At 44.2% G+C, this 121896-nt stretch overlaps 3 protein-coding genes and 1 non-coding gene across 9 annotated transcripts; 3 read left to right on the top strand and 1 right to left on the bottom strand.

The window, feature by feature from the left end:
• Nucleotides 1–678: 678 nt before the first annotated feature.
• On the bottom strand, nucleotides 679–23881 carry LOC139376778 (monocarboxylate transporter 4-like). 4 transcript variants are annotated; one of them, XM_071119701.1, is made up of 8 exons: nucleotides 23379–23721; nucleotides 8048–8326; nucleotides 6353–7075; nucleotides 5146–5289; nucleotides 4923–5059; nucleotides 4260–4727; nucleotides 2630–2810; nucleotides 814–1569 (listed from the first exon to the last, which is right to left on the bottom strand). In XM_071119701.1, the coding sequence occupies exons 3-8, from the start codon at nucleotides 6417–6419 to the stop codon at nucleotides 1313–1315; spliced, it is 1254 nt and encodes a 417-aa protein (XP_070975802.1). In that variant the 5' UTR covers nucleotides 6420–7075; nucleotides 8048–8326; nucleotides 23379–23721; the 3' UTR covers nucleotides 814–1312. The 4 variants fall into 4 exon arrangements, with proteins under 4 accessions (XP_070975799.1, XP_070975802.1, XP_070975801.1 ...); XM_071119700.1 differs by having other exon boundaries at nucleotides 23366–23457; XM_071119698.1 differs by lacking the exon at nucleotides 6353–7075 and having other exon boundaries at nucleotides 679–1569; nucleotides 23379–23881.
• Nucleotides 23882–31279: 7398 nt separating this feature from the next.
• On the top strand, nucleotides 31280–31332 carry LOC139377757 (U7 small nuclear RNA). The gene has a single exon (XR_011628230.1). It is a non-coding gene; the product is annotated as a U7 small nuclear RNA (small nuclear RNA).
• Nucleotides 31333–34878: 3546 nt separating this feature from the next.
• On the top strand, nucleotides 34879–61255 carry LOC139376777 (coiled-coil domain containing 57). Its single transcript, XM_071119696.1, has 21 exons — nucleotides 34879–34991; nucleotides 35180–35441; nucleotides 35607–35738; nucleotides 38236–38344; nucleotides 40345–40446; nucleotides 40565–40722; nucleotides 40825–40899; nucleotides 41017–41217; nucleotides 41925–42083; nucleotides 42388–42550; nucleotides 45488–45598; nucleotides 47880–48147; nucleotides 48727–48930; nucleotides 49199–49299; nucleotides 49459–49659; nucleotides 49907–49963; nucleotides 50565–50835; nucleotides 54934–55067; nucleotides 57831–57971; nucleotides 58559–58769; nucleotides 60497–61255. The coding sequence occupies exons 2-21, from the start codon at nucleotides 35182–35184 to the stop codon at nucleotides 60664–60666; spliced, it is 3228 nt and encodes a 1075-aa protein (XP_070975797.1). The 5' UTR covers nucleotides 34879–34991; nucleotides 35180–35181; the 3' UTR covers nucleotides 60667–61255.
• Nucleotides 61256–64559: 3304 nt separating this feature from the next.
• Nucleotides 64560–97519, top strand: LOC139376776 (fatty acid synthase-like). Of its 3 annotated transcripts, XM_071119694.1 has the most exons (44): nucleotides 64604–64671; nucleotides 64777–64798; nucleotides 70429–70574; nucleotides 74014–74166; nucleotides 74419–74592; nucleotides 74717–74917; nucleotides 75098–75220; nucleotides 76630–76745; nucleotides 76939–77073; nucleotides 77273–77759; nucleotides 77945–78132; nucleotides 78437–78626; nucleotides 79468–79562; nucleotides 79723–79857; nucleotides 80017–80220; nucleotides 80497–80612; nucleotides 80852–81027; nucleotides 81311–81502; nucleotides 81680–81760; nucleotides 82293–82478; nucleotides 82645–82824; nucleotides 82934–83137; nucleotides 83451–83767; nucleotides 83858–84259; nucleotides 84469–84633; nucleotides 84719–84834; nucleotides 85047–85201; nucleotides 85484–85687; nucleotides 85787–85937; nucleotides 86429–86607; nucleotides 86729–86848; nucleotides 90445–90567; nucleotides 90675–90898; nucleotides 91200–91404; nucleotides 91560–91711; nucleotides 91904–91995; nucleotides 92191–92585; nucleotides 93164–93352; nucleotides 93477–93704; nucleotides 93862–93920; nucleotides 94027–94179; nucleotides 94815–94913; nucleotides 95076–95327; nucleotides 95401–97519. In XM_071119694.1, exons 3-44 carry the CDS (start codon nucleotides 70448–70450, stop codon nucleotides 95536–95538), a joined length of 7581 nt encoding a protein of 2526 aa, XP_070975795.1. In that variant the 5' UTR covers nucleotides 64604–64671; nucleotides 64777–64798; nucleotides 70429–70447; the 3' UTR covers nucleotides 95539–97519. The 3 variants fall into 3 exon arrangements, with proteins under 3 accessions (XP_070975794.1, XP_070975795.1, XP_070975796.1); XM_071119693.1 differs by having other exon boundaries at nucleotides 64560–64798; XM_071119695.1 differs by lacking the exon at nucleotides 64604–64671 and having other exon boundaries at nucleotides 64675–64798; nucleotides 70432–70574.
• The last annotated feature ends 24377 nt before the right edge of the window (nucleotides 97520–121896 follow it).

The following is a 121896-nucleotide window of genomic DNA, read 5'->3' as shown; positions in this document are numbered from 1 at the left end:
TTTCAGCATGACAATGATCCCAAACACACCGCCCGGGCAACGAAGGAGTGGCTTCGTAAGAAGCATTTCAAGGTCCTGGAGTGGCCTAGCCAGTCTCCAGATCTCAACCCCATAGAAAATCTTTGGAGGGAGTTGAAAGTCCGTGTTGCCCAGCAACAGCCCTGCCCTAGAGGAGATCTGCATGGAGGAATGGGCCAAAATACCAGCAACAGTGTGTGAAAACCTTGTGAAGACTTACAGAAAACATTTGACCTCTGTCATTGCCAACAAAGGGTATATAACAAAGTATTGAAATAAGTATTTGGTCAATAACAAAAGTTTATTTTCCACCATAATTTGCAAATAAATTCATTAAAAATCCTACAATGTGATTTTCTGGATTTTTTTCCCTCATTTTGTCTGACATAGTTGAAGTGTACCTATGATGAAAATTACAGGCCTCTCATCTTTTTTAGTGGGAGAACTTGCAAAATTGGTGGCTGACTAAATACTTTTTTGCCCCACTGTACATACTTCATAAGGCCTTATGTTGAGGGACTAGTTTTACCCCAATACAGTGCCCAGAAACACATGGTTTACAGGCCACATCAGGCCTGAAATTCACATTTACGATGGCTTGCAAAGTAATGTGTAATTCCAATTGGAATTCAGCCAGAGTGGGAACATCAACATTAGGAATTTGTATTCACTCAACTTTTATTCAGAATGACTGCCAGGGTTGGGAAGACTAAAATATGAGAGTATCGAATGCATTTAAACTGGACAACCATTTCAGTAATGTGTGCAATACATCCAAGTAACACATTAGATTAGTTTAGAAAAATGTATGGAATTTATATTTGAGTAGCACAACATTAATCAATGTACAAACAAACCCCCCTCCCCCCCTCTGCCCACAAAAAAATATATATTTTTAAATCACCTGCATTGAGCATGCTGGGAAACATGATGGCTGTGGTTTTGGTTAACATCGGTTATTAACAGACACTGGGGTCCTATTACACCACTCAGTGTCAATTTAACCCTTAGAGTTAATTTGACTCCAGAATCAAAACAGAAATGTTACCCTGAAAAAACACTAGGTAACACTGGCCAATTTGCTGAGTATATTAAAGCATACAACACAGCACAATGCAATTCATCCTTCTCTTCATCCCTCCCTCCGCCAGCGTGTGTATTCTTATGTTCATCCCTATTGGTAGTGTTTAATAAAAGCTTGTCAGTCTCTCTAAAAATCAATTAACAAATATCCCTTCTCTCTCCATCACAGAGCTGTCTCTGGGTTTCCCACCCCTCCATTCTTTTCCACTCCCTATTTTGCCTCTGCGGCGCCACCCCTCACCCCCGCCGGCTGCGCCCTCTCATGCTCTCCTCCCTCCGCCTCCAGCAGGCTGTTGAGCTTCTCCATCTCTACGGGGGCTCCATTCTCTAAATGGGCTTCAGGCTCATCTGGCTTCTTCTTGATGCACAGGAAGTTGCCCATGCAGATGACGATGGAGGCCAGAATGACCTCACAGCCAGCCAGCAGGAACACGTACATGTAGTTATGTGTGGCGTCCAGCAGACGACCTACGAGAGAGGAGAGGTATGGGAAGAGTTTATTACCTGTTATACATTCAAGGCATACGCAGTTTATCACCAGCTAAAATGTCTATGCTGGCTTTGATTGTTTGAAGACTTCGTTCAAAACCCTAATGTCATGTCCACACCCCGGCTCAACCCTAACATTACAAAATAATGCAGTTTTGAAACGGCAGTCGACTGCACTCTAACTGCAATTACACTGCTAAATTACTGCAGTAAAAACAACACAAAGGGGAAGTTGTTTGTAGCATACTGCAGTTACACTGCACTCTTACCAATCTTTTTTCGGAAGAGTATCCATTACTCCAAGTCCACGTGGATTTTTGGAGGCAAAAAAATAAAGCAAGCTAGCTAGCCTTTTTAGCTTCCCACATCTTCATGTGAAATTAATCAGATTTATAATTTACAATTATGCCCTGGCAAATATTCTTATGTTTTCTGGTCAAACCTAAAACAGTATCCCAGTTTGAAATGCTGCGTGTGTATTCAGTCCCATAATCAGCTAAAAATAGAAAGTCATGTTTTGATCAGGCAGACAAAAGCACATGGCTAGCTAGTTGGCTACAGCAGGTTCTACAATTTCACAATAGTGTGTAATCACTATTTATTACTTCTAAACAAAAACACATTTTTGGGTGGATTCTTGTTGTTTGGTTTACTGTTTGAACAGTCACTGAGATTATTTTGTTATCAATGCAAAATAGGCAACTGATGAATAGCCAATAAATAAGATCAAGGAAGCAAGTGACAACACTGCCCCCATGGCTGCAGAAGGAGGGATACGGCATGTCTCAATTTTCAGGTAGTAAAAAAAAAAAAAAAAAGTGTCAAATGCCAGAGTGTATTACAAGGCCTTTTAGAAAAAAACAGCCCGGCTGAACCCCAAACCCTCACGTCCACAGCCCGGCTGAACCCCAAACCCTCACGTCCACAGCCCGGCTGAACCCCAAACCCTCACGTCCACAGCCCGGCTGAACCCCAAACCCTCACGTCCACAGCCCGGCTGAACCCCAACTTCACGTCCACAGTCTCCCTGTGTACTGACCTGCTCCAGGCGGTCCCACCAGCACAGCGATAGCCTCCATGAGCAACACCAGCCCTAAAGCGCTGGAGAACTTCTTTGTGCCCACGATGGCCATGAGAACCTCGAACTGCAGCGCCCCCACCATCCCGTAAGAGAGCCCGAAGAAGATACAGAACACCACCAGACCAGGGTAGTCTGTCGCCTGCCAAAAGAGAAGCAACACCCTTGGTTATATAATTCACAACATAATATATGACCAGAGAAATGACTGATGACAAACCATGACTGATTAATCATTCAAATTCTATGGATACAATAGCTCCGGGTCTCGAAGGCTGCAGAGTCCACAATAATACACTAGATATACAAAAGTATGTGGACACCCCTTCAAAATTAGTGGATTCAGCCATTTCAGCTACACTCGTTGCTAACAAGTGTATAAAATCGAGCACACAGCCATGCAATCTCTATAGACAAACATTGACAGTAGAATTGCCTTACTGAAGAGCAGTGATTTTCAACAAGACACCGTCATAAGATGCCACCTTTCCGGGTTGTCAAATTTCTGCCCTCCTAGAGCTTTCCTGGTCAACTGTAAGTGCTGTTATTGTGAAGTGGAAACGTCTTAGAGCAACAAAGTCTTAGCCGCGAAGTAGTAGGCCACACAAGCTCACAGAACAGGATCACAGAGTACTGAAGCTTGTAAAAATCATCTGTCCTCAGTTGCAACACTCACTACCGAGTTCCAAACGGCCTCTGGAAGCAACGTCAGCACAAGAACTGTTCGTTGGAAGCTTCATGAAATGGGTTTCCATGGCCGAGCAGCTGCACATAAGCCTAAGATCACCATATGCAATGCCAAGTGTCAGCTGGAGTGGTGTAAAACTCACCACCACTGGACTCTGGAGCAGTGGAAATATGTTTGAATGATGAATCACACTTCACCATCTGACAGTCCGACAGTCAAATCTGGGTTTGGCGGATGCCAGGAGAATGCTATCTGCCCCAATGCAATGCCAACTGCAAAGCTTGGTGGAGGAGGAATAATGGTCTGGAGCTGTTTTTCATGGTTTGGGCTAGGCCCCTTAGTTCCATTGAAGGGAAAGCTTAACCCTACAGCATACAATGACATTCTAGATGATTCTGTGCTTCCAACTTCGTGGCAACAGTTTGGGGAAGTACCTTTCCTGTTTCAGTATTACAATGCCGCCGTGCACAAAGCGAGATCCATACAGAAATGGTTTGTCGAGATCGGTGTGGAAGAACTTGAATGATCTGCATAGAGCCCTGACCTTCAACCCATTGAACACCTTTGGGATGAATTGGAACGCCGACAGCGAGCCAGGCCTAATCGCCCAACATCAGTGCACGACCTCACTAATGCTCATGGCAACAATGTTCCAAAATCTAATGAAACGCCTTTCCAGAAGAGTGGAGGCTCTTACTGCAGCAAAGGGGGGACCAAATACATATTAATACTCATGATTGTGGAATAATATGTTCGACAAGCAGGTTTCCACATACACTATGTGTCAATACAGGAATGTTTTAACGATACAACAGATTAAATACTGTTTATGTATCGTTTACATCCCATAGAAATACATCCATCCATACAAATAATATCAATAAAAACAAGTTCCAGACTTACCTGTGAGCTGATCACATCGGTAATGCCATTAAAGAGTATGGCGAAGCTGAAGAGATACACACATCTAGGCCGGACCCACTTCATCCCCGCAATCAGCCCACATGTGGGGCGGGCGAAGATATCAATGAACCCCAGGATGGTGAGGAGGAGGGCAGACTTGGTGTCTTCATTCCCCATCTCCTTGGCATAGCTCACCACAAACACGGGCGGCACAAAAAGGCCCAGTACCATGATGGACGCAGCTATGGCATAGATGAGGAAACCTCTGTCTTTAAATACACTAAAATCCAGGAGCTTTTTCTTAGGCTTGAGCTTTCTTTCTGCTTCGCCCACAGCCGGCAACTCCTGGTCCTGGGGCTTCTTGGGGCCCACCAGGGGCCTCATCAGGGCCCCACAGGCACAGCAGTTGAGCAGCAGGCCCCCCAGGATAAGGAAGCCGCCTCTCCAGCCATAGTGGTACTGCAGCACCTTTGGGGAGAAATATGAAGAAAAACATTAATGATGAGCCGTAACTCTGATATGCCGCCAACACAGCATACAACTTCCCCTTTGTGTTGTTAATCCTTCAGAGTAGCACACATCGCTCATTGTATTCATATGCTTCTCCCTACATCATAATACTGATCTACAACTGCAGATAGGGAGACTGAAGAGGAGTAGTACCTGTCCCAGAGGAGAGAGGCAGCAGAGTGCCACAGGGCTCCCAGCAGCAGATAGTCCATTAGCTAGAGGCCTCTTCTCACTAAAGTAACGATTCAGCATGATCAAAGATGGCTGGAAGTTCAGCGCCAGGCCAAGACCTGGTAGACAGGGGAAAAACTGTTTTTAAAGTGTGTATGTGTGTGTTCCCACCAGTAAAGGTAGATGTGTGTATTTATTTACTAACCTGTTATAACTCCAGTACAGATGTAGATGTGTATGATACTGGTGGCCAAGGAGGCCAGGACCATTCCCAAGGAGGCAAAGAGCCCTCCCACCATCATCACTGGCCGACACCCAAACTTGTTCACCAGCACACTGCACAGTGGACCTACACACACACAGAAAATTGTACAGCTAACCTTGTGGGGACAGACAATTCAGTCCCATTCAAAATCCTATTTTCCCTAACCCTAACCTGTTGGGGTGGCAGGGTAGCCTAGTGGTTCAAACCCCCGAGCTGACAAGGTACAAATCTGTCGTTCTGCCCCTGAACAGGCAGTTAACCCACTGTTCCTAGGCCGTCATGGAAAATAAGAATTGGTTCTTAACTGACTTGCCTAGTTAAATAAAGGTAAAATTAAAATAAAACCCTAGCACCCAACCCTAACACTTAACATAATTATAACCCTAACACTAATTCTAACCTTCACCCTAAACCCCCTATAAATAGCATTTGACCTCGTAGGGACTAAAAATGTCCCCAGTTGGTCCAATTGTTTGTTTGTTTACTATTTCTGTTAAAAACTGTCAGAACTGTGCATAAGGCCAGAACAAGCAGGTAAAACAATAAAATAAGTTCTGACCCCTCCAATTGGAACGAGCTACAACAGGGCATGAAATTACAGGAGCTGAATGATTTTAAAGATAAAATCTATGGTGGAAAATGAAGTAGGGGCAGTGGCGTAGTGCAGTTTCGCAGGGCCTCGCACAAGTTCCAAGCAAGGTCCCCCCCCCCACCAGAATTTCAGATTTTTTTGTGCCATGGTGCAGAGAGACAAATGTGCCTTTTATAGCTCAGGGATGCCTGAAAGACTAACTGGGTTTCTCTCAACTCAGATACCATATAAAAAAGGCATTTCATTTTTACAATTATTGTCCAACAAGTATTTAAAAAAGGCCTTGATTGTTCAATTCTACACTAAAAAAAAAACAACCCAGCACTGAGTAAATAGTGGACAGAACACACATTGGGTTGAAGAGGTAGGGTTTCAGATGTTTTTGAAAGATGGGCAGTTCCACCATTGTGGTGCCAGGACAGAGAAGAGATTTCACTGGGCTGAGTGGGAGCTGCCCTTCCATAAGGGTGGGATTGTCAAGAGACCAGAGGTGTCAGAGTATTCGGGTTGGGGTGTAGTGTTTGAGCATAGACTGAAAGTAGGGAGGGGCAGTACCTCTTGCTGCTCCGTAGGAAGACATGGGAGAACTTGGGAAAGTTGAACACCAAGCAGCTTGCTGCATTCTGGATAAGTTGCAGGGGTATGATGGCACAAGCAGGGAGCCCAGCCAACAGAGATGCAGTAGTCCAGATTGGAGATGACAAGTGCCTGGATTAGGACCTCGCTGCTTCCTGTGTCAGATAAGGTCCAAGTCTACAGATGTTGTAGAGCATGAACCTGCAGGAGAGAGTCACTGCTTTGATGTTTGCAGAGAACGACAGGTATGTTGTCCAGGGTCACAACAAGGTTCTTTGCACTCTGGGAGGGGGACACCGGTAGTTGTCAATCGTGATTGAGGTCATGGAGCAGGCAGGCCTTCCCTGGGAGGAAGAGCAGCTCTGTTTTGTCAAGGATGAGCTTGAGGTGGTGGGCCGACATCCAAGCTGATATGTCGGCCCAACACCTGCCAGGCACGCAGAGATGTGTGTTGCCAACTGGGTATCAGAAGAGAGGAAGGAGAAAAGGGTGTCATGAGCATAGCAACGATAGGAGAGACCATGTGAAGCTATGAGAGACGAGTGATTTGGTGTATGGAGAGAAGTGGAGATGTCCCCCAAGGCTCGGTTTTAGACCACCACTAGTGAGAGTACGTGGAACAGAGAGTCAGCTTTGGCAGTGCAGAGAGCCTCCGTGACAGAGGAGAGCAGTCTTGGTTGAGTGGCCCGTCTTGAAGCCTGACTGGTTAGGATACATAAGACAGTTCAATACAATCATTTGAAAATCCCCAATAAAAACAACAATTCTCAGATCTTTCAGCACTCTGACGGAGTTGACGTTAGGCACAAATGACACTTCATTCAAGTGGTGTACACAATAGCAATTTTGTTTTTCCCTCAGTTGCTTAATGATTCTTAAACATAATTAAATGTAACATATTTGAACTTAATCTATCAGGAAGATAAGTTGACAGTTTATGGTTGAGACCATGGTTATTCCAAAATTGTTTGTTTAAATCTTTTAAAATATAGAGAACTTTACAGGCCATTGTTGCACTACATGTAATGAGGACATGAAGGGGTCCTTACGGTATAGCTGACCCTACTCATTCCTGATTGATGCCGATTAAAAAAAATAAAAATAAAAATTTCCTGTACATACATTTAAAAAAAATCAAATGGCTTATGATGTGTTCACATTTCTAATTTTGACAATTACTTTCCCATTGTTCCTCAAAAATGCTGTGTATGATATAACATTTGTAGCTCTATTTCAACTGTTGCTACATAAGACCAAATCCAGATGGTGAGTCAAATGCTATCTGGGGGCTGCAGGGGTGTGTGCTAGGTCAGTTAGTGGGGGGCTATCAATGGTTTGGCCCCTAGATGCACCTAACCTCCTGCTTAATGTGGTAATTGTGTGCTTTATGTTGTAAATATATATCTTAAACTTTGTGTGCTGCTATTTTGGCCAGGTCTCCCTTGTAAAATATATTTTTAATCTCAATGAGATACAATTATTAATAAAAAGGTCCTGCCTAAATTGTGTAGGTAGGTAGTAACGCCCAGATCTGACACTTTCTCTAATCTCCTGCACTTTTTCCTTGTACTGGCTCATCATCAAGAAAACACTTCTGTTGGATATACTTACAAATTCCTGTGTGTGTGTGTGTGTGTGTGTGAGATATATATATATATATATATATATTCGTACCTGTGCCGTAGAGCATGGCCAACAGTATAGAAGAAATCCATGCACAGTCGCTGTATCCCACTCCGAACTCCCTGATCAACTCCTTGAAGAACACACTGACGGCCTTGGGGAAGGCGTAGGAGAACCCAGTGATGACGAACCCCCCGGCGAGCACTGCCCAGCCCCACCCTCCATCTGGTGCCTTGACATCACTAGGCTCATCATCTACCACGGCTCCTCCCATGATCCTCTCTGCTAGGAGATTCCCTCAACCGTCTGTTCCGTCAACTTGGGTCAGAACTGAGAGAGAAAAATAAACAAGGGAGGAATGATTTTTAAAAGAATGGTGGTGGAATATATTGCGGCCAATTCTGCCATTTTGTGTGTTCTTTGGCACCGATCTTAACTTTTTTAGTACATAATGTACCCGCCATCGTTTCCTATGACCGAAAAGAGCTTCTGGACAGTGATCACTAACCTTGATCTGGATGAAGATTTCTACTGCAATGAGTCTGCGGTATAGGACATACTGCTCACCCCGGACCAGGTCCCAATACTACACACTCAGAAAGGAAAGAGACAGAGGCCGACATCCAGGTACCCCGGTGAAACTACGGTGGCGAGTAAATAATCCGCCTCTACCCGCTCTTCTATTGATGAATGTAGAATCACTGGAGAACAAACTGTACGAGCTCTGTTGGAGACTATTCTATCAACGGGACCTGAAGAACTGTAATATCCTATGTTTCTCGTAAACTTGGCTGAACAAGGACAATATTCAAGCGTTTTTTTCTTCTATGCATCGGCAGGACAGAACTGCACCGTCAGGTAAGCTCAAAGTGGGTAGTGTGTGTTGCTTAACAGCTGATGCACAATCTCTAATATTATGAAAGTCTTGAGGTTCTGCTCGCCCGAGTTAGAATACCTCATAAGCTGCAGACCATTTTCTGCTTTATATTTTTCGTAGCTGTCCATTTACCACCACAAACCGATGCTGGCAGTAAGTGGCACTAAGACTGCACTCAACAAGCTGTATAGGGCCATAAGCATAAATAAAATGCTCATCAAGAGGCAGCGCTCCTGTTTTACCAGTGATTTTAATGCAGGAAAACTGAAATCTGTTTACCTCATTTCTATCAGCATGTCACCTTCGCAACTAAAGTTAAAAATATTATTAAAATCACCACCACCTTTACTCCACACACAGCTCTCCCTCCATTTGGGAAATCCCTGACCCAGTCTGTAATATCTACATTTCAAGTAGACCACCAAAGTCCCAGTACCCAAGAACAATGCCAAGATAATATGTCTAAATGACCGTAGCACTCATCTGTAGCCATGAAATGCTTTGAAAGGCTGGTCATGACTCACGTCAACACCATGGACCCACTCCAATTTGTATACCGCCCCAACAGATTACACAATCTCAATCGCACTCCACACTGCCCTTTCCCATCTGGACAAAAAGGAACACCTACAGTACGTGAGAATGCTGTTCATTGACTACAGCTCAGCGTTCAACACCATAGTACCCTCCAAGCTAAGAACTCTGGGACTGAACACCTCCCTCTACAACTGGATCCTGAACTTCCTGAAGTTTACGCAACACATCCACTACGCTGAACTTCAACACAGGGGGCCCTCAGGGGTGCGTGCCTAGTCCCCTCATGTAGTCCGATTCACCCACGACTGCGTGGCCACGCACGACTTCAACACCATCATTAAGTTTGCAGTACCAGAATGAGTCATAATACCCTAAAACCGAAGCGGTCAAAAACAGGGGAATGGTTCCAATTATTTTTCCAGCATAATTGTGTCCCCACCAAAGGTGATTTTAGAAACACTTAAAATAAGGGCTGCGTTTCGTGTAGGCTTACCTTGGCGTGACGTTTTGATAGATATATTTGCCTGTATTTACCCCCCAAAAATGAAATGCAACGAGCTGCTAATGTGGCTATCATACAGAACTACAAATGCCATGTTGCTCTGGATGAGACTGCCGAATCAAAGGTAAAAATCTCTGGATTAAACTTATGTTTACTAAATGTAGTTATGAATACATTGGCTACATTTAATTAAATTGACAATTCTGTGAAATGTCTTGGGTAAGTTTTAAAGTTCAAAACCTTTTAGCAACGGTGTCAGCTAAAGAGGACGTGCAGGAGCTTGCAGGGATTTGTAGTCCTGCATAATGTCTACTTGGATGCTGATTAGCATTTGAAAGAGTAAATAGAGCCGAAACTATTGATTAAAGTCACCTTGTCCGAGAGAGACTTACACGATTATCAATACGTCATGCCAGGGTAAGCCTACACAAAAACACAGCCCTTATTTTAAGTTCTAAAATCCCCTATGGGAAAAATGCATGGTGGAAAAAACAATTGGAAACATTTTCCTGTTTGACCGCTAGGTTTTATGGGTATTAAGACACCTCCACTGTGGGGCTCGAATCACATCGACAGGGCTTTAGTGGAGCAGGTTGAAAGTTTCAAGTTCCTCAGTGTCCACATCAGTAAGGATCTATCATGGTCTAACACCAACACAGTCGTGAAGAAGGTACGACAACGCCCCTTTCCCATCAGGAGGCTGATAAGATTTGGCTAGGACCCCTCAGATGTTCAAAAAGTTCTACAGCTGCACCATTGAGAGCATATTGACTGGCTGCATCACCACTTGGTATGGCATCTGCTTTGCATCCAACCGCATGAAATACAGAAATCTAATTTACATAAGTATTCACACCTTTGCAGGTGATTACAGCTTTGAGTCGTCTGTATCAACTTTGCACATCTGGATTTTATTCCATTCTTCCTTGCAGATTTCCTCAAACTCTTTTGAGTGAGACGCAATCTTCAAATCTTTTCACAGATTTTCAATGGGATTTAAATTTGGGCTTTGGCAACTTAACCTCTCTGGTACAAGTGGGACAGTAGCGTCCCACCTCGAAAACAGCCAGTGAAATTGCAGGGCGCCAAATTCAAAAACAGAAATCCCATAATTAAAATCCCTCAAACATACAAGTATTATACACCATTTTAAAGATAAACCTCTTGTAAATTAAACCACAGTGTCCGATTTCAAAAAGGCTTTACTGCGAAAGCACACCATGCGATTTTGTTAGGTCAGCGCCTAGTCACCGAAAACCATACAGCCATTTTCCAGCCAAGGAGAGGGCTCACAAAAGTCAGAAATAGCAATTAAATTAATCACTAACCTTTGATGATCTTCATCAGATGGCACTCATAGGACTTCATGTTAAACAATACATGCATGTTTTGTTCGATAAATTTAATATTTATATCCAAAAATCTGTTTACATTGGCACGTTCAGAAATGCATCGTCTCAAACAAAAATCCAGTGAGAGTGCAGAGAGCCACATCAAATTACAGAAATACTCATCATAAATACTTGTGTAGATCAATGTTTAACATACATTTAAAAGATAAACTTCTCCTTAATGCAACCGATGTGTCAGATTTCAAAAATACTTTATGGCGAAAGCACACTGCGATTATGTTAGGTCAGCACCTAGCCACAGAAAACCATACAGCCATTTTCCTACCAAGGAGGTGTCTCAAAAGTCAGAAATAGAGTTAAAAATTACACACGTGACAAAACTAATGGCTTTCAGCCAGACCCCTGATTCAAACAGCTCATATTCGCTCCCCATTCACAGTAGAAGCCTGAAACAAAGTTCTAACGACTATTGACATATAGTGGAAGCCTTAGGAAGTGCAATCTGACACCATAGACACAGTATATTGGATAGGCAATCACTTGAAAAACTACAAACTTCAGATTTCCCACTTCCTGGTTGGATTCGTCCCAGGTTTTCACCTGCCATATGAGTTCTGTTATACTCAGACATCATTCAAACAGTTTTAGAAACTTCAGAGTGTTTTCTATCCAATACTACTAATATGCATATATTAGCCTCTGGGCACGCTTTTCATCCAAAATTCCAAATGCTGCCCCCTACCCTAGTGAAGTTAAGGACTCACATTCTTGCTCTGAAGCCATTCTAGCATTGCTTAAGCTGTATGCTGCTTGAGGTCATTGTCCTGTTGGAACATAAATCTTTGCCCCAGTCTAAGATCGTTTGCACTCTGAAGTAGGATCTCATATTTGCCTCCATTCATTGTGCCATCTATCCTTACCAGACTCCCAGTCCCTGCCTCTGAAAAGCACTCCCATAGCCTGACGCTGCCACCACCATGCTTCACAGTAGGGATGGTGTTAGACAGGTGATTAGTTGTGCCTTGTTATAGCCAGCCATAGTGCTTTGCATTCAGGCCAAATAGTTACATTTTTGGCTCATCAGACCACAGAATCTTCTACCTTATGATCGGTCTTTCTGCATACTCCAGGCGTGCGGTCATGTGCTTTTTCTCAGGAGGGGCTTCTTCTGGGTACTCTACCGTAAAGCCCAGATTGGTGAAGCGCTGTGGAGACTTGTCTTTCTTGCAGGTTCTCCTATCTCAGCCAAAAAAACTCTGTAGTTCTGTCAGTGGTCATATGGTTCTTGGTCACCTCCCTGACCAAGGTCCTTCTTGCCCGGTTGCTCAGTTTGGTCAGACGGACAGCTCTAGGCAGAGCCTATTTCCCAATGATGGACACCACTGTGTTCTGGGAAACTTTCAACTCTAAAAATAGTTTTATACCCTTTCCCAGATATATGCCTCATCACAATTCCAATTGAGATATACAGACAGTTCCTTGGAATTCATGGTATAGTTTGTGCTGACATGCACTGTCAACTGTGGGACCTTATATAGACAGGTGTCTTTCTAAATCATGTCCAAACAATTGAATTGGTCACAGGTGGATTCCAATCCAGTTGTAGTGGCATCAAGGATGATCAACCAAAATTGGATGCACCTGAGCTCACGGGTGAGTATTGAGATCTGTATTTCATTTTCAACTGAAAAAAATTAGAACATGTTGTTTTCACTGTCATTGTGTGTGTGCAGATGGGTGAGATTTTTTTTAAATACACTGCTCAAAAAAAATAAAGGGAACACTAAAATAACATCCTAGATCTGAATGAATGAAATATTCTTATTAAAATACTTTTTTTATTTACATAGTTGAATGTGCTGAAATCAAAATCACACAAATTATCAATGGAAATCAAATTTATCAACCCATGGAGGTCTGGATTTGGAGTCACACAGAATTAAAGTGGAAACCCACACTACGGGCTGATCCAACTTTGATGTAATGTCCTTAAAACAAGTCAAAATGAGGCTCAGTAGTGTGTGTGGCCTCCACGTGCCTGTATGACCTCCCTACCGTGCCTGGGCATGCTCCTGATGAGGTGGCGGATGGTCTCCTGAGGGATCTCCTCCCAGACCTGAACTAAAGCATCCGCCAACTCCTGGACAGTGTGGTGCAACGTGGCGTTGGTGGATGGAGCGAGACATGATGTGCTCAATTGGATTCAGGTCTGGGGAACGGGCGGGCCAGTCCATAGCATCAATGCCTTCCTCTTGCAGGAACTGCTGACACACTCCAGCCACATGAGGTCTAGCATTGTCTTACATTAGGAGGAACCCAGGAGGAACCCAGGGCCAACCGCACCAGCATATGGTCTCACAAGGGGTCTGAGGATCTCATCTCGGTACCTAATGGCAGTCAGGCTACCTCTGGCGAGCACATGGAGGGCTGTGCGGCCCCCCAAAGAAATGCCATCCCACACCATGACTGACCCACCGCCAAACCGGTCATGCTGGAGGATGTTGCAGGCAGCAGAACGGCGTCTCCAGACTGTCACGTGCTCAGTGTGAACCTGCTTTCATCTGTGAAGAGCACAGGGCGCCAGTGGCGAATTTGCCAATCTTGGTGTTCTCTGGCAAATGCCAAACGTCCTGCATGGTGTTGGGCTGTAAGCACAACCCCCCCACCTGTGGATGTCGGGCCCTCATACCACCCTCATGGAGTCTGTTTCTGACTGTTTGAGCAGACACATGCACATTTGTGGCCTGCTGGAGGTCATTTTGCAGGGCTCTGGCAGTGCTCCTCCTGCTCCTCCTTGCACAAAGGCGGAGGTAGCGGTCCTGCTGCTGGGTTGTTGCCCTCCTACGGCCTCCTTCATGTCTCCTGATGTATTGGCCTGTCTCCTGGTAGCGCCTCCATGCTCTGGACACTACGCTGACAGACACAGCAAACCTTCTTGCCACAGCTCGCATTGATGTGCCATCCTGGATGAGCTGCACTACCTGAGCCACTTGTGTGGCTTGTCGACTCAGTCTCATGCTACCACTAGAGTGAAAGCACCGCCAGCATTCAAAAGTGACCAAAACATCAGCCAGGAAGCATAGGTACTGAGAAGTAGTCTGTGGTCCCCACCTGCAGAACCACTCCTTTGTTGGGGGTGTCTTACTAATTGCCTATAATTTCCACCTGTTGTCTATTCCATCTACACAACAGCATGGGACATTTGTCAATCAGTATTGCTTCCTAAGTGGACAGTTTGATTTCACTGAAGTGTGATTGAGTTGGAGTTACATTGTGTTGTTTAAGTGTTCCCTTTATTTTTTTGAGCAGTGTATATAAAAGGCTGAATTCAGTCTAACAATGTAGAATAAGGGGTGTGAATACTTTCTAAAGGCACTGTACCTCAATTACCTCTTACTCCTTCACGTCGACCTGGTACCCCTTGTATATAGCCAAGTTATTGTTAATAATTGAATATCTATTATTACATGTTTTACTTTTCTATTCTCTATTTTCATTCTCTGCATTGTTGGGAAGGGCCCGTAAGTAAGCGTTTCACTATTAGTTTGATGTGATGTGTACTTAAGTCAGCAATAATAGAGAAGGGAGGATCACATCAGGATTAGACACTCAGGGTATGCAAATAAATGAACCTAACTTGTGCTCATCTAAGGATTACTCCTCTAGATGATGCATCATGGTTGAATAAAACCATTTACAAACTGGAACTTGAAAGTGTTTTGGTAATGAGACAAGTCTGTGGACGTTAAACTGTAATATTTATTACGTACAATGTAAACTTCAACTAGTATCCCACTTATGGACAATCTTTTAATCAAATAAATTAGGTTGGGGGGAAAAAAATACAATTGCGTAAAACGACCTGAATTTAATCCGGACGAATTTCGGTAACGAGAATTTGGGATGTACAAAATTTCAGGCAACAATGTAAAAAGTATTTAATTGAACTTTCCCAAAAACTAGACATCTTAGTCCTCAGAATGATAGTTGATTTTTGCAGATGCATCATGGTTTTGTAACTCAATTTGCTAAAGACATTAAAAATAAAAATACAACTTTTTTAAAGGTTTCATGAGAATCACCCAATTACACAATCATTCGTTAGGCTAGATATCAGAAATATTATCTGGCCCCATGTCATTTAGGTAAGATCATTTAAGATTTTCTGTAAGGTTCAATGTCTTATTGTAGCAGTCTGGTCCCATGCATTCATTTGGGGTAACAATTTTGTGTAGCAACTATGACAACCTCTGGTAAATAGTTACATACTGTATACGTTCCTATTTTTATAGGACACTAATAAAAAGGCCGCAGATATTGGCTAAGTGCATGGCTCCATTTTTGTCCAGAGTTTAATGTCCTTGAGAAGGTCTGCCGAGTTAGTGCTTTCTGAGTGCGTCTCCTCTGCTCTTTTCTCCTCACACACAGCATGATATAGGAGAGTTTGCTTTTGCGCATGTATGTGGATAAGGTGATGCTTTCTGAGAGAGGGGACAGCTTGTCTGCACCAAGGAGTCAACAGTAAATCAACACAAGGAGAAATCCTGTCCAGTGCGCTCACCCTGCAGAAAAGACCCCCCCCACACACACACACACAAACACTAGCAGCAGCTTCCTCAAACAAAAAGAGCACCTCACTTTATACCGAGGTGAGATGAGCATGTGATGCACAAGTCAGACTTTCACCTCAATCATTCACTGATGTCAATGGGACATTTCTGTGAAAATTCAGATCAAGTTAGAATAAAATCAGCCATATAATCAATCCATCATATATCGCCCATATAGTCCATCTGAGGTTAGCGACAAACAACAACTGTCAATCTAGAAAATGAAAAGGCACCAACAAGAGAATATTCAAGGACTTACAGTTGCATGTCATTTGCAGCGTGCATGCTCACAAGCAAAGTCCTTGTAGCTTATCATTTCACTTCCTTTGATAGAACCATGAGCATGGGCTGTACCGCAGCCTGCCGGCAGCTTTGTTATCGAAAAGGTGGCCCTGTGTCCATTACAAAATATACCCTGAACAAAAATGCAACATGCAATGTGTTGCAGAGTATTTGGCAGTGTTCTACTGCAGACCATGTGCAACCACACCAGCCCAGGACCTCCAAATCTGGCTTCTTCACCTGCGGGATCGTCTGAGACCAACAACCCGGACAGCTGATGAAACTGGATTTGTACAACTGCACAAACTGTCAGAAACCACCTCAGGGAAGCTCATCCACGTGCTGGTTGTCCTCAACAGGGACTTGACCTAACCACAGTTTGGCAGCAGCTTGTCGCAAGCACAGCACTGTTTATGACTTCAAGCCTATCACCCTAATGGCTGGTGTAACCAATGTGAAATGGCTAGCTAGTTAGCTGGGTGTGCGCTAATACTGTTTCAAACGTCACTCGCTTTTAGATTTGGAGTAGTTATTCCCCTTGGCTTTTGTGGAGCGATGGGTAACAATGCTTTGAGTGTGGCTGTTGTCGATGTGTTCCTGGTTCGAGCCCAGGTAGGGCGAGGAGGGGGACGGAAGCTATACTGTTACACTGGCAATACTATAGTGCCTATAAGAACATCCAATAGTCAAAGGTATATTAAATACAAATGGTATAGAGAGAAATAGTCCTATAAATACTAAATTAACTACAACCTAAAACCTCTTACCTTGGAATATTGAAGTCTCGTGTTAAAAGGAACCACCAACTTTCATATGTTCTCATGTTCTGAGCAAGGAACTTAAACATTCGCTTTTTTACATGGCACACATTTTTACATGGCACATATTACTTTATTTTGCATTATTTAAACCAAATTGAAAATGTTTCATTATTTATTTGAGGCTAAATTGATTTTATTGATGTTTTATATTAAGTTAAAATAAGTGTTAATTCAGTATTGTTGTAATTGTCATTATTACAATTTATTTGTAATTAAAAAATATATATAATTATCGCTACGAACGGATATGTCACACCATGATCCATCAGGAGGGGGTATCTGTCCTGTTGGGAGGACAGTGAAGCATCTTTTTTTGTTGTTCCAGGCTGTAAGGGTTGTTTTCTGTCCTTGGTGGATGTTGTACAGGCTTAGGGTTGGGGCTGACTCTGGACCTATATGTTGGAGGCCCTAGGTAAAACTTAGCCAACAGGTGAAGGGACTGCCTAGTAAATTGACATTTTTGCTTGCCCCAACAGGTAAATGTGGAAGACCAGGAAACAGATGCAGGGGGCGGAGTGTACAGGCCCCAGAGCTGTGCTGCTGGGGAGCGCTCTGCTGGTTTGTGGATTTTCTATTGGTGTGAGGGGTTGGGGGTGTCTCTTGTCAGAATTGGAGCGATTTGCCATGCCTTTGGAAGCCTTTCCCGTCTCCCTCTGGCCCAGCCAATACTTCCTGGGTCAATTTCAACTTGTGACTGTGGAAAAACAAAATACAGCACACAGGTATCCTTGTACTCCCCACAATATTTTAGTGGTGTGGTGAACAGATCAGTCAGAGACTTTGTCAGAGTGATCATAGTGCACTCATGACCAGCACTCATAAACGTGCATGTCACATCTGAATGAGTGGGACGGGAGGTGTGCACGTAAGCATGTCTACCGTATGAACTACTCCTGTGTCATGTGTAGCCGCCTGGCTCCCAACCAACAGGCAAACACACATACTTCTCCACTTGCCTCACCCCTCTATAGCAGTGTGCCCCGACCCCTCACGCACAATGCAGCATTCCGCAAGCCCCGACTATCAGTTCTCCTAAAATAAGACCCGGACATTTTCCATCTCAGGACAGACACACAGCAAAAAGTGGTGATAAAGCTGCAATGGGTATATTGTTGAAAGACTCAGACAATACCTTGATACTTATCTTTTAGCATTGAATGCAATGTATTGACTTAGAGTTGAAGTCAGAAGTTGACATTCACCTTAGCCTAATACATTTAAACTCAGTTTCACAATTCCTGACATTTAATGCTAGTAAAAATTCCGTCTTAGGTCAGTTAAAATAAACTGGGAATCCTAAGGATGTGAAATGTCAGAATAATGGTAGTGACTTATTTCAGTGTTTATTTCTTTCATCACATTCCCAGTGAGTCAGAAGTTCACATACACTCAATTAGTATTTGGTAGCATTGCCATTGAATTGTTTAACTTGGGTCAAACGTTTCAGGTAGCTTCCCACAATAAGTTGGGTGAATTTTGGCCCATTCCTCCTGACAGAGCTGCCCAAAAATGTTCTATGGGATTGAGGTCAGGACTTTGTGATGGCCACTTCTTTTGCCACAACTTTGTATGTTTGAGGTCAATGTCCATTTAGAAGACCCATTCGCCTGCCATATCAGTTTTGTTATACACAGATATTGTAACAGTTGGAAACTTTAGTATTTTCTATCCAAATCTACCAATTATATGCATATCCTAGCTTCTGGGCCTAAAAAAACAGGCAGTTTACTTTGGGCACGCTTTTCATCCGGAGCTGAAAATAGTGCCCCCTACCCTAGTGAGGTTAACTTCCTGACTGATGTCTTGGTGTTGTTTCAATATATCCAAATAATTTTGCTTCCTCATGATGCTATCTATTTTTTAAAGTGCACCAGTCCCTCCTGCAGCAAAGCACCCCCATAACATGACTCTCCCACCGCCGTGCTTCACGGTTGGGATGGTGTTCTTTGGCTTGCAAGCCTCCCCCTTTTTCCTCCAAAACATAACAATGGTCATTATGGCCAAACAGTTCTATTTTTGTTTCATCAGACCAGAGGACATTCCTCCAAAAAGTACAATCTTTGTTCCCATGTGCTGTTGCAACCCGTAGTCTGGCTTTTTTATGCCGGTTTTGGAGCAGTGGCTTCTTCCTTGCTGAGCGGCCTTTCAGATTATGTCGATATAGGACTCGTTTTACTGTGGATATAGATACTTTTGTACCCGTTTCCTCCAGCATCTTCACAAGGTCCTTTGCTGTTGTTCTGGGATTGATTTACACTTTTTGCACCAAAGTACGTTCATCTCTAGGAGACAGAACACGTCTCCTTCCTGAGCGGTATGACGGCTGAGTGGTCCCATGATGTTGATACTTGCATACTATTGTTTGTACAGATGAACGTGGTACGTTCAGGCATTTGGAAATTGCTCCCAATGATGAACCAGACTTGGAGGTCTACACTTTTTTTTCTGAAGTCTTGGCTGATTTATTTTGATATTCCCATGATGTCAAGCAAAAAGGCACTGAGTTTGATGGTAGGCCTAGAAATACATCCACAGGTACACCTCCAATTGACTCAAATTATGTCAATTAGCCTATTAGAAGCTTCTAAAGCCATGACATCATTTTCTGGAATTTTCCAAGCTGTTTAAAGGCAGAGTCAACTTAACGCATGTAAACTTCTGACCCACTGGAATGATTAGTGAATTATAAGTGAAATAATCTGTCTGTAAACAAATTGTTGGAAAAATTACTTCCGTCATGCACAAAGTAGATGTCCTAACCGACTTGCCAAAACTAGTTTGTTAGAAAGAAAACCAGCCCCATCGTGGACCACAATGTCCTGCTCCCAGACAAACTAAACTTTGCTCGCTTTGAGACAATACAGTGCCAACGACACGGTCCGCTACCAAAATCTGCAGGCTCTCCCTTCACCGCAGCCAACGTGAGTAAAGCATTTATGTAATACATGTATCACTAGCCACTTTAACTATGCCACTTTGTTTACATACTCATCTCATATGTATATACTGCACTCAATACCATCTACTGTATCTTGCCTATGCCGCTCTGTACCATCACTCATTCATATATCTTTATGTAGGTATTCTTTATCCCCTTACACTTGTGTCTATAAGGTAGTAGTTTTGGAATTGTTAGCTAGATTACTTGTTGGTTATTACTGCATTGTCGGAACTAGAAGCACAAGCATTTCGCTACTCGCATTAACATCTGCTAACCATGTGTAAGTGACAAATAAAATTTGATTTGATTTAAACGTGTTAACCCTCGCAGGGCTGCCTGCACAGGCCGCATCCTCAGAGCATGAGCAGACCAGCTGGCTAGTGTGTTTACGGACATATTCAATCAATCCTTATCCCAGTCTGCTATTCCCACATGCTTCAAGAGGGCCACCATTGTTCCTGTTCTCAAAAAAGCGAAGGTAACTGTGCTAAATGACTACCGCCCCATAGCACTCACCTCTGTCATCATGAAGTGCGTTGAGAGACTAGTCAAGGATCATATCACCTCCACCCCTTCCTGACACCCTAGACCCACTCCAATTTGCTTACCGCCCCAATAGGTCCACAGATGACGCAATCACACTGCCCTAACCCACCTGGACAAGAGAAATACCCATGTAAGAATGCAGTTCATCAACTACAGCTCAGCATTTAACACCATAGTACCCTCCAAACTCGTCATCAAGCTCGAGACCCTGGGTCTCGACCCCACCCTGTGCAACTGGGTCCTGGACTTCCTGACGGGCCGCCCCTAGGTGGTGAGGGTAGGAAACAGCATCTTTACCCCACTGATCCTCAACACTGGGGCCCCACAAGGGTGCTTTCTCAGCCCTCTCCTGTACTCCCTGTTCACCCATGCACGCCTCCAACTCAATCATCAAGTTTGCAGACGACACTACAGTGGTAGGCTTGATTACCAACAGCGACAAGATGGTCTACATGGAGGAGGTGAGGGCCCTCGGAGTGTGGTGTCAGGAAAATAACCTCACACTCAACGTCAACAAAACAAAGGAGATGATCGTGGACTTCAGGAAACAGCAGAGGGAGCACCCCCCTATCCACATCGACGGGACAGTAGTGGAGAGGGTGGAAAGTTAAATTTATCGGCGTACACGTCACGGACAAACTGAAATGGTCCACCCACACAGACAGCGTGGTGAAGGCTCAACAGCAGATGTTAATGCGAGTGTAACGAAATACTTGTGCTTCTAGTTCTGACCCTGCAGTAATATCTAACAATTTCACAACAACTACCTTATACACACACACACACACACACACACACACAAGTGTAAAGGAATAAATAAGAATATGTACATAATATATATAGATGAGCGATGGCCGAACGGCATAGGCAAGATGCAGTAGATGGTATTGAGTACAGTATATACAGATGAGTAGTGTAGGGTATGTAAACATTATATAAAGTGGCATAGTTTAAAGTGACACATTTATTACATCCAATTTTTAATTATTAAAGTGGCTAGAGATCAAGTCAGTGTGTAATATTAGTGATGGCTATTTAACAGTCTGATGGCCTTGAGAGAGAAGCTGTTTCAGTCTCTCGGTCCCAGCTTTGATGCACCGCTACTGACCTCGCCTTCTGGATGATAGCGGGATGAACAGGCAGTGGCTCAGGTGGTTGATGTCCTTGAGGATCTTTTTGGCCTTCCTGTGACATTGGGTGCTGTAGGTATCCTGGAGGGCAGGAAGTTTGCCCCCGGTAATGCGTTGGGCAGACCACACTCCCCTCTGGAGAACCTTGCGGTTGCGGGCAGTACAGCCCAACAGGATGCTTTCAATTGTGCATCTGTAAAAATTTGTGAGGGTTTTAGGTGACAAGCCAAATGTCTTTAGCCTTCTGAGGTTGAAGAGGCTCTGATGCGCCTTCTTCACCATACTGTATGGGTGGTCCATTTCAGTTTGTCAGTGATGTGTACACCAAGGAACTTGAAGCTTCCACCTACTCCACTGCAGTCCCGTCAATGAAGATAAGGGGGGTGCACCCTCTGCTGTTTCCTGAAGTCGCCGATCATCTCCTTTAATGACATTGAGTGAGAGGTTGATTCCAAGCACCACACTCAGAGCCCCTCACCTCCTCCCTGTAGGCTGTCTCGTCATCATTGGTAATCAAGCCTACTACTGTTGTGTCGTCTGCAAACTTGATGATTGAGTTGGAGGCGTGCTTGGCCACGCAGTCATGGGTGAACAGAGAGTACAGGATGGGGCTGATGGTGTCCAAGTGTTGAGGATCAGCAGAGTGGAAGTGATGTTTCCTACCTTCACCATCTGGGGGTGGCCCATCAGCAAGTCCAGGACCCAGTTGCACAGGGCGGGGTTCAGACCCAGGACCTCAAGCTTAATAATGAGCTTGGAGGGTACTATGATGTTGAATACTGAGCTATAGTCAATAAACAGCATTCTTACATAGGTATTCCTCTTATTCCTTATGCTTCCAAAACCCTACTGTAAGCAGGGTTCAGATTTTAGCATCAGGGCTCTTAACAAACCCCCCTTTTACAGAAGACACCTTCTTCCAATAACTTGTGTAGTGTAATGAAACCATGAGTATTGAAGCAAGGGGTATGCCGTTCCCAGCTATTTTGCCACCCTACTCAAAATCCAAATATACAAAAATGGCCTAAGAAATAGGTTAAAATACCAGAGATTCTCACGAGACACGTTATATTAAGCAGTATTATTGAGCTATATCAGCCAATAGGGTTGACGTAGTTTGAAAGCGCAGTTAGGGGATAATATAATTTTAGGAGCAAGCCAATTTTTAAGCAGAGTAAAATACATGCGTTATCAATATTCCTTTACATAGCCTATCATATAGGAAGTTAAAGACAACTGCGCCATGCTTCTCCGCCATATAATCTATGCTATTTAATTGAGACCACACGTAAGCACACTTGATCTCGCATTCCCAACCAAATAGAAGGTAGGCTACAGAACATACATCAGCAAGTATTAGGCTATTAGCGTTTGTGAATATTGCGACAGAGGAATAGTCTACAAAACAGTCTCGAAATAGTCTTTCATAACTTTGATAGGAAAGGGGAAATTTGCAGGCAGACACAAATACATGTTATTAATATTTATTTCCAGTCAATGTCGTAACCTAAACTATAGCCTATCATATTTAGGAAGTTAATTTCCATGGAAACACAACTCGGTGTGCTTCTCTGCCCATGAGTATAGCCGACAGGCTATTTAATTGAAACCACGCAAAGGCACATTTGATCTCAGGCTAGTGTAAAAGCAGCATTATCCCATGGGAGTTTGTGAATAATAAAGCAACAAAGAAGTGCTTAAATTACAGCTGTCTCCCAAAATTATCAACGGGTATGACACTTTAATCATGCCAATGTTTATTTTTTTTTACCTGTTGTTCTTACCTGACGAAGCTTTGTCTGTAAAGTCTTCTGGTCTGGACCATGCGTTCACGCCTCCTCATGTGAGTATTTATTTCGGCACGGCTGCGATTTTCTGGAAACCCATTTGCGGTGACTAATGCCAAGTTCAAAACAACTGGGAACACGGACATATATACAAGGTCAAATAATGACGCCATGAGCTCTAGAAAGAGGCCCAAATTCCGGAGTTGGAATTCCGAGTTGGATGACCGTTAAAACACATTTTTTCCCAGTCGGAACTAGTTTTTTTCCGAGTTCCCTGTTTTTTTTTGAACGCACTGAGGTCGGAAATTTCTAATTCCTGAGGTCGGAAATGTCTAATTCCGAGTTCCCAGTTGTTTTGAACGCTGCATAATGCAGCGTTCAAGTGCTAGTCGGAAAAAGATTTCTGCGCATGCAATTAAAAAAAAGAAAGTATTATTATTATATTTGTTTTATGTAGCTACTGCCCACTTTGCTGCCTACGTAGCTGCTGGTCATGCCTCGATCAGTCCGACGGCATCATTGCATCACAACGGCACAAAAATTCTGCAGTCAAACTAAATTATGTAATCCACCATTTTAAATAAAATCAAAGTTTATTGGCTGTGTACCCAGATTTGCCGATGTTCTCGCAGGTGCAACAAAAATGCTTGTGTTTCTAGCTCTAACAGAAAATATCTTACACAAAATCCCACAAAAAAAATGTATGAAGAAATAGCAGAATGAACAATGTAAAAAAAAAACGGAATATATATGTATATACATATATACTGAACAAAAATATAAATGAGCTGAAATAAAATATCCCAGAAATGTACCATAGACACAAAAAGCTTAATTCACTCAAATATTGTGCACAAATCAGTTTACATCCCTGTGGGTGAGCATTTATCATTTTCCAAGATAATCCATCCACCTGACAGGTGTTGCATATCAAGAACCTGATTATTACACATGTGCAACTTGTGCTGTGGATAATACAAGGCAACTCTAAAATGTGCAGTTTTGTCACACAACACAATGCCACAGATGTCTCAAGTTTTGAGGGAGCGTGCTATTGGCATGCTGACTGTAGAAATGTGTACCAGAGTTGCCAGAGCATTGAATGTTAATTTCTCTACCATAAGCCGCCTCCAACATCGTTTTCGAGAATCTGGCAGTACGTCTAACCGACCACGTGTAACCACACCAGCCCAGGACCTCCACATCGGGCTTCTTCACCTGCGGAATAGTCTGAGACCAGCCATGAAACAATTTATGGGGTATTGCAGTTTGGCATCGTATCTGACTACAGTGGGCAAATGCTCACCTTCGATGGCCACTGGCACACTGGAGAAGTGTGCTCTTCAAGGATGAATCCTGGTTTCAACTGTATTGGGCAGATGGCAGACAAGCGTGTATGGTGTTGTGAAGGCGAGCGGTTTGCTAAAGTCAACGTTGTGAACAGAGTACCCCATGTTGGCGGGGTGTTATGGTATGGGCAGGCATAAGCCAAGGACAATGAACACAATTGCATTTTATCAATGGCAATTTGAATGCACAGAGAAACTGTGACGAGGCCCATTCTCGTGCCATTCATCCACCACCATCGCCTCAAGTTTCAGTATGATAATGCACCGCCCCATGTCGCAAGGATCTGTACACAGTTCTTCCATGGCCTGCATACTCACCAGACATGTCACTAATTGAGCATGTTTGGGATGCTCTGGATCAATGTGTACGACACCATGTTCCTGTTCCCGCCAATATCCAGGAACTTCGCACAGCAATTGAAGAGGAGTGGGACAACATTCCACAGGCCACAGTCAACAGCCTGATCTACTCTATGTGAAGATGATGTGTCATACTGCAGGAGGCAAATGTTGGTCACACCAGATACTGACTGGTTTTCTGATCCACGTCCCTACCTTTTTTTTAAGGTATCTGTGACCAACAGATGCTTACTGCTAACCTACAAATTATTACATGGACTTGCTCCTACCTATTTCTCGAATTTGGTCCTGCCGTACATAACTACACGTACGCTACGGTCACAAGACGCAGGCCTCCTTACTGTACCTAGAATTTCTAAATAAACAGCTGGAGGCAGGGATTTCTCCTAAAGAGCTACATTTTTATGGAATGGTCTGCCTATCCATGTGAGAGGCGCAAACTCGGTCTCGACCTTTAAGTCTTTACTGAAGACTCATCTCTTCAGTGGGTCATATGATTGAGTGTAGTCTGGCCCATGGGTGCAAAGGTGAACGGCAAGGCACTGGAATGATGAACCTCCCTTCCTGTCTCTGCCTGGCCGGCTCCCTTCTCTCCACTGGGATTCTCTGCCTCTGACCCTTTTATGGGGGCTGAGTCACTGGGTTTATGGGGGCTGAGTCATGTTGCTGATCCAGTTTCTGCTGTTTTGCCTGTGGCTATGGAACCCTGACCTGTTTACCAGAAGTTCTACCAAGTCGTGTTGCTGCTTCAGTTTCAACTGTTCTGCCTGCGGCCGTGGAACACTGACCTGTTCATCAGACATGCTACCTTGTCCTGGACCTTCTGTTTTTGACCCTCTCTCTCGCTCCCTCCCTATTTCTCTCTCTCTACCGCACCTGCTGTCTCGACCTCTGAATGCTCGGCTATGAAAAGCCAACTGACATTTACTCCTGAGGTGCTGACCCCTCTACAACCACTGTGATTATTATTTGACCCTGCTGGTCATCTATGAACGTTTGAACATCTTGAGGAACGATCTGGCCTTAAAATGGCCACGTACTCTTATAATCTCCACCTGGCACATCCAGAAAAGGACTGGCCATGCCTCAGAGCCTGGTTCCTCTCTAAATTTATTCCTAGATTCCTGCCTTTCTAGGGAGTTTTTCCCAGCCACCGTACTTCTACATTTGCATTGTTTACTGTTTGGGGTTTGGGGTTTTAGGCTGGGTTTCTGTATAAGCACTTTGTAACATCTGCTGATGTAAAAAGTGCTTTATAAATGAATTTGATTATAAATGTGATTTGATGCATATCTGTATTCCCAGTCATGTGAAATCCATAGATTAGGGCCTAATGAACATATTTCAATTAATTGATTTCCTTATATGAACTATAACTCAGTCAAATCTTAGAAATTGTTGCATGTTGGGTTTATATTTTTGTTCAGTGTAGTTAATAGATCAATAAGAAAGAGAATTCCAAACCTCTCTGCCAATAACAGCTCATTTGAAGTTTTCCCCTTCCCACTCTGACCACTCCCAGATAGTCCTTGCTAAATTATTTCTTGAGTAATTGCTCTTTGCTAATTGGCTATTGTTGTTTCTTTTTGACCATTTTAACTAAAAACAATCAGATTAAGGTAATAATTTTTCCCCAGAAATTATTTGATTTTGAGATTTAAAAACGCTGCATTGGTCTTTAATGTTATATCTTTCATACCTCCGTACTTACCTTAGTTGTATGCGCAAAGCATCATGGGTGTTAAATGTGGTTATCACTGCATTATATGTTATGACCCCTATGTCCAGACTACGCTCTGCAAATTGGACCCCGCAGACACTAGGGGACCCCCGACCCCAATTTATTTTTATATACAGTGCATTCTGAAAATATTCAGACCCCTTGACTTTTTGTTCTAAAATGTATTTAAAATATAGATATTCTAATCAATCTACACACAATACCCCATAATGACAAAGGAAAAACAGTTTTTTAGATATTTTTATTTACATTTATTTAAAAAAAACTGAAATATGACATTTCCTTAAGTATTCAGACCCTTATCTCAGTGTTTTGTTGAAGCACCTTTAGCAGCGATTACAGCCTTGAGTCTTCTAGAGTATGACGCTACAAGCTTGGCACACCTGTATTTGGGGAGTTTCTCCCATTCTTCTCTGCAGATCCTCTCAAACTCTGTCAGATTGGATGGGGAGCGTTGCTGTACAGCTATTTTCAGGTCACTCCAGAGATGTTTGATCAGGTTCAAGTCCGGGCTCTAGCTGGGCTACTCAACGATATTCAGAGACTTGTCCCAAAGCCACTCCTGTGTTGTCTTGGGTGTGTGCTTAGGGTCGTTGTCCTGTTGGAAGGTGAACCTTCGCCCCAGTCTGAGATCCTGAGCACTCTGGAGCAGGTTTTCATCAAGGATCTCTCTGTACTTTGCACCATTCATCTTTGCCTCGATCCTGACGAGCATTGACTAGCCTCCCAGTCTCTACCACTGAAAAAAATCCCCACAGCATGATGCTGCCACCACCATGCTTCAACGTAGGGATGGTATTGGCCAGGTGATGAACGGTGCCTGGTTTCCTCCAGATGTGAAGCTTGGCATTCAGGCCAAAGAATTAATTATGGTTTCATCAGACAAGATAATCTTTTTTCTCATGGTTTGAGAGTGTTCAGGTGCCTTTTGGAAAACTCCAAGTGGGCTTTCATGTGCTTTTTATTGAGGAGTGGCTTCCGTCTGGCCACTACAATAAAGGCCTTATTGGTGGAGTGCTGCATAGATGGTTATCCTTCTAGAACGTTCTCCCATCTCCACAGAGGAACTCTAGAGCTCTGTCAGAGTGACCATCGGGTTCTTGGTCACCCTTCTGACCAAGGCCCTTCTCCCCCGATTGTTCAGTTTGGCCCGGCAGTCAGCTCTAGTGTCACGTATACTCCCTCGCCGGCCTCTAGGTCGTCAGGCTGCTGATTATCCCACACACCTGTCACCATCATCAAGCGCACCAGCGCCTCTTGACACTCACCTGTACTCAATCACCTCCGTGATTATCTTCCCTATATCTGTCACTCCCCTTGGTTCTTTCCTCATGTGTTATTGACTCAGATGTCGGTGCATTGTTTGTGATTCGTGTTTAAAGTTTTATTTATTAACACACTCACTCCCTGTACTTTCTTCATTACTCAGCCGAACTCGTTACAGAATAACACCTCACCTTAGGGAAGCATCAGGGAGTGTTTTTTTTGTGTCAGTGTAAATGACGTCGGGTCCGGGAGCCGCTACAGGCTCTCATGCCTCAGCCAGATCGCCAGGATCCCCTGCCTCAGCCGGCTTGTCGGGCTTTCATGCCTCCGCAGGATCGCCAGTCTCCCCTGCTTCCACCTGCTCGCCAGGCTCCCCTGCCTCAGCCAGTCTGACAGGTTCCTGCAACCCATGTTATGATATGATCTATGATAGATATACTTTCATTGTCTTGTTGTGCTACATATGAGGAAATGACGAAGGGGTCCTTGGCTTATGGTGTAACTGACCCTCATTTCCGATTCATGTAGAATTTTTTTGAAAAATCTGGTGAAGTTGACCAAATCTCCGGACACATTTTCTAGGAATCATAGTTTTGAGGGAAATACTCCTTAAAGTCAGAGGGCTATTGCAATAAACGACATGAGATCCTTTTTCAATGAATCAATCTCTGACTTTACACATACGGGGTCTATTCAATGTACTATGGGAAACATTCCTCTGGCTCTGCAGGATCAGTAAATCACACCTCAAGGGAAAGAGGAGGAGGATGAGGGACAGAGGGCTCTGGTTGCACTTTCCTGCTCCCATCCAATCCCACGCCAACTCTGGTTCTTTTCTCTCTCCCAGAGGCCTTATGTCCAACCCTTGTTCCTTTCCTCCCAAACGCGCCCTTCTTCCTTAAAGGTATCTTCTTCCGAGACTTTCCCCTCCTCCTAAACGCCCTGTATGCATTTCTCAAGCAAGAATTGTGCTAGTACTGTCTGGGAGTGGTCTCAGTTGGGAGGGGAAAACTAGCTGTTTTTGGCAGTTATTTGGAATTTTCTATTGCTCTATTAACGAATTTACCGCCTAGTGATGTCACCAGGCAGGGCAAAACTCAATCAAACTAATCCAGGCTTAACTTCTAGGAGGCCTTTTCAAACAGCTCTTACACTAAAAGGGAATTATCATAATTTTTTAAATGTCACAGTATTATCCCAACCTACATACAGTACCAGTGAAAAGTTTGGACACCTACTCATTCAAGGGTTTTTATTTATTTCTACTATTCTCCACATTGTAAAATAATAGTGAAGACATCAACACTATGAAATAACACATATGGAATCATGTAGTAACCATGAAAGTGTTAAACAAATCAAAATATATTTTAGATTCTTCAAAGTAGCCACCCTTTTCCTTGACAGCGTTGCACACTCTTGGCATTCTCTCATGCAGGTTCATGAGGTAGTCACCCAGAATGCATTTCAATTAACAGGTGTGCCATGTTAAACGTTCATTTGTGGAATTTCTTTCCTTAATGCGTTGGAGCCAATCAGTTGTGTTACAAGTTATGGATGGTGAACAGATGATAGCCCTATTTGGTAAAATACCAAGTCCATAAAAAAAGCTAAAATAAGCAAAGAGAAACGACAGTTCATCATTACTTTAATTATGACATGAACGTCAGTCAATCTGGAAAATTTCAAGAACTTTGATGGTTTCTTCAAGTGCAGTTGCAAAAACCATCAACCGCTATGATAGAACTGCCTCTCATGAGGACCGCCACAGGAAAGTAAGACCCAGAGTCACCTCTGCTGCAGAGGATAAGTTCATTAGAGTTAACTGCACCTCAGATTGCAGCCCAAATAAATGTTTAGAGGAGACTGCGTGAATCAGGCCTTCATGGTCGAATTGCTGCAAAGAAACCACTACTAAAGGACACCAATAAGAAGAAGAGACTTGCTTTGGCCAAGAATCACGACCCTTGGACATTAGATCGGTGGAAGGCTGTCCTTTGGTCTGATGAGTCCAAATGTGATATTTTTGTTTCCAACAGCCGTGTCTTTGTGAGATGCAGAGTAGGTGAACGGATGATCTCCGCATTTGTGATTCCCACCGTGAAGCATGGGCGAGGAGGTGTGGGGTGCTTTGCTGTTGACACTGTCAGTGATTTATTTAGAATTCAAGGCACACTTAACCAGCATGGCTACCACAGCATTCTGCAGCGATACGCCATCCCATCTGGTTTGGGCTTAGTGGGACTATAATTTGTTTCTCAACAGGACAATGACCCAACCCACACCTCCAGGCTGTGTAAGGGCTATTTGACCAAGGAGAGTGGAGTGCTGCATCAGATGACCTGGCCTCCACAATCAGCTGACCTCAACCCAATTGATATGGTTTGGGATGAGTTGGACTGGAGAGTGAAGGAAAAGCAGCCAACAAGTGCTCAGCATATGTGGGAACTTCTTCAAGACTGTTGTTAAAGCATTCCTTGTGAAGCTGTATGAGAGAATGACAAGTGTGCAAAGCTGTCATCAAGGAAAAGGGTGGCTACTTTGAAGAATCTAAAATATATTTTTATTTGTTTAACACCTTTTTGGTTACTACATGATTCCATGTGTCATTTCATAGTTTTGATGTCTTCACTATTATTCTGCAATGTAGAAAATAGTAAAAATAAACAAAAACCCTGGAATGAGCAGGTGTGTCCAAACCTTTGACTGGTACTGTATATTTTGTTTGGGAATATATAAACCACATAAATACTACACTTTATGATATAATAATACAATACTTACTATATAATTCTGTATTAAACTGTAGAATACTATAGTACTGCAGTATCCCTTGATCATGTGTAGTACTTAGTATAGCATTTGGTAGTATACTGTAGAATACTATTGTAAATACTACAGCATTATACACAAAAAAAACACTGTAGTAAATACTACAGAAATGTTCACAAAACACTGCAGTCTACAAAAACACAATTTTTTGGAACTATAGTAAATACTACAGTATTTAATTTGTCTATACCCTGCCCATTCTCTTCCCCTATATACCAATTTGTGCCACCTGTAAGTGAAAAACCTACATGCCATGTATAGACCATACTGTGTTCCCTATACTTACAGAAAAGAGCAGAAGCTCTGAACTCTCCATTCAGAACCCAGTCCTACCTACTTACAAGTTATGAAAATGTGCTCTATCAGTATTTCTCCAGTAGGTTTCCTCAAGGAGAAAGCCCCCCAGTTCTATATCAAAGATACAGTGCCTTGCGAAAGTTTTCGGCCCCCTTGAACTTTGCGACCTTTTGCCACATTTCAGGCTTCAAACATAAAGATATAAAACTGTATTTTTTTGTGAAGAATCAACAACAAGTGGGACACAATCATGAAGTGGAACGACATTTGGACATTGGATATTTCAAACTTTTTTAACATATCAAAAACTGAAAAATTGGGCGTGCAAAATTATTCAGCCCCCTTAAGTTAATACTTTGTAGCGCCACCTTTTGCTGCAATTACAGCTGTATGTCGCTTGGGGTATGTCTCTATCAGTTTTGCACATCGAGAGACTGACATTTTTTCCCATTCCTCCTTGCAAAACAGCTCGAGCTCAGTGAGGTTGGATGGAGAGCATTTGTGAACAGCAGTTTTCAGTTCTTTCCACAGATTCTCGATTGGATTCAGGTCTGGACTTTGACTTGGCCATTCTAACACCTGGATATGTTTATTTTTGAACCATTCCATTGTAGATTTTGCTTTATGTTTTGGATCATTGTCTTGTTGGAAGACAAATCTCCGTCCCAGTCTCAGGTCTTTTGCAGACTCCATCAGGTTTTCTTCCAGAATGGTCCTGTATTTGGCTCCATCCATCTTCCCATCAATTTTAACCATCTTCCCTGTCCCTGCTGAAGAAAAGCAGGCCCAAACCATGATGCTGCCACCACCATGTTTGACAGTGGGGATGGTGTGTTCAGCTGTGTTGCTTTTACGCCAAACATAACGTTTTGCATTGTTGCCAAAAAGTTCAATTTTGGTTTCATCTGACCAGAGCACCTTCTTCCACATGTTTGGTGTGTCTCCCAGGTGGCTTGTGGAAAACTTTAAACAACACTTTTTATGGATATCTTTAAGAAATGGCTTTCTTCTTGCCACTCTTCCATAAAGGCCAGATTTGTGCAATATACGACTGATTGTTGTCCTATGGACAGAGTCTCCCACCTCAGCTGTAGATCTCTGCAGTTCATCCAGAATGATCATGGGCCTCTTGGCTGCATCTCTGATCAGTCTTCTCCCTGTATGAGCTGAAAGTTTAGAGGGACGGCCAGGTCTTGGTAGATTTGCAGTGGTCTGATTCTCCTTCCATTTCAATATTATCGCTTGCACAGTGCTCCTTGGGATGTTTAAAGCTTGGGAAATCTTTTTGTATCCAAATCCGGCTTTAAACTTCTTCACAACAGTATCTCGGACCTGCCTGGTGTGTTCCTTGTTCTTCATGATGCTCTCTGCGCTTTTAACGGACCTCTGAGACTATCACAGTGCAGGTGCATTTATACAGAGACTTGATTACACACAGGTGGATTGTATTTATAATCATTAGTCATTTAGGTCAACATTGGATCATTCAGAGATCCTCACTGAACTTCTGGAGAGAGTTTGCTGCACTGAAAGTAAAGGGGCTGAATAATTTTGCACGCCCAATTTTTCAGTTTTGGATTTGTTAAAAAGGTTTGAAATATCCAATAAATGTCGTTCCACTTCATGATTGTGTCCCACTTGTTGTTGATTCTTCACAAAAAAATACAGTTTTATATCTTTATGTTTGAAGCCTGAAATGTGGCAAAAGGTCGCAAAGTTCAAGGGGGCCGAATACTTTCGCAAGGCACTGTAACAACAAAAAACACTTCAGTAAATACTACAGTATACTATACTACAGTCCTCAAAAACACTAATTACTAAAGTATACTACAGACCACAAAAACACTACATCAAATAATACAGTATACTACAATCAGCAAAAACACTACAGTAATTACTATACTATTTACACTGAGTGTAGAAAACATTAGGAACACCTTCCTAATATTGAGTTGGACACTCTTTTTCCCTCAGAACAGCCTCAATTCCTCAGGGCATGGACTGTACAAGATGTCAAATGCATTCACAGGGACGCTGGCCCATGTTGACTCCAATGCTTCCCACAGTTGTGTAAAGTTGTCTGGATGTCCTTTGGTTGGTGGACCATTCGTGATACACAAAGAAAACTGTTGAGCGTGAAAAAATTGTTGCAGCTCTTGACACACTCAAACCGGTGCGCCTGGCACCTACTACTGTACCCCGTTCAAAACTTTTGTTTCTCTCATTCACCCTCTGAGTGGCATATCCATGTCTCAATTGTCTCAAGGCTTGAAAATCCTTCTTTAACCTGTCTCCTCCCCTTCATCTACACTGATTGAAGTGGATTTAACAACTGACATAAATAAGGGATCATAGCTTTCACCTGGATTCACCTGGATGCAGTCTGTAATGGAAAGAGCAGGTGTTCCTAATGTTTTGTACACTCAGTGTACTACTCTTTTTTGAACTACAATGTGTATACAATAGTAAACAGTAAATCCTAGAGTGAATACTTCAGTAAAGTCCGCAAAAACACTACAGTCACATTTTTGATTGCACTGGGACTTTACATACTCATCACATTTGGGAGAAGACAATTTCCTTGCCCCAAGTACTTTAAACAATGTATTAACATATAGTTTTGCAGTATAAAGGACTTGCATTATGTTTTATCACTGATATACTATACAATCATGGACCATGAAAACATAGGTGTAGACATAATCTTTGGCTCCCTAGCTGAAAATGTTCAGGGCCCCAAACTGTACAAGTGTACCAAGTTAAAAAGTGCACCTAAATTGTGCAGATATCTCCTGGACCACATTTAATCTTGCTTGGTAGTATGCCAGAAGAGATTAGCAGTGAGTGATGTTTTTGTACTTTTTGAAGAAAACATATTGTTTAGTATGATTGCATGCATGTGATTTCAGCTTTAGTACAGTCCTGCCTTCAGGACTATGTAACCAGTTTTATAAAATTAAAAACTTTCCAGTGATATGTTTCTCTTGAATTCTGATTTCTGTCAGAAGACATGTTTCCACAGGTGAGGCACACCCACCAAAAGACTGAGCAGATGGGTAAGTGTGTGTGTGAGAGAGCCCACTGTTTCTTACTTTAAGTCAGCACTTTCTAGTATTATGTGTGTGAGTGAGTGAGGGAGAGAGAAAAGAGATAGCTGATGAGAGTGACCTCTGTTTGGAGGAAGAGGTGTAGTCATGATGACGCATGTGACCACAGGCAGGTAAGAGTAGGTCAGGTGAGTCCGGTGAGTTCCAGGCAGGTGTATTGGTTTTCTCTGTCATCAGCTTCCTTTGTCTCTCTGCATGGCAGCAGCACATAACTTCTCTGGCTGGCTGTCAATGAAGAACCTCGTTTAATCAGTCTCAATCTCTATCCAAGTATGGTGAATGCTTTGCGTACATTTGCTATAACAATACATTACATTACACAGCAATGAACATAATATTTTCTCATGTGCCTGCATAGAAGAGAGCCATAGCAGCTATTTGATAATCTGTCATCAGTCATCTGAACCCATTAAAGACCTAAACAAGTTTGTACATAAACATTTTTATTATAACATTTTGTAGTAGCGGTACTTTTCGTTCTTCACAAACACATTTTCTACACGGACGAATTACACAGACGGACAACGCTGGGGTTTCCATAGAAACAGCGGGAGAACTCAAATTAGCATTTTAACAAAGTGTTGACTGCAAACGATAATACATCTATAGCTAAACAACTCTTTATAAGAGCGACATTAGTTAGTTGCATGCTGTCGAGGTACGTTAGCGTTAGAAAACCAGCTGCTAGCTTAGCCCTCCTAACGGTAATGTAACGTTAGATAACGCGTTACTTAGCGAGCAACGTCTGCTTTCATTTCGGAAATTGTGTGTGTGTGTGTAAAGTGTTTTCACGATGCAGTGTGTGCATTGACCCTCTAGACTTTGATGTGTGTGTGTCTTCTCTAGCCATGCAGGCTAATGATGGAGCTGACCTGGACACCCAGTTGGCATGTAAGGAGAAAGAGTGGAAGGAGCTCCAGACCCTACGGGTCCAGCAGCAGGATATGTCCCTCCGTGATGCCCAGGAACAGCTCTCTCTCCTCAGGGAACGCTTCCAGCAGCTCAAGGAGGACTTCTGCTTTAACCTGGCCGTGCTGGAGGAGAGAGACAGAGAGCTGGAGAAATATGACGCCATGGCTGCCCGCGCACAGGCCACAGAGACTGCCAGGTCAATCATTCAATCAAATGTATTTTATAAACCCCTTTTAACATTGTGTGTGAGAGAGAGTAATGTTGTATTATTTGTTATGTATCCCATGACACCCTGGAATACATTGACTATTGTCACTGAGAGGACTATTCCAGCTTTAACATGTGACTTTCCTTATTGAAGGCAGGAGGAGTTGAGTCAATTATGTATCCAGATAGCCAAGCTGCAGGAGGAGAGGGAGAGCGAGGCAAGGGAGGTGAGACACAGCCAGCAGAGAGCTGCCGAACACAGGCTGCAGCTAGAGAGGCTCCAGAGGTGAGTTGGATGGGGTTAAGGGCCGGGGAGTGGGGTACAGGTGGGATGGTTGCCCCAATTTTATTCCAATTCAAAAGACACAAACAAAGCTCTTTTGGGGGCTTCTTTTCCCTCACTGTTTTCCAGTAATTGTCACTGACTGACTGTAGTTAGAGGACAGCCTAACGATCATGCTGAGAGAAGAATGCCGGCCTCTGGCCTCAAACAAAGATGTCTATTAAAGCTGATGTGTACAACAATCTAGGGTAATCATTAAATGATGCCCCAGCCCCACATTTATCCCCACGGTGACTCACCAGGCCCATCTGTATGGGTTATATTTAGACAGGAGGACCCAGTAGGTGTCCATTTACAGTGCCTTCAGAAAGTATTCATTCATATCCCTTGATTTATTCCACATTTACATTTTGTTGTTACAGCCAGAATTCAATTTGGATTAAAGTGTTTTTTTTCTCTCACCCATCTGCTCACAATACTCCATAATGACAAAGCAAAACATGTTTTTAGAAAATTTGGCAAATTTATTGAAATTTAAATACAGAAATATCAAATTTACATAAGTATTCACAACCCTGAGTCAATACATGTTAGAATCACATTTGGCAGTGATTACAGCTGTGAGTCTTGCTGGGTAAGTCTCTAAGAGCTTTGCACACATTTAAGCTCTGTTAAATTGGGAGTTGATAATGGCTAGACAGCCATTTTCAAGTCTTGCCGTAGATGTTCAAGCAGATTTAAGTCAAAACTGTAACTAGGCCACTAAGGAACATTCAATGTCGTCTTGGTATATTTGGACTTGTGTTTTAGATTATTATCTTGCTGAAAGGTGAATTTGTCTCCCAGTGTTTGTTGGAAAGCCGAGTCGACCATATTTTCCTCTGTGATTTTGCAGAGTAATGGTTCTATTCCATTTATTTTTATTTAAAAAAAACTCCCTATTCCTTGCCGATGACAAGCATACCAATAACATGATGCATCCACCACCATTCTTGAAAATATGAAGAGTGGAACCCTAACCCTAATCCCAAACATAACACTTTGTATTCAGGACAAAAAGTTCATTTTTTAGCAAAGTATTAATTTTGTGCCTTATTGCAAACAGGGTGCATGTTTTGGAATATTTATACTTTTTACCCCTTTTTGATGATATCCAATTGGTAGTTACAGTCTTGTCCCATCGCTGCAACTCCCATACGGACTCGAGAGAGGTAAAGGTGGAGATCCATGCATCCTCTGAAACACGACCCCGCCAAGCCGCACTGCTTCTTGACACACTGCTCACTTACCCCTGAAGCCATCCACACCAATGTGTCGGAGGAAACACAGTACAACTGGCGACCGAAGTCAGCATGCATGTGCCAGGCCTGCCACACGGATTCGCTAGAGCGCAATGGGACAAGGACATCCTGGCCGGCCAAACCCTCCCCTAAACCCGGACGACGCTGGGCCAATTGCGCACCACCTCATGGGTCTCCCGGTCATGACACAGGCTGGCATTGAACCCGGGTCTGTAGTGACGCCATAGACCGCTGCGCCACTCGGGAGGCTGGAATATATTTTTTCTGTGCAGGCTTCCTTCTTTTCACTCTGTCAATTAAGTTAGTATTATGGAGTATCTACAATGCCTTTGTAGATCCATCCTCAGTTTTCTCATATTACAGCCATTAAACTCAGTAACTGTTTTAAAGTCACCATTGACCTCATGGTAAAATCCATGAGCGGTTTCCTTCCTCTCCGGCAACTGAGTTAGGAAGGACGCCTGTATCTTTGTAGTGAATGGTTGTATTGATACACCATCCAAAGTGTAATTAATAGCTTCACCATGCTCAAAGGGATATTCAATGTCAGGTTTATTTTTTTACATTTATTTTCTTCATGTACCAATAGGTGCCCTTCTTTGCGAGGCATTGGGAAATCGCCCTGGTCTTTGTGGTTGAATCTGGGTTTGAAATTCACTGCTCAACTGAGGGACCTTACACTTATCTGTATGTGTGGGGTACAGAGTAGAGGTCGACCGATTAATCGGAATGGCCAATTTAATTAGGGCCATTCCACTATTATTTCACTACAGTTTTCGGCTCTGTTGTATACTCGGTTCCAGTGTAACTCAGTTGGTAGAGCGTGGCGCTTGCAACATTTTGTTGGTTCGATTCCCACAGAGGACCAGTACGAAATAAGTATTAAAATGTTTGCAATCACTGCTCTGGATAAGAGTGTCTGCTGAATGACTAAAATGTAAGTGATTTGAACTGTGTAACTCTTTTAGCCTCATAGCAGGCAAAACACTTAGCCTGAAATATGTGCAAGCCCTCTCCATGGTTCCTCCGTGTTCTCAACTTTGAGAGGTAATCTAGTGTCGTGGTGGTTTCAGTGACTGGTGTCTGTGTATTTCCTGATGCCATGATGGCTTTTGCATCCGGTGTGTGTGTATTTGCCAATGTCATGATGGCTTCAGGGTATGGTGTGTGACTGTGTGTGTCATCTTTCTGTCACTCAGCGGTCAGGCTGGGGACCTTCAGAAGCAGAGAGCGGAGTACGACGGGATGAAACGAGATCTCCAACGCAGAGTCCAGGAGGTGGAGGGACAGCTGGCTCTACAGAAGCAGGTACACACACACTTGGCAAGGGGCTTTTTTATGGTGCTCCTGAGTGGCGCAGCGGTCTAAGGCACTGCATCTCAGTGCTAGAGACGTCACTACAGCCTGGAATCTAACCAGGGTCTGTATCACAACTGGCTGTGATTGGGAGTCCCATAGGGCGGGGCACAGTTGGCCCAGCGTCGTTAGGGTTTGGCCGGGGTAGGCTGTCATTGTAAATAAGAGTTTGTTCTGACTTGCCTAGTTAAATAAAGGTTAAATAAAATAAAAAATATAAGGGAAGTGGGAGGGTGCAGTGGTAGGCCGCTTTTCTCAAATTTTAACAGAAGAGTCGCCTTTCCCTGTGGAAACCACATGCAGACAAGACATTTAAACCAGATCAGCCAGATGGGCGATATCTTTACAATTACAGTCTGGACGAAAAAGCATTTAATCTACCCAGATTAAAATAGTAAATTTGTTTTTGACCAGAAACAATGTTATTTCACTGTAAACAGATTAACTACAGACTTTCAGCATTCTTATAGGGAAGGGCTCTCAACATGTACGGCACTGAGACAAATGACTGATGATTGGAAATTGATAATAAGAAGATTGTGGGAGCTGTATTGCTAGACTTGATATTATCGATCATAATCTGTTGCTGAAAAAATGTATCTGTTATGGCTTTACATCCTCTGCCATATTGTGGATTGAGAGCTACCTATCTAATAGAACACAGTCAGTGTTTTCTTTAATGAAAGCCTCTAACATAAACCAGATATTGTGGTGTTCCTCAAGGCAGCCGTCTCGGCCCTCAACTGTTCTACATTTTTTTAAACTTTTGACCTATTAGCGTTGAATAAGCCTGTGTGTATCTATGTACGCAGATGACTAAACATTATGCACGTCAGCTAGCTGTAGTCAGTTTTATAATGTGGCGATTTACCAAGTTGACAAAACTAAACTGCTTGGTGTAACCCTAGATTGTAAGCTGACATTGTCAAATGCTGCAATGAAGTATATAGGCAAATTACAGTTGGCTCAGAACAGAGCAACGTCAGAGCAATGTACACGGATGGCTAATTTATACAGCATGCATATCAATCTCTCCTGGCTCAAAATAGAGGAGAGATTGACTGCATCACTACTGGTCTTTTTGATAGATATTGACGTGTTAAAAATACCCAACCGTCTGTTCAATCGTTTAACACACAGCTCAGTCACTCATACATACCCCACGAGACATGCCACCAGAGGTCTCTTCACAGTCCCTAAGTCCAAAACAGAGGCTAGGAAATACACAGGACTATATAGAGCCATGACTACATGGAACTCTTTAACCTCAAGCTAGCAGTAAAAATGTTTTAGATCAAACGACACCTCACGGCACAACGCGGACTGTGAAGAGACACACACACTCCACACTCACTCACACATGATTATTATGTAATAATGGAGCAATGTAAATTTGTATAATGCACAATGTTTTGTTTGATGTGCTGTTTAATCTCTGTTTGGACCCCAGGAAGGGTATCTGCTGCCTTGGGGATCCTAATAATATACTAATACTATACCAACTGCCTGCTAAACCTCTGTTTGTGTTTTTATGTATACGTGTTTGTGTTTGAGCATACTTGTGTGAGTGTGGTATTTCAGTCTAAACTCCGTGGCATGCAGCGTGTCCTGCTGCTGGCTGTTGTCCTGGCTCTTTGCTGTGTCACTCGATCTCTAGAGAGAATACCCCCCTTTGAGCAGCACTGTATGTGTATGTTAGTCTGACTGTGTGTGTGTGCGAATGTGTGTGTTTGTGTGTGATTACCCCCACAGCCCCACCCAAATCTGTAACGTAAGGAGAGAAGGTGCTAACACCTACTGTGATGAATGAGGCTGGCTTGTCTGCTAGTTTTGGCTCTGTGTATGGCGTCTGGAATAGGTCAGCTGGAAATATACCTTTCAGGGATGTCTGTCTGGGATATTTGGAAGCTTCATCAGGAATTCATCATCCTCTGTATCCCTCACATGTTCAGGAGATGATGACAGACTTTGATAATGAGATGAGGCAGAGAGAGCATGAGTTCAACCTGAGGATGGATGAGATGAGATCCGTGGTCCTGTCTCACGAACTCAGGGTAAGGAGCAGGTGTGTGTGTGTGTGTGTGTGTTTACCTACCTCCAGGTAAAACTGCTGAGTAAGATGGGAAGATATGTGCTGATACTTTATGTGCGTGGGTGCGTGCCTCTCCCCAGGTGAAGCTGCTCTCTAAGGAAACAGAGGTCCACTCCCAGGCCCAGGCTCAGGCTGTGGAGGCCCTGAAGGCCTCAGAGGATCTCTGTCAGCACACACACACACAGCTACAGCACAGACACTGGGAGATAAAGGACATCACTGCCGTCAAGGACGCAAGGTGTGTGTGTGTGTCCTACCACGTTGACTTAGAGTTATTCATGCTAACGTTATTTCCCATCGTTTCCCATGTCTTAGATAAAATGTGATTGTCATTTCTCAGGATAAAGGAGCTAGTGGACAAACTAAAAGCTCTACAGACCAAGAGGAAGAGAGAGGAGGAAGTCTACAACAAGAAGTGCGTCTTGCTGTACAAATTCAACATAAGACCGCAAAGACAAACTACCAGCATATCAGCAGTAGTCCTAGACTAATGGAGGTCTAATGGTGAGTCTTTTGATGTTCCTATCTATAGGCATGAGCAATTGGACCGGGGAGTGCGTGAGAGAGAGGCTCAGCTGGATGCGTTAAAGGACGCTCACAGAGAACAGCTACGACAGGCGGAGACACATAGCGGTCAGCTACAGTCAAAACTGGAAGCCATGGCAACACACACACATAGGACCCAGAGAGACCACGAGGACACACTGCGAGAGAGAGATCAACAGATAGACAGGTGAAACACTGTGTGTGTGTGTGTGTGTGTGTGTGTGTGTGTGTGTGTGTGTGTTTGCACGTTCTGCATTAGCTGTCTGTTTTTTCTGTGTGAGTGTGTATGTGCTTTATTTAAGCGTGTGTCTCTGGTCCAAATCCCTGGATGATCACAGTGTTTGCACATGCTCAGTGAGTGAGAGGGAGTGTGTGAGACAGTGTGTGGGCATACATTACTCTGAAGCTGTCTGTCAGGAAGCAGTGATTATGTAACAATGTGTGAAAGGAAAAGAGCCTCCAAGGCCAGCTCTTAATGGGATGAAACACACAGAACATTCAGCAATCATCACACTTTGATCATAAATGACTCTTTACAAAATACAGTGAAAATATACAGGTGTAGGATCTTAATTTGATCACCCTGTTGCAGGAGAACTTTCCTGCAATGCAGGAAATTCTAAACTTGTAGTGTATTTGAGGTTTAAAAAAGCTTCTGAAGTCTGTAATTTCCACTTTGAAATCAACCCTTACAAAAATGTACATTCATTATAATCCACGTAATAATTCACCTTTCCTTTTGCTGCAAAACACAGCTACCATTTTGTAACACAACACTGGATATATTCATGGCTCTCCTCCAGGATGTTAAAGGTATTCTTAATAAAAGGAGGTAAACACTTTAGTGTTGTTTCGGTACGACAACTTCAACCTGTGTGTTATTGTGTTGTGAAGGCTTCGTATGGAGCTGGAGACGACTCGTAGTGGCTGGGACACGTACATCACTCAGATCTCTAAGGAGACGGTTTTTAAGGACACAGAACTGCTAGCCCTGCAGGAGATAGAAAGCAAATTACGGACCGAACTTGATCGGAGCAGGGGGGAGACGGAAAGGTTGGTTTGTGTGTCTTTTTTGCAGGTAAAAGGGTTATTTGTATATCTGTGTGTGTGTGTGTGTGTGTGTGTGTGTGTGTGTGTGTGTGTGTGTAAAAGGGTTATTTGTATATCTGTGTGTGTGTGTGTGTGTGTGTAAAAGGGTTATTTGTATATCTGTCTGTGTGTGTGTGTGTGTGTGTGTGTGTGTGTGTGTGTGTAAAAGGGTTATTTGTATATGTGTGTATGTCTCAGGTGTTAACTGTGTGTGTGTGTGTGCTTGCTTGCTTGCTTGCTTGCTTGCTTGCATGCATGTGTATCCCAGGTACAAGCAGCAGCTGTTTGTGGGTGTGGAGCGAGAGAAGGCTCTAGAGCAGAGAAGAATCCAGGTGGAGCTGGAGTGGCAGAGACGCTGCGAAGACAACAAGACTGAACACTACTTGCACAGTGAAGAGTTAATACAGGGCATGACACAGGCTAGAGACCAGGTGAGACTCTCCATTCCTCATACAGGTGTACTCACATACAGGTACAGTTGAAGTCGGAAGTTTACATACACCTTAGCCAAATACATTTCAACTCAGTTTTCACAATTCTGACATTTAATCCTAGTAAAAATTCCCTGTCTTAGGTCAGTTAGGATCAACACTTTATTTTAAGAATGTGAAATGTCAGAATAAAAGTAGAGAGAATGATTTATTTCAGCTTTTATTTATTTATTCACATTCCCAGTGGGTCAGAAGTTTACATACACTCAGTTAGTATTTGGTAGCATTGCCTTTAAAATGTTTAACTTGGGTCAAATATTTAAGGTAGCCTTCCACAACCTTCCCACAATAAGTTGGGTGAATTTTGGCCCATTCCTCCTGACAGAGCTGATGTAACTGAGTCAGGTTTGTAAGGCCTCCTTGCTTGCACATGCTTTTTCAGTTCTGCCCACAAATTTTCTATAGGATTGAGGTCAGGGCTTTGTGATGGCCCCTCCAATACCTTGACTTTTTTGTCCTTGAGACATTTTCCCACAACTTTGGAAGTATGCTTGAGGTCATTGTCCATTTGGAAGACCCATTTGCGACCAAGCTTTAACTTCCTGACTGATGTCATGAGATGTTGCTTCAATATATCCACATAATTTTCCTCTCTCATGATCCCATCTATTTTGTAAAGTGCACCAGTCCCTCCTGCAGCAAAGCACCCCCACAACATGATGCTGCCACCCCCGTGCTTCACGGTTGGGATGGTGATCTTCGGCTTGCAAGCCTCCCCCTTTTTCCTTCAAACATAATGATGGTCATTATGGCCAAACAGTTCTATTTTTGTTTCATCAGATCAGAGGACATTTCTCCAAAAAATACGATCTTTGTCCCCATGTGCAGCTGCAACCCGTAGTCTGACTTTTTTATGGCGGTTTTGGAGCAGTGGCTTCTTCCTTGCTGAGCGGCCTTTTAGGTTATGTCGATATAGGACTCGTTTTACTGTGAATATAGATACTTTTGTATCTTGTCTCCTCCAGCATCTTCACAAGGTCCTTTGCTGTTGTTCTTGGGATTGATTTGCACTTTTCACACCAACGTACGTTAATCTCTAGGAGACAGAACACGTCTCCTTCCTGAGCGGCATGACGGCTGCGTGGTTCCATGGTGTTTATACTTGCATACTATTGTTTGTACAGATGAACGTGGTACCTTCAGGCATTTGGAAATTGCTCCCAAGGATGAACCAGACTTGTGGAGGTCTACAAAAAAAAAAAATCTAAGGCCTTGGCTGATTTCTTTTGATTTTCCAATGTTGTCAAGCAACGAGGCACTGAGTTTGAAGGTAGGCCTCAGAAGCTTCTAAAGCCATGACATAATTTTCTGGAATTTTCCAAGCTGTTTAAAGGCACAGTCAACTTAATGTATGTAAACTTCTGACCCACTGGAATTGTGATACAGTGAATTATAAGTGAAATAATCTGTCCATAAACAATTGTTGGAAAATTACTTGTGTCATGCACAAAGTAGATGTCCTAACCAACTTGCCAAAACTACATATAGGTTCTTAACAAGACATTTATGGAGTGGTTGAAAAACAAGTTTTAATGACTCCAACCTAAGTGTATGTAAACTTCTGACTTCAACTGTATATAGTACCAGTGGTGGAAAAAGTACCCAAATGTCATACTTGAGTAAAAGTCAAGATACCTTAATAGAAAATTACTCAAGTAAAAGTGAAAGTCACCCAGTAACATACTACTTGAGTAAAAGTCTAAAAGGTATTTGCTTTTAAATATAGTTAAGTATTAAAAGTAAATGTAATTGCTAATATATAAGTATTAAAAGTATAAATCATTTAAAATTCCTTATATTTAGCAAACCAGATGGCACAATGTTCTTGTTTTTTAAATATTTACGGTTAGTCAGGGGCACACTCCAACACTCAGACATAATTTACAAATGAAGCATTTGTGTTTAGTGAGTCCGTCAGATCAGAGGCAATAGGGATGACCAGGGATGTTCTCTGTTTAGTGAGTCCGTCAGATCAGAGGCAATGGGGATGACCAGGGATGTTCTCTGTTTAGTGAGTCCGTCAGATCAGAGGCAGTAGGGATGACCAGGGATGTTCTCTGTTTAGTGAGTCCGTCAGAACAGAGGCAGTAGGGATGACCAGGGATGTTCTCTGTTTAGTGAGTCCGTCAGATCAGAGGCAATGGGGATGACCAGGGATGTTCTCTGTTTAGTGAGTCCGTCAGATCAGAGGCAATGGGGATGACCAGGGATGTTCTCTGTTTAGTGAGTCCGTCAGATCAGAGGCAATAGGGATGACCAGGGATGTTCTCTGTTTAGTGAGTCCGTCAGATCAGAGGCAATGGGGATGACCAGGGATGTTCTCTGTTTAGTGAGTCCGTTAGATCAGAGGCAATGGGGATGACCAGGGATGTTCTCTGTTTAGTGAGTCCGTCAGATCAGAGGCAATGGGGATGACCAGGGATGTTCTCTGTTTAGTGAGTCCGTCAGATCAGAGGCAATGGGGATGACCAGGGATGTTCTCTGTTTAGTGAGTCCGTCAGATCAGAGGCAATGGGGATGACCAGGGATGTTCTCTTAAGTGCTTGAATTTGAGCATTATCCTGTCCTGCTAGCCATTCAAAATGTAACAAGTACTTTTGGGTGTCAGGGAAAATTGATGGAGTAAAAAGTACATAATTTTCTTTAGTAATGTAGTAAAGTAAAAGTTGTCAAAATATAAATAGTAAAGTACAGATACTAAAAAAAACTACTTAAGTAGTACTTTAATGTATTTTTACTTAAGTACTTTTCACCATTGTAAAATACTAGTGAGCCCATATACCAGTGCAAGTCGAGGTAGAAAGATATGGTCAAGATCGGTAGAGGCCTCTCCTCATCATCAGTTCAATTTGATTCTGTATTTCCTGTTGACCTCAGGCTAGTGCGGAGCTGAGAGAGAAGGAGAGAGAACTACAGGACATGGCGGTACTATTGCACACTGTTACCAAGGAGAGAGACCAGGCCCTGAGTCTGCCAATCAGAGAACAGGTGAGAGACCAACTAAAACACAGGGGAGGGATGTCATCCAATCATGTTGGAGCTGTAACTACTTGCCACAGAGTTAAAGGTGAGAGTGATGGGTTACAGTAACAGGACTGGCCTGTTATGAGAGAGAGACAGAAAGAGATAATAATACCTAGATGTCCTACTGCGGATCTATTTCTGTGTGCAAAAGAGAAATGTTCTGTATTACTAAACCCTTCACCCCACAAACAGTGTTGTTACAACAGCTATTCTAAAAATAGCACTTGAGTCCCACTTGTAGTGGGAGCTGGAGTAGGGTGTTAGACTACAGTACAGTGGGGGGGTAAGAAGGGGAGGGAACTGACTTTACCCAAGAAACCCTAGCCCTTGAGTGATGTTACCACAGCTATTCTGAAGAACAGCAGGAGCCCCACATGTGTCCTGGATAGTGAGAGAAAGTGAGTAGGGCGATAGGCAGGAGGAGTGGAGTTTGGGTGGGGCATGACTGATACGGCATCCCCTCACCCCTGTCTCCAGGCTGGTGGTTAATCTTTGGCATGTAAAGGTCTTTAAATAGTGCAGCCTTTTGACAGAATGGCTGCACCCTCTCTCTCACATTCTGACAGCCCTTATACCACTCCAACAGACTACAGCCAGCCTTACGCTTTCACATTCTGACCAAGCTAACAGACAACAGCCAAACCACTGATCATAAGGGCAGACTGCCGGGAGTGGGGGGAGAGTGATAGAATATGGGAGACAGACACAGAGAAATAGAGACCGAGAAAATAAGCTGTTACCAGGCCAGAAGTGGTAGCCCTCGGCTCCTGTCAACACCACCTCAATTACCATTTGATTAATTGCCAAAGTTATACGGCTTATCTGGTTTATACCCTCCTCTTCCTCCTCCTGGCCTGGTGCTACTGAGCTTCCTGGTCTGAACTTAATCAGATACTAGACCTTCTTCTCCCTTATTTGTTCTACTCTTCCTCTTCTTCAGAGGGGCCCTTTTTCAGGGTGTACTCCAGAAATAGTACCCTAACTTTGACCTCAGACCTTTCATTCATTATTTTCTGTATTCTACCAGTCAATACTTTCTCTGTTCTCCATTCAATAGTTTATTGTTCCTTTATTCAAAGGTTCTACTGTTCTGTTTTCCATTCTTCAGTGGAGTTACTTGGCTTTCTTCAATGCCCAGATTCCTCTCTTATCTAAAACGACTTCTCCCATTCTATCATATGTACTCTTGCTCACAACAACACACACACACACACACACACACACACACACACACACACACACACACACACACACTTGAGTGTTATCTCTACCCTTATGATGCCCCTCCATTCCTAGAGGGGGGCTCTGGTCCCGTCCACAGCCTTTTTTAGGAGGTGCCCTTTCCTTGAGCAGCCCAAGTGGTCTGATGCCAAGAAACTGAAGATCTTGTACAACGCTGTGTACTACTCCCTTCACAGAACAGTGCAAACTGTCTCTAACCAGAATAGAAAGAGGAGTGGGAGGCCCCGGTGCACAACTGAGCAAAAGGACAAGTACATAAGGGTGTCAAGTTTGAAAAACAGATGCCTCACACGTCCTCAACTGGCAGCTTCATTAAATAGTACCCGCAAAACACCAGTCTCAACGTCAACAGTGAAGAGGCAACTCCGGGATGCTGGCCTTCTAGGCAGAGTTGCAAAGAAAAAGCAATATTTCAGACTGGCCAATAAAAATAAAAGACTAAGATGGGTAAAAGAACAGACACTCGACCGAGGAATTCTGCCTAGAAGGCCAGCATCCCGGAGTCGCCTCTTCACTGTTGACGTTGAGGTGGTGTTTTACGGATACTATTTTATGACGCTGCCAGTTGAGGACTTGTGAGGCATCTGTTGGTATGGTCACAGGTTTTGAGTTAATAGTGCGTGCGTTAAAGTATGTTTTGAAGATAAAAAAAACTATGATTGATATATATGATGGTTTAAATGTTTGCCCCCCATCAACCAACAACTACAATCAGAACCTTACCTCCATCTAGTGGTCATTGGTTGAAACTGCTCACAGCCAGATATTATTGTGTATGCATCTGTGTTTATTTATGTGAGTGAGTGAGTGAGTGAGTGAGTGAGTGAGTGAGTGAGTGAGTGAGTGAGTGAGTGAGTGAGTGAGTGAGTGAGTGAGTGAGTGAGTGAGTGAGTGAATGAATGAGTGTGTGTGTGTGTGTGTGTATGTGCATATATGAGTGTTTGTGTGCGTGCGTTCATGTCTCTGTGTGTGTGCGCGCGTGTATTTATTTCTGTCTGTCTAGCTATCTGCACTGCAGGGCCACAGACCTGGTGGTGGTGTCTCTGTAGGAGAGCTGCCGTCTGACGAGATCCATCGGCTGCAGCAGCAGAACAGCAGTCTGAGGGCTGTCATAGCCCAGATGAGGAGGGACATGGAGGATCTCAGCCAGCCTTCTCATCCTCCAGGACCCCCTGACACCTCTACCCAGATCCCTAAAGGACCTCTACCCCAGCTTCCAACACAGAACTCAGCCAAGCCAACTGACAGCGCTGCACAGCCCAGCCTGGCAGGTATAAACACACAACCCTAGACGGCCCAGACAGTCCTGGATCCACCAACACCTCAACCCCAACCTGTTGACAACTCCCTAAAAGCACCAGGCCAACAACTGTCAGCACCAGCATGTCCCACTGCTTACTCTGTGTTGGCTCACACCGACACCCCTTCCCACCTGCACCACAAACAAATCTACTATGCGTGCATCCCTAACCCCATACATCCCTAGCCCTCCATCCATTCACCTCCCACCACAAAAAACACCCGCACCCTACCAGAGCCTTAAAAAGCACCCTATCACCATCACTACCCCCATCCTCCTGCTGGCCCCTAACTAGCTCAAAGCCCAGACCAACAGCTGTCAACACTAACCCGTCACACAGCCGAGTGCAGACCTGTAAGGAGTATATTAATGTCAACATAAAGTTAAAGTGTAATATGAGTTTTTATGGTTACAGCTAGTTATTAATGGACTGGCTGTGGAGGCATAACCTTCGACCTTTAGGAAATAGAGAAGGGTAGTAATATAATCATAACTCAGTCACACACTGAGAAATCTGTCTGTGTGTGTTGTTTGTTTGTTTGTTTATCAGTGGTAGGTACCCCAGAGTATACCCAGGTTCTAGAAGAGGAGGTAGCAGAACTGAAGGCCAGGTGTAGGCGCTTAGAGGACCAGCTAGAGGGCTCCACCAGACCCCAGAACACCGCCATGGTTACCCCGGCAACCACACTCGTCCCCATCGCCCCCGACAATGCATACCTCCAGAACCACATCCGCTCCCTCAACGAGACCATCGGTAGGACGACATTTCAATAATATACAATATAATGGTACTAGAACAGAGATAATGGTATCACTTGTCGCACCTTATAAAGTTCTGACCAAAGATCTGAGAGTGGTGGTTACTTGTGTTTCAGTCTACTGCTATGCTGAGAATTAAAATGAGCAAAATAAGTTTTATTTTCCATTCAACAATGATTATAGGAATTTGACTTGGTGTTGAAATATAAAAAGCGATAACTACATAAAACTCATAGCCATTGTCTATGTAATGTTTACTGCAGGTGGCCAGCGAGTAGAGAAGGTGGCCAACACAGCAGCTCTGAGGAAACAGGAGGTCAGGGTAGCTCACCTGGAGGCTGCCCTGGCCTCACTCACCAAACAGGTACTGACTCTCTTCATCCCAAATCAGCCCTTCTGTCATTTAAACTGCAGGCACTGTTGTATTCAGGCAACGGTTGGTGGATTTCAAAACAGTATTAGTAGTCATTGTCCACCCGCAAGCCCCCTCTTTCTCGCTCTCTCTCACGCTCTCTCCCCACAGTGCCACACCAAACAGATGGAGGGGGAGGAGCTGCGTCTGGAGCTAGCCAATCAGAAGAGGAGCTGGTCGTCTGAGGAGAGAGGACTACGTCAGCGTTTGGTTGTCGTGGAGATGGAGCTGGAGGAAGTGAGGCGGGAGAAAGAGGAGTACCAGAAAGGAAGCATCCTCAACAACCTGGAAACTGTTGCCCTGGGCAACCAGGTAATGCCGAGTGACAGCTTGCCTCAAACCTAAGACTTTTAATCCACCCTAAACAAACAAAGATAGTAGACAATGAATGTAAATGGCAAAAAAAAATATTTTTGGTGTTTTAGTTCAACTTTACTGGAATCCTCTGTCAGATAGCCCACAAAACACTTTCGTAACAATGACATTTGAGGTCAGGGTATTTGTCAGCTTATTATAACAGATTTTACACTGCCATCACACAAACTTTTGTTGTGACCAGGTGTCTGCACTGAAGATTGACATCGCCAGCAGAAGGGATCCCATCGTCTGTGAAGAGGTAAACCGTCTCAGAATGAATGACAAGACATAGAGCAGTGGTTCCCAAACTAGGGGTTATGACCCCATGTGGCGTTGCCTGATATGAAAATGTCGTCGCGGGATAATTTTTACAAATCCTGAAGAAAAATATGTGTATAATTTTGTATAGAACAAAATGTATAATCATATCGTTTTTGTGTCTCGAAATCATTATGTAATTAACCTTAAAAATCTAAATGAAACTTATTCAAATCTAAAAGATACAATTCAACCAGAGAGCACCCTTAGATCATGGGAAAGGGATGCACTTGTATTTTTATTTTATTTAACTTGACCGTTGCAGTGAGTCTACGTTCCATGGTTTTGATGTGTCTGTTGTGTCCACTTGTCCATATCAATGTTGGAAACAAGAAACATGTTTTCACCCAGAATCACATTTGTTTATTTTTCAAACTATAGCACTCAATATTTCACATAAAGCAGGTTTTTAAAGGACTAAAGAGTTTAGTGTGCTTCATGTTTTTATTTTTGCCATGGAAAATCTGGTACTGTATTATCGTGATAATGGTATCATGACAACCCTGGTCAATATACACCCATCCTTCCCTCCCTCCCTCCAGAGTGAAATGGTGAGGCAGCTCCAGGAGGAAAACCTGTGTTTGAGGCAACAGCAGCTGTCCCTGGGCCTGAGGTCCGGTGGGGCAGGCGGGTACGGGCCAGGGTGTGGGGGGGTACAGGGGGGTAAGCTCAGTGCCCCTCTCAATGCCCATCTCCTTCAGTCCAAACTGAAGCAAGCAGTGCAGTGTATCGCCCGTCTGACCAGGGACAAACAGCAACTGATTGAGATGGGCAACAGGCTCCGGGCACAACTGACCGACGCTGGACTGGAGGGTAGGACTGACGCACAGGAGGCTGCTGAGGGGAGGACGACTCATAGTAATAGCCGGAACAGAGCTAATGGATTGGAATCAAACACATGGAAACCATGTGTTTGATGTATTTGATACTATTCCACTAATTCCACTCCAGCCATTACCACACGCCCGTCCTCCCCAATTAAAGTGCCACCAACCTCCTCTGGACTGACGCTACTGTAGAAACACATACTAACAGCATTGCCATTCACAATACCATACCAGAGAATTAAAAGATACAACACTTTAGTTTACTCCAATTAGGGTAAGTATGGTAGGGTAGGATGGTTAGAGTAGGGAGAGAGGGAGGGTAGGGATGGTTAGGGTAGGGGTTGTTAGAGTAGGGAGAGAGGGAGGGTAGGGATGGTTAGGGTAGGGATGGTTAGAGTAGGGAGAGAGGGAGGGTAGGGATGGTTAGGTTAGGGAGGGTATCGATGGTTAGAGTAGGGATGGTTATTGTAGGTAGGGATGGTTAGGGTAGGTAGGGTAGGGATGGTTATGGTAGGGATGGTTAGGGTAGGGATGGTTAGGGTAGGGATGGTTAGGGTAGGGATGGTTATGGTAGGTAGGGTAGGTAGGGTAGGGATGGTTAGGGTAGGTAGGGTAGGGATGGTTAGGGTAGGGATGGTTAGGGTAGGGATGGTTATGGTAGGGATGGTTATGGTAGGGGTGGTTAGGGTTGGGATGGTTATGGTAGGGATGGTTAGGGATGGTTAAGGTAGGGATGGTTATGGTAGGTAGGGTAGGGATGGGTAGGGATGGTTAGGGTAGGTAGGGTAGGGATGGTTAGGGTAGGGATTACTTAGGGTAGGGATGGTTAGGGTAGGGATGGTTATGGTAGGTAGGGATGGTTATGGTAGGTAAGGTAGGGATGGTTATGGTAGGGATGGTTATGGTAGGGAGGGGAGGGAGGGATGGTTAGGGTAGGGGGATCGGGATGGTTAGGGTAGGGAGGGGATGGTAGGGATGGTAGGGTAGGGATGGTTGGGTAGGGTAGGGTAGGGATGGTTAGGGTAGGTAGGGATGGTTATGGTAGGGATGGTTAGGGTAGGTAGGGTAGGGATAGTTATGGTAGGTAGGGTAGGGATGGTTGTGGTAGGTAGGGTAGGGATGGTTGTGGTAGGTAGGGTAGGTATGGTTATGGTAGATAGGGTAGGGATGGTTAGGGAGGGGAGGGATGGTTAGGGTAGGGTGATAGGGATTGTTAGGGTAGGGAGGGGATGGTAGGGATGGTTGGGTAGGGTAGTAATGGTTAGGGTAGGGATGGTTGGGTAGGGTATGGATGGTTGGGTAGGGTAGGGATGGTTAGGGTCGGGTAGGGGGGATAGTATATAGGGAAAAAAGTATAATAAGGGGGATTAGAAATTATGCAAACAATTAAATTGATAGACTAGGTTCTATCTGCAATATTAAAGCCAATCATATTGCAAATGGCTGCTAGGCTATATAGACCAGATATCACATAACCAATACTGCATGATGACAGCTTAATCCCCCAGACTATGAATCTATTTTTAATTAGTCCGTGATAACAGTCTAATGTACACTCATTTGATTGGCCATGTTATGATAACAGTATAATGTAAACTCATTCGAATTGGCTTTGCAGGGAAAGTGTCCGGTGGTGTGGTCCGGCTGTGTTGTGACTGGTCCGGTGGTGTGGTAGTGTTGACAGGGACAGGAAGTATTCTCTGTCGTGTTGCTCTTCCACCCCGCCTGTCACCCTGATCCCTGCTGCCCCGCGGGATTATGGGTGATTCAGCAGAGATCACACGCAGCCCCAGGGGCCGGAGGAATAACACAAACACCCTGGACACCTCTGCTCTCCCTCACACACACACACCAATGGAGGCTGCTGATGGGAGGACGGCTCATAATAATGTCTGGAATGGAGTGAATGGAATGGTAGCAAACACATTCACACCATTCCAGCCATTACACTTCATTACACTCATTATTCAAATCAAATGTATTTATATAGCCCTTCGTACATCAGCTGATATCTCAAAGTGCTGTACAGAAACCCAGCCTAAAACCCCAAACAGCAAGCAATGCAGGTGTAGAAGCACGGTGGCTAGGAAAAACTCCCTAGAAACCTAGAGAGGAACCAGGCTATGTGGGGTGGCCAGTCCTCTTCTGGCTGTGCCGGGTGGAGATTATAACAGAACATGGCCAAGATGTTCAAATGTTCATAAATGACCAGCATGGTCCAATAATAATAAGGCAGAACAGTTGAAACTGGAGCAGCAGCACGGCCAGGTGGACTGGGGACAGCAAGGAGTCATCATGTCAGGTAGTCCTGAGGCATGGTCCTAGGGCTCACGTCCTCCGAGAGAGAGAGAGAAAGAAAGAGAGAATTAGAGAGAGCACACTTAAATTCACACAGGACACCGAATAGGACAGGAAAAGTACTCCAGATATAACAAACTGACCCTAGCCCCCCGACACATAAACTACTGCAGCATAAATACTGGAGGCGGAGACAGGAGGGGTCAGGAGACACTGTGGCCCCATCCGAGGACACCCCCGGACAGGGCCAAACAGGAAGGATATAACCCCACCCACTTTGCCAAAGCACAGCCCCCACACCACTAGAGGGATATCTTCAACCACCAACTTACCATCCTGAGAAGGCTGAGTATAGCCCACAAAGATCTCCGCCACGGCACAACCCAAGGGGGGCGGGCGCCAACCCAGACAGGATGACCAGTGTCTCAACCCACTCAGGTGACGCACCCCTCCCAGGGACGGTATGAGAGAGCCCCAGTAAGCCAGCGACTCAGCCCCTGTAATAGGGTTAGAGGAAGAGAATCCCAGTGGAAAGAGGGGAACCGGCCAGGCAGAGACAGCAAGGGCGGTTCGTTGCTCCAGAGCCTTTCCGTTCACCTTCCCACTCCTGGGCCAGACTACACTCAATCATATGACCCACTGAAGAGATGAGTCTTCAGTAAAGACTTGGGTTGAGACCGAGTTTGCGTCTCTGACATGGGTAGGCAGACCGTTCCATAAAAATTGAGCTCTATAGGAGAAAGCCCTGCCTCCAGCTGTTTGCTTAGAAATTCTAGGGACAATTAGGAGGCCTGCGTCTTGTGACCGTAGCGTACGTGTAGGTATGTACGGCAGGACCAAATCAGAGAGATAGGTAGGAGCAAGCCCATGTAATGCTTTGTAGGTTAGCAGTAAAACCTTGAAATCAGCCCTTGCTTTGACAGGAAGCCAGTGTAGGGAGGCTAGCACTGGAGTAATATGATCAAATCTTTTGGTTCTAGTCACGATTCTAGCAGCCGTATTTAGCACTAACTGAAGTTTATTTAGTGCTTTATCCGGGTAGCCGGAAAGTAGAGCATTGCAGTAGTCTAACCTAGAAGTGACAAAAGCATGGATTAATTTTTCTGCATCATTTTTGGACAGAACGTTTCTGATTTTTGCAATGTTACGTAGATGGAAAAAAGCTGTCCTTGAAATGGTCTTGATATGTTCTTCAAAAGAGAGTTCAGGGTCCAGAGTAACGCTGAGGTCCTTCACAGTTTTATTTGAGACAACTGTACAACAATTAAGATTAATTGTCAGATTCAACAGAAGATCTCTTTGTTTCTTGGGACCTAGAGCAAGCATCTCTGTTTTGTCCGAGTTTAAAAGTAGAACGTTTGCAGCCATCCACTTCCTTATGTCTGAAACACATGCTTCTAGCGAGGGCCATTTTGGGGCTTCACCATGTTTCATTGAAATGTACAGCTGTGTGTCATCCGCATAGCAGTGAAAGTTAGCATTATGTTTTCGATTGACATCCCCAAGAGGTAAAATATATAGTGAAAACAATAGTGGTCCTAAAACGGAACCTTGAGGAACACCGAAATGTACAGTTGATTTGTCAGAGGACAAACCATTCACAGAGACAAACTGATATCTTTCCGACAGATAAGATCTAAACCAGGCCAGAACTTGTCCGTGTAGACCAATTATTATGAGCCATTCTCCCCCCGCAGCCTCCACTGACACACACATACGTATACAGATGTCTCTCCTTGCTATTTTCTCACACTTATAACTCTCTTGTTATTTCTCTCTCTTTCAGTTCTCCAGTCTGCTCCCAAAACCTCTCTAGACCCAGTGTCTATGGAGCCAGAGAGAGACCCATCCAGAGACACCCAGCACCAGCAGGGTCGGCTTTCTGCCCTAGAACAACTGCAGTACCAGCTCACCACACAGGTCTGATCACTTACCCCTTGATGTCAATGAGACAGTAGTGTGAAAGCTACATTGTCATATCTCAGGTTAGGACTGCAATGTAGATCCTCCAACTGCTCTTAAATTCATGCAAAACTAAATGCATGCTCTTCAAGCGATCGCTGCCCGTACCCGCCCGCCCGTCTAGAATCACTACTCAGGACGGTTTTGACTTAGAGGATGTGGACAACTACAAATACCTAGGTGTCTAGTTAGACTGTAAACTCTCCTTCCAGACTCACATTAAGCACCCACCAGTCATATATCTAAGTATTTGCTAGGTAAAGCCCCTCCTTATCTCAGCTCACTGGTCACCATAGCAGCATACACCCGTAGCACATGCTCCAGCAGGTATACAGTGGGGCAAAAAAGTATTTAGTCAGCCACCAATTGTGCTAGTTCTCCCACTTAAAAAGATGAGAGGCCTGTAATTTTCATCATAGGTACACTTTAACTATGACAGACAAAATGAGAGAAAAAAAATCCAGAAAATCACATTGTAGGATTTTTAATGAATTTATTTGCAAATTATGGTGGAAAATAAGTATTTGGTCAATAACAAAATTTTATCTCAATACTTTGTTATATACCCTTTATTGGCAATGACAGAGGTCAAACGTTTTCTGTAAGTCTTCACAAGGTTTTCACACACTGTTGCTGGTATTTTGGCCCATTCCTCCATGCAGATCTCCTCTAGAGCAGTGATGTTTTGGGGCTGTTGCTGGGCAACACGGACTTTCAACTCCCTCCAAAGATTTTCTATGGGTTTAAGATCTGGAGACTGGCTAGGCCACTCCAGGACCTTGAAATGCTTCTTACGAAGCCACTCCTTCGTTGCACGGGCGGTGTGTTTGGGATCATTGTCATGCTGAAAAACCCAGCCACGTTTCATCTTTAATGCCCTTGCTGATGGAAGGAGGTTTTCACTCAAAATCTCACGATACATGGCCCCATTCATTTTTCCCTTACACGGATCCGTCGTCCTGGTCCCTTTGCAGAAAAACAGCCCCAAAGCATGATGTTTCCACCCCCATGCTTCACAGTAGGTATGGTGTTCTTTGGATGCAACTCAGCATTCTTTGTCCTCCAAACACGACGAGTTCTATTTGTTTCATCTGACCATATGACATTCTCCCAATCTTCTTCTGGATCATCCAAATTCTCTCTAGCAAACTTCAGACGGGCCTGGACATGTACTGGCTGAAGCAGGGGGACACGTCTGGCACTGCAGGATTTGAGTCCCTGGCGGCGTAGTGTGTTACTGATGGTAGACTTTGTTACTTTGGTCCCAGCTCTCTGCAGGTCATTCACTAGGTCCCCCCGTGTGGTTCTGGGATTTTTGCTCACCGTTCTTGTGATCATTTTGACCCCACGGGGTGAGATCTTGCGTGGAGCCCCAGATCGAGGGAGATTATCAGTGGTCTTGTATGTCTTCCATTTCCTAATAATTGCTCCCACAGTTGATTTCTTCAAACCAAGCTGCTTAACTATTGCAGATTCAGTCTTCCCAGCCTGGTGCAGGTCTACAATTTTGTTTCTGGTGTCTTTTGACAGCTCTTTGGTCTTGGCCATAGTGGAGTTTGGAGCGTGACTGTTTAAGGTTGTGGACAGGTGTCTTTTATACTAATAACAAGTTCAAACAGGTGCCATTAATACAGGTAATGAGTGGAGGACAGAGGAGCCTCTTATTGAAGAAGTTACAGGTCTGTGAGAGCCAGAAAGCTTGTTTGTAGGTGACCAAATACTTATTTTCCACCATAATTTGCAAATAAATAAATTAAAAATCCTACAATGTGATTTTCTGGATTTTTTTTCTATTTTTGTCTGTCATAGTTGAAGGGTACCTATGATGAAAATTACAGGCCTCTCTCATCTTTTTAAGTGGGAGAACTTGCACAATTGGTGGCTGACTAAATACTTTTTTCCCCCACTGTATTTCACTGGTCACCCCCAAAGCCAATTGCTCCTTTGGCCACCTTTCCTTCCAGTTCTTTGCTGCCAATGACTGGAATGAATTACAAAAATCACTGAATCTGGAGACTTATATCTCCCTCACTAGCTTTAAGCATCAGCTGTCAGAGCAGCTTACTGATCATTGCACCTGTACATAGCCCATCTGTACATATGCCACCCAACTACCTCATCCCCATTATTATTATTTTGTTTGCTCCTTTGCACCTCAGTATCTCTACTTGCACATTCATCTTCTGCACATCTATCACTCCCATGTTTAATTGCTAAATTGTAATTATTTTGCCACTATGGCGGCAGGGTAGCCTAGTGGTTAGAGCGTTGGACTAGGAGGTTGCAAGTTCAAATCCCTGAGCTGACAAGGTACAAATCTGTCGTTCTGCCTCTGAACAGGCAGTTAACCCACTGTTCCTAGGCCGTCATTGAAAATAAGAATTTGTTCTTAACTGACTTGCCTAGTTAAATAAAGGTAAAATAAAAAATAAATAAAAAATATTTATTGCCTTACCTCCCTAATCTTACTACATTTGCAAACACTGTATATAGATTTTTTTCTATTGTGTTATTGACTGTACGTTTGTTTATCCCATGTGTAACTCTGTGTTGTTTGTGTCGCACTGCTTTGCTTTGTCTTGGCCAGGTTGCAGTTGTAAATGAGAACTTGTTCTCAACTGGCCTACCAGGTTAAATATAGGTGAAAAATAAAATAGAAAATGATCAGTACTCTGTGTGACCATCAGAGAGAGCACCAGAGTAAACCATGATTCTCTTCAGGAGCTGCAGTATGCCCAGAGGGAGCAGAGGAAGGGGGCTCCTATCATGGTGAGGCCTCTCCTCTCAGAGAGCAAGAGTGAAGACAGAGACAGGGTCATCAACCCCTGGGGCCAGGGGCACAAGGACACAGACAGACATGAGGTAATAACAGTAATGTCTGTCTACAGTGTCAGATACCACCTGACCCGAGGACCAATACTGCAAGAGCTTGGATTCTCAACTCACTTCAATAGACAGAGTTGATGTCTTGCCATTTATCCCTCTGCAATTTTCTGGTTGCTAAAATTCTAATAGTTTGCCTAATTTCAGTTTATGTGACTAAAAAGCAAGTATAGTGTAGAGAAACATTGTACCATCTAAACTGCTGTGAAATATATTTTCAATAACCAACAATGTTGTATTTTCAGCTGCTTGATAATAAAAGATGCAAAAATGAAACTTAAGAACGGGACACATAGAAATAGTCACATAGAACATATCTGCTGCTTCTTAGACTTCCTTTCAATGAGAGGGACAGATTTATAACACATGTCTATGTGAATTTGGTCCATCCCCAAAAAGTTACATATTGCATTATTAACTATAGCAACAGAGAAAACATAGCACTGGTATCATACTCAGTTTAAAATTATGTGCAAAATGTAATATTACTTATTTATACCTGAGTAAGAAGTTGTTAAGTAAAACAAATACAGTGTCTTCACTTCATCTTCTCTCCTCTTCCTCAGCGTCCTAGGACTAAAGAGAACACCCCACCTATCAGCCAATCCCAGAGCTCCCTGCAGCTGGACCTCGGGTCACGAACCGCTTCCAGCCCGTCAGGTCCTCTACTGCTGTCGTCGGTGGCGACGGAGGGTTCACTAAGGGAGGTGTGGCAGATACTAGACAGAGGTCTCAGCCCCTCCATACTCACACCCCGGGAGAGCTGTTCTGAGAGAGGTGAGAGTTTACCTGGAGACAGTGAGGTGAAAGTATTTGTCTAATTTCTTGTCAGCGCTCTCCTTTCTCTTTTTCTTTCTTTCTTTCTTTCTTTCTTTCTTTCTTTCTTTCTTTCTTTCTTTCTTTCTCTTCCCCCCCCCCCCCTGTGAGTCACACCATTATAAACCCACTGGTGTGTCTGCACTCTATTGGCCATTTATCACTTAGCGGAGTATCTGGTACACGAAGTCCAGTATCACTCTTTCATGACACACACACACACACACCAATAACTAGGCCTCAGACCGAAAGGCTATTTGTATGAGATGATGATAATAGTGTTTATCATTTCACCTAGCTGAGGTTAAAGTAAAGACAGAGTTGCAGTCTGGCCACAGAGGAGGAGGGAGGTTGCCCAACTGGTGGCCTTGTATCTGTCCCAAATAGCACCCTTTTCCCTAGTGCACTACTTTTGACCAGAGCCCTATGGGCCCTGGACAAAATGAGTGCACTACATGGGGAATAGGGTGCCATTTGGGATGCACCCTTGAGTCTGGGGCCAGATCACAGCGGTGACAGGGTGAATGTTCTGACCAGGGACTCTGTTCTGCACTGGGAACAGTTTCTCAATCAGTGGACAGGGGAGCCACTCATGGGTTAGGTCTGGCTCTGTTGACACTGGTGTTGTTTGCAGAGCCCACGGCACTGGCCAGGCCTGGCTTGCACCAACACAGCCACCGCCTGCTAGAAGAAGTGCTGACTGATAGCCTGGATCTATTGCTGCGTGTTCGTATGTGTCTTGCCTCAGCAGCAGCCGCTGCAACAGGTCACAGACAGTAGTGAAGGTCATCCAACACAGTGTCCATCTTTCAGATTGGATTTAGAACAGAGGCATTGCATCACAGTTGGCCCAACAGTAGACTGCCAAGGGTTTCCACATTATGCTGAGTAAACGTTGAGAAGAACACACAGGGCTCTCACGTGTGAGGAGAATGGGGCTGGGAGGGCATGCAACAAGTGTATACCATCAGAGACTTCAACAAAGAGGATTGTGGTATATACCAATATCATAATTGCTGGGTAAATGAGAGGAAAGCAATCTTTAGACGCGTTGGTATAGATAGGCAATCTTTAGACGCATTGGTGAAGATAAGGAACGTCCATAAAGGTGTCCAAGTTGAATTGTGTTGTTACGAACACATACTTACTTAGTATTTAGTACTCTGTCAGGAGAGGGGATAATGGTAACCATGGTGTTGTACAGTAGTATAGATAATGGAGATGTTGGTGCAATAAAGCCTCTGCCTCTCTGTGTCTCTGTGCGGTGGAGAGAGATTCAGATAAGCACAATGTGAGCTCTGTCTCTAGGCAGCCATGCAGGCGCTCTGCACCGCAGTCACTTTCGGTGGCAGTCCCTTAGGCCTCATCCTCGCAGATGCTTTCAGTGCTGCCCGGTACATTGTATTCAACCTCAAATACCTTGCAGGGGGTTGGATTTCACAGCCAGCAGACTTTTCATTGCTAACATTTTGAAAGGCGTCTCAGGTTGGAAATAATGTCCTTGATCAGGCAGCACTGAGTGAGTGTGTCTGTGTTTCTCTGTGGGAATAAGCCCTCATTCACTGTCTGTTTGGAACTGAGGGAGACAGGCACTGTACTGCAACACACAGTCTCACTCACTGTCTCATTCTGCCCATGAAACAACCTTTTACAAGGCTGGAATTTAATTTCTACACATCTTCACCCAGGTGATGGTGAGCTGAATGAACCTAGCCCTGGGGACCAGGCAGTGGGGGTGAAGGGGTGCAGAGCACCTGTCCTGGAGAGGATGACACCAGCCAGGCCGTCTGCCACCGCCAGGAAGACCAAGACTAGTGCGAGGGGGGGCAAGATCAGGAACTACAATATCAAAGACTGATGGAGACTTTCTGGTAGGCTAACAGAATTCAACACAATTGGTAACTGTTGGTACCTGGTACCAAATGTTGCCTTGTGGTGCTTGATTTAACGAATACCAACATACTTAGTAGGTAGAAATGACAAGTAAATACCTTGTCATTTCTGTACTGTATACTAGAGTGTTACTATAATATCAGAGGCTAATGCAGAAGGTAATAGATATTGCGTGGGTGGTGCCAGGCTGGTTCTGCTCTAGCCAGGCTAGTTTGTCTTTGCATGGCCACCAGGGGAGTGGTGCTGACAGCAGATCCAGTCTGGCACCCAGATTAGGTAGATAGTTACTATCTGCTCAGGCCAGGGGGAACCACTTGGCCTTTACACCTCAGGAAAGAGAGGATTCATTGAAGTTCTTACTGGGCTTCCTTTCACTGATGCTCACACTGAAAAGCACAATTTTGTACCTTCTCATGTTTTTCTCTCACCATGACAAATCAACTGTTAGGTGCTCTTGTTGTACGGGTCCTGAACAGGCCTTGATATCTGTGTTGATTTTATACCAAATCATGAAGTTGTGATTGTTCCAATAAAACATTAATTCAAATTTTAAATTTTTAGAAATGTTCCTTTATTGAAAAAGTGTTACAGCAAACCAGAATTGTTACAAATTTGACCTTGAAAAGGGATCTTATGAAATATGAATTAACACATTATGTACATACAGTGCCTTGCGAAAGTATTCGGCCCCCTTGAACTTTGCGACCTTTTGCCACATTTCAGGCTTCAAACATAAAGATATAAAACTGTATTTTTTTGTGAAGAATCAACAACAAGTGGGACACAATCATGAAGTGGAATGACATTTATTGGATATTTCAAACTTTTTTAACAAATCAAAAACTGAAAAATTGGGCGTGCAAAATTATTCAGCCCTCTTAAGTTAATACTTTGTAGCGCCACCTTTTGCTGCGATTACAGCTGTAAGTCGCTTGGGTTATGTCTCTATCAGTTTTGCACATCGAGAGACTGACATTTTTTCCCATTCTTCCTTGCAAAACAGCTCGAGCTCAGTGAGGTTGGATGGAGAGCATTTGTAAACAGCAGTTTTCAGTTCTTTCCACAGATTCTCGATTGGATTCAGGTCTGGACTTTGACTTGGCCATTCTAACACCTGGATATGTTTATTTTTGAACCATTCCATTGTAGATTTTGCTTTATGCTTTGGATCATTGTCTTGTTGGAAGACAAATCTCCGTCCCAGTCTCAGGTCTTTTGCAGACTCCATCAGGTTTTCTTCCAGAATGGTCCTGTATTTGGCTCCATCCATCTTCCCATCAATTTTAACCATCTTCCCTGTCCCTGCTGAAGAAAAGCAGGCCCAAACCATGATGCTGCCACCACCATGTTTGACAGTGGGGATGGTGTGTTCAGGGTGATGAGCTGTGTTGCTTTTACGCCAAACATAACGTTTTGCATTGTTGCCAAAAAGTTCAATTTTGGTTTCATCTGACCAGAGCACCTTCTTCCACATGTTTGGTGTGTCTCCCAGGTGGCTTGTGGCAAACTTTAAACAACACTTTTTATGGATATCTTTAAGAAATGGCTTTCTTCTTGCCACTCTTCCATAAAGGCCAGATTTGTGCAATATATGACTGATTGTTGTCCTATGGACAGAGTCTCCCACCTCAGCTGTAGATCTCTGCAGTTCATCCAGAGTGATCATGGGCCTCTTGGCTGCATCTCTGATCAGTCTTCTCCTTGTATGAGCTGAAAGTTTAGAGGGATGGCCAGGTCTTGGTAGATTTGCAGTGGTCTGATACTCCTTCCATTTCAATATTATCGCTTGCACAGTGCTCCTTGGGATGTTTAAAGCTTGGAAAATCTTTTTGTATCCAAATCCGGCTTTAAACTTCTTCACAACAGTATCTCGGACCTGCCTGGTGTGTTCCTTGTTCTTCATGATGCTCTCTGCGCATTTAACGGACCTCTGAGACTATCACAGTGCAGGTGCATTTATATGGAGACTTGATTACACACAGGTGGATTGTATTTATCATCATTAGTCATTTAGGTCAACATTGGATCATTCAGAGATCCTCACTGAACTTCTGGAGAGAGTTTGCTGCACTGAAAGTAAAGGGGCTTAATAATTGTGCACGCCCAATTTTTCAGTTTTTGATTTGTTAAAAAAGTTTGAAATATTCAATAAATGTCGTTCCACTTCATGATTGTGTCCCACTTGTTGTTGATTCTTCACAAAAAAATACAGTTTTATATCTTTATGTTTGAAGCCTGAAATGTGGCAAAAGGTCGCAAAGTTCAAAGGGGACGAACACTTTCGCAAGGCACTGTATTTCCACATGTTTTCTACAGATTATCTTGGTTAGTAAATAAGTACAGTCCAAGATATTGACAGAACAGTACAAAGTAAGTTGTAGTTTTTCTCTACATCATGCCATCCTCCACATGCCATTTTCACCATTGAACTCTAGTAACCCCAACAGTCAGGCAGCATTTCTGATTACATCACCATCCTTGCTGCCCTGGCAACAAGCTCCTCCCCTCACTGTCATCACATCACCCTATCTCCTAGCAACACCCTCACATCCAAGCTGATTGGAGGTGCCCACACACCCCTGCTCTGTGATTGGTTAATTTTCACGTTTGTAAAATATCACAACTATGATCACAGCTGGCCCGATTTGGGTGTGTGCTACCTGGTTTGTCAGCCTGACTGTACATTCGCCATAATAATCTATTTCAGGTGGGTTGATATGGTTGCTCCTCAAGTACAACCTACAGAAGAAATGCCTACTGACTGAGTTTGGGTAAAATACCCATTAATAATATATAAAAACATACATGAATAAGCATAAACTATAAAATACGTATTTAGTTATTTATGAACATTTATACTCATAAGCATTAAAATTCATGAACATTTACATGTTTATGTATAAAGCATTTATAAGTAATTATAAACATTTTATAATGACTTATTGGTGGAAGTTATTATAAAGTATTACCAAACCTCTTGTTAAACAATATAAAAGACTGTGAATACTTGGGTGCAATAAAATAAATGATTATCTTTCTATACATGCAAAACAATGGATATACAATATTTCAATGATTTAAAAAAATAAGTTATAGATGACTCCTTCAATTCGTACAGGTGATCGAACACATGCATTGATAGATATATCATTTCTACAACGTCAACCACAGGTGACCATGCAGTTCATACAAATTATATTCAACATAGTGTTGGCCTAATCTGCACTAGTAGACTTCCAAATGCGTTACACATGCTGTAAAGAATACATTAATTCATTATTAATAGGTTAGGGGGAAATATTTACCTTGTGTAGGCTAAATCCACCATTATTTAATGGTATATCCATCTCCAATAAATTGCATTGTCAAAAATCATACATTTGTGAATAAAAAGGGGAAAAATCTAATTGATCAAGATTGTCAAATGTGTTTCCCAAAGTCCATGGACTATTGCATGTGTCCTCCTTTCTGCAAGATTTCGAAATTAGTTATTGTTCAATCAGTGTGAAATCTGAACACAGCTCAGACCTGTAAGTGATGGTTCTGCGCTTTGAACTTGAGTGATGAACTTGGACTTGGCTTTGAGCTTTATCAATATAATGGGGCGGGGGAAACCGGGCTAGGCTCCTGGTGCACTCGCACATTGGACTAGCACATAGGATACATCCAATGCTATCCGAATGTACTACAGTAACCTTTCCATCGCTTTCTTCCGTTTTTTTCCGAAACTACAGCGTTCAGCGAATCACCCCATCACTGGCTGAGACTGTGAGCCCTGCCTCTTTTCTCATTGGACTGGACAGCCTATCCAAGCTGTCAGCCCATGTGGCGTGGCCGGGGAGAGCATGTCAGACATTTAAATTAAATAGAGAAAGGGAATCAAAGAAGCGAGAGAAATTGGAAGGGCTAGGCAGGGAACGGGAAGAGCTCGCGATTCCTCCCGAACAACTGTAGCACGGACACATCACAGGCAAGCGCGCTCTCACCGACGGAAGATAAGGGATTATCGAGGGAATTTTTGATAACGTTAACCGTTTCTTTACTAATATTTATCTCATTTTGGTGGTTTCTACAGATATTAAAACACCTAAATACAGGTAAGTTGTTCTGATATTGCTAGATTAGCAATGTTATAGCTTCTTCATCAAGTTAGCCGGTGAGATGTTCCCTTATGATGACCGGCGTCGTAGCAATAAACATAAACGAACTCAACATAGATTTCCTCGATATCAGCTGGCTTGTTTTTTTAAAAATCAATTACTACACTTTCTCGTTACAGTGTTCATGCATTGTAAGAGTTACATCAGCTAGCTGACTTATTCTCAAAAATAGTGACATTTTAGCTAGGCTAGGTAAAGATTTTGGTCGCCATCCCCTGCTTAGATGTTGCTTCCTCTAACCAATGGTTGCGTGGAACGTCATCGGCCGTGTAATCGACTGAAAGACTGCTGTAACATGTGGTGGTTAGCTGCTACGTGAAATACCTAGCCAAGCGTCTTAACCTGGCAGGCGCCAGCCTGGGCAGAGGAACGCTCTCATAGGTTCAGGCGCAATTTCAATAGTGATGCCTGCCACTGCGAAGGCTAGCAGTTGAGTTGCTATATGTTCATCACTACCTGGATGCCAACACGTTTTAATCAATTAAATGGCAGTTCATCAGTGAATAGTAGTTATGTTTGATTATGCTTGGGACACCTATATTATGCTGGCTAGTTATCCGTGTGTGGCGTGCTTGTGTCCCTGGTCTCAATTTGGGAGTAGCAGGAGATAATCGAGCGTAGTATATAAGTATTGACCTATAGGGCCCAGTAACAATGGTTTGATTAGCTATGCCAACATCAAAGGGTCATTAATAATTCAATTCATTTAGGTTTTTTTGGGGTGTTGATGCCTGGGATAGTATTGAATTGGATGCCTCTCCTTTTGAGAGCCGTTTTTCTGGTGCTGCTCTTTCTGAGATATTTTTGGTTACATTTTCTGCATGGCTAGTAGGAGGTGAGCATGATGCATTTTGCGCACCCTCTTAGTCTAATTGCAAGACAGTAATTTGATGAGTCATATTGTAAAACTCATGCCTGTATCCATGTCTCTGAAGACAATCACTTTCACTGTCATTCAGCCACAGTCACCTTCTGAACTTCACTTAAAGGAAACTTTGAGTGGACGTATCTTTTGGTATATGTTTAATTAGTCCATATCTTAAACTTGATTGCTTAATTACAAAACATTTTAGGACTGTATCAATAGTGGACTAATGAAACTACAAATACCAAAATATAGTTTGAGTGGTATATTTTCCTTGAATATTTCAAATAGGCCTTGTCTAGTCCAAAAGGTTTAGCATGAATCTGAGGTTTTGTGCCTAAGACTTGGAAAAGAGAGCACCTAATCTAACCACTAGTCTCTAGACCTTGTGGGCTCAGGGTAAGAGTTGAATACCCCTTGCTTACCCAGACTAGTATCGCATTAGAAATGGACATCAATGTTTGGTGAGCCTACCCATCCCAACACCAGCCAGGACCCTAGCTCTCTTTATACCAGGACTCTCCAACCTTGTTCCTGAAGAGCTACCATCCTGTAGATTTTCACTGAAACCCTAATCTAGCATATTTGATTCTAATAATTAGCTGGTTGATAAGCTGAATCAGGTTAGTTACAACTGGAGTCAGATTGAAAACCTACAGGAGGTTAGCTCTACAGGAACAAGGTATAGTCTCCCTGAGTGAACGGGCTGGTGCTTTTTTTGCCTACTTGACAGGTATGTCATTGAGGCCCAGGATGAAATGTCCTGGCTTCTAGAGATGGATGTAGTCTTTAACTTCAGCCGAATTTGTCATACATCATGTTATTGCTATGTATAACAACTCCAGGTACTTTTCATGTGTTTTAGTATCTATGTGAAAAGTTGAGCCAAGCCAATTACTAGTATGTTCTATTTGAGGCGTATGGCTTAGATTTGAACAGATTATTATTAAATGTTTTTATAGATTGTCAATCAATACAGTTTCATTGTAATCTGTACAAGAATCCCATTATCTTCCTGTACAGATGTTGGTCTGTGTCACTCCCTCATAGGTTGAGTTATTTATATTACACAAAATGGCTGTAGAGGACAGTGGGAGACAGGAGGACAGACAGAAAAAAATACAGACAGACTGAGTGAGTGGGGGAGAGACAGATGCACCAAGAGACGGGGAGAGAAACACACACAGGAAGGCTGTGTGCTATGTCATCCATGGCATGGTGTCACTGTACAGTAGTTGTCATTGTGTTGCATAAGTAGATATCCAACACATGTAATCAATCAAGGCCCTGCTTTACAGTGATGAGATTCAGGTCAGGTAGATGATAATCCACCTTAATCCCTGTAGGTTTACTAGGCTACTTTACTAACCTGCTCCTACCCAGCCCTCTATGGCCAGGCAGGGTGATACTCTATAGGCGGAGGAGTGAAGGGTGATTCTCATGAAACTGGCGCTTGACCCAAATAATTTATCTTGGATCACTAAGATTAGATCTGTATTTTTTTATTTCAGAAATGTTTATTTTTCATCTTCCAAACCTGCTTATTCTTACCATAATCCACCAATATTTCGGAAATATTAAGAAAAATTTAATTTTTGGCTTAATCTGATAGTGCCTTTTTTTCTTTATGCTTTAAGTACATTGAATGTGGTTTATACGCCCATATTTCAATTTTGGTAATGAGACAGTCAAGTGCCGTAAAGAGGGTGTTTGAGAATAAGATCCTCATTCTGAAGGCATATAAGTGAAGAAATTCAATAAACTTGTGCTCGTCTAAGGACGATATTGATCTAGATGATGCATAATGTGAATTAAACTTTACCCACATTTTTTTACAGCAACTTGAAAAAGTTTTAGGGTAATGAAAAAACATGTTCACAGACGGTGTTTTTGCGTAATAAATATTATTGTTTAATGTAAACTTCAACTAGTATACAATTTGTATAATTTATGGACAGTACAGCAACGTATGCGTTTATATATAATTTGTATATTTTTTTTATTCAAATAAGTTTGGCTTTTCTAATGTAGAATTGTATAAATTGACCTGAGAATTTAATCTGGACCCATTTTGGTAATGAGAATTTAGTGTGAAAATGTTCAAAATTCAGGTGAAAATTTAATAAAATAAGACACTGTGCCATAAACAAGGCATCTTAGCCTTCAGATTGATAACCATGATGCATCTGCAACAATCAATTATCTAACTCAATTTGCTACTGCCATGGTTTAAAAAAAAACATGCTATGACATCCTGATACTCTTACAGATGCATGGCCACTGCTCACAGGAAGCTGACTTCTCAGACAATAACAATACCAGATGTGCAGGCGTTTGTTCCAAGGCAGCACTGACAAACATGATCTCGGCCTGAAATGACATAACCTCTCTTTCCATGTGTACTACACACTTTCGAGTTAGACAGGTTTGTATTTATCCTTGGCTAGGCATTCAGACTTTAGTCTTCTCCTAGCTAGGTATTTACCTGACAATGTGCCCTAGGCTTGTAGAATGTAGGTAAATAATGCAAGCGACTTCAATGGCTAATTTCTCTGAACAGAAATACTTATTTTCCACCATAATTTGCAAATAAATTCATAAAAAATCCTACAATGTGATTTTCTGGATTTTTTTTTCTCATTTTGTCTGTCATAGTTTAAGTGTACCTATGATGAAAATTACAGGCCTCTCATCTTTTTAAGTGGGAGAACTTGCACAATTGGTGGCTGACTAAATACTTTTTTCCCCCACTGTATATAGTACGCTGTTATTGGGAAAGTGGGGGACTCTCAGTTCCATTCAAATATATTTTGTTGAGTTATCAGGGAATGTAGCTATGCTTCAGTGGATGGACACACTGGCTAAAGAACTCACTGGACTCTGTATTCAGATGCTACACACAGACACACTGCTGCCAGTCATCTGGAGTTATGAAAATATGCTGCAATCACAGTAACCAATTGCATGATGTTACCATTACAGAGGAACGGAGCGTGCAGTCCCTAGTTTGCCTTATTGTCTCTGTACAGATTTAGTTAGCCCATCGGACAGTGAGAGTTAACGTAGTTAACCAATTAAGAGTGGTGATGATGTAGGCCCACACTGACTCACTGTCCGATGGGCTTACTTTAAATCTGTAAGGTGTTCTTCAATGTTGGTCCTATGCACCCACAGGGTGTGCACTGTGCAGGCTTTTGTTCTATCCCAGTTAACAAACCTATAGCCTTTTAGCCTATGAAGTGCGTGGTAATTTGAAATCATGCGGACCAGAACAAAAGCCCTGTAGCTTTCCAGGTTTGAAGAGCGAAAAGTGCTGTAACACTCCTATTAGGGGGTCATCAGTACTGTAGGGGCTCGGTTCCACCAGCTGTATTGTGTTGGTGCCCCTGCCCTGTGTGAGGGCACTAACAGTAGGCTACTGTGTGTTCAACTAGGGAACCGTTAGCTACAACTTGGAGTAGAGCGCTTCACTGCATCGATCAGTGAACTGGGATAAACTGATTGGCCCCTCCCCTGCCGTGTCATTGGTTGGCTGGCTTGCACGGAATGGCCTGGCCCAGGAACGAAGGTTCTGGGCTGGATGATGAGTTCACACTCGAACTGCGACTACACACAAACATGAACACACACTGAGTATCTCCTCTGCTTCTCTTCTTAATCAGATGCAGATCTCTGCTTCCCAGCCCAGTCTGCTGTCGCCTGAGGTGAACTGGCTGGTTGACCTAGAAAGCACTTGTTTAAAATGCTGTGCTGAACATGACTTTGTGCTAAAGAGGCTTTCGGGGCTCGTTTCCACAGACCCATTCAGTGCTGCCTGGTCAAGCAGTCGAAATCTATTGTTGTCAGTGTAAGACCCCTTGCAGGGGGTGAGGGAGTTGACTCTCGCAAGCTACTGTCTGTCAAAGCGTGGGTGCAAGCAATTAAATGTTTCTGTGTGGAATGGGAATTCTCCCATAGGGTCGTTTTGTCTAGACTTATGTCCCCCCCCCCACACTCTCTAAATTATTTTGGTCTCCTTTTCTCTCCCCTACTTAGTTCACAGTTCGATAATTTGTGATACTGCTGCCATCGTGCACCAGTTATTGTTTAAGAAACTACAGTAATGTGCATAAATAAAGGGTAAACGAAATTAACCTCTAACTAGGATTGTGACAATATAAGTAGCCTATATCCTCTTTTTTTTCTCATGGCAACAAACAATACGAAGCAGACCCAAATCTTTTTCAAATATTGTGTGCTATAGCTTGGAAAGTAAACAAATGTGACTGGGTGACATTGTTTTTGGTTGCCCGAAAATGCTAATTCACTATTTACACACACAGTGTTATATATTGCCTGCACATAGGCAAGGAATCAGAAAGATCCGCACTGGACATCTTTGTATTTTTGTTGCTATCAGTCAAATAAATTCTCAGAGAAGGCCGATCTACCCTGACTGCCATAGTCTTCACATTAAACAATGGGGAGGAACCAGAAATATCAGTTACAGACTACTGGAAATCTTTGTAGTTTCACTTAAATAAATAAATAAAATTAACCTGCCCAATTGGGGAAGCCTCAGAGCATGCTCAACTTGCATGACTGTTTAGTTCACTTGCCCCAGGCGATAGGACAACCCTTTATGTCAAGTATCGTGATACTGGTATCTTCTCAACCCTACATCTAACCCAATCTCTCACTCTTCTCCTCTCTCCTCCCACAGTAGCCCTTTTATTCCCAGGATGGAGGAGATTGTTGTAGCCGGGATATCGGGCCGGCTTCCTGAGTCAAACAACCTCGAGGAATTCTGGGAGAACCTCTTCAATGGGGTTGACATGGTAACAGAAGATGACCGAAGGTGGAAGCCAGGTGAGCCCCCGTGACCTTTCCATGACCTGGATGTGATTATGACCCATAAACATCAGACATGATGCTGTTTTTATTTGTTTCTTTGAACTCTGAAGGGACTCACAACAAGCTTTGAAAATCTGACTGACACACAAGCTACCTTGCATCACAGTGTAATCTACACCGTAAACTAATGAGTAGCTTGTATCATAAATTGTGTTGCAGTTTTGAACCAAAACATACATTGTAGACCAATATTTCATTCGAACATCTGTCGTAAATGATGTGGGTGTACTGCCTAGTCATGGAATGTTACATCAACCACATGCTAGGAAATGCCTCCCTTCCCCTGACCAAAGACCTGGTTAGCTATACTTTTCTTTTGCATCACCATCAATGTGAGCAAGTTAATGAGTAGAATGCTGAATGCTTCCTCCAGTCTTTACTGGCCCGTTTGTCTGTCATTCATATATATATATATTACTCAGCAAAAAAAGAAACGTCCCTTTTTCAGGACCCTGTCCTTCAAAGATAATTCGTAAAAATCCAAATAACTTCACAGATCTTCATTGTAAAGGGTTTAAACACTGTTTTCCATGCTTGTTCAATGAACCATAAACAATTAATGAACATGCACCTGTGGAACGGACGTTAAGACACTAACAGCTTACAGACGGTTGGCAATTATGGTCATAGTTATGAAAACTTAGGACACTAAAGAGGCCTTTCTACTGACTCTGAACACCAAAAGAAAGATGCCCAGGGTCCCTGCTCATCTGCGTGAACTTGCCTTAGGCATGCTGCAAGGAGGCATGAGGACTGCAGATGTGGCCAGGGCAATAAATTGCAATGTCTGTACTGTGAGACGCCTAAGACAGCGCTACAGGGAGACAGGGCGGACAGCGGATCGTCCTCGCAGTGGCAGACCACGTGTAGCAACACTTGCACAGGATCGGTACATCCGAACATCAGAACCGCGGGACAGGTACAGGATGGCAACAACTGCCCGAGTTACAACAGGAACGCACAATCCCTCCATCAGTGCTCAGACGGTCCGCAATTGGCTGAGAGAGGCTGGACTGAGGGCTTGTAGGCATGTTGTAAGGCAGGTCCTCACCAGACATCACCGGCAACAACGTCACCTATGGGCACAAACCCACCGTCGCTGGACCAGACAGGACTGGCAAAAAGTGCTCTTTGAGAAGTTGCGGTTTTGTCTCACCAGGGGTGATGGTTGGATTTGCGTTTATCATCGAAGGAATGAGCGTTACACTAAGGCCTGTACTCTGGAGTGGGATCGATTTGGAGGTGGAGGGTCCGTCATGGTCTGGGGCGGTGTGTCACAGCATCATCGGACTGAGCTTGTTGTCATTGCAGGCAATCTCAACGCTGTGCATTACAGGGAAGACGACATCCTTCCTCATGTGGTACCCTTCCTGCAGGCTCATCCTGACCCTCCATTATGACAATGCCACCAGCCATACAGCTCATTCTCTGTGTGATTTCCTGCAAGACAGGAATGTCAGTGTTCTGCCATGGCCAGCGAAGAGCCCGGATCTCTCACGTCTGGGACCTGTTGGATCGGAGGGTGAGGGCTAGGGCCTTTCTGCCAGAAATGTCCGAAATTGCAGGTGCCTTGGTGGAAGAGTGGAGTAACATCTCACAGCAAGAACTGGCAAATCTGGTGCAGTCCATGAGGAGATGCGCTGTAGTACTTAATGCAGCTGGTGGCCACACCAGATACTGACTGTTACTTTTGATTTTGACCACCCCCCCCTCCCTTTGTTCAGGGACACATTATTCAATTTATGTTAGCCACATGTCTGTGGAACTTGGTTTGTCTGTTGTTGAATCTTGTTATGTTCATACAAATATTTACACATGTTAAGTTTGCTGAAAATAAATGCAGTTGACAGTGAGTGTTTATTTTTTTGCTGCGTTATATACACCTAGATGGTTGATGGGGGGGCGCTGTGTTGAAGCCACCATGTCGTCATCTTGGCATTCATCAAAACAATAGGAACACGTTCCTAATATTGAGTTGCCCCCGCCCCTTTGCCCTCAGAACAGCCTCAATTCATCGGCTCATGTACTCAACAGGGTGTCAAAAGGGTTCCACAGTGATGCTATGTTGAGTCTAATGCTTCCCACAGTTGTCAAGTTGGCTGGATGTCCTTTTGGTTGGTGGACCTTTCTTGATACACACAGGAAACTGTTGAGCATAATAATCCTTCTTAAACTCGTCTCCCTCCCTTCATCTACACTGATATTGAAGTGGATTTAACAAGTGACCAAGTGAACAAGTGATAGGGGATCATAGCTTTCACATGGATTCATCTTGTCATGGAAAGAGCAGGTGTTCTTCATGTTTTCTATACTTTTCTATATAAGTTTTTTTTTTTTTTTTGATAACTAATGTTCTTGTCCCCACTACAACAAAAACCTACTTAAATGCATTTAATATTGTCAATTTATTTGAAATACTGTAGAATTCCATTCATTACTATGGAGGACTGCTCCTACTATGGAGGACTGCTCCTACTATGGAGTGCCAATGTGGCTTCGAAGCCGCTCAATGGCCGATACATAGCATCATTAATCCAGATGCTATACACATCATCATTGATCACAACCCACATGAACCCAAACGAGCGCTCGTAGCCGGTAGCTGTACGATGAGCCTCTGATGTGTAAGAGGTGCTCTGTAGTCGCTGAAGGTCTCTTGTCAGTGCTCTGCCCTGCTCTGCTTTCCGTTGCTTTTCACCACCTGGCTGAGGTGCTGGGCTGTTGGCACTGCTACTCCTTGGCTTGTCTTGTTTAGCTTCTCTCTCCTTCCTCTTTTTATTTCTCGTACTCTTTCTGGCTCTGCCTAATTCACTCAGTTTTTCTTTCTTGCTCGGTCTCTCTTTTTCTGCCTTTCTCCCCATATTTTTCTTCTTAGCCCCATCTCACCTTCCTAGCTGTCTCGCTCTCTTACTCCCTCGTTTGCTTGGTTTCTCTCTCCTCTGTTTCCTCTCTCTGTGAATAGCACCTCTCATCAGTCAGTGCCTGGCAACCAGCTAAAGCTCGCATTCATGTACTAAAAGCCTCCGGGCGAACGGAGCCCCTAAGACCACACACCACAGGAGAGGTGGGAAAAGCAGGGATAGAGGGAGGGAGGAGAAAATGAGTGGAGAAAAGAAGAGGGGAAGGGTATGGGAAAGGAGTGGAGAAAATAAGGGAGGAGAGGAAAGGCCCTTGTTTGCTGTCTGCATAGAATTACTGAGAGGAAGGAGTAGTCCTGCTTTAGATTATGTGTAAAATGATTACATGAATTAATATGTTCACTATTACATTCATGGGGGAATTATCCAGGTTATCCAGTCAGTGACTACAGGTAGAACACATGCTGTCTGGGGAAACCCAGTTATCCGGTTATTTATCCCTCAATGCTCCACGTGTCATTCCCATTCATTCCCAGGTCTGTACGGTCTTCCAAAGAGGAACGGCAAGCTGAAGGACATCAGTCGGTTCGATGCTGCGTTCTTCGGGGTCCACCCCAAACAGGCCCACACCATGGACCCCCAGCTACGCCTCATGCTGGAGATCGCCTACGAAGCCATTGTAGACGGAGGTGAGGAGAGGGGTGATGAGGGGTGGATGGATGAGTAGATTTTATTTGGGAAAACTGTGTAAAGATACCAAGTCAAATACATTTGTTTATTTGGATCCCAATTAGCTGTTACTATCACAACAGCTACTCTTCCTGTCATCCACACATTTTAGATTATATTACCCACATGTCACAAAGTTAATGTTTTAACGTTTTTATAGACCTGTGTGTGTGAGATTCATTGGTGTAATGTGTGTGTGTGTGTGTGTGCAGGTCTGAATCCGACGGAGCTGCGTGGCAGCAGGACAGGCGTCTACATCGGAGTGAGCGGCTCGGAGGCGGGCGAGGCCTTCAGCAGAGACCCCGAGGAGTTGCTAGGATACAGCATGACGGGCTGCCAGCGTGCCATGTTCGCCAACCGACTCTCCTATTTCTTTGACTTCAACGGTATGATCTCATCTAACACGGCAGTGGGTTCTCTCAAGCAGTTTTGTCACATGGTATCAATTGTCTTAATCTATCCCTAATGCTACAGTCTCCTGAGTTTTGTCTCCTCCCTCTGTCCCTCCAGGCCCCAGCACAGCCATCGACACCGCCTGCTCCTCCAGCCTACTGGCTCTGGAGAATGCCTTCAACGCCATTCGCCACGGACACTGTGACGCCGCCCTTGTGGGCGGGGTCAACCTGCTGCTCAAGCCAAACACCTCTGTGCAGTTCATGAAGCTGGGCATGCTCAGTCCGGAAGGAACCTGCAAGTCCTTTGACTCCTCAGGTAAGAGAGGGAGAGACCTGGATCGTGTTCAAAAAAATCGCAAAGTACAGAACTAAATGTTGAAGATAAAATGCTTCTCATGCTGAAAGCACACCCACATACAGCAGCACTATTTCCTGGTCCGACCCTGAAAGCGCATTAACGTTACTTCCTGGTGCGCTCTTCTCTGTGTTCCCCCAGGAAACGGTTACTGCCGTTCGGAGGCTGCGGTGGCGGTACTGTTGACCAGACGTTCCATGGCTAAGAGAGTGTATGCCACGGTACTTAACGCTGGTAACAACACTGACGGATACAAGGAGCAGGGTGAGCCGACACCCCACGGAGGGTACCTGCCCTGTCTGGAATGAAACCCTAGACACAGCCCCTATCCCCAAGGCACTGAGGCAGACCTCACCTGGTCTGATTTACATCTCCAGCCCCTACCCCTTAACTTTCCCCAGATCTATAAGGATTTGATGACTGTAAGCAACATGGTTATATTTCTGCATAACCCTCTGGTAGGTTACATATAGTTTCCACTATATTTCTCACACCAACGTGTGGCCTGGCTTACGTAAGTGTCCTGTACTGTAAATGCCAAGCAGTATCTCAGTAGAAACTTTATTTTTGTGGAGAAACAATTCAGTTGCATTTCCCATAATGTCTTTTGGCCTATTGCCCAATAGGTTGAGGCCTCACTGACCTACGCACCCCTTGGAGAAATAGCACCACTTTTTAAGTCTCTATTCAATGTAACAGGCCCGCTACACTAGATGCATAACTTTTATCTAATGTGAGACACTCCTATTAATTTAAACAAAACCTGGGCATACGCAGCATGGCTCCATGAGAGGCTTGTGTTACTCAGCGTAAAATGACACTCTGGTTCTATTTTCAAGAATTTGACGTGTGACTCACGCCCGAGAACACTTGATAAATGAGTGTCTTTGCTCACGCTGGCAAAAAGTTCCACGTCCAGTGTGGCAGCTCAAAACCCCGTGTTTTCCTGACGCCCCTGTGGCGCTCCCCTGTAATCTGTGTTTGTGGTGTAATCTAGCTAATACCCGGCCAGATACAACTCTTTTTGAAATGTAGACCCATTAATGTGGTGTAATCGACACACACACACTAACCTTTCCCCCAATCACTCCTCACACACTTAGCACTGCAGGCATGTGTTCATATACGACCTAGCTGAAGAGGAGACACATTCTCTGGAGTGTAACACTGGAACACACACACACTCAACGTTTGAGGATGTTCAATACCACACTTCACTCCCATGCCCCCTCCCTTTACTCTGCCCAGTTTGTCTGTCTTTCTGTCACACACAACAATAAACACACTCCCAGGCTGGTAATCCAGTCACAGCATACCAGCCTGCAGTATTTACCAGTCAATTTGAAGTGGATGACTAAGGTACAAGGGCACCATGAGCTAATGACCCTGTAAACAGTGACATAGCTCTTAGCCACTCCGGGGAGACGTTTCCCAAGGTACAGATCTTGGATCAGCTTTCCCTCCATCACCCCTAGCCTTTACCATTAGTGTGGAAAATGCTAAACTGACTCGAGATCAGCGTCCAGGGGCAACCTTACCCTTCACCGCTCTTAGCCACTCGTGGTAGTGCACGTCGGTGACATTTGTTATACCAAATGACCTAAAAGTAATCTGAATGGCTACAAAATAATTGTTTAAATGAAGTGATGTATTGATTGGTGTGTTCTTCTCAGGTGTGACGTTCCCCTCAGGTGAGATGCAGCAGCGGCTGGTACGTTCTCTCTACCAGGAGGTCAACATCACACCTGACCAGGTGGAGTACATTGAGGCCCACGGCACCGGGACCAAGGTGAACACACACACACCTATCTATCTATATACACACACGCACAACACTTGATTCATTGTTGTTGGATCATATCACCACCACACCCAATAACGTAATGTTCTGTGGAAGGTGTTCTGTCACATTCCTCCCCCTGATACATCTGGTTCCCTCAGTATTTGTTTCACCTGGTGATTTCCGTCCTTTCTCCTCCCAGGTCGGCGACCCGCAGGAAGTGAATGGCATTGTCAGTGTGTTCTGTCATTCAAAGCGTGACCCACTGCTCATTGGCTCCACCAAGTCCAACATGGGCCATCCAGAGCCTGCCTCTGGCCTGGCCGCGCTGGCCAAGGTAAGAACTGGAATGGTCTGGGCTAACCTCCGTACAGGACAAAAAAGTGTTCTAAAGTCCCAATATGTGCAGGCAAGCCCAGCACTAACACACTTTTCTTTCTGTCTCTCTCCTCCCTCCATATTTTTCTCCCTGTCTCCCTTTCTCTCTCCCTCCATATTTTTCTCCCTGTCTCTCTCTCACTCTCCCCCTCTTCCAGGTTGTGTTGTCTCTGGAGCGAGGTGTGTGGGCTCCCAACATCCACTACAACAGCCCCAACACCGACATCCCTGCCCTTAGTGACGGCCGCCTCCGCGTCGTCAACGAGCCCATACCAGTCCGCGGCGGCATCGTTGGCATCAACTCTTTCGGATTTGGCGGCTCTAACGTTCACGTGATCCTCCGCCCCCCTGGTTTCAACACACCAAAAAGCTTTAAAGTGCCCCCCAAGACCCCCTCTGTGTCCTCTCAAGTACCCAGGCTCCTCCAGGCCTGCGGCCGCACAGAGGAGGCTGTCTCCGCCCTCCTCAGCAAGGGGAAGGAACACTCGGGCGACGACAACTTCCTGTGTCTGCTGAACGAGGTGTCTGGGGTACCCACGGCGGGGATGCCCTACAGGGGCTACACTTTGATTGGCTCCAAGGATGATGTCACAGAGGTGCAGAAGACTGAGGCCACGCCCAGACCGTTGTGGTACATCTGTTCAGGTAAGAGAGAAGACAGGGGTTAGGAGAGAAGAGTTTATTCAAGCCTCAGCCTAATGGTTAGTGTTAGGATTGGGGGTTAATGTGATCCAGGATATTTGGTTAAGGGTAACTTCTGCCTCGAATGATGAAAGCAGTGGTTTAAGGAGAAAGGTGTGTGTTAACACTTGTGTGTGTGTGTGTCTCAGGTATGGGCACCCAATGGGGTGGGATGGGCCGCAGTCTGATGCAGCTGCCAGAGTTCAGGGAGTCCATCTTGCGTTCGGACATAGCATTGAAGGACACGGGGATGTGTGTGTCCAGTCTGCTCATGGAGGCAGATGAGAGCACCTTCGAGGACACGGTCCAAGCCTTCGTAGGCCTTGCCGCCATACAGGTACAGCAGAGCAGCCATCTTAACTAAGGTTGGGGGGGGCACTGAAACCAAAAAGCTATGGAAATAGGACTGTATTGTCTGTTATTTGCACAGACAAAAAGCACACAATGCCTCTGACATATCAAAGGCAATCATGAAGATGACCATTTAAGATGGTCCCGTGTGGCTGTTGGTAGAGCATGTGAGAAATGCATATATGCATGACTGTAAGTCGCTTGGGATAAAAGCGTCTGCTGAAAGGCATATAATATTTATATTATTGTAGTATGCTCATAAAAGTAACCGCTGTCTGTCCCCCTCTCAGATCGCCCAGATTGACCTGCTCCAGAAGCTGGGTCTGCAGCCGGACGGCATTGTGGGCCACAGTGTGGGAGAACTGGCCTGTGGCTACGCAGACGGATCCCTCAGTCACAGTGAGGCTATCCTGGCAGCCTACTGGAGAGGGAGGTCCATCAAGGAGGCTAACCTGCCCCCCGGGGGCATGGCTGCAGTCGGTAAGGACCAAAAAGAGAGGGTGTTTTGTTTTGAATTGCCAGGTACCCCCCGGTACTCTACCCTGCACCTTAGACTGTTTCCCTATGTACATACAGCCATTGAACACTGGTTACTTTAATCACGTTTACGTTTCACCCACTTTATATGTATACACTGTATTCTAGTCATGGCTCAGCGTATATAACTTTTTGTAACTGTTAATTTTTAAGGCTAGGTATTACTGCACTGTTGGAGCACCTGAGAACATCTGTGTATCCACCAATAAACTTTGATTTGGGTTCATTTGTGCTGTGCTCGCTGAGCCACTTTTTTTTCTTCTTTTTTCTCTCTCCCCACCCTCCTCTCTCTCTCTCTCTCTCTCTCTCTCTCTCTCTCTCTCCTCACCCTCCTCTCTCTCTCTCCCCACCCTCCTCTCTCTCCTCACCCTCCTTCCTCCTCTCTCTCTCTCCCCACAATCCTCTCTCTCTCTCCCCACCCTCCTCTCTCTCTCTCCCCACCCTCCTCTCTCTCTCCCCACCCTCCTCTCTCTCTCTCCCCACCCTCCTCTCTCTCTCCCCACCCTCCTCTCTCTCTCCCCACCCTCCTCTCTCTCTCCCCACCCTCCTCTCTCTCTCCCCACCCTCCTCTCTCTCTCCCCACCCTCCTCTCTCTCTCCCCACCCTCCTCTCTCTCTCCCCACCCTCCTCTCTCTCTCTCTCCCCACCCTCCTCTCTCTCTCTCTCCCCACCCTCCTCTCTCTCTCTCTCCCCACCCTCTTCGCTCTCGCTTTCTCTTTCTCTCTCCCCACCCTCCTCTCCCCACCCTCCTCTCTCCACCCTCCTCTCTCTCTCTCTCTCTCAGGGCTGACATGGGCAGAGTGTAAGGCTCAGTGTCCCCAGGGTGTGGTTCCAGCCTGTCACAATGCTGAAGACACCGTCACCATCTCTGGCCCTGCGGTAACACATTTTGGTTCAAATCCTTGCATCTATCAATAGCTTAATGCGCTATTTTTAAACACCCTTTTTGTAATACTATACTATTGAGACCAATTCTGTCTGTAAGCTACATTTTGTCGTGTAAAAGCCTGAAACTGACACGGTGCACTTCTGTATGCAGGAGGCAGTGAGTAAGTTTGTATCAGAGCTGAAGGAGAGTGGTGTGTTTGCCAAGGAGGTTCGTAGTGCTGGTGTAGCCTTCCATTCTTACTACATGGCCTCCATCGCTCCCGCCCTGCTGGCTGCTCTCAAGAGGGTAAGACGACGTTAATGACTGTGTGGCTCAGTCCAAAACCTAACACTTTTTTAAAAAAATGCATGGATTGAAAAAACAGACTGCTTTCCACCTGCCTGGGAATAGAATTTCAAGTAATCTGCCAAATATACTGAATCCCCATCTCCACTCTCTTTGTAGGTGATCAAGGAGCCTAAGCAGAGGTCTGCCAGGTGGATCAGTACATCTATCCCCCAGAAGGACTGGGACAGCCCGCTGGCTCTGTACTCCTCAGCAGATTACCATTGTAATAACCTGGTCAGCCCTGTCCTCTTCCAGGAGGGCCTGAGCCTGGTGCCTGATAACGCTGTGGTTGTGGAGATAGCACCACATGCACTGCTGCAGGTTAGTATACACAGAATGTAGAAACACACACAAACATAGGATGGCCTGATAAGACTGTGGGGTTCAAGACCGCACCACACACTCTGCTCACACAGGCTATAGAATTGTTTTTACCTTTATTTAACTAGGCAAGTCGGTTAAGAACAAATTCTTATATAAGAGACCGCTGCGCCACTCGGGAGCCCCAAGAAACACACACACACACCAACCTCTGACAAAAATGCAGCATACTTATCATCATTACTGTGTGAAACCTTGCGCTGTCTCCCCCTGCAGGCGATCCTGAAGCGCAGCCTGAAGCCCACGTGTTCCATCCTGCCCCTGATGAGGAGAGGCCATGCCAACAACCTGGAGTTCTTCCTCTCTCACATTGGCAAGGTCTACATGAACGGGTCAGTACCTGCTGCTGACACGCCACGCCTCTGATGTCATCATTATGCAACTGATTCTATTCTCAACCTACTGTAGCTTAAACACAGCTTTAACTGGTGTTGTGCATATTATTTTCCCAATACTGCAAGATGGCCTTCACACCTTACTTTGCCATTCTTTTATTCTTATAAACTCTGTTAGCCCCTAGTACAAACTCAAACATGCATGTCAATACCAAGCATCTCTCCTATGTGTCCAGGATCAACGTGGACAGTAAGCAGCTGTACCCATGTGTGGAGTACCCGGTGCCCGCAGGCACCCCTCTGATCTCCCCCCTGGTGCAGTGGGACCACACCCAGACCTGGGACGTCCCCAAGGCTGAGGACTTCCCTGCTGGTTCTGGAGGGTCCACCTCAGCTACCATCTATAACATTGGTGAGAGACATGCAGTACCAGTCAAAAGTTTGGACACACCTACTCATTCAAGGGTTTTTCTTTATTTTTACTATTTTCTACATTGTAGAATAATAGTGAAGACATCAAAACTATGAAATAACGCATATGGAATCATGTAGTAACCAAAAAAGTGTTAAACAAATCAAAATATATTTTATATTTGAGATTCTTCAATGTAGCCACACTTTGCCTTGGTGACAGCTTTGCACACCGATACAGTATATACACAGACAATAACATAGTTGATCTCCTCTCCCCGCAGACATGAACCCAGAGTCTCCAGACTACTATATGATTGGCCACTGCATCGACGGGCGTGTCCTGTACCCAGCGACGGGTTATCTGGTACTGGCCTGGAGGACCCTGATGAGGAGCCTTGGCGTTGTCATGGAAACCACCCCTGTCACCTTCGAGGACGTCACCATCCACAGGGCCACCATCTTACCCAAGACTGGTGAGGGAGGGACGGACGGCGAAGGGAGGGGAGGAGTTTGATCATTGGTTGTCTGTCGCATCAAGGGTGTCTATTTGGGTTGTCAATCTTTTACTGTGGTTCATTTATGACCTTTCTTCAATGTGCTTTGTCTCGCTCCCTTTTCTCTCTTACTCCTTCCCCTCTTCTCGCTGTCAGGTTCAGTCCAGTTGGAGGTGCGTCTCATGCCCGCCACCAGTCGATTTGAGGTCTCCGAGAATGGCAACCTGGCTGTCAGTGGTACGCATACTTTATACTCTCCTATAAGCATCCAAGATAGAAGCCATCTTTTACATATCAAACATTTATGTGCTCTGTTACATGGTAATAGCTAGTGTATATAGACTCATTCAATCTGTTACATATTATAAACTGGGTGGTTAGAGCCCTGAATGCTGATTGGCTGACAGCCGGGGTATATCAGACTGTACCATGGGTATGATTTTTTATTTTTTTTTACTGCTCTAATAACTTTGGTAACCAGTTTATAATAGCAATAAGGCACCTCGGGAGTCTGGTATATTGCCAATATACCACGGCTAAGGGCTGTGTCCAGGCACTCCGCGTTGCGTCGTACTTCAGAACAGCCCTTAGCTGTGGTATATTGGCAATATGCCACAAACCCCTGAGGTGCCTTATTGCTTAAATAGCAACTAGTGTATACAACCATTCAAGGTTTATGACATAGCATGTAGAGTTTATACTCTCTATTACTTTCTTCTTGGTCCTCCTCAGTCAGTCACCTATCCCATACTTCTCTCTGTCTGTGTAGGCAAGGTGAGCATTCTGGAGGACGCTGCTCTGGACTCATTCCACTCTGAGATTGGTAAGCCTGTCACCGGGGACGATGGTGACCCCAAACTGCGCCTGACAGCCCATGACATCTACAAGGAGCTCCGTCTCCGTGGTTATGACTACGGCAAGACTTTCCAGGGCATCCTGGAGTCCAACAATGCAGGTGTGTGTGTGTGTGTGTGTGTGTGAGGAAAAAGTTAAACCATTGTGAACCTCTTTATGAAATAGTTTCTTCCCAGTATTAAGTAGGCTACGGTGGCTAGTTGTAGATTGTACTATGTTATTGGTTGACTGGTTTCCCTCTGCTCTATCCTTGACTCTGGCTGTAGGTGACAGTGGGAAGCTGCAGTGGACCGGTAACTGGGTGACCTTCCTGGACACCATGCTGCAGATGATCGTGGTTGGCCTATCAGGACGCAGCCTTCGCCTGCCAACGCGAATCCGCTCTGTGTGTGTCGACCCCACCGTCCACCAGGAGAGGGTCACTGAATACGGAGAGGCTAAGAAAGGTATTGAAATAAAACATGTACACAGGCCCACCACAAACACACACTTGACTCACTTAAGGATGCCGTTTTATTTTTTTTACTGTTTTTCTATCTTCTCTCCATCACCTAGCCGTGGTCGTCCACGTCAACCGTTGCCTTGACAACATTGTTGCGGGCGGAGTGCAAATCTGTGGTCTCCACGCCACGGTGGCACCGCGTCGCCAACAGCAACAGAGCCCGCCCACCCTGGAGGAGTTTTTGTTTGTGCCCTACCTAGAGACAGAATGCCTGTCAGCCAATGAGAAGTTGGGAAACCAGCTCAAGAACTGCAAAGGTTAGAGTTCATGTTTGTTGGCTACCTTTATCATCCAAACAGTGGGAAGTCATTTTGCTTTCAGATTCCATGTTTAAAATCACAGTTAACATTTTTTAATAATCGGTAGCAATCTATTTGTATTCTCTCTTTCTACAACGCATACACAAAAAAAAGGAATGACTGTCCTTACATCGTAAGACGATGTAAACAGAGAAATTGCAAATCTGATGTCAAAGAAGGCAGATATTACTTGACATTTTGTTAGTCTAAAAAGGCCATAGTACTAAATTGATTACCCTCTGTCTGACCCTTGGTTCATGCATCTCTCCAGGTCTGATCCACAAGCTGCAGAAGAAGCTGGCTCCTCAGGGCGTTAAGCTCTCCATCCCTGATCTAGGGGGGGTGTCTGGCCCTGCTGTCCCCAGCCCTGAGTCCGCTGAACCTGGCTTGCTGCGGCTGCTGTCCCTGCTTTGTGGTCTAGAGCTGAACGGTAACCTGCGGTCAGAGCTGGAGCAGACTGTTGAGAAGGAGAGGGGTTGTCTCCTCCAGGACCCCCTGCTACATGGTCTACTGGATGGCCCAGCCCTCAGACACTGTTTGGACACAGCCCTGGAGAACACTACCCCCGGGAAGATCAAAGTCCTGGAGGTGAGAACAAAGATGTGATACAGCAGAGGTCATGAGCTCTCGCTCTCACGCCCTCCTCTCTAACCCCTGCTCTGTCTCGCCCCACCTCAGGCCCTCTCCAACGACGGCCATCTCTTCTCCCGTGCCGTGCCCCTCCTTAACATCCAGCCCATGCTCCGCCTCGACTACGTCGCCACTGCTGCTACCCTCGACCTCCTGACCCCCCACCAGACCACCCTGGATGCCATGGGGGTCACCTCAGCCCAGTGGGACCCCCAGCAGGGCCCTGTGCCCGGGGGTGCGGTCGGTGGGGCCGACCTGGTGGTGTGTAACCACGCCTGGGGTCCCCTGGGGGCCGGGGCTGAGGTGGTGGTGGGGAACCTGGCCTCGGGGGCCAAGGAGGGGGGCTTTGTGATGCTCCACACCCTGCTGAAGGGAGAGACGCTGGGGGAGATGGTGGCATTCCTCACCTCCAAGGACAGTCAGAACAACCAGCAGAGACTGCTCTCCCAGGTCAGTTACACTGCAGTAGAAAACTGATACCCAGATGAATCCTTAGCCCCCCAGCCTCCCTTCAGATATTAAAGCAGGGCCACACATTACACTATTAGCTTCAGTCAGTGTTTAGTGAGTGAGGATACATAACCTGGCCATACATATAGTCTCATTTGTGACATTTTATTACCTATGATGTCTAATACTGTCATTGTTCTCTTCTCTAGACTGAGTGGGAGAAAGCCTTCTCTGATGCGTCTCTCAACTTGGTGGCTGTCAGGAAGTCATTTTATGGCTCTGCCTTATTCCTGTGTCGCCGTCGGTTACCCAGCAAACTGCCCATCTTCCTGCCTGTGGACAGCTTGGACTACCAGTGGGTGGAAACACTCAAGGTGAGGGAAATGTCTAATGTCTCTGTGTTAATAACTCCTTAATAAGTGCTTATAAGCCCTTACAGCTCTCTATTCCCCCCCCCAGACAACGTTGGCTGAGCCCTCAGACTCTCCGGTCTGGCTGACTGCTACCCAGGGTCACTCTGGGGTGGTGGGCATGGTCAACTGTCTACGCCAGGAGCCCGGGGGCAGCCGCATACGGTGAGACTAAAGCCTGGTCTGAAAAAAAACCTTGGCTCTTCCCCTTGACACTTGATCTGAAAGGATTGGAGTGGTATTGGCAGTTTTAAAAGCACAGATGTATATATTATAAAGGTAATCGCTCCATCTTGCTCTCGGGTAGGCTGTGAATCATACAGTGAGTCAGACTAATGCTGTACTTCTCTCTCCTCATCTCTATTCTCTCTCTCCAGGTGTGCATTTGTATCCAATCTGTGTGAGTCTTCTGCGGTGCCCACCCTGCAGCCTGCCCATAATTCCTTGCGGTCTGTGCTGGAGGGAGACCTGTGTATGAACGTGTTCAGGGATGGACACTGGGGAGTGTTCAGACACCAGCTCATCTCTCAGGGTACGACAACCACACCACCATCTCCCCTCTCTCTTGTTCTTGCTCTAGCAAGATCTCAAAAGTTACACCCAATGAGATATCTTGAGAGAACTTTCACACATTCAGTCATTGCATAGGAGCTTGATGATAAAATTGCATTGACTACATTTTCTGATAGTCACAGACTAGCCCTAGGCTCAAGAATATGCTGATTTAAAACGTTCATCTTGGACAATAATGGATTCCAAATCTTCTGTTGATCATGCTGCAAAGCTTAATACCTCTTTCTCATTCTCTCCTCAGATCTGAGTGAGGAGTTGACAGAGCAGGCTTACGTTAACGTGTTGACCCGTGGTGACCTCTCCTCGCTGCGTTGGATCGCCTCGCCCCTCCGCCATTTTGTGGCGAGCAGCCCCCATGTGCAGCTGTGTCGTGTCTACTACAGCTCCCTCAACTTCAGAGACATCATGCTGGCCACCGGGAAACTGCCACCGGACGCCATCCCAGGTAAAGAACACACACACACACAGACATGTCCTCTAGGAAACTGCCTCTGAAGCTATACCAGTAATGAACACTGTATTTTACGCACACATCCCTCTGTAGGTGACCTGGCCCTACAGCAGTGCATGTTGGGTATGGAGTTCTCGGGTCGTGACCCCAGCGGTCGGCGTGTGATGGGGCTGCTGCCTGCTAAAGGCCTGGCCACCTGCGTTGATGCTGACACACGCTTCCTCTGGGACATCCCAGATGGCTGGTAAAACAATGCGCCTACCCCAAATCACACCCTATTCCCTACATTATGTAGTGCATTTGAGTAAAAGTGCTTGCCTACGATCACTTTTGCCTTTCAAAATAATAATGAATAAAAGGGGGGAACTGATCCTAGATCAGCATTCCAATACTTTGTGAATACAGGCCCAGAGCCACAAACAACCTCGTAGGGAGACACTGTTTTGGGATCTTGACTAACAGACTGAGGGGTGTACTACAAACCAGCATCAATGAGTTAGCCGGCTAACTTTTATAAACAACCAGAAATAACTATTAAAGCTAAACTTATTTATGTGTGTTTGGTTGTTGTCGATTAGACCATGCCCATTTCAAGTGTATACTTCGGAGAGAGAAAAAGTTATTTCAGAATATTTCTGTAAATTAGATCCCGCTTTGTACTATTCCCCTTTTTTGTTGACGTTTAGCTTTATGACTAAGTTATTGTTGTAAGTAACTTATGTTCTCGCTCTCTAGGACCCTGGAGCAGGCAGCGTCGGTGCCGGTGGTCTACGCCACAGCCTACTATTCCCTGGTGGTCCGAGGCAGGCTCCGCCCAGGGGAGAGTGTTCTCATCCACTCAGGGTCAGGGGGCGTCGGCCAGGCTGCCATCTCCATTGCACTCAGCCAGCGCTGTAGGGTCTTCACTACTGTTGGTGAGTACCAGAGACCTGTAGGTACACACACACACACACTCGGCCTGTTAATGTCAGAATTGTCAGTGCATTTAGCCGTAGATGTCTTTCTGTAACCCGTGTTTTGTGTTCTTTGTATCAGGTTCAGCAGAGAAGCGTGCCTACCTACAGGAGCGTTTCCCCCAGCTCACCTCGGAGTCCTTTGCCAACTCTAGAGACGCCACCTTCGAACAGCACGTCCTGCTACACACACAGGGAAAAGGTCAGACGCGCTTTAAACATCAGCTCCTATTCAAACTCCTTCCGGCGCCGACAGAGATGGCCGCCTCGCTTCGCGTTCCTAGGAAACTATGCAGTTTTTTGTTTTTTTACGTGTTATTTCTTACATTAGTACCCCAGGTCATCTTAGGTTTCATTACATACAGTCGAGAAGAACTACTGAATATAAGATCAGCGTCAACTCACCATCAGTACGACCAAGAATATGTTTTTCGCGACGCGGACCCTGTGTTCTGCCTTACAAACAGGACAACGGAGTGGATCCTATGCAGCGACCCAAAAAAAACGACTCCGAAAGAGAGGGAAACGAGGCGGTCTTCTGGTCAGACTCCGGAGACGGGCACACCGTGCACCACTCCCTAGCATTCTTCTTGCCAATGTCCAGTCTCTTGACAACAAGGTTGATGAAATCCGAGCAAGGGTAGCATTCCAGAGGGACATCAGAGACTGTAACGTCCTTTGCTTCACTGAAACATGGCTCACTGGAGAGACTCTATCCGAAGCGGTGCAGCCAACGGGTTTCTCCACGCATCGCGCTGACAGAAACAAACATCTTTCTGGTAAGAAGAGGGGCGGGGGCGGATGCCTCATGGCCAACGTGACATGGTGTGATGAAAGAAACATACAGGAACTCAAATCCTTCTGTTCACCTGATTTAGAATTCCTCACAATCAAATGTAGACCGCATTATCTACCAAGAGAATTCTCTTCGATTATAATCACAGCCGTATATATCCCCCCCAAGCAGACACATCGATGGCTCTGAACGAACTTTATTTAACTCTCTGCAAACTGGAAACGATTTATCCGGAGGCTGCATTCATTGTAGCTGGGGATTTTAACAAGGCTAATCTGAAAACAAGACTCCCTAAATTTTATCAGCATATCGATTGCGCAACCAGGGGTGGAAAGACCTTGGATCATTGTTACTCTAACTTCTGCGACGCATATAAGGCCCTGCCCCGCCCCCCTTTCGGAAAAGCTGACCACGACTCCATTTTGTTGATCCCTGCCTACAGACAGAAACTAAAACAAGAGGCTCCCACGCTGAGGTCTGTCCAACGCTGGTCCGACCAAGCTGACTCCACACTCCAAGACTGCTTCCATCACGTGGACTGGGAGATGTTTCGTATTGCGTCAGATAACAACATTGACGAATACGCTGATTCGGTGTGCGAGTTCATAAGAACGTGCGTTGAAGATGTCGTTCCCATAGCAACGATTAAAACATTCCCTAACCAGAAACCGTGGATTGATGGCAGCATTCGTGTGAAACTGAAAGCGCGAACCACTGCTTTTAATCAGGGCAAGGTGTCTGGTAACATGACCGAATACAAACAGTGCAGCTATTCCCTCCGCAAGGCTATCAAACAAGCTAAGCGCCAGTACAGAGACAAAATAGAATCTCAATTCAACGGCTCAGACACAAGAGGCATGTGGCAGGGTCTACAGTCAATCACGGACTACAGGAAGAAATCCAGCCCAGTCACGGACCAGGATGTCTTGCTCCCAGGCAGACTAAATAACTTTTTTGCCCGCTTTGAGGACAATACAGTGCCACTGACACAGCCTGCAACGAAAACATGCGATCTCTCCTTCACTGCAGCCAAGGTGAGTAAGACATTTAAACGTGTTAACCCTCGCAAGGCTGTAGGCCCAGACGGCATCCCCAGCCGCGCCCTCAGAGCATGCGCAGACCAGCTGGCCGGTGTGTTTACGGACATATTCAATCAATCCCTATACCAGTCTGCTGTTCCCACATGCTTCAAGAGGGCCACCATTGTTCCTGTTCCCAAGAAAGCTAAGGTACCTGAGCTAAACGACTACCGCCCCGTAGCACTCACATCCGTCATCATGAAGTGCTTTGAGAGACTAGTCAAGGACCATATCACCTCCACCCTACCTGACACCCTAGACCCACTCCAATTTGCTTACCGCCCAAATAGGTCCACAGACGATGCAATCTCAACCACACTGCACACTGCCCTAACCCATCTGGACAAGAGGAATACCTATGTGAGAATGCTGTTCATCGACTACAGCTCGGCATTCAACACCATAGTACCCTCCAAGCTCGTCATCAAGCTCGAGACCCTGGGTCTCGACCCCGCCCTGTGCAACTGGGTACTGGACTTCCTGACGGGCCGCCCCCAGGTGGTGAGGGTAGGCAACATCTCCTCCCCGCTGATCCTCAACACTGGGGCCCCACAAGGGTGCGTTCTGAGCCCTCTCCTGTACTCCCTGTTCACCCACGACTGCGTGGCCACGCACGCCTCCAACTCAATCATCAAGTTTGCGGACGACACAACAGTGGTAGGCTTGATTACCAACAACGACGAGACGGCCTACAGGGAGGAGGTGAGGGCCCTCGGAGTGTGGTGTCAGGAAAATAACCTCACACTCAACGTCAACAAAACTAAGGAGATGATTGTGGACTTCAGGAAACAGCAGAGGGAACACCCCCCTATCCACATCGATGGAACAGTAGTGGAGAGGGTAGCAAGTTTTAAGTTCCTCGGCATACACAACACAGACAAACTGAATTGGTCCACTCACACAGACAGCATCGTGAAGAAGGCGCAGCAGCGCCTCTTCAACCTCAGGAGGCTGAAGAAATTCGGCTTGTCACCAAAAGCACTCACAAACTTCTACAGATGCACAATCGAGAGCATCCTGGCAGGCTGTATCACCGCCTGGTATGGCAACTGCACCGCCCTCAACCGTAAGGCTCTCCAGAGGGTAGTGAGGTCTGCACGCATCACCGGGGGCAAACTACCTGCCCTCCAGGACACCTACACCACCCGATGTCACAGGAAGGCCATAAAGATCATCAAGGACATCAACCACCCGAGCCACTGCCTGTTCACCCCGCTATCATCCAGAAGGCGAGGTCAGTACAGGTGCATCAAAGCTGGGACCGAGAGACTGAAAAACAGCTTCTATCTCAAGGCCATCAGACTGTTAAACAGCCACCACTAACACTGAGTGGCTGCTGCCAACACACTGACACTGACTCAACTCCAGCCACTTTAATAATGGGAATTGATGGGAAATGATGTAAATATATCACTAGCCACTTTAGACAATGCTACCTTATATAATGTTACTTACCCTACATTATTCATCTCATATGCATACGTATATACTGTACTCTATATCATCGACTGTATCCTTATGTAATACATGTATCACTAGCCACTTTAAACTATGCCACTTTGTTTACATACTCATCTCATTTGTACATACTGTACTCGATACCATCTACTGTATCTTGCCTATGCTGCTCTGTACCATCACTCATTCATATATCCTTATGTACATATTCTTTATCCCCTTGCACTGTGTACAAGACAGTAGTTTTGGAATTGTTAGTTAGATTACTTGTTATTACTGCATTGTCGGAACTAGAAGCACAAGCATTTCGCTACACTCGCATTAACATCTGCTAACCATGTGTATGTGACAAATAAAATTTGATTTGATTTGAAACTTGCCTCACTCAAACACACGAAACATGCCAACTATACAACATGATACGCCACTCACTCACTCACATGTTCTTGTGTATCCTATCTGTAGGAGTGGATATGGTGTTGAACTCCCTGGCTGAAGAGAAGCTGCAGGCCAGTCTTCGCTGTCTGGCTCGACACGGACGCTTCCTGGAGATCGGCAAATACGACCTGTCCAACAACTCCCCTCTGGGTCAGTACACCGCACTGCAACTGCTCTCCATGGCAGCCATTTTGTGTCTGACTCACTGTGCCACTGCAGCTGTTCTAATGTCTGACATGAGTCCCTGTTTCCCTCAGGTATGGCTCTCTTCCTGAAGAACGTGGCGTTCCATGGGATCCTATTGGACGCCCTGTTTGAGGAGGGGAACAGGGAGTGGGAGGAGGTGTCCCAGCTGCTGAAGGGGGGCATTGTGGGAGGTGTCGTCAAGCCACTGAGGACTACGGTGTTTGAGAGAGACCAGGTGGAGGAGGCCTTCAGATACATGGCCCAGGGAAAACACATCGGCAAAGTCCTGCTGCAGGTCACTTATTCAACAACTCCCCCTCTTCATTATTCATTCACACTTTCTTTTACTATCTCCTCAACTCTCTTTTAGACCGGTCCATTTATTATAACACTGTTATTACCACTTATTATACTCTTGATACATGACAGTTTATTACAATCCACTTGGTGTGTGTTGGGTCTGACGTGGTGGCAGATACCCTAGAGGTTAAGAGCGTTGGGCAAGTAACCGAAAGCTTGCTGGTTGAAAAATCTAGGCAAGGCACTTAACCTCTAATTGTCTGCTAAATTACTAAAATGTAAATGTGTGTCTCTAGGTGCGTTCAGAGGAGAAGGGTGGTGGTACTCAGGCGGTGGGCTCGCCCCTCTCCCTCCCCGCCATCTGCCGTACCTTCTGCCCTGCTTCCCACTCTTACATCATCACCGGGGGACTGGGCGGCTTCGGCTTGGAGCTCGCTCATTGGCTGACGGAGCGAGGTGCCCGCAAACTGGTGCTCACCTCCAGATCGGGCATCCGCAACGGTAAGAGATAAGAACTCAGAACTTTGACTTGTACTTGCACATTTTTACATGTGCTGTATTGTAGCACACCAGCAAAGCCATTGTGGTGTTACATTAGCTGCACACTTGTTGTTTGTGATAGTCCAGTCACTTTTAATGTCGGTTCACATTGCTAGGTTACCAGGCGAAGCGCGTGCGTGAGTGGCAGGGGATGGGTGTGCAGGTGCTGGTATCCACCAGTGATGTCAGCACCCTGGAGGGGGCGGAGCGACTCATCAACGAGGCCTGCAGGCTGGGGCCTGTGGGAGGAGTCTTCCACCTCGCCATGGTAACGCCCCCCCCCCCCACCTGTACACTGTTGCTTTTTGTTTTCACCTGTCCCTTTCTCAACTCCCATACCTCTCTCTCACCTACCTACCTCACTCACCCGCTCGCTCACCTACCTACCTCTCTCTCACCTGTGCCTCCCACCTCTCTCTCGCTCTCTCACCTGTCTTTTTCTCCTGTCTATGTGTACCAGGTGTTGAAGGATGGCATGTTGGAGAATCTGACTCCTCAGCTGTTCCTGGATGTCAACAAACCCAAATACAACGGAACCCTCCACCTGGACAGGTAAGACGATACACACATGCATCGCAGTTAGCTTAGCTTAGAGATCACTCCCTATGGTGCTTCTGTACTTCTGCTGAGATTTACCAGTCTTTCCATTATAAGGATCTGTCAATATCCAATGTTTTGGAGGAACAGAAAATCCAAAAGCAGTCAAAGGTAATCAAAGGTTTTCCCTCCTCTCTCCCTCTTTCTCAGGGTGACCAGAAAGCTGTGTCCAGACCTCAGCTACTTTGTAGCCTTCTCCTCTGTGAGCTGCGGCCGCGGCAATGCCGGCCAGAGTAACTACGGTTACGCCAATTCTGCCATGGAGCGTGTGTGCGAGCAGCGACGCCACGACGGCCTGCCCGGATTGGCCGTCCAGTGGGGCGCCATCGGCGACGTGGGCGTTGTCCTGGAGACCATGGGCGGCAACGACGTGGTGGTGGGCGGGACTCTCCCGCAGCGCATCACTTCCTGTCTGGAGGTGCTGGACCGCTTCCTGTGCGAGCGGCGTCCGGTGATGTCGAGCTTCGTGCTGGCAGAGAGGAGCGTGGTGAAGAGCGAAGGAACAGGACAGAGAGACCTGGTGGAGGCTGTCGCTCATATACTGGGTAGATCCCTCATCACCCATACACTTCCATACAACTAACCCTATAACAAACCCCAGACAGAGACCTGGTGGAGGCTGTCGCTCATATACTGGGTAGATCCCTCATCACCCATACACCTCCATACAACTAACCCTATAACAAACCCCAGACAGAGACCTGGTGGAGGCTGTCGCTCATATACTGGGTAGATCCCTCATCACCCATACACCTCCATACAACTAACCCTATAACAAACCCCAGACAGAGACCTGGTGGAGGCTGTCGCTCATATACTGGGTAGATCCCTCATCACCCATACAACTCCATACAACTAACCCTATAACAAACCCCAGACAGAGACCTGGTGGAGGCTGTGGCTCAAATAATGGATAGGACTAGAGGAAGAGAGATGTCACTCATCACCTGTACACCTCCACCACCATGTAACCAGCTCTAGATTCTTCCTGAAGTTGCCCCATCACAGCTGATGGGTGGGCTGCTGTTGTGTTTATATCAATAGATTTGAAGCTGGTCTGGGTGTTTTTATTCCATGTGTAACTCCCTGGTTATTTCTCCCCTGTCCCCTCTAACCTTTTCAGGTGTGCGTGATGTCAGCAGCCTAAATGCTGACGCCTCATTGGCTGATCTGGGTCTGGATTCTCTGATGGGCGTAGAGGTGCGTCAGACACTGGAGCGCGATTATGACATCGTCATGGCAATGAGGGAGATCCGACAGCTCACCATCAACAAGCTCCGAGAGCTGTCCAGCCAACCGGCGGGAACAGCAGGTGTGTGTGTGTGTGTGTGTGTACACAAACACTGTAAGCAATAATGACTTTGTATAGTTCGGAAGCGTATGTGTGTCATGGACTTACGTGTACTTTTTCTCTCTCTCTCCCTCCGACTCTCCAGAGTCCTGTCAGTCTCCAGTGAAGAAGGGAGGAGTGCGTTCTCTGTTGGAGTCGGACCTCAGTTTGATGCTGGTCAACCCAGACGGTCCCACTGTCTCACGTCTCAACGAGGTGCAGAGTGCTGAGCGCCCGCTGTTCCTGGTCCACCCTATAGAGGGCTCCATCGCTGCCTTCCACACACTCACCGCCAAGCTCAGTGTTCCCTGCTACGGCCTGCAGTGCACTAAAGGTACACACACAGGAACAAACTCCCTCCTCTCTCTCTCTCGCAATCATACTGATTCTCTCTCTCTCGCAATCATACTGATTTTCTCTCTCTCTCTCTCTCTCTCTCTAAAGTTGTAAACTTGATCTTAATGACTGAAACTATCGCCCCCTCTCTCTAGCTGCTCCTTTGGACAGTATACAGTCTCTGGCTACATACTATGTGGAGTGTATACGTCAGGTAAAAAAGATACTAACAACTTAATTAGTATTTATATATTTACACACATGATAGATAATTAGTGATTTTATAAATAACGGTCTGTGCTTATGTTTTATTTGTGTAGGTGCAATCGGAGGGTCCGTACCGGATTGCCGGCTACTCCTTTGGGGCCTGCGTGGCGTTTGAGATGTGTTCTCAGCTACAGGCCCAGGGTAGAACCGTAGACTACCTCTTCCTCTTCGACGGATCACACTCCTACGTCGCCGCTTACACACAGGTGAGACCTTCTGCAAGCGTATTGATACTCACACACACACACACACACACACACAGGTGAGACCTTCTGCAAGCGTATTGATACTCACACACACACACACACACGCACACACACACACAGGTGAGACCTTCTGCAAGCGTATTGATACTCACACACACACACACACACACACACACAGGTGAGACCTTCTGCAAGCGTATTGATACTCACACACACACACACACACACAGGTGAGACCTTCTGCAAGCGTATTGATACTCACACACACACACACACACACACAGGTGAGACCTTCTGCAAGCGTATTGATACTCACACACACACACACACACACACACACACACACACACACACACACACAGGTGAGACCTTCTGCAAGCGTATTGATACACACACACACACACACACACACACACACACACAGGTGAGACCTTCTGCAAGCGTATTGATACTCACACACACACACACCGGTGATACGCGTATGTCTGTACATACTGACACACACACACATCCTCGTACTCAGTTCCTTCACAGTGAACTCTACTTGAAAAGAGTCCGTCAACTTATAAACTCAGAACTAACCATAGGGTCATGTGTAGCGTTAACCTGATGTTTGTATTCTATTTGCCTTTCAGAGCTACAAATCCAAGCTGACCCCTGGTAAAGAGTCTGAGGCAGAGACTGAAGCGCTGTGTGCTTTCATCCAGCAGTTCACTGGCATCGAGTACAACAAGGTACAACACTTTACAACCGCAGATAATGGCCTCTACTCATACTGTACTCACTGGCTATGGCATAATATTAAACTAACATTATACTTGAGTCTGGTTCAATGTATAATTCTCACATGTCTTGTTCTGCCTCTTTTTTTACCTCTCCTCGCTCTCTCTGTCTAGTTGTTGGAGACCCTCCTCCCTCTGTCTGATCTGAAGGCCCGTGTCAACATGGCGGTGGACCTCATCACCTCCAGCCATAAGAACGTCAGTAAAGAGTCCCTGCGATTCGCTGCCGCCACCTTCTACTACAAACTCAAGGCTGCCGACGGTTACGTCCCGGCAACCAAATACCACGGCAATGTCACCCTGCTCCGCGCCAAGGCCAGCAGCGACTACGGAGACAACCTGGGGGCTGACTACAAACTGAGCGAGGTGGGTATACACTAACACGCATGAACAGGCACACGCACACACTGCTATAATAACAGGCTTTGTTCCTCTTCAGGTGTGTGATGGTAAGGTGTCGGTCCACGTCATCGAGGGAGACCACCGCAGCTTCCTAGAAGGCGAGGGGGTGGAGTCAATTAGTAGCATCATCCATAGCTCATTGGCCGAGCCACGCGTCAGTGCCCGGGAGGGTTAGACCAGTCCCGCCCCTCCCAGCCCTCTCCCCCAATAGCACCAAGTTCTCCTATCCCCAAACCTAAACCCCATTGGGCAATACATATAATGGACGCAACCCCCAACCTATCAAAGCTTTTAGCTCGCTGCCACAGGGTATGTTCCTAGGGGAACAAACAACGTGCTGTATGTTTGTGCTCTACCAATAAGGTCTTCGCTCTCTTTTATTTGTAATTTTTTTTAAATCTTGTCTCTTTATCATGTTTGGAATGTTAGAATAAAGTTAGATGCTCAACTCTGTACTGGTAATCAAGCCTGCTACAACTGGAGATGTGCTGGCTCAACCCTATAGCTAGCCTAGCATGTGAGCCTGGCTGTGTTGCCAACTGATTGTAGCCTAGCCCTAGATAACCTACCTAGCTGTTGTGTTATGATACTGCTCAACCCACCAGTCTGCTAAAGGGTGTTTCCTGAACTTGGTAATGAAGGTGTGTTGTGTGGACTCGGACCCTCTACCTATGCACATGCGTGCATGTTTTATCTCATGCCAAACCCTAGCAGTGCCCTAATGATGCAGACTATTCCACGTGTACATAGCCTCCTGTCTCACCTGTCTAACACCTGTTCAAGCTCTGTACCTGTTACCAAGTGACATTGGCTTAGGAGGAAACCATTGTTTGGGGTTGTTTTGTATAAAGGGTTTGTTTACCAGCATTGGTCATAAGTTATGATCCCTATTTTTGTTGATTTCAAAGTTGTTTGCAGTGACTTGTAGTGTTACACTGATCCTAAGGTAGTTTCACAAAGAGAAATGCACTAACTTCCCAATGCAGGAAAATGGCTAAAAGTATCTGACTGACACCATATTTGATCAAGTTAACTTAACTATTCAGCTGTTTACTGGAAATAAGACTCCCTGTATCTGTCTTTCCATTTAAGAACTGAAATACTTTTTGAAAACAACAGTATTCTTCTGGGTTTAGATCTGGGTGTGTTGCCTTTCCTGTGTGAGTACACCTTTTTAAGAGGACTGATTGGATATCTACAGGTCACATTTCTATGATCTTGGCTTCTTTGACAAAGTAATTTTAAATTGCTGCTGTTTTAAAAAATGTATGCTGTTCTATGTAACTGGCTACAATGGATTGCTAATCATACAACTAACCTTGTTTTTCATTTCTTTCAATGTTCCTTCAAAATGTTCTAACGTTCCTGAAATATTGTTACGTAAGACGGTTTTAAATATTCTGAATATTACTGCTGTCCACATGCAATGCTTCAAAACGCTTTGGCACTTGTTTGAAAGGAAATAGAGCAATGAAACATCACTTGTATGGCACTACCCAAATACTGTTATGTGAAATCTATGGTGTTCAGGAGGGCACAATGGAGTAAAAGGCTTTGCAAACTAAAATGGGTTCTTTATTGGATAAATTCAGCTCGTACCTTCCTGTTCCGAAACATTTTCTCCCATTTTGTGCCCACTGAATACGATCCGATTCACTGTCTCGCTGAAAAAGTAGTAGTTTGTCCAAGCTTCCATTTTGTTTGTGATGTCATGTCAGAATGCAAGTGCCGTTGGGTGTGGAATCATTGACCTGAAGAACGGCCTTGTTGTTGAGGAGTAGGTAGAATTTACCTCGAACCACTGGTCCAGGAACATATATTTTACTGTCTGCCTAATGGTTCATGTTTGGACTGTAGGCAGGATAATCTGATCCTAGATCTGTGGTTACAAGGCAACTTTCTACCTTCAGCTGTTTTTGACTCCCATGACCTTTGCTGACCCCTGAAGGTCCTTCAAGATCAGGGGTCCAATCGCAGAATGCAACAGACTGACCTCTGAGACTACTAATGAGGTCTATGAAGAGTCGGGTGGCTTTAATTTGAGCATGGTGATTGGCTGCAGTAAAAAGGAGGGAATTGACAGTGCTCCTTTTTTAGTTTGTTTTTCCCAGTATTTATTGTATTAGTCCAAATAAAGAGTGATCACTAACATCCTGCCTCAGTGTCTGCCTGGTTTCTATGTAAACTTATTGAGGCAACTACAACAGGTCCTGATAGTTCTCTGCAAGTGGTCTCCTTATCTTATTCAACTCACCATAATCTTCAGGCAATCATAAAATACTCCTGGCCTTTCACACCTTAATGTTAATCCCTGTGTTTAACTGACCATACATTCCTTGTTCCTTGTTGTCTTTATTTAACCAGGTAGGCTAGTTGAGAACAAGTTCTCATTTACAACTGTGACCTGGCCAAGATAAAGCACAGCAGTTTGACACATACAACAGAGTGACACATGGAATAAACAAATACAGTAAACATACAGTGGAAAAAAGAAATATATGTACAGTGAGTGCAAATGAGGTAAGATAAGGGAAGTAAGGCAATAAATAGGCCACGGTGGCGAAGTAATTACAATATAGCAATTACAAACTGAAATGGTAGATGTGCAGAAGATGGATGTGCAAGTGGAGATACTGGGGTGCAAAGGAGCAAGATAAATAAATACATACAGTATGGGTATGAGGTAGTTGGATGGGCTATTTACAGATGGGCTGTGTACAGGTGCAGTGATCTGTGAACTGCTCGTACAGCTGGTGCTTAAAGCTAGTGAGGGAGATATGGGTCTCCAGCTTCAGTGATTTTTTTTGCAGTTCGTTCCAGTCATTGGCAGCAGAGAACTGGAAGGAAAGGCAGCCAAAGGAGGAATTGGCTTTGGGGGTGACCAGTGAGCTATACCTGCTGGAGCGGGTGCTACAGGTGGGTGCTGCTATGGTGACCAGTGAGCTGAGATGAGGCGGGGCTTTACCTAGCAGAGACTTGTAGATGGCCTGGAGCCAGTGGGTTTGGCGATGAGTATGAAGCGATGGCCAGCCAACGAGAGCATACAGGTCGCAGTGGTGGGTGGTCTTTGGGGCTTTAGTGACAAAACGGATGGCACTGTGATAGACTGCATCCAATTTGTTGAGTAGAGTGTTGGAGGCTATTTTATAGATGATAGTGCCGAAGTCGAGGATCGGTAGGATGGTCAGTTTTACAAGGGTATGTTTGGCAGCATGAGTGAAGGATGCTTTGTTGTGAAATAGGAAGCCAATTTTAGATTTATTGTGGATTGGAGATGCTTAATGTGAGTCTGGAAGGAGAGTTTACAGTCTAGCCAGACACCTAGATATTTGTAGTTGTCCACATATTCTAAGTCAGAACCGTTCAGAGTAGTGATGCTGGACGGGCGGGCAGGTGCGGGCAGTGATCGGTTGAAGAGCATGCATTTCATTTGACTTGAATTTTAGAGCAGTTGGAGGCCACAGAAGGAGTGTTGTATGGCATTGAAGCTCATCTGGAGGTTAGTTAACACAGTGTCCAAAGAAGGGCCAGAAGTATACAGAATGGTGTCGTCTGCATAGAGGTGGATCAGAGAATCACCAGCAGCGAGAGCGACGTCAGTGATGTATACAGAGAAGAGAGTCGGCCCGAGAATTGAACCCTGTGGCACCCCCATAGAGACTGCCAGAGGTCCGGACAACAGGCCCTCCGATTTGACACACTGAACTCTATCAGAGAAGTAGTTGGTGAACCAGGATAGGCAATCATTTGAGAAACCAAGGCTGTTGAGTCTGCCAATAAGAATGTGGTGATTGACAGAGTCGAAAGCCTTGGCCAGGTCGATGAATACGGCTGCACAGTAATGTCTCCTATTGATGGCGGTTATGATATCGTTTAGGACCTTGAGCGTGGCTGAGGTGCACCCATGACCAGCTCTGAAACCAGATTGCATAGCGGAGAAGGTACGGTGGGATTCTAAATGGTTGGTAATCTGTTTGTTGACTTGGCTTTCGAAGACCTTAGAAAGGCAGGGTATGATAGATATAGGTCTGTAGCAATTTGGGTCTATTGTGTCTCCCCCTTTGAAGAGGCAGATGACCGTGGCAGCTTTCCAATCTGTGGGAATCTCAGACGATACGAAAGAGAGGTTGAACAGGCAAGTAATTGGGGTTGCAACAATTTCTGCAGTTAATTTTAAAAAGAGAGGGTCCAGAATGTCTAGCCCGGCTGATTTGTAGTGGTCCAGGTTTTGCAGTTCTTTAAGAACATCAGCTATCTGGATTTGGGTGAAAGAGAAAAGGGGGAGTTGCTGTGGGGAGTGCAGTGCTTTTGACCGGGGTAGGGGTAGCCAGGTGGAAAGCATGGCCAGCCGTAGAAAAATGCTTATTGAAATTCTCAATTATAGTGGATTTATCGGTGGTGACAGTGTTTCCTAGCCTCAGTGGACAGCTGGAAGGTGCTGCTCTTATTCTCCATGGACTTTACAGCGTCCCACAACTTTTTGGAGTTCGTGCTACAGGATGCAAATTTCTGCTTGAAAAAGATAGCCTTAGCTTTCCTAACTGCTTGTGTATATTTGTTCCTAACTTCCCTGGAAAGTTGCATATCACGAGGGCTATTCGATGCTAATGCAGAACGCCACAGGATTATGCAATCAGACATACTGTACCTCTAAATGGTCATGTGTTTTGTGTCAGATAGAAGGTACCAGTAGAAAGTCCCACAGCAGCCAGCTATAAGGACCATCTGTCACGCCAAATTCAGTAGGTCATAGGTCTTTCTCTGCTTCTGAAGTTAGTATGGACAATTCGGCAGAGGGTGTGTGTGTTCCTTTGAGGTTTAGTACAGGTGCTGTGAGTGAGAGTGATAAGATGTATGCACAAGACTGTTAGCTGCTTTGGATAAAAATGACATGTATTATTATTATTATTATACAAACATTAGGATCACCTTTCTAATAGTGAGTTGGATTCACCTGGTCAGTCCATGTCATGGGAAGAGTAGGTGTTTTCTACACTCATTGAATAATATAAGAACAAGACATTGACACTGGAGATGCATTGACCTTTCAGTCCACCGGGGGGCGATCTAGCGCTCAGACATACTGCACTACTTTTGACCAGGGCCTGGTCAAATGTAGTGCACTATGTAGGGAATATGGTGCAATTTGGGACGCAGCCCTACGGCTGGGACACTCATAGTGGAGCAGCACGTTGTTCCTCAGATAATAACCACAGCCTTGGATGTTTAAAGACTGTTACGATGCAGAGTGAGTGAGAATTCTGCATATGCCCTCACTGGCCTCTGTTGGTGTTCATAATTTAAATAAAGTCAATGAACTGTCCTATCCTGTGACAGGTGGAATTTAACATGAAGCGTGTGCATTAATAATCCCTCATTTCAGTACCTGGTCCAGACATCCTCATAGGCGACAGAATAAGACAAAAATGTATAATTTATCAGCTTCAGAAGAAAAGTCTTGCAGAGGAGCACGGTAATTCTTCTGTCCACGGCCACAGAGTTGAAGTAAGGACGAGTTTACAACAGACCTGCACATTAGGATTGGTCTTCCTCAACGATGATGAATGATATATATTGGTTTTATGATGCTATCTGTATTGGGTGGATGCATGGATGCGTGGTGGCCTAGGACAAGGTAATGATGTTATACTGAATGATTATGAGATGACCGCTTCAGAGCTCGTCTCACAGAGGATCAGTCACAGTCACATGTCTTTTTAGTCCCAATCTACTGTAACACACTATATATAGACTCCATCTCTCTCACTCTTTCTCTTTCACTCTTTCTCTCTCTGCCACTTTTGCTCTCTGCACCTCTCTCACTCTTGTATATCTAGTCTATCTCTCTCTCTCACTTTTCCTCTTTCCTGGTCTTGCTTTCTCGATCTTCTTTCCTTCTCTCTGTCATTCTTTCTTCCTCTATTACTTCCTTCTCGGTCTCTCTTGCTTTCTCTCTCGCGTCAATTCCTCTCACTTATTCCATTAGAGATCTTCAGCACAGGTCAATGAGCTGATGTGTGTCTGGGGTGGGACCAGAGCAGGCTGTTGGATGGTAGACTTGCTCAATTCTCTCATGAACACCGCCCCTATACATCAACATTCCTTTGTTTTGAAAGTGCATAGATTGGTGTGATTCTCTGAATGGAGATTAATTAACTAACTAAGAACCTGGCCTATCCCAGCGGGCAAAAGTGGTTGTGGTGATGAAGTTATTTCAACCTGCTTTAACCGGTAGCATCTGATTGCTTTTGGGCGTTCTATTGTTACTGGGGGTGGAAGCCTGGTTTCGGGGCTTGGGGGGGTGGGGGCTCGTTTTCAGTGGATGGAAACTGGTTTTCTGGGGGACTCTCTGAATTCCACCCCCATCTCTGTCCAAACAGAGCCACTCACCTCATGTACACTGTCAAATTGCAACCAACACCACACCCACACAAACAGGAAATGTTCCAACTTAAAGGCAAACCAAGTTTAAGAAACTATCTGATCTCTGATTGTCTGCTGCTCAAACTGGCATCAGCCAAGTCAGTTGGAGAACTAGTGTCAAGGAATGATGTCACCAGTCAGAAGACAAGGCCTGAACCCAAGACCAGAGAGGAGAATTTATTAATTGAATTCAACCTGTGAACTGAAAATTGAATTTGAATAGGACACACCCCATAGGAAACAGAATTTGAATTGAATATAAATGACAGGAAGTAGAATTTAATTAAAAACCAATTCAAAGACATTCAAATGAAACATAAAACATGAACATTGCATTCTTTTAAAACATATTTTAACATAACCACCTGCCACTTATCACTGCAAACATGTAATGAGATGGTAAGTTGTTCCAAAGAATGTATAGTTTGTTTCCTTCCATTTTGAAATGCTTGATGTAATGCATTCTGGTCGAATCTATTTTTCTAATACTTAAAAGGGCTGCCAACTTTTGAAGAAAAGTTGGTGTGAGATTTGCTATGTGATTTCATTACCCCCTGGCACAGCCCCTAGATGGGGGACTGGGGGTCCTCCCCATGAACATTTTACTTTTTTAAAGCTAATTTCCTGCAATTCTGTTTATTTCTTAGGCCTATGACCAGGGTGGAAAATATGATTTTTTAAACGACAGGTCAGGTGTATTCAGGATGCTTTGAACATTAAATGAACACTCAAAATATGACAACTTAAATACTTTTATATTTTGGGGGGAGGAAATGTAAACTATACTAATATTTTTTTTAACATATTTTTTAGGTGGCAAACCACCTTGGCCACATTTTATTCAGACAGTAATTAAATAAGGAAGGGAAACAGGGAAATGCTAGAAACAGTGGGAAGGTTGGAAGCAGGGACTGATCTATGTTCTCAGGTAGAAAGTTGTATGCGACACATGCCGGGGAGTGTTACCACTAAAAAATGACACAAAATGCACATCACATTCATATTCTTATTATCTCATGTCGCTCTTGCTGCTAGTGATTCTCTGATCCACCTCTACGCAGACGATACCATTCTGTCTACATCTGGCCCTTCTTTGGACACTGTGTTAACAAACCTCCAAACGAGCTTCAATGCCATACAACACTCCTTCATTGGCCTCCAACTGCTCTTAAATGCTAGTAAAACTAAATGCATGCTCTTCAACCAATTGCTGCCCGCACCTGCCCGCCCGACTAGCATCACTACTCTGGACGGTTCTGACTTAGAATGCGTGGACAACTACAAATACCTAGATGTCTGGTAAGACTGTAAACTCTCCTTCCAGACTCACATTAAGCATCTCCAATCCTAAATTAAATCTAGAATCGGCATCCTATTTCGCAAATAAAGCCTCCTTCACTCACGCTGCCAAACATACCCTCGTAAAACTGACCATCCTACCGATCCTTGACTTCGGCGATGTCATTTACAAAATAGTCTCTAACACTCTAGCAAATTGGATGTAGTCTATCACAGTGTCATCTGTTTTGTCACTAAAGCCCCATATTCTACCCACCACTGCGACCTGTATGCTCTCGTTGGCTGGCCCTCGCTACATATCCGTCGCCAAACCAACTGACACCAGGTCATCTATAAGTATTTTCTAGGTACAGCCCCGTCTTATCTCAGCTCACTGGTCACCATAACAGCACCCTCTAATAGCACGCGCTCCAGCAGGTATATTTCACTGGTCACCATAACAGCACCCTCCCATAGCATGCGCACCAGCAGGTATATTTCACTGGTCACCATAACAGCACCCTCCCATAGCATGCGCTCCAGCAGGTATATTTCACTGGTCACCCCCAAAGCCAACATTTCCTTAGGCTGCCTTTCCTTCCACTTCTCTGCTGCCAATGACTGGAACGAATTGCAAAAGTCACTGAAGCTGGAGACTCCTATCTCCCTCACTAACTTTAAGCATCAGCTGTCAGAGCAGCTTACACATCACTGCACCTGTACACAGCCCATCTGTAAATAGCCCACCCAACTACCTCATCCCCATATTGTTATTTTTTTGCTCTTTTGCACCCCAGTATCTCTCCTTGCACATCATCATCTGCACATCTATCACTCCAGTGTTTATGCTACATTGTAATTATTTCGCCACTATGGACTATTTATTGCCTTACCTGCCTAATCTTCCTACATTTGCACACACTGTATATAGACTTTTCTATTGTGTTAATGACTGTACGTTTGTCTATCCCATGTGTAACTCTGTGTTGTTGCTTTTGTTGCACAGCTTTGCTTTATCTTGGCCAGGTCGGAGTTGTAAATGAGAACTTGTTCTCAACTGGCCTACCTGGTTAAATAAATATGAAATAAATCAATAAATGTTGTATTCTATAACCATTTGAAGAGAAACAAGTTATTGTGTTTGTTAAGATATGATTCTCATTGAAATTTCAGGCCTGACTCTATGTTTGGGAACCACTGTAACCTCTCTCTCTGTTTGCTTCCTCTCTCTGTGTCTCCTTGTCACGTTCGTCGTACGAATGCTATGCGTACATTCTAATTTATTAAAAGAATGAACACTGAACAAAACATGACGCTAATATGAATAGTACAGACAGGCAACTAAACATAGAACAAGAACCCACAAACACAAAAGGGAAAATGGCTACCTAAATATGATCCCCAATCAGACACAACGATAAGCAGCTGCCTCTGATTGGGAACCATATCAGGCCACCATAAACATACAAATACCTAGACCAACAAAACCCTAGACATACAAAAACCCTAGACAATACAAAACCCCTAGACAATACAAAAACTAGCGTATCCACCCTAGTCACACCCTGATCTAACCAAAATATAAAGAAAACAGAGATATCTTAGGTCAGGGCGTGACACTCCTCTGCGTCTCCTCTGCATCTGCCTCAGTCTCACCACTGTCTGTCTCACTACTCGCTGTAAAGCAGTTTTAAAAATAGATGTTTATATACATGATAATAATATAAAAAGTTATTTATATATAAATGTCTTTATATTTCACTATATTAGGTCCCACAGGCTGTGCCAACACATAATGACATGAAAGTGCATTCTAACAGTGTAAAAGGCCCTTAGTTTACGCTAAAATGTTGTATTATATACCTTTTTGAAGGTAAACTAGTTATTCATTTGGATAAGATGAAATATTCTCTCAGGGGACCCTATATAAACTTTAGGGGACCCCACATGGGTCCCTAACCTCAAGTTTGGGAACCACTGTATTACTGAACTTTCTTTGCTTGCATCCTCTCTGGCTCCTTTGCCTTCTGCATTTCAGCCTGCATCACCACTCTCTGTCTCACTACTCCCTGTAAAGCAAAGTTATTTTGTTATGAGAACTTAAGTTACCTTTTGTTAAGATTATAGTTAGTCTAATTTCATTCAACTGCTCCTGCTAAGGTCAGGCTCCTTGTAACGTTAGCTTTTAACTTCATCCTTCTAGCCAGCTAGTTATAGCTAGCTGGCTAACAGTAGCCAGAGCTCTTGAACTAGCTAGCTAGCCATCTGACTGAAATATCATCGACTATTTACCAGATTTTATTTGTTTTATTTATTAGGATCCCCATTAGCCGACGCCAACGGTGACAGCTAGTCTTACTGGGGTCTGACACATAACGAAAAATACATTACAGACAAAAGACTTTACAATTTACATACATTTAAAAACGTTAACATGGTGTGTGTCTCTTGTGCATCTATCAGTTACACATACATGTCAGTACATACACTCAACAAGTAGGTCACATGGGGGAGAGGCTTTGTGCGGTGAGGTGTTGCTTTGATTGTTTTATGAAACCAGGTTTACTGTTCACTTACGCAATATAAGATGGAAGGGAGTTCCATGCATTCATGGCTCTGTATAATACTGTACATTTCCTTGAATTTGTTCTGGACCTGGTGACTGTGAATGACCCCTGGTGGCATGTCTGGTGGGGTACGTGTGTGTGTGTCAGTGCTGTGTGTAAGTTGACTATGCAAACAATTAGGAATTTCCAACACATTGTTTCTTATAAAAACAAGAAGTGACACAATCAGTCTTTCCTCAACTCTAAGCTAAGAGAGACTGGCATACATAGTATTAATATTAGCCCTCTGATTACAATGAAGAGCAAGATGTGCCGCTTGGTTCGGGGCCAGCTGCAGCTTAACTAGGTCTTTCTTTGCAGCACTTGACCATATGACTGGACATTAATCAAGATAAGACAAAACTAGACCCTGCAGGACTTTCTTTGTGGAGTGTGGGGTCAAAAACAAGAGCATCTCTTTACTATGGACTGACCTCTCCCCATCTTTACAACCATTGAATCTGTTTTGACCATGACAATTTACAATCTCAGGCAAAAACAAGTAATTTAGTCTCCACAACTTGTTCAACAGCCACACCATTTCTTACCAGATTCAGCTGAGGTCTAGAACTCAGACAATGATTTGTTCCAAATACAATGCTCGTAGTTTTAGAGATGTTCAGGACCAATTTATTACTGGCCACCCATTACAAAATAGACTGAAAATCTTTGTTAAGAGTTTCAGTGACTTCATTAGCTGTGGTTGCTGATGCATATACAGTAATGTTGAATTATCAGCATACATGGACACATGCTTTGTTTCATGCCAGTGGCAGGTCCTTGGTAAAAATCGAAAAGAGTAGAGGGCCTACAGAGCTGCCCTGCGGTACACCACACTTTACACACATATTTGACATTAGAGAAGCAGCTTCCATTAAAGAAAACCCTCTGAGTTATATTAGGTGGATAGCTCTGAATCCACAATATGACAGAGGTTGAAAAGCCATAAAACATACTGTATGTTTTCTCAACAACAGGTTATGGTCAATAATATCAAACGCTGTACTGAAATATAACAGTACAGCTCCCACAATCTTCTTATTATCAATGTCTTTCAACCAATCATTAGTCATTTGTGTCAGTGTAGTAGTACATGTTGAGTGCCCTTCTCTATAAGTATACTGAAAGTCTGTTGTTAATTTGTTTACAGAGAAATAAAATTGTATTTGGTCAAACACAATTTCTTCCAACAGTTTGCTAAAAACTGGCAGCAAGCTAATAGGTCTGCTGTTAGAACCAGTAAAGCCGCTTTACCACTCTTGGGTAGCGTAATGACTTTGGCTTCCCTCCAGGCTTGAGGACAAAGACTTTCCTCTAGGCTCTGTTTAACAATATGACAGATAGGAGTGGCTATAGACTCAGCTACTATCCTCAGTAGCTTTCCATCTAAGTTGTCAATGCCAGGAGGTTTTTCATTATTGATCAATTACAATCATTTTTCCACCTCTCCCACACTAATTTTACAAAATTCAAACTTACAATGAGTACGATGGCTCACTGTTCGTTGTTGGCATTTCCTGCCAAAGTTTGCCCACTTTGCCAATGAAGTAATCATTAAATTAACTGGCAATATACATTCAGCAGTCCATTAATCAATTGGTGTGTGTAATTGTGTGTGTGTGCTGCTGGGTTGAAGCTACGAACCCATAGGCTTGGCTCTCTCGTCCCTTCCAGGTTTTTGGGACGGAGGGTAGACAATGAGCCTGTCATAGCGGATATAAGAAATGTTCCCACGCACTCTGGCAGCTTTCATGTCTGGGATAAGTTCTTTCCTATTCTGGCACACAGCTTCAGGATAGTCCTCGTTGAGGAAGATGTACATTCGTTCCTCTCAAGTTCTTGGTTCTTTCCAGAACAGCTACCTTATCCTTGAACCTTGACCACTATTGGCCTGGGCCTGTCACCTGGGCCTGTGGTGGGTTATCCAGTCCTGTGGGTGCCCTCCACCTCAATCTTCCTGTGGTTCATCTTCAGTTTCTCTGAGATTATTTCCCTCACTTTATCCTAAGTCCAGGTCTCATGTGGAATTTCTGCAATTCTGTCCACAACCATGTTGTTCCGCCTTGATTGTCCCTCGAAGATAATCCGCAGTCCCAGCCACAATGGCTAACAGCTTCGGGGCTGCGTTCAAGCCCTCAAGAAAACTCTGCTAGCTTGATAGGCGACTAGCTAGCAGTTGGGCTAGCTGCTACGCCAAGCAGTTCCTCAGATACGGCCTTGGTCGGCAGGATCACTGGACAGATAGTAGTGGTCTCACCAACTGATGCCAACCGCGTTGTAGGATCCAAACTCAAAAGGTAGCCAGCTTGTAAACAAAACTTTTTCAAGACTTTGAAAACTTTTCAAAACAGCAAACTTTCCAAAACAACAAACCGAGCTCGACCTCATTTCGCATTCAACAGTGAATTGTTGTGCATACAGTGCCTTGCGAAAGTATTCGTCCCCCTTGAACTTTGCGACCTTTTGCCATATTTCAGGCTTCAAACATAAAGATATAAAACTTTTTTTTTTGTGAAGAATCAACAACAAGTGGGACACAATCATGAAGTGGAACGACATTTATTGGATATTTCAAACTTTTTTAACAAATCAAAAACTGAAAAATTGGGCGTGCAAAATTATTCAGCCCCTTTACTTTCAGTGCAGCAAACTCTCTCCAGAAGTTCAGTGAGGATCTCTGAATGATCCAATGTTGACCTAAATGACTAATGATGATAAATACAATCCACCTGTGTGTAATCAAGTCTCCGTATAAATGCACCTACACTGTGATAGTCTCAGAGGTCCGTTTAAAGCACAGAGAGCATCATGAAGAACAAGGAACACACCAGGCAGGTCCGAGTTACTGTTGTGAAGAAGTTTAAAGCCGGATTTGGATACAAAAGGATTTCCCAAGCTTTAAACATCCCAAGGAGCACTGTGCAAGCGATAATATTGAAATGGAAGGAGTTTCAGACCACTGCAAATCTACCAAGACCTGGCCGTCCCTCTAAACTTTCAGCTCATGCAAGGAGAAGACTGATCAGAGATGCAGCCAAGAGGCCCATGATCACTCTGGATGAATTGCAGAGATCTACAGCTGAGGTGGGAGACTCTGTCCATAGGACAACAATCAGTCGTATATTGCACAAATCTGGCCTTTATGGAAAAGTGGCAAGAAGAAAGCCATTTCTTAAAGATATCCATAAAAAGTGTAGTTTAAAGTTTGCCACAAGCCACCTGGGAGACACACCAAACATGTGGAAGAAGGTGCTCTGGTCAGATGAAACCAAAATTGAACTTTTTGGCAACAATGCAAAACGTTATGTTTGGCGTAAAAGCAACACAGCTCATCACCCTGAACACACCATCCCCACTGTCAAACATGGTGGTGGCAGCATCATGGTTTGGGCCTGCTTTTCTTCAGCAGGGACAGGGAAGATGGTTAAAATTGATGGGAAGATGGATGGAGCCAAATACAGGACCATTCTGGAAGAAAACCTGATGGAGTCTGCAAAAGACCTGAGACTGGGACGGAGATTTGTCTTCCAACAAGACAATGATCCAAAACATAAAGCAAAATCTACAATGGAATGGTTCAAAAATAAACATATCCAGGTGTTAGAATGGCCAAGTCAAAGTCCAGACCTGAATCCAATCGAGAATCTGTGGAAAGAACTGAAATCTGCTGTTCACAAATGCTCTCCATCCAACCTCACTGAGCTCGAGCTGTTTTGCAAGGAGGAATGGGAAAAAATGTCAGTCTCTCGATGTGCAAAACTGATAGAGACATACCCCAAGCGACTTACAGCTGTAATCGCAGCAAAAGGTGGCGCTACAAAGTATTAACTTAAGGGGGCTGAATAATTTTGCACGCCCAATTTTTCAGTATTTTATTTGTTAAAAAAGTTTGAAATATCCAATAAATGTCGTTCCACTTCATGATTGTGTCCCACTTGTTGTTGATTCTTCACAAAAAAAAAAAGTTTTATATCTTTATGTTTGAAGCCTGAAATGTGGCAAAAGTTCGCAAAGTTCAAGGGGGCCGAATACTTTCGCAAGGCACTGTATATGCTTGTACTCTCTGGGAGTCGTGGTTTTTCTGTTTGGGTGAGGCCTGTTGACAAGGCAGGGTTCGAGGGACGTTAAAATAATTGCCTTATGTCCGGCATCTTGCAAAGCCACTGTCAGCGGATTCCACTTGCCAGCGTTGGTCTGACCTGAGGTCGTTTGTTCAACATCTCGGCCTGTGCGGTGGGCGGTGTTTGCTGCTGGACACGTGGTGAATGAATACTCTGATAACAAGGCAAATGTGGGAGGAACAGGCAAACATAAAGAGTATACCTGAGTCGTGATTGCACTCGTTAGCAGAGGCAGATTAGAACTCAGATCAAGAATATTAGAGTTCTGAACGTTGATCAATATGAGGCGTTCAACGCTTGGAACACACTAATAAGTGGGTAAATAAACTAAAATGGTGACGAAAAGCTATTTCACAAATAAAAAGGTGCATAAATGGTGGTTACCCTCCACTACAGTTGTAGCCAAAAGTTTAGAGAATGACACAAATATTAGTTTTCACAAAGTCTGTTGCCTCCAGTTTGTATGATGGCAATTTGCATATACTCCAGAATGTTATGAAGAGTGACCAGATGAATTGCAATTAATTGCAAAGTCCCTCTTTGCCATGTAAATAAACTGAATCCCCCAAAAACATTTCCACTGCATTTCATCCCTGCCACAAAAGGACCAGCTGACATCTGTCAGTGGTTCTTTCGTTAACACAGGTGTGAGTGTTGACGAGGACAAGGCTGGAGATCACTCTGGCATGCTGATTGAGTTCGAATAACAGACTGGAAGCTTCAAAAGGAGGGTGGTGCTTGGAATCATTGTTCTTCCTCTGTCAGCCATGATTACCTGAAAGGAAACACATGCCGTCATCATTGCTTTGCACAAAAAGTCAAGGATATTGCTGCCAGTAAGATTGCACCTAGTGGCCTCTCGGGTGGCGCAGTGGTTAAGGGCCAGCTGTGCCATCAGAGTCCCTGGGTTCGCACCCAGGCTCTGTCGTAACCGGACGCGACCGGGAGGTCAGTGGGGCGACGCACAATTGGCCCAGCGTCGTCCGGGTTAGGGAGGGCTTGGTCGGTAGGGATGTCCTTGTCTCATCGCGCACCAGCGACTCCTGTGGCGGGCCGGGCGCAGTGCGCGCTAGCCAAGGTTGCCAGGTGCACGGTGTAGCCTCCGACACATTGGTGCGGCTGGCTTCCGGGTTGGATGCGCGCTGTGTTAAGAAGCAGTGCGGCTGGTTGGGTTGTGTATCGGAGGACCCATGACTTTCAACCTTCGTCTCTCCCGAGCCCGTACGGGAGTTGTAGCGATGAGACAAGATAGTAGCTACTACAACAATTGGATACCACGAAATTGGGGAGAAAAAAGGGGTAAAAATTCAACAAAAAAATTAATAAAAAAATTAATAAAAAAGATTGCACCTAAATCAAACATTTATCTGATCATCAAGAACTTCATGGAGAGCGGTTCAATTGTTGTCTAGAAGGCTTCAGGGCGCCCAAGAAAGTCCAGCAAGCGCCAGGACCGTCTCCTAAAGTTGATTCAGCTGCGGGATCGGGGCACCACCAGTACAGAGCTTGCTCATGAATGGCAGCAGGCAGGTGTGAGTGCATCTGCACGCACAGTGAGGTGAAGACTTTTCGAGGATGGCCTGGTGTCAGGAAGGGAAGCCACTTCTCTCCAGGAAAAACATCAGGGACCGACTGATATTCTGCAAAAGATACAGGGATTGGTTGCTGAGGACTGGGGTAAAGTCATGTTACATTTCAGTGATGTTAAATTTCAGGCGCAGATGCTCCGATTTCAAAACGATTTGGAGCACAGTTGAACAGTTAACAATGGACTAATTTGAAAAATTAAACCTGTACTTTTCCGTATTTAAAGCTCTAAATCGCAGAGCATTTAATAAACCAAACATATTTACCTGTGGTGTTGAGGCTGAGCAAGACCTTCGATAGGCTAGTAGACGGCGGAAATAATCGTGGAGTTAATCATTGTTATAGCCTGATCGCTTTATATCATCTGGACCGTTGCTTTTCCTATGGCTAAGCAAGCAAGTGGTAGCATTTGCTTTATGTCCATCTCTATAACAAGGGTTAGGTCTATATCCTCACATACCCCCTCAATTCGAACCCTGCTTTTAACCATAAGACATGTCCACAGACATGTATAGCCTAAGGATTGTGTGGTGACAGTGATTGTGTATGTTAATCCGGTAAACTGGAAAGTGGGGGGAAAATTAGGTCAAATCATGACATCAGTGATTTTCAGGTCAGAGAAAGACGCTGAATTGTAATTCCGATTTGGATGACCATTCAACAATGAGTTCCCAGTTGTCTTGAATGCACTGAAGTCGGAAGTCAGAGATTGCCGACTTTCAAGTTGTTTTGAATGCGCCACTAGAGACCTAGGCTACCTCTTGTTTCTGAATAGGGCTACCGCCAACAAAGAAGCCCTTGTGTCTGTATTGATGTGAGAAATAGGCATATCTACACAGTAATGGTGACTGGCTGTGATATCAACAAGCCTAATAAGTTTGTATTGAGGTGATAGCCCATTTTGAGCTAAATCGACAAATGAAATGAATTAGATTACTCTGGCAATGAAAAATAGTTTTTGAAAATCACGAACATGTAGACGTTTGTCAGCCGTTCATGGTGAGATCTTTAATAATAAACTAAACAGACACTTAAACTTACACGTGACGTGTAACACATGTAGACATTTTTAAGGCGTTCATGGTAAGATCATTCATAATAAACGTACACACAAACTGACACGTGACGTGAACACTACGGCTACATGATGTGTGCGTGTCACGTGACGTGAACGTGTCATGTGACGTGAACGCGTCAGCAGTTTGACGCCTTAGAAGCAAACTTGTCTCCATTGACAGTCCATATTATTCATAGTGTATTTTATGGCGCTAGGAAGACATTAGGTGACTTTGTGAGAGGTGTCAGTAGTTCACAAGGCTTAATTCTGGCATGAATCACCCCCCATTTGTTCTTGATCAACACAGGAAAATGTTTAGCATGACAAGAGAAAACAGCAGGGTCACAGTTCTTCGTCACAGTTCTTGACACACTCATACCGGTGCGCCTGGCACTTACTACTATACCCCGTTCAAAGGCCTCCCCATTCACAGTCTTCCCCATTCACCCTCTGAATGCCACGCATATGCAATCCATGTCTCAAATGTCACAAGGCTTACAAATCCTTATTTAACCTGTCTCCTGCCCTTCATCTACAATGATTGAAATAGTTTTAACAAGTAACTATTAACTATCAATAATTATCAATAAGGGATCATAGCTTTCACCTGGATTCTATGTCATGTCTATACAATGAAAGCATTTCACTACACCCGCAATAACATCTGCTAAACATGTGTTTGTGACCAATTAAAAATGTGATTTGAAAGAGCAGGTGTTCCTAATGTTTTGTGCACTCAGTGTATATACAGTATATATACAGGGATCGGAACTTAAGGATTTTGGACACTGTCTTATATAAAGGGATCAGCAGGAAAGGAGCAGGTCATAAGTATTGGTTTGGAGACCGTGATCGGACCTGGAGTCCGATCACACTTGGTGGTCTTTTTCTGGCACAATAATAAAGTGACTGTCACATGTGTCCCCTGCTCCTCCGGAGTAGGAGTGTACCTGAACTATAGGGCAGGAACTCTGTCCTTCTACAGCGTCTCTGACACAATGACCCTCCTCCACAGAGTCCAGTCCACATTCAGTCAGCCCCTCTATGCTGGGTTCTGTGTTAATGATGGATCTTCTGTGAAGATACTGACACAAACACAGTGATGAACTTAGATAAGAATACAGGCATGCTGTTCAAGGATTTCAAGTTTAATTTAAAATCCTTGAATCAATTCATTTGAATATGAAGAGTTTCATTCCAAAACACTATATATCCATTTTCTGAAATGTTGGTAAATTAGCTTTTATTGTTTAAAGAACTTTTGAAAGATATTTGTGTGTTTTTTCACAAACATGCGGCTTGTTTCATTTCAGAGAGACAAATAATAATTTGTTGTTGCAAAATGTTATAATACGTAGTAAGACATAGTACTGCTAGGTTTTACACAGTCAACTGTGACAAAATGTCACGACTTCCGCTGAAGTCAGTCCCTCTCCTTGTTCAGGCGACGTTCGGCGGTCGACGTCACCGGTCTTCTAGCCATCGCCGCTCCACCTTTCATTTTCCATTTGTTTTGTCTTGTTTTCCCGCACACTTTGTTCACATTCCCTCATCAGACTAAATGTATATTACCCTCTGTTTCCCCGATGTCTGTGTGTGGAATTGTTCTTTGTGTAGGGTGTTACGCTACAGGCTGGCTTGCGCTAGGTTTGTTTCAAACCTAGGCTTGTTTGTTTTGTTTAATCCGGTTCATGTCACCATGGTTGTGCTTTGTACTGCCTCGCCTGTGCCTTTGGGCCAGGGTGTATATTAAAGTTCTCCTGTTATCACCCATCTCTGCTCTCCTGCGCCTGACTTCCCGGCAACCAGTCAATCACCCCGTTACACAATTATTTATTTTTTATTAATTTATTAACTACTGTGCAAATGATACATTTGTGACCACTTTTTTTAATTAAAAAAATGAATAAACACAGTAATATGGGATCTGTATGTAAAACCTTTACATTTGACATTTTTGTCATTTAGCAGATGTTCTTGTCCAGAACGACTTATAGTTAGTCCATTCATCTTAAGATTGCTAGGTGAGACAACCACATATCACAGTCAACTATACAGGATACTAATATTCTATTCCAGCTAAGCAATGGACATATAGCATTTTGCAACACATCTAAAATCTATGAGTTTACAAGTTGAGAACAGTAATATTTTACACACACAATAAGAAATGATTTCTAATGGAAAAAAACAGGTGAAAAATTGCTGGACATAGCGTTTTGAAAATGAACTCTTCATATGTTACCAACTTAAACTTAAATGTGAATATGAATAATCAAGAGTGTCTTGTCCCTGTGAATTCTTATAAAAGGGGTTTTATATAAAACTCTTAAGAGTTCATCAAGTCTTCCACAGTCAGCATTAGCCCTCCATCATATGCAGTTAATGGTTATATTGGAGCAACGATTGAATTGTACAGGGTAGATATAGTTTATTTGTTGACTGTAATCACCCTCACAGTCGAATAATTATTGGATCAATCACTGTGTGTAGTGTAGTAGGAGTTGGAGTAGAAGTAGGAAGAGGAGGGTATTTCCACGGAGAGGTCATTGCACTCCTCTGGATATTACTGTAGTCATGGGCCCTTTCTCCTTTCTGTTGTCGAGAGACGAACCTGCAAGTAAGCTTTTTATTATACTGTGTACATCACGTGTATCCTGTGCATATGACAAATACACTTTGATTGGATTTATTTTGATTGGATTTATTTTGATTGGATTTATTTTGATTGGATTTCCTCATCCTCCCGTCCTCTCCTCCCATCTTCTCCTCCCGTCCACTCCTCCCGTCCACTCCTAGCCTCCTTTTGAAAACATCAGAGGGAAGCAAGGAGAGGAGGCGAGGAGAAGAGACGTGGAAACAATGCACTAGTAAGAAATTAGCCTTTGACACCAGTGGCCTACAGAAAAGGCACGGACAAACCAGGGCCGAGAGTACTTAGCCCCTTTGAACAGAGCGCCAGCCGTAATTTGCATGTAGAAATTAGCAATAATGAAGGCTATCAGTCGCCTACTGGCAGGTGATCCCTATACACACCTCGCCGACAGTAAATGAACGAACGGCAAATGAACGCCCCCCTACTGTACAGGCCGACAATCGGTCTGGTGAGTTTTCTCCTTAAAACTAGCTCTACCACAGACAGCGATGGATTCTCACTGAGCTCAAGCCACAACTGTTACAGCCTTCGAACAAAGGTACGTCCACTAAGACCAAGGAGACGGATAGGCCTCACACTTGAGCTTTGGCAGTGGAAGTTTTTTCATTATTCACCTTATGAATGGGTTGTCATTGCAAGTGAGAACTTGCTCTCTTAAAATGAATGCATCCCGCTCTCTCATTCACATGTATAGAAGTGAGTCATTTACTTTCTTTCGCCCTTATTTTCCTTTGAATGGCAAAGAATAGAGTCATGTATCTTTCATTCTGTCTTCCAAGCAGTTTGGAGACATTAGCGTCTGTAGCCTTACCCCCAGGCTTCATGCAATAGATGCATGGATCATTATCATACCGCTAAATAATGCAGCAATAATGATTATTACCCTCAGCTTGTCCTCAGTTACAGTTTTTCTCAATTGCTAAAACATAACTTCTGAAACCTTGCTCCATTTCCTGAAAACATTCAACACAAAACCTCATCTTCAAGCACTATTTACATAACCTCTGACTCCTCTTGCAAAATGAAACATTCGCCTCAAAACAGTTTTACCTGTGTTCAAAATCAAACACTGCTCTCAAATCATAAACAAAGTGATCAAAATGATATACACTCTCAAGCAGTCAGTAAACAATACACCGGAAAAAAGAAAACACATTGTTCAAAACATACAATTCTCAGGAGAAGTACATTTTTAAATCTAAAGAAATATTCATATTTGTCTTTTGATGAACGAAAACATGTTCTATCATAGTAGCTCAAAATTGATCAGAAATTACTACTCTGCTTTGCTCTTTGCAATTATTTTTTTTGTTCTTCCTCCTCCTTGTATCCCTATTTTTACAGTACTGTACCCTGCATCTCACAAACTTGTCCTTTGTCTCTGTGATACTGTAATTCTTGTTCTTTGTTGATATGAACCTGCAACCAGTCAAAATCTATTGAGCAGTACTGTTAATAAGTCAGTACTGTTAATAAGTGGAAAGCACAATGTTCAGGGCCATACAATTTGTCCATTGTACAGTATACAGCCTACAATGCACTGTACTACAGTATCCATTCTCAGACTTTCTCCTTCCCACCTTCAACAACCTGTTTGCTCTCTGAACTGGCTTATATTGGTTGTGTTGCATAATTTGAAACAGGTTAAATCAATTTTGAGTGGTTGTGTTCAATCAATGACATATGTTCTCTATTTGTATTTGATTGTTGCCACTTGTGTTTACCAGTATGGATGACATCTGCATTAGAGTGCAGAATATGTTTTGAGAATGAGAATGTGTTTAGAGTTTTGCTGAAAAGTCTAAGTGAGATCTGCAAATTGTATTTTACCATGTGAAATGGTTTATGGTATTGACAACAGACTGCATAATTAGCTAAATGAGTCCAGGCAACTGAGAACTTTGTTCAGCCAATGGGTTTTAGTGTTTTAGCAATTGAGAAAAACTGTAATAAAGACCTTGTGATAATCCACACTTGGACTCCATTATGGTTATGGATATAGAGGTGTGTGTGTGGGTGTACATGATGAGCATGTGTGTAGAGATGTGTGTCTATGAAGCAGAAGTGAGTCGTGATAAGGTCGCCTTTCCTGCGACTTCTTCAAAATCAGTCACCCTCAGAATTTCCACTTGGCCTATTGGTTAGGACTTTGGTTTCTCCCATTGGAGGCCGGGGTTCAGATCACAACTGTGACATCTACTTAGGTTCTACAGTATAGAAGTGTGTTTACCCGTCTGTGTGTCCTGGACTCTCTCTCATTCTTTCCATCTCGCTCGCCAATTTTGGTTTCATCATTATTATTCTCTCAGTAGTGTGGATGAATGTAAATCACAGTTTGATCAGACCAGCTTTCAGAATCGTACATTTTGTACATTTTATCTTTGGATGAGAATTGAGTCACGATTGTCCTCCCTGGTAAATAAAGGAGAAAAAAATTGAATCAGGTGAGAGCACTACCGGTAGGATAAACTAATTCCAGATGGTGGTTTGATTGGTTGAAGAACCTCCTTCGGGCCCCTCTGACAGCAGCGGTAGCCGCTGCGCTAATGTCCAAGTCATCAGATATTGTTGGGTAATCATGATAACCAGATCTGTTGGGGATACTGTACACACCCAGCTATTACCATTGAGCTCAGCAAAGATCAATCTGAAAATGGAATCTGATCTCAATATGTTGATGTTTCCTTTTCTTTTTTGTATTGTTATTTCCCTGGCACGGAGAGGGTGTGTGATTAGGATTACTGAGTCAGTACCTGGCCTTGCTCCTGACACTAACCTTTTGGTAAATACTTTCCAATGTGTCAAGTAATTATCTATTTGTTTTCACATGATTTGGTTAGGTCTAATTGTGTTGCTTTTGGCATTTGGTGTCCTTGGGATCTGTGGGGTCTGTTTGTGTTTGTGAACAGAACCCCAGACCAGCTTGCTTAGGGGACTCTTCTCTATGTTCTGACTACAAGGCACTACAGAGGGTTGTGCGTACGGCCCAGTACATCACCAGGGCCAAGCTTCCTGCCATCCAAGACCTCTTTACCAGGCGGTGTCAGAGGAAGGCCCTAAACATTGTCAAAGACTCCAGCCACCCTAGTCATAGACTGTTCTCTCTGCTACCGCACGGCAAGCGGTACTGGAGCGCCAAGTCTAGCTCCAAGAGGCTTCTAAACAGCTTCTACCCCCAAGCCATAAGACTCCTGAACAGCTAATCAAATGGCTACCCAGACTATTTGCATTGTCCCTCCCCCGCCCCCCTTCTATGCTGCTGCTGCTGCTACTCTCTGTTATTATCTATGCATAGTCACTTTAATAACTCTACCTACATGTACATATTACCACCGGTGCCCCTGCACATTGACTCTGTAATGGTACCCCCTGTATATAGCCCTGCTATTGTTTTTTACTGCTGCTCTTTAATTATTTGTTATTCTTATCTCCTACTTTTACAACAACAACAAAAAATCTAGGTATTTTCTTAAAACTGCATTGTTGGTTAAGGGCTTGTAAGTAAGCATTTCACTGTAAGGTCTACTACACCTGTTGTATTTGGCGCATGTGACAAATACAATTTGATTTGATTCAAAGTAACACTCATTGGCATGAAATAACCACAGTGTTGGTATTAATAACCAGAGTTTAACCAAAACCACGCCCATCATAAACGTATTTCCCAGCATGCTCTATTGCAAGTTGATTTTAAAAATGTTGGTCTCAATATCTATATTTTTGCATGTACATTGATTGATTAATTAATGTTATGCTTCTCAAATATAATTGACATTAATTTTCTAAACTTATCCAATATTTTACTTGCATTTATTGCACCTGTTACTGAAATAATTGTTCCAGTTAGATGTTTATGTAGTCTCATATTGCAGTCTTCCCAACCCTGGCAGTCAATCTGAATGCAGGTTGCAGATGAATAAAAAATTCAGAAAGTTGGATATCCCCACTCGGACAGACTCGTTGTGTGAATAACCCAACATGTTGGATTGTTTGGATAACCCCGCATGTTTAAAAAAAAATCACTTTCCTTCTGGGTTGACCAAGCAGCTGGGTCTTTTTTAATGTAATCTCCCAAATCAAATAAATCAAATCAAATTTTATTTGTCACATACACATGGTTAGCAGATGTTAATGCGAGTGTAGCGAAATGCTTGTGCTTCTAGTTCCGACAATGCAGTAATAACCAACAACTAATCTAACCTAACAATTCCACAACTACTACCTTATACACACAAGTGTAAAGGGATAAAGAATATGTGCATAAAGATATATGAATGAGTGATGGTACAGAATGGCATAGGCAAGATGCAGTAGATGGTATCGAGTACAGTATATGCATGTGAGATGAGTAATGTAGGGTATGTATACATAAAAGTGGCATAGTTTAAAGTGGCTAGTGATACATGTATTACATAAAGATGGCAAGATGCAGTAGATGATAGAGTACAGTATATACATATACATATGAGATGAGTAATGTAGGGTACGTAACCATTATATTAAGTGCCATTGTTTATCATCTACTTGCCATACAACTCTCCTTCCGTGGCCTCCAATTGCTCTTAAATACAAGTAAAACTAAATGCATGCTCTTCAACCGATCGCTACCTGCACCTACCCGCCTGTCCAACATCACTACTCTGGACGGCTCTGACTTAGAATACGTGGACAACTACAAATACTTAGGTGTCTGGTTAGACTGTAAACTCTCCTTCCAGACCCATATCAAACATCTCCAATCCAAAGTTAAATCTAGAATTGGCTTCCTATTTCGCAACAAAGCATCCTTCACTCATGCTGCCAAACATACCCTTGTAAAACTGACCATCCTACCAATCCTCGACTTTGGCGATGTAATTTACAAAATAGCCTCCAATACCCTACTCAACAAATTGGATGCAGTCTATCACAGTGCAATCCGTTTTGTCACCAAAGCCCCATATACTACCCACCATTGCGACCTGTACGCTCTCGTTGGCTGGCCCTCGCTTCATACTCGTCGCCAAACCCACTGGCTCCATGTCATCTACAAGACCCTGCTAGGTAAAGTCCCCCCTTATCTCAGCTCGCTGGTCACCATAGCATCTCCCACCTGTAGCACACGCTCCAGCAGGTATATCTCTCTAGTCACCCCCAAAACCAATTCTTTCTTTGGCCGCCTCTCTTTCCAGTTCTCTGCTGCCAATGACTGGAACGAACTACAAAAATCTCTGAAACTGGAAACACTTATCTCCCTCACTAGCTTTAAGCACCAACTGTCAGAGCAGCTCACAGATTACTGCACCTGTACATAGCCCACCTATAATTTAGCCCTATCAACTACCTCTTTCCCAACTGTATTTAATTTATTTATTTATTTTGCTCCTTTGCACCCCATTTTTATTTCTACTTTGCACATTCTTCCATTGCAAAACTACCATTCCAGTGTTTTACTTGCTATATTGCATTTACCTTGCCACCAAGGCCTTTTTTGCCTTTACCTCCCTTCTCACCTCATTTGCTCACATTGTATATAGACTTGTTTATACTTTATTATTGACTGTATGTTTGTTTTACTCCATGTGTAACTCTGTGTTGTTGTATCTGTCGAACTGCTTTGCTTTATCTTGGCCAGGTCGCAATTGTAAATGAGAACTTGTTCTCAACTTGCCTACCTGGTTAAATAAAGGTAAAATAAAAAAAAATAAAATAAAAAATTGTTTAAAGTGGCTAGTGATGCATTTTTACATCAATTTCCATCAATTCCCATTATTAAAGTGAGCTGGAGTTGAGTCAGTATGTTGGCAGCAACCACTCAATGTTAGTGGTGGCTGTTTAACACTCTGATTGCCTTGAGATAGAAGCTGTTTTTCAGTCTCTCGGTCCCTGCTTTGATGCACCTGTACTGACTTTGCCTTCTGGATGATAGCGGGGTGAACAGGCAGTGGCTCGGGTGGTTGTTGTCCTTGATGATCTTTATGGCCTTCTTGTGACATCGGGGGGTGTAGGTGTCCTGGAGGGCAGGTAGTTTGCCCCCGGTGATGCGTTGTGCAGACCTCACTACCCTCTGGAGAGCCTTACGGTTGTGGGCGGAGCAGTTGTTGTACCAGGTGGTGATACAGCCCGCCAGGATGCTCTCGATTGTGCATCTGTAGAAGTTTGTGAGTGCTTTTGGTGACAAGCCGAATTTCTTCAGCCTCCTGAGGTTGAAGAGGCGCTGCTGCTCCTTCTTCACAACGCTGTCTGTGTGGGTGGACCAATTCAGTTTGTCCGTGATGTGTACGCCGAGGAACTTAAAACCTACTACCCCATAGGTTATTTTCCCCATAGGTTATTTTCCCCATAGGTTATTTTCAGGAGGTGTGGCTTTTAGATAATGATTTTTGGCTGTCTGTGAGAGTAAATGTCATTCCTGTTGATCATGTTAAGTTTGAACGCTGCAATTAAACATTTTCCTTTAATATTATTTCACGTTACGTCATTAAAAAATATAATTTACATATTGCAACAAAGTGGTTACTATCCCATTGGGGATATCACATTCATACACTTCTGTAAGCTTCATTAAAGCTAAGAAAGTGTCGGTGTTCAACCATAACATGTGATAACAATTCAACAGCACAGATTAATTGGAATGACATTTACTCTCAAGGCTGGCCAAAAATAACTTCCTGAAAGCCACGCCCCTACTAAGCTAAGCCTCCAGTCTTCTGATCTGACCCACTGGGTCATTTTTCAATAACCCAGCATCAACAAACCAACTGTTTATTTACTTATTTTTCTTCAACCCAACTAAGTGACCCAATGCCTGCAACCCAGAAGTTGG

Source organism: Oncorhynchus clarkii, chromosome 20 (genome assembly GCF_045791955.1).
Source record: "Oncorhynchus clarkii lewisi isolate Uvic-CL-2024 chromosome 20, UVic_Ocla_1.0, whole genome shotgun sequence".
NCBI lineage: Eukaryota > Metazoa > Chordata > Actinopteri > Salmoniformes > Salmonidae > Oncorhynchus > Oncorhynchus clarkii.
This window is presented reverse-complemented; position numbering and strand designations above follow the sequence as displayed.

Bases quoted from the DNA above. Each gene is read 5' to 3' on its own strand.
- LOC139376777 (XM_071119696.1), top strand. From the start codon at position 35,182: ATGCAGGCTAATGATGGAGCTGACCTGGACACCCAGTTGGCATGTAAG. The intron at 40,723-40,824 runs GTGTGTGTGTGT...GTCATTTCTCAG, and splicing joins ACTGCCGTCAAGGACGCAAG to GATAAAGGAGCTAGTGGACA. The intron at 50,836-54,933 runs GTAGGACTGACG...TCTCTCTTTCAG, and splicing joins GACCGACGCTGGACTGGAGG to TTCTCCAGTCTGCTCCCAAA.
- LOC139376778 (XM_071119698.1), bottom strand. From the start codon at position 8,270: ATGGGAGGAGCCGTGGTAGATGATGAGCCTAGTGATGTCAAGGCACCA. The intron at 5,290-8,047 runs GTACGAATATAT...GTGTGTGTGTAG, and splicing joins GGCCATGCTCTACGGCACAG to GTCCACTGTGCAGTGTGCTG. The intron at 1,570-2,629 runs GTCAGTACACAG...CCTCTCTCGTAG, and splicing joins GGTGGGACCGCCTGGAGCAG to GTCGTCTGCTGGACGCCACA.
- LOC139376776 (XM_071119693.1), top strand. From the start codon at position 70,448: ATGGAGGAGATTGTTGTAGCCGGGATATCGGGCCGGCTTCCTGAGTCA. The intron at 77,074-77,272 runs GTAAGAACTGGA...CCCCTCTTCCAG, and splicing joins GCCTGGCCGCGCTGGCCAAG to GTTGTGTTGTCTCTGGAGCG. The intron at 91,712-91,903 runs GTAACGCCCCCC...TATGTGTACCAG, and splicing joins GAGTCTTCCACCTCGCCATG to GTGTTGAAGGATGGCATGTT.